Source organism: Oncorhynchus kisutch, linkage group LG24 (genome assembly GCF_002021735.2).
Source record: "Oncorhynchus kisutch isolate 150728-3 linkage group LG24, Okis_V2, whole genome shotgun sequence".
NCBI lineage: Eukaryota > Metazoa > Chordata > Actinopteri > Salmoniformes > Salmonidae > Oncorhynchus > Oncorhynchus kisutch.
Genome location: NC_034197.2, coordinates 6,344,454 through 6,488,632, shown reverse-complemented (window position 1 = coordinate 6,488,632; position 144,179 = coordinate 6,344,454). Strand labels below are relative to the sequence as shown.

At 42.6% G+C, this 144,179-nt stretch overlaps 5 protein-coding genes and 1 long non-coding RNA gene across 14 annotated transcripts; 3 read left to right on the top strand and 3 right to left on the bottom strand.

Moving 5' to 3' along the window:
* The first annotated feature begins 4,090 nt into the window (after positions 1–4,090).
* On the top strand, positions 4,091–11,015 carry LOC109868982 (keratin, type I cytoskeletal 18). Its single transcript, XM_020458780.2, has 7 exons — positions 4,091–6,795; positions 8,732–8,814; positions 9,030–9,186; positions 9,532–9,696; positions 9,828–9,953; positions 10,091–10,311; positions 10,506–11,015. Exons 1-7 carry the CDS (start codon positions 6,358–6,360, stop codon positions 10,624–10,626), a joined length of 1,311 nt encoding a protein of 436 aa, XP_020314369.1. The 5' UTR covers positions 4,091–6,357; the 3' UTR covers positions 10,627–11,015.
* A 19,782-nt stretch (positions 11,016–30,797) lies between these two features.
* eif4ba (eukaryotic translation initiation factor 4Ba) lies at positions 30,798–51,196 on the top strand. 3 transcript variants are annotated; one of them, XM_020459268.2, is made up of 14 exons: positions 30,798–30,927; positions 32,640–32,789; positions 40,866–41,071; positions 41,443–41,559; positions 44,107–44,161; positions 44,284–44,436; positions 44,537–44,650; positions 44,741–44,935; positions 45,033–45,264; positions 45,375–45,463; positions 45,663–45,897; positions 49,797–49,855; positions 50,176–50,210; positions 50,312–51,196. In XM_020459268.2, exons 1-12 carry the CDS (start codon positions 30,915–30,917, stop codon positions 49,849–49,851), a joined length of 1,614 nt encoding a protein of 537 aa, XP_020314857.1. In that variant the 5' UTR covers positions 30,798–30,914; the 3' UTR covers positions 49,852–49,855; positions 50,176–50,210; positions 50,312–51,196. The 3 variants fall into 3 exon arrangements, with proteins under 3 accessions (XP_020314857.1, XP_020314855.1, XP_020314858.1); XM_020459266.2 differs by lacking the exon at positions 49,797–49,855; XM_020459269.2 differs by lacking the exon at positions 49,797–49,855 and having other exon boundaries at positions 30,804–30,927; positions 32,643–32,789.
* A 2,892-nt stretch (positions 51,197–54,088) lies between these two features.
* tns2a (tensin 2a) lies at positions 54,089–107,254 on the top strand. Of its 6 annotated transcripts, none has more exons than XM_020459086.2 (28): positions 54,090–55,078; positions 63,850–63,955; positions 64,245–64,282; positions 78,145–78,180; positions 78,451–78,492; positions 78,608–78,657; positions 79,113–79,296; positions 88,305–88,355; positions 88,466–88,588; positions 88,931–88,995; positions 89,231–89,314; positions 89,415–89,527; positions 89,890–89,950; positions 90,095–90,170; positions 90,330–90,459; positions 90,862–90,927; positions 91,070–91,186; positions 92,274–93,803; positions 93,928–94,090; positions 96,096–97,171; positions 97,278–97,409; positions 97,540–97,632; positions 97,954–98,031; positions 98,357–98,437; positions 102,830–102,998; positions 103,171–103,239; positions 103,666–103,695; positions 105,558–107,249. In XM_020459086.2, exons 1-28 carry the CDS (start codon positions 54,953–54,955, stop codon positions 105,697–105,699), a joined length of 5,031 nt encoding a protein of 1,676 aa, XP_020314675.1. In that variant the 5' UTR covers positions 54,090–54,952; the 3' UTR covers positions 105,700–107,249. The 6 variants fall into 6 exon arrangements, with proteins under 6 accessions (XP_031659992.1, XP_020314676.1, XP_020314675.1 ...); XM_031804133.1 differs by lacking the exon at positions 54,090–55,078 and adding an exon at positions 55,586–55,685 and having other exon boundaries at positions 105,558–107,254; XM_020459088.2 differs by lacking the exon at positions 54,090–55,078 and adding an exon at positions 58,940–59,098 and having other exon boundaries at positions 105,558–107,254.
* Positions 98,896–102,427, bottom strand: LOC109869162 (dihydropteridine reductase-like). Its single transcript, XM_020459089.2, has 7 exons — positions 101,965–102,427; positions 101,289–101,381; positions 101,001–101,097; positions 100,751–100,891; positions 100,535–100,643; positions 100,373–100,456; positions 98,896–100,100 (listed from the first exon to the last, which is right to left on the bottom strand). The coding sequence occupies exons 1-7, from the start codon at positions 102,055–102,057 to the stop codon at positions 100,001–100,003; spliced, it is 717 nt and encodes a 238-aa protein (XP_020314678.1). The 5' UTR covers positions 102,058–102,427; the 3' UTR covers positions 98,896–100,000.
* An 8,675-nt stretch (positions 107,255–115,929) lies between the features above and the next one.
* On the bottom strand, positions 115,930–119,500 carry LOC109868944 (uncharacterized). Its single transcript, XR_002251967.2, has 3 exons — positions 119,095–119,500; positions 118,608–118,670; positions 115,930–116,039 (listed from the first exon to the last, which is right to left on the bottom strand). It is a non-coding gene; the product is annotated as an uncharacterized LOC109868944 (long non-coding RNA).
* Positions 119,501–123,271: 3,771 nt separating this feature from the next.
* On the bottom strand, positions 123,272–136,438 carry renbp (renin binding protein). 2 transcript variants are annotated; one of them, XM_020459226.2, is made up of 11 exons: positions 136,220–136,438; positions 135,796–135,901; positions 135,549–135,624; positions 134,080–134,155; positions 128,674–128,852; positions 128,066–128,293; positions 127,841–127,922; positions 127,246–127,421; positions 125,494–125,625; positions 125,182–125,269; positions 123,272–124,760 (listed from the first exon to the last, which is right to left on the bottom strand). In XM_020459226.2, the coding sequence occupies exons 2-11, from the start codon at positions 135,894–135,896 to the stop codon at positions 124,684–124,686; spliced, it is 1,215 nt and encodes a 404-aa protein (XP_020314815.1). In that variant the 5' UTR covers positions 135,897–135,901; positions 136,220–136,438; the 3' UTR covers positions 123,272–124,683. The 2 variants fall into 2 exon arrangements, with proteins under 2 accessions (XP_020314815.1, XP_031659733.1); XM_031803873.1 differs by having other exon boundaries at positions 135,796–135,916; positions 136,220–136,347.
* Positions 136,439–144,179: the final 7,741 nt, after the last annotated feature.

The following is a 144,179-nucleotide window of genomic DNA, read 5'->3' as shown; positions in this document are numbered from 1 at the left end:
TTTAACCCTTTTGCAATTAAGTTAGCACAGGAGCATTTTTGCAATTAAGTTAGCACAGTTGAAAACTGTTGTGCTGATTAAAGATCCAATGAAACTGGCCTTCTTTAGACTAGTTGAATATCTGGAGAATCAGCATTTGTGGCTCAAAATGGCCAGAAACAAATGTTTTTTTCTGAAACTCGTCAGCCTATTCTTGTTCTGAGAAATGAAGGCTATTCCATGTGAGAAATTGCCAAGAAACTGAAGATCTCGTACAGCGCTGTGTACTACTCCCTTCACAGAACAGCGCACACTGGCACTAACCAGAATAGAAAGAGGAGTGGGAGGCCCCAGTGCACAACTGAGCAAGAGGACAAGTACATTAGAGTGTCTAGTATGAGAAACGGACACCTCACAAGTCCTCAACTGGCAGCTTCATTAAATAGTACCCGCAAAATACCAGTCTCAATGATAACAGTGAAGAGGGATGCTGGCCTTCTAGGCAGAAATTCAAAGAAAAAGCCATATCTTAGACTGGGCCAATAAAAAGAAAAGAAGATGGGCAAAATAACAAGAAGGCCAGCATCACGGAGACTGGTGTTTTGCGGGTACTACTCCATTCTCATAGAGGAGTAGTCTTTGTGTCTCTTTACAATTGGTTCTAAATATGCAGTTTATCTACTATGAGAGCTACGTGTTTCCCTTTGTCTCTTTTCCTTGAAAATTAAATACAGAACTTTGCGCTGTTCCTTAGGGAACTGATCACTGTTGACGTTGAGACTGGTGTTTTGCGGGTACTACTCCATTCTCATAGAGGAGTAGTCTTTGTGTCTCTTTACAATTGGTTCTAAATATGCAGTTTATCTACTATGAGAGCTACGTGTTTCCCTTTGTCTCTTTTCCTTGAAAATTAAATACAGAACTTTGCGCTGTTCCTTAGGGAACTGATCATTCATGCCTATTTTCATGCCAGCAAATCTTTTACCCAGGCTTTTAACCATTATTCTGTCTTTAAAGAAAGCACATTTGGCAATGATTGGGAGTTCATGAATTTGTTTTTTTAGCATAAACTGGGAATATGATATTTTTGACTGATACAATGAGTCTGTTTCATATCTGCAAAGTAGTTAAAACGCTGTCAGTTCCACTTTAATGCGGCATTTTGAGAATTTTGCGCAATGAGCCATGTGCATTCTTTTAAAATAGACTCTTTATCATCTGGAGTAAAAACAGAGTGTTTTTTCACAGTGCCCATCCACTCAAATGAACCCATTGTGTCTCTAAAATCCCAGCTTCTATGCAGGGAGTTACTAACAGAGAAGTGAAGCGAGTGACTCCAGCTGTGCCTAGCAAATGCTTGTGAAATATGGTGTGTCAACTCCACTGAGACCTGCCAAGAACTGTCTGGGTTTGTTTCGTATGAAACCGGCTATGTGCTTCCAAATGAACCCAAATCTTTGTTTTCTGTTGCCATGGGCACCATGGGATCATTTTGGAATTTTCCTGTGGTTTCGACGTCAGAGGGAGGATTCCTAATGGTAATTACTGAGAATGTGTGGTGTGGAATAGGGGGAGACGGATAGAGTGGGAATGAGCGTGCAAGAAGGAGAGAAAGTGAAATGAGAAAGAATTTGAGTGAATAAAGAGTTTGTAGAAGGAGAAAGACAGAGAGGGGATTGTAATGTATGTGTGTGCCTGCGTGCTGTACATACTGTATGTCCTTGTCCTTATTGCTTGTCCTCCAGGGCCCAGTGTCTCACTCTCCATCACCACCCTGTCATAGCTCCCACCCTATAGACCTAACCCCAGTTATATGTCTTCACGTTACTGACTCATTACGGCAGGACGAAATCGGATGTCATTGTTTACAATAGGAATGCCAATTCCACCAGGGCAGGCGGCAGACGGCATGGGCGCCAAAAGTAAAAATATCTCTACTTTTGATGTTGACTGTGGCGGCAAAACCAAATAAGATGTTAGCCCCTGTGACTATTCTTAACTAAAACAATACAACAGTGAGTCATTTATATTTAGAAATATCATATAGCATCTAGCTAAGAAATATTGTGGTTCAAAGTGCTGTATTTATTCTGTTTTAAATTTTTTGGCACGCACTGTGCACATATGTCAATTCCACATCTATTCCACGTTGATACAATGTAATTTAATTGAAATGACGCAGACACAATGTATTCAACCAGTGTGTGCCCACTGGGAAGCTAGCATGTTTTTCAAACTAGCTAGGCCACCAGTTTTCATGCAGCGCTACAAGAGGCTATATCAGTCCAGTAATACAGGACTAGTAAAGGCCCAGTGCACTCCTTTTGTGAATAACTGTTATTTTATTAGGATTTTTCATGGGGTGCTGCAGCACCTGCATCATCCCGGGGCTATGATGCCATCTGATCAGACTTTCTTTGAGTCTAATGTGAGCGCAGCATTAGCACTCAGTTACAGATTCGCGCCACCCGGCATAGCTCACCCCACCTTCTCACACTCATCCCAACCCAGAGACCCCCACCCTCCAACCATCCAGACCTGGACAATAGCTGCTGTAATTTGCTCAACAGGAATCCAGGAGTCATCTTTACAGTCAGCCTGCAAGCTGATGCATTGAGCCCACCACCAGGAAACCTGAAAAAATAATAACACCCTTCACACACACACCCACGATGTCAGGTAGGTTTACACTAGGTGAGTGATGTGATGTCTATGGTGCACCATTCACCCTCAGAGGAATGTTGAGCACACCTGATAATTGTTTGCAGCCATCTGCACAGTCTTATGAATCAGATGAGCTTTTCTTATGTCATGCTACATTACAAGTCCATCCATGTGACATCCATGTGTGCACTTTATGTTGTCGTTTATCAACATGAGACAGCCTGTTGCAGCTAGTTGATCTAAGGGGCTTTGTGCGTTTCATGCGAGTTTCTGGGAAAGGTCTATTGTCAGTTGTAATTTTCAGGGGTGAGAGATGTCCTGCCAAGTCACATTGAGAGTCTGACCCTGGGTCGGCTAGTCTCTCCAGTGGCTGGCTTTAGATATAAGACCCTCTGTGGGTGTTCCTTGAACTTGAACAGGATGGGCATGGCTAGAACAGAGCCTTACAGACCATCTAACAATCCTGCTCAGTCAGAACCTAAGAGGAAACTCATTCTTACTCCAGTGAAAAAGGGCTCTCTGAAGATGGGCCAAAGCCAGAACTCAATGGGGCCAATCACGGCCAGATCACGAGGCTCATCTGAGGACAGTCCAAATAACTCTTCCCAGAATTTAAAAGTAAAAGTGCAACCCGGCAAACCCACTCCTCCCTTAACAGAATGACTCAAATCACCGTAGCCTCGTCTACACCTTGCGCTAAGATGTGAGTTTTGTGATCTGATCAATATAATCCAATCACTATCTGATCAAGGTTTGTTGCGTCTACACATTTTAATACAATGTGTATCTTGTCTGTCCACTGTGTCCGCATTGTAACAAGATTAGCTGGTGCCTCCCTATATGCAAATTATTTTACAGTTATACTTATTTATTTTAAGACAATTACTGAAAAATAAGTTAATGGTGCTTACCCGTCAATGATTTTAGAGATAGGTATATGTGTCCAAATGTTTATTGATTGAAAGCATTTTAAAAATTGCACAATAACAACTTGTTGTCTCTCAAATACATCATTACAATTGTTGGTTAGCTGGCTAGTGAATTTGATCATGGCTAAGTCCAAACACAAAATGGTATCAAGAACAAGATACCACAACAGTAGCTGAAACGAGCCATGTACGATTACCCACGTGGCAGCTTCTTTTCATTGTTGCCAGCTATCTGACCGTTCACAAACACACCGCCTTTTACCCCTGCGTGCACATTGTGGCTCAAAATTATTGTGAAGTTGTCAGGCAACCCTATCTATACACCTGCTTTCCAAAGTTTTTTTCAAAAGGTATGATTAATTCATAATGTGAAACAATATGGTGCCACAGTAGCCTACAGTTAAGTTATCCTACATTTACCTCACATTTTGGTCATTTAGCTAATGCTTTTATCCAGAGTGACCTAGTCACTAAAGTTGTCCTTTGGTTTCACAGGAACCATTAAGTAGCACTTTTTACAACCTGTTTATGAAGGACCATAAACTATTATGAGTTTACTGACATTATGTTGAGAATAGAGATACCGCTAGTCTTGCATCACCATATTCCCAAGTCTCCATCAACCAGGAAGCTTCATACAGAGGCTAAGGCCAGGATTAAATCCGTCTTGCGTTAGATCCTAGTTATAGCATGCTTGACATTGAAAGTTAATTTCCAATTGAGCTGACATTTGCAGCGTTTAGTTTGAAAGCGACCTCCGCGAACGCGGTTACATTGCCTTTAAAAGTTGCACTGTCTACAAGGGCAATCGGATTGACTCCTGGCCTAAGATAACACTGTGTTATCCAAGATTGTGAAAAAGAGGACTCATTTTGAAAGTAGGGTTAGCAGGGTGGTTTGCTTATGAGATGGAACACTGAAGATAAGACAGACAAGCTCCAACAGGATGGGCCACATTGAGACAGTTATCCCTATCTGCATTAGCCCCCATCAACATCTCTGTGTCCCAAGCCGGTGTGGCACCAGGGAGGACCAGGCAAGACTCTGCAGGCACAGCCTTACAACTGGATGAGCTTGGAATGCTAACATTAGCAAACCATAAAAATACCATGAGGTCTGGGTGGCTGTGCCTTTGGAAAATATAACTCACATTATGGCTCACTGCATTTGGATCAAACAGTCCATTATTTTATAACCACCACACCAAAAGGGAATATCTACTGTACATAGGGTACTTTCTCAAACGGTCTAAAACAGAGTTTCTCATGGTTCTAACTACACATATGCCTCCAAGAGAGGCAAAGATAGTTGTTTTAAATTTGTAAGGAATTCTTTCTTGACTTAATTTCCTGCCTCATGCTCCTTCCTGATTCTCTGGGACAGAAATACCTTCTACTGGGATGAGAGGAAGATACAATAATCCCACAGGCAGCATAAAGAAAGTGATCTTTATTTTATCGGCTTTGTAGGACAGGCTTGTTAGTTCATGGCCTCTTATATTAGGTATATCCAAACACTGCTATACTATTGATGGTACTATGTGTAAATACTGTAGGTGCCTGTGTGTACACTACTAAGATATCCACAAGGAGAGAGTGTGCGAGAAAGAGAGAGCTAGATAGAAAGAGAGCTCACCCTTACCACCCTTATCTTTGCATTGTTCTTATGCTCTGAGAATGAATGGGGCAGTATCAATTTACTACCAAGGGAACGGCATCTGAGAAAAAAAATAACACCTTTAAGACTTTTCTGTTGTTGGGAGCGAATTGCAGCTTTCCATATCTCAGTGGGGAATGTCCCAGGTAAAATTACAGTCTCTTCCGGATATGTTTACAACAAGATTAGAGTTGCCTTTGTTCCTGCATGTCTGCACGGGGCTAGGATAATTGTTCTTTTGTTTAGCTTGTCTGGAACTCATATCCTCAGATAGGTGGAGGACAATTAGGTCCATGTCCAGTTCTTTACATAATCTCATGTGGTATACTTATAATGAGGGGTTTAACTGGTGATACCCCAATTTTTTGACCTTTTTTAAATCAAATTATATATAGCTATAGCGATTGATTCTTGAAGAATATAACTTATTCACATGAGCTTTGTTCAACTGTCTTAAACATCAGAACCCAAAATATAAGCTTATTTTATAAAAAATCCTGAATTGCCCCTTTAACTGTATGTGTGGTTTGTGATGCGACTCATGTCCCTGCCAGTTTGCATGTGATTCCAGGTTTTCAAGGTATGCCAGTGAGGAAATTGAGAAACCCTGTATATGGAGTGGAACACAAATACATTACACAAGCAGTTTATATAATATATTTTCATATTTGGGCACAGAATTAATCACAAATATGTATAAACAGAAAATATTTCTGATCACCATCATTCTGTTTTACCATTCCATACTTATTCTGTGACATTACAATTAAAGAGATGGCAATCTCAAATTACCAAGGGTTTTAAAAGGAAAATCTACAAACTGAGGCAAACTAAAATAGTACCATCTCACTCACATTTGAAGAAGTGTACTTTAGAGTTTCACTTTTGAGAGAGAAAAGCCAGACATGAGGACAAAGGAGTATGAAAAGTGCTTTTGGGGCATAGAGGAGAGAGGGAGGGAACTTGGGCAGAGGGGAGTTTCTAGTGGGAGGGACTGTGGGGGCCTGCAGGGTTATATAGTTAGAACGGCTTCCTCTCTGCCCCTGCTCTGTGTGTCTGTGTGCTCCGGTTTCTGCTGGCCCACTCTTAACTCTCTGTGCCTCTCTCAGTCTCTCTTGCTCCAACGAAAATGAGTGTCAAGCGAAGCAGCGTCAGGGGACCTGGTAGTGGGTACAGCCAATCCATCACTCGCAGCTCTGCTGTTCCTGCCTACCGGGCCGCCAGCACCTATGGTGGGGCTGGGGGTCAGGGGACCCGCATCTCCTCTGTGTCCTACTCAGGTGTGCGCAGCGGGATGGGAGGGATGGGGATGGGAGGCTCCGGGGGCTCCATGTCCAGCAACATCCAGGTGAGTGCCAGCGGGGACACAGCCGACATCATGGGCAATGAGAAGTTTGCCATGCAGAACCTCAACGACCGTCTGGCCTCTTACCTGGAGATGGTGAGGAACCTGGAGCAGGCCAATGGCAAACTGGAGCTGAAGATCAGGGAGGCCATGGAGAAGAGAGGCCCAGACGTCAATGACTACAGCCGCTACAACGCCATCTTGGATGACCTGAGGAAGAAGGTGAGAGGGCTGTGGGAGGAAGGAAGGTACTATTGGCTAATATTAGAAATGCTGGAGAATCTATACTATAGAGCTTTAGGGAAGTAATGTATCTTTCAAATGCAAGTTCACTGTCCTAGAATGGCTGACCCAATGGATAAGAGCGTAACAGAGTGTCAGAATGTAGTTTGGGAGTGAAAGAGGGAACACAGTGGCCCTACTTCATTTCCTTGCCAGATTATTCCCCTTGGTAGTAAAGACCCAGGTCAGCTGGTTTGTTCATTAGAGCTGTGCTGATCAGTGATGGCAGTGTGCCAGCATCTCCAGGCAGAAGGCCAAAGGCAGACATAAAGGAATAAGAAGGGGAATTTCAAGGGGTTCTGCTAGCTGACTTTCGACATGGCCAGAGTTCTGGGTCCAGCTAGCTTTTTTGGGACACAGAGATGGCTAGCAATAAAAGTATTATCGATGATATACTGACAAGTTTCCCCATGAAAGCAAGGATAGTTGTTACAGTTCAAGATAAAGTTCAAGAGGTTGTTTTTATATTGTCTCTCTGCTTTGGTGAGTGTATAAAAGTTAAATGGAAATACAATTCACTAGTATCGATGAGAGAGAAGGGAACTCACACCTTATAGTACTATTTGATTGTGTGGTCCTTACTTTTAGGGTGGAGCATGGTAATGAGTTTTGGAGTCAATGTGGGCCATTAAAAAGTTGTCCATCTAACCGTCTAAGTCATTCCAATCCCATTCATCTGATAGTGTTACATTCATATATATCCTGAAAAATTGACATATGGGTTTGTAATGCCTTTATGTGTGTACACTGTGGGGAAATTGAGAACATTCTGTGAGTCATCCAACTGTAAATGAGAGCTGATGATACTTCAAAATAGGCTAATTATCTGGGTGGAAAAACTGTTATAAAACAAATTATAGGCCTAATGCATTTGCAACAAGTTACTGTTTTACTTTAGAGTATACAGCAAATCCTTAATACTATATTTCATTTTTTATTTAAAAAATCTGAAAAGCTCTTTCCATTGGATTCTGGAAGATTCCAGTCATCCTGTCATTGGCCATTTGGACCTTGCTGAAGCAACATGCCAAAGTAACAACCCAAAGTGACAGAGTAGCTATGCAAAATATGGAGATTATATGGTAGATGTCAGATACCAATAGCGAAAGACAAAATGCAAATAGGACAGACTATCACCACAGCATTCCTATTACTTTGTCCCTTTGAAAAAAAATCTGAATAAGGACACTGAACTCAGCCTTGAAAAAAGAAATGGTAAAAGCAACATGGTTTAAATATTTGTTTAGTCTGCTGCTCTTGTTTTGGCTCTCATTATAAAGCCTTGCATAAAGGGTTAGGGGAGGAAGGGAGTTAGGGCTGATGTTTGCCTTGCTATTAATGCTTGCCTTTGTTGGCTTTACCAACTGCCCATGGTATCTAATTGACCCCCAACTCCATAGATTAGAGTCCCAACAGGTTTATTTTTCTTTGTCATGATACCAGGATGTGGTTGCTAGTTCAAATGTTCATCCTTCAAAAAACAAGGCTTATCTTGCCAGGAACAACAGGATATCCAACCCAGTAACCATCCCGCCATCCCCCACACACACGCACCAACCTCCCACCTGATGCAAATCCACTGCCTTCTTCCTGGCACGTCAACTAGCTCACCAGCAGCTTGGCTGTTTGTTAATGATTGCCCAGATTGTGTAACCTGCACGCATCCATCCCCACCCTTATCTACTGTACCATGGAGAGCAAACACTGTGGCTGTGGGGTAGCGGGCCTTCCCTGATCCTGGCTGCCATGGCCTTTCGGGATTCCCACACCTGCCTTTTCACTTTGATACTCATTACAGAAAAGTATTGAAACTGTTGTGAATTTTTTTTAAATAAAAGTGTGTTTTTTTTAACTCATTCCTCCCTGTCATTGGTAGGTGTTTGATGCCACAAAAGGCAACGCCCGTCTGTGTCTTCAGATCGACAATGCACGCTTGGCTGCTGATGACTTCAGGGTGAAGTAAGTAATGCTTAGTAGAGCACAAAACCATCAGCCAGTTGCTGGCACACCTTAATTAACGGCAGCATGATGAATATCCAATGAAAACAAAACAAAGACAGTTGATGTGCCACATTATCTGCATACCCTCCATACTATTAGTGACACTTTAGAGAATATTCCACCGTAGCTCTCCAGGTCACTTTATCGGATGCTATTTTCTGTGTGTCTTGCAGGTTCGAGTCCGAGCTGTCCATCCGGCAGTCTGTTGAAGCTGACATTGTTGGCCTGAGGAAGGTCATTGATGACACCAACATGGGCCGCATGAACCTGGAGAGCGAGATCGAATCTCTAAAGGAGGAGCTCATCTTCCTGAAGAAGAACCACGACAACGTAAGCTCTTGACCCAACCACCAAACCAATATAATACACATGACCCAACCCCACCTCTCTTGCACCCCCAAATGTATATTTACCATATTCCTTGTCAATGGTTTAGCAAGAGTAAGACCTAGCATGCCTACATAGGAGACAAAGTCAACCTTACTGTATAAACAGGGGTGTTGTGTGTGAGATCTTTTGGATTTAGCAATGGAGCGGTAAGTGCGGCGCAACCATAGGATTCACCCAGGGGGCCCTTGAGTACCCAAACAAACGGCCTAAACATGGACGCTGACTTCAGTCTTGAAAACATATTGCTTAATGAATGTTAATGTTGTTGTCCATTTGGCCAAACAGGAGGTGATGGAGATGCGTAACATGATCTCCCAGTCTGGAGTGCAGGTGGATGTGGATGCTCCTAAGGGACAGGACCTGGCCGCTATCATGGCTGAGGTCCGGGCCAAGTATGAGAAGGAGGCCCTGAAGAACCAGGAGGAGCTCAAAGCATGGCACGAAACACGGGTAACACCTAGCAGCGAAATCATTTGAAAACAGTGCTGACTTTAAAGTGAAACCGTCGTCACATGCACAGCCACAGAAATGCCCTAACCAATGATTTTTAAACTGACATCTATATCCTCTATCCCTTCCAGATCACAGAGGTGCAGTCTGTGGTGTCACAGAACACAGAGGCCCTGCAGGGCGCACACACAGAGATCAATGACCTCCGCAGACAGCTACAGACACTGGAGATTGAGCTGGACTCACAGAAAAGCTTGGTAAGATCCCTCAATAACACTATACTCACCCAGCCAGTGTCTACAAAATACATATCACGGCATCAATGCCATTGGTTAAGTTCATGTTAATTTACAAGTCCAACCATCTGTCCTGAATGTCTTCCTCTTTCTAACAGAAAGGTTCTCTGGAGGGAACCCTGCGCGACACAGAGATGCGCTACAACATGGAGATGGAATCCTTGAACAACATCCTCGTGGGTCTGGAGTCTGAGCTGACCAACCTCCGCTCTAACATCCAGCAGCAGACACAGGAGTACGAGCACCTGCTCAACATCAAGATGAAGCTGGAGGCGGAGATCGCCACATACAGAAGACTGCTGGACGGAGGAGACTTCAAGTGAGTAAGACAGAGGGTGTACTTCCAACCAATGAAGTAGACCTGAGAAAGATAATGAGGTTTGTTGTCAGCCAAGAGCCTATTAGGGTAAATGGTAATCTAAAGAGCCATTTTCTATCTTGGAAGCACAAGTAGCCATATTGAAACCAGGTTTCTGTTGGCTGACAGTTGTGAAACTATCTCCCTCTCTCAAGGCTCCAGGATGCTCTGGAGGACCAGCGGACAGTGAAGACCAAGGTGATGACCGTCACACAGACTCTGGTGGATGGGAAAGTTGTCTCCTCCAGCACAGAGACCAAGGAGAGGAAACAGTGAGACCACACCCATCGTTCCCAGTCATCCTTCACGTACAACACCAATCGACACCTCATAGGCATACGATAACATCTAGCTGGATATAAGAAGAAAGCTATCTCATCATTGTATTTATTTCATCATTGTTTCTTTTGCTTTTGGGTCTTGTGTTTTTTTTATCTTACGCATGTAAGAATACATACGTTTAAGTTCAGAATTGAGAAATTTGGGACGAAGTTGGTTTAACCAATGTTTTAGACCTTTAAACTAGCAATTGGATGAAGTAAAATATCTGTATATCTATTAACTTTCTTTTTCTACCATTGTCATCTTACTTTTCTTTCTGTCCAATTGAATTTGCCTGATGTGATGTACCTTCATTGTACAATAAAATTTTACCGGAATCTTGAGTATCGTCTTTCAATGGCTGTGTACTATTGCTGCATAATAGAACAAACAGCTGTTCGAGGTTATCACTTTTCATAATGGATTGTGGTTAATGTCAAAATAACAACTTTACTACAACAAATTTAAACTAATAACAAATGCATATTGAGCAGAGATACACAGATCATAAAGGTGGATGTCATATTTGCTCTAATCTTCTTCTATAGGTTAACTACTGATAGTGCTTTACAAAACATGACATAGGTTAAAGTAATATTTGATCTATTTTTTTTAACCTTTATTTAACTAGGCAAGTCAGTTAAGAACAAATTCTTATTTTCAATGATGGCCTAGGAACAGTGGGTTAACTGCCTGTTCAGGGGCAGAACGTCAGATTTGTACCTTGTCAGCTCGGGGGTTTGAACTTGCAACCTTCCGGTTACTAGTCCAACGCTCTAACCACTAGGCTACCCTGCCGCCCCTATAGTTTTCAAACTCGATAGTACGAACATTTTTAAATAACTGTCTTTTGGGTGGGTGAATAAAAGGTTTAAATCTCATTGATCAACATCTCAACCAAATATTACCAACATTTCCACTTTGAAATGACAGTGTGCGCAGTGGGTTGTCAGCAGTAATCATGCTCCTGTGAACCGGAGCTAAACTGTTAGCACAGACTGTTTGCCATAGTACGAAGCCCACTGTGAGCAGTCCACCCTTCACTATCAGCTCAAATATATACTGAACAAAAATGTAAACGCAACATGCAACAATTTCAAATGATCCCTCAGGTGAAGAAGCCGGATGTGGAGATCCTGGGCTGGCGAGGTTACACGTGGTCTGTGGTTGTGAGGCCGGTTGGACGTACTGCCAAATTCTCTAAAACTAAATAGGAGGTGGCTTTTGGTAAAGAAATTAACATTTAATTATCTGGCAACAGCTCTGGTGGACATTTCAGCAGTCGGCATTCCAATTGCACGCATCCTCAACTTGAGACATCTGTGGCTATGTGTTGTGTGACAAAACTGCACATTTTAGAGTGGCCTGTTATTGCCCCCAGCACAAGGCGCACCTGTGTAATGACCATGCTGTTTAATCACACTTGTCATGTGGATGGATTTCTTGGCAAAGGAGAAATGCTAACGAACAGGGACATAAACAAATGTGCTTTTTGTGCATATGGATAATTTCTGGGAACTTTTATTTCAGCTCATGAAACATGGGACCAACACATGTTGCATTTATATTTTTGTTTACTAACGCTACAGAAATCTACAGAAATCTGCTATAAAGTAGCATCCACATCTATTGGATGTAGTGATCATAATATTGGCCCCATATCTAGGAAAACCAAAGGCTGAGCCTAACATAGTGTATAGGAGATCATACAAGAGGTTTTGTAGTGATTTCTATGTGGTGTGTAATGAGGATGCTGCACTTCACACATTTATGAAATTGCTTATACCAGTTACTAATAATGTACCTATTAACCCTATCAGCTTTGAGACCCCAGCAAATAACAAAAAAAATATATATAAAAAAAGTTAATTAAAAAATATATATATATTTCTTTCAAATCGGCTTTTCGTAGAGTGAATTCGGAAAGTATTCAGGCCCCTTGACTTTTTCCACATTTTGTTACGTTACAGCCTTATTATAAAATTGATACAATTATTATTTTCCCTCATCATTCTATGCACAATACCCCATAATGACAAAGTGAAAACAGGTTTTAGACATTTTTGACCATTTGCTATGAGATTCAATATTGAGCTTAGATGCATCCTGTTTCTGTTGATCAACCTTGAGATGTTTCTACAATTTGATTGGAGTCCACATGTGGTAAATTCAACTGATTGGCCATGATGGCCATGATGACAGTGCATGTCAGAGCAAAAACCAAGCCATGAGGTCGAAGGAATTGTCTATACACCGAGACAGAATTGTGTCGAGGCACAGATCTGGGTAAGGGTACCAAAAAATGTCTGCAGCATTGAAGCTCCCCAAGAACACAGTGGCCTCCATCATTCTTAAAATGGATGAAGTTTGCAACCACCAAGACTCTTCCTAGAGCTGGCCTACCAGGCCAAACTAAGCAATCAGGGGAGAAGGGCCTTGGTCAAGGAGGTGACCAAGAACCAGATGGTCACTCTGATAAAAGCTCCAGAGTTCATCTGTGGAGATGGGAGAACCTTCCAGAAGGACAACCATCTCTGCAGCACTCCACCAATCATTTGTGGTAGAGTGGCCAGACTCTTCAGTAAAAAGGCACCTGACAGCCCGCTTGGAGTTAGCCAAAAGGCACCTAAAGGACTCTCAGACCATGAGAAACAATATTCTCTATGGACAATTCCGTCAACCTAATGGCTTGGTTTTGCTCTGACCTTACTGTGAAATGCTTACTTAAAAGCCCTTGAACCAATTATGCATATTTTTTTATAGTAGGAAAATATTTTCAGATTTTTTTTTGCTAAAACGAAAGTTAAAAAAGTAAACACAATAACATTAACAATGCTATATACAGGGGGTATCGAGTCAATGTGTGGGGGTACAGGTTAGTCGAGGTTATTTAAATAATATGTACATGTAGGTAGGGGCAAAGTGACAAATCATAGATAATAAACAGCGAGTAGCAGCAGCATAAAAAAGGGGGTCAATGCCAATAGCATTAATGGTAGCCATTAATTTGATTAACCGTTTAGCAGTCTTATGTCTTGGGGGTAGAAGCTATTAATAAGCAGCCTTTTGGACCTAAACTTGGCGCTCCGGTACCGCTTGCCGTGCGGTAGCAGAAAGAACAGTGTACGACTTGGTTGGCTGGAGTCTGACAATTTGTAGGGCCTTCCTCTGACACCGCCTGGTATGGAGTTCCTGGATGGCAGGAAGCTTGGCCCCAGTGGTGTAATAGACAGTATATAGGGGTCATCAGTAATCTGCACACCTGTCCTGATCATCACCTCTCCCCTTCAAAAGCTCTGACCTGACATCCATTCCCTGCCGGATCGTTAGCCATGAACAGTATGTTGTGCCATAGTATCAGCCTCAAGTTGGATAGAATTTGTTTTGTTGTTTTTTACGTATTGCTTGCCTTAAACTTACCTCCGTTTGTTCTGTCTTCAGTTACTCACCCGGATCATTTACCCCATTCCCGCCTGGTCGTCGGAGGATTCCGCTACCCCATTGGATCCACCTATTTACTCCAATCAACTCACCACCGCCGCCCGCTACGCCACCTGGATATATCTACCCATTCACATTCACTTGTAAATAAATACTCACCTTCTTCCTACTCTCCTTGTCCTGGTCTGCTTCTGGGTTCGATTTTGAAAGAACATGACAACTTGCAGAGAAACGCCAATGACATCCTCCTTTTTTTCATGTTGCCGAAATGATCTATGACTCTGTCATACAGTACACACTTAGTTTTTGTTGCCCTGGACTACCTGGCTATTAATGCTTGCTCGCTAGCCTAACTTTCATGTGCAGCTAGTTAACATTAGTGTCACACCCTGACCTTGGAAAGCCTTTTAATGTCTCTATTTGGTTTGGTCAGGGTGTGATTTGGGGTGGGCATTCTATGTTTTGTTTTTCTATGATTGTATTTCAATGTTTTGGCCGGGTATGGTTCTCAATCAGGGACAGCCGTCTATCGTTGTAGCCCTAAGGGGTAGCCCTTTACCCTCCTTTTTGTGGGAAGTTGTCTGTTTGGCACTATAGCCTTTAGCTTCACGGCCGTTTTTTGTATGGTTTGTTTTTTTGTCGCCGTCATTCTTAAAGTAAAATGTACGCTCACCACGCTGCACCTTGGTCCATTCGACAGCCGTGACAATTAGCCTATTAGCCCTTCCCTAAATTAGCCATTGATGGAGATAGGGATTTGGACTTGTAGTTTTACTTCAATTCTCCGTACTAGCTAATGATTATAACGGCAAATCTGATTCAACCATGAATTCATACATTGTGTGCCCGGCCTGAGAGGATGGAAGTTCAATATGTAGCTATAAGTAGTATTTTTCTCTTGGTACATTTTTGGGGGAAGCCTGGCTTCCCTTGGCATCCATCAGTGGCGGTCGGTGCCATTTTGAGATGAGGGAGGACAATTATTTTTTTAATGAGTATGGCCTTCTTTCTATTACAGCATTTGGATGACTGTCATTCACCTAGTTCAATGTAACGTTGATAGGTTCAGACTATATTATACTCAAATTTTCCCTATACCCATTATGAGGTTGCTACGTAGAACCTAGCCTATGAATGAAAGTTGACAACGTAGGTGCACAGGTCGAGAGAAAGATTTGAGGTGAGACAGTGACACGTGGACAGACAGTTACACAATCAATACCGCCTTGCACACACTTGCCTGCATCTAGCTGATCTAAGGTGTAATCATTAGTTACAAACAAAAGTTTTCTATTGGACAAATTCAGGTATGTTTTTCCCCATTTTGTTCCATTTAAGAAACGTTTAACAGAAATCGGTGGAATGAATACATCTCCGGATCACATGCAAAGAGTTCACTTCCGTAGGCACATACAAACAGCTCATTATATTTCTTCTCCTCTCACCTTTTCCCTTTGCTTGTGGACCTCCCTGTAGAACACATCAGCTGTCTGTGGCCAGGCAAAAAACCTTTCCAAGCCAAACCATCATATCATAACCGCTACATCGTTGTCGCCATATTAGCTAAAGTAATGTCATAGTAAACATAGCGAATAGAACTAACGTAGCTAATAGTGCAGCATACAGTCAGTAAGCAGTTCCTAGCTGTTCAACGAGTGGTCTGAGGCAGGCGTTAGATTTCAAACATTTTCAAGTGCAATGTTAATAACGATGGTCTTGGGAAACGGCTCTGAGATTAAATGATGCGCCTACAAAGGTTATTTTGGAAAACTGAGCCCTGATATGGAAAGTGATATGACTGTTTTAGTTACAGTATCCAATGGATCTTTGTTTTCATCTGTGCTTTAAAAATTACGTTGTTGTTGAGAAAAAAACTACAAAATATTTCTGAACAAAGACTGTGGTTGTCACCCAGACACTGATGGATGGAAAAGATAACTACCCAGTCAAGAAACATCTCTCTCATCATTATCATCCTCATCATGACACACCATAACACTCATAGAATAACAGTTCATTGTTCAAAAATGATAAGAGACATTTACAATAAACAATGCACTGTCTGTGTGTGTGTGTGTGTGTGTCATATTTCATTTAGTGTAACATGTATAGTACATTATGAAAAGTCTGTTTGTTTCCTCTAAATGCATACAGAAGACCTGCAAAGTTGATGTGAGGTGAAAAGTGATATTACTCAAGCAACAAACTTAAAATCTCACCAAATGTTATAGAGCTGCATAAATAATTGTCCCTATGTCACTTAGCACACTTCATCCAGCTCTGTTCCCAGTCTAGACAAAAAAAAAATCTCATGAAATCTGTTTATTCTTCATTTTGACCCAAAGTTCTCTATATAACCCCCGACTGCTGGACTGGGCCTCAATTCCCATGCCATTTCACATTATTACTCACAGTGCACTCTTGCTTTGGTTTATTTTCCTTCACATTAGCTAGTCTGCATATTGTTTGTTTTAAGTACCATTGACCTCATTTGTTCTCTATGGTGATCCCCTTGTATTGGTTAGTTAGGATATTGTTCAATTAAGAAGAAAAAAAACTAGACCAAAATATCAAGCAAAGGTTGAGAGGTTATTACACCTAAAATATTGTTGCCCAAATCATGATTATCTTATCTCTTCCTGCATTCCAGTTATGTAAAATATGTGTAAAAGTCAGTCTGCTGATGGTGGTTCCTCCTCTCTACCTGACCATGCACTGGCTAGTGTTGTATAGCTGTCCTCCACACACATACAGATATATTTTGTTTGAGCCAGAGATCTCCAGCCGCCTTGCATTAGAGGGATGAAAGCAAAGCAGCGGGTGTATCAGGGAGACAGAGCATTCCAAACTGATTCCAGATGGGGAGTGCAGAATATCTATACTGCATACCTGCCATTCCTCTGCATCGCTGGGCTCCACTGGACTCTCTGGCCAGGAGGTTAGCCATGCAGTTTATCACAAGCGAGCCCTTTAGGTCCAAATAGATCATCCACACTATTATTCTGTCTCTCATCCCATCCAATTCAAAGGAATACACAGAAATGTTTCATGGAGTTTTTCCTTGGAGGAAGTAGGGCCAAATATATTCATACATCAAATTGTGTTTTTACAGAATTCTATTATAGCGTAGGAGGGAGAACATCTTTAGCTTCACTCTGGGTGGAACAAACAGCAAACTTAGCGAAAAGGGAGAGACAGGCAAAGACTAAACAGCGCAAAGTAATTGGCCAGTTATCTCAGCCTATTTTATAACTTCATTCAGAGTACATAAACAACCCTGCAGCACCAGATGACGAACAGTCACTTCAGAATAACAGACTTCAAGCATGAGTCATATACATTTTTGGTCAAAGGTTGCTAATAACCACTCTTCTCTACCAGACACATCTGTAGGGTGTGGCCTCTGCTCAGAGTCAGAATGGGCAGCGTTTCCTCCCAGACTGCTCAGAGAGAGGGGAAAGACGGGGAGGGAAACGGGTGGATTAAGTAAGAACAGAAAGAGGCCACTGCCCAGCTAGCTGCCGGTCTCTTCCTCCATTTCATTTTTCCATTTCTGATGCATGGAGAGCTGGAAATGTCAGGCGAACCGCACAAAGACGTGTTTTGGCTGCTTTGTTAGTGCATGAGTCACTCAGTCTGGTCACAGTGGTCTGTCCCAGTGGAAAGTCCAACCAGGGAAGTCAACGACCAGTCACAGACAGCCACACAGTATAGTACAACTAACATGATTACCCCTTTTGGCTAAAAATACAAAGAAACCAAACTTCTACTTCTTGCTGTAAGATTTCAATGTGCATGAGCTCTTCCAGTAAATCTGTGAGGAGTTACCATGAAAACAGATCTGGTAGTAAAATTCATTTTGAAATAAACTCAGAAATGATTCACAAACTATCACGAAATGAAACTAAAGAAATGTGAACTTGTTATTCTATGCCAGTACCAATGTAAGCACGGAATCTAAATCCCAACCTTGGCATTCGTTGAATGAGTAACTACCACAGATTCCAGAATTGAAGGTAAATGATTAAAACATGTGGTAATGGTGTCTGGCTACAGTAGCTCAGGGTCCTTTAGTTCCTTGTGTGCAACAAATACTATACTTTTCCATGTGAATACCATGTAGAGAAATTAATTTTATAGCAGGAAGGGAGAGTCGATATTTACAGTGAACAAAGGTCCACCCACCCACACCTTCACACCTGCTGAGTTCATCAACAGATCTTTCCACCAACATGAAAGGCCCATGGACACGACAGGTTCACTGTGTCAACCTGTTCTGGACAAGACATTGGAAAACAAATTCCAGCTAGTTTCCGTTATGAGTGGAAAACATAGTCTTGGGTAGTCCTGTCCACCCCATTTACATTCTTTTGTATCTGGGCACAGAGACAGAGGTACAAGTCAGGCCAGAGGAATGTAGGGAGTGGAGACCAAGTCATGGGGTTAAATGTCAACAGTACTTTGATGATTAGGTCCGACATTCCCTCAGAGTCCTGTCCACAGCCCTGTCTGAGTGCTAATGGTCTAGGAATCCATCTTAGAGACAACTCTCCCCCCTATTTGTTATATGGGTATATTTGTTGTGAAGGTCCTTGGTCTTCAGGACATTGTGTCAATACTTTGTCTTGACATCACTCTAGTAACATGTTGGATGTTAAGTGAGCTCTTCTTTCATGGAGCTCCATTACAAAATGCATTTGTTACATAGACCAATGTTTTCCAGTCAGTACCCCCAACAGCACACACTTTTGTTGTAACCCCAGACAAACTCGCTCATGGAGGTCTTGATGATTAGTTGACATGTTGAATCAGGTCTGGGGCTACAACAGAAATGGAGGACTGGTGTTCAGAGGATAGGGTTTGTGTTTATTGACTGACTTTACTGATGAAATTAGTGTACATCCATCAGGTTGGCATGAGGTTTGATTTACTCAGAGGCAATGGGGTCATTTAAGACATAACAATCCTGTTTTTGCCCAGTTGCTGTGGCAACCATCACAGAAAACTTGCTCTGTAACAAATATTAAGTCAAAGTTGTCATACACATGGGATACATTATTTGTTTACAGAGCAGGTTTTTTGGGAATGTTTCCAGAGAAACAGGGCAAACACACTCATGGCTTCTGAGTAAACCATCTTTATGCTATAAAATAGATAAGTAGCATTCTACATAAGCATTAGCTGTGAGAAATGGCCGCCATCTCTGGCCTGGAAACCTGTCTTCAAGGTGTGCGACTGTCACCACACAGCTTTAACGGAGACCACAGTGAGGACAGGATCATCAAGGGACTGTCACCATCATCACACCCCTCTACTGGCCAGGCCCCAGACATGGCTGGTCACAGCACTTTACACAGCAGTCATGCAGAACTGCTGCTTTAATCCTAGCTACTTCCCACTCCTCATGAATAGTGACCCACATAGGATTCCCCGTTACCAATCCACAACAAAACATATTGCTGTTGGAATGCCTTGGCTTGTATCCTGGTTATAATTTCAGATCACTTCCCGTATTTGCTGATAACAGCCATTGGACCATTTCAGAATACCACAGAAAGTGTTTAATTACATACATAATTACCAGCAGGCTATGTATAAATATAATTTCATGCTTGCTTAATCACTTTTCTTATCTGAGTATTAAATCAGAAATTCCTGGCATGACAGCTCTGACTATGAAACAAGACAGGAGCAGCCCAGGCCAAGTTGCAATCGTGCAACTGTGTTCCCCCCCTTTGGACTAGTTGGCTTTTGGCCTCCCATTCCAGTCAGATATGACCAAAAAAGGGTACTTTCTGCTACTGCTGGGAATCAGGCAATATCTCTCGCCTACACAGCAGTGGAAAAATGACTCAGTAGTTGTGGGGCAGAGTGGAAGAATGTTGCAAACTGCTACTTGACATTAGAACTAAAACGCTTAAAATATTATACCAAGGGTCTCACAGAAGCCAGGAATGATTTACCAGACTGTAAGAAACGTGTTATCTGACAGTGATATCTGTTGAATTATCATATTGTTTTACACTGTATTATCTGCTTGATCATTATGCATTTTGATGGGCCAGATTACTGTAGCGTCTGAGGTGTCTCTCGTTGGAGCTTTGCAACTCACTGCCTTCAGGATTGTCTGAAGGCGCAACAGGAAAATATCATAGCTCTGTCCTTGTTGTTGAACGCTCTTTGGTCTGGCATCTGTCTGGAGATAATACTGTATGTCTGAGCCAGGAGACGTGGGTGTGTGTGGGTATGTGTTTTTCTCACAGGTAAGGCTGACTCACAGATGAAAGATATTGTTGCGTAGAAACCGGAAGTGGGTGGTCAGCAGAGATAGATGGGATGGGCTGAGGGAAGCTGAGGGTTGGTATGTGGAATTGGAGACAAGTGGAAGTAATAAGAATAAAAAGTACATTTGAATGACACTAAGTGGCAGTGTTTTCACAACTAATGCCAGCTTGCCTGAGATTGATGCCGTGAAGGTGTTTGTACACATGCATATACACGCACTGTCATTCAAATAAACACATACAAGAACACACACATACATCTAATAGTGCCAGACATGCACACAAATATATATTTTTATTTCACCTTTATTTAACCAGGTAAGCTAGTTGAGAACAAGTTCTCATTTACAACTGCGACCTGGCCAAGAAACCAAAGCAGTGCAACACAAACAACAACACAGTTACATGGAATAAACAAGCGTACAGTCAATTACACAATATATATATATTTTTTAAAGTCTATATACAGTGTGTGCAAATGGCATGAGGAGGTATGGCAATAAATAGGTCACAATAGCAAAGTAATTACAATTTAGCAGATTAACACTGGAGTGATAGATGAGTAGATGATGGTGTATAAGTAGTGATATTGGTGTGCAAAAGAGCAGCAAAGTAAATAAAAACAATATGGGGATGAGGTAGGTAGATTGGGTGGGCTATTTACAGATGGACTATGTACAGCTGCAGCGATCGGTTAGCTGATGTTTAAGTTAGTGAGGGAAATGTAAGTCTCCAGCTTCAGTGATTTTTGCAATTCGTTCCAGTCACTGGCAGCAGAGAACTGGAAGGAAAGGGGGCCAAAGGAGTTGTTGGCTTTGGGGATGACCAGTGAGATACACCTGCTGGAGCGTGTGCTACGGGTGGGTGTTGTTATCGTGACCAGTGAGCTGAGATAAGGCAGAGATGTACCTAGCATAGAATTGTAGATGACCTGGAACAAGTGGGTCTGCCGATGAATATGTAGCGAGGGCCAGCCGACTAGAGCATACAGGTCGCAATGGTGGGTGGTATAAGGCGCTTTGGTAACAAAACGGATGGCACTGTGATAGACTGCATCCAAGTAGAGTATTGGAAGCTATTTTGTAGATGACGTCGCCAAAGTCGAGGATCGGTAGGATAGTCAGTTTTACTAGGGTATGTTTGGCGGCATGAGTGAAGGAGGCCTTGTTGCAAAATAGAAAGCCGATTCTAGATTTCATGAGTCTGGAAGGAGAGTTTACAGTCTAGCCAGAAACCTAGGTATTTGTAGTTGTCCACGTATTCTAGGTCAGAACCGTACAGAGTAGTGATGCTAGTCAGGCGGGCGGGTGCGGGCAGAGAACGGTTGAAAATCATGCATTTGGTTTTGCTAGCGTTTAAGAGCAGTTGGAGGCCACAGAAGGAGTGTTGTATGGCATTGAAACTCATTTGGAGGTTAGTTAACACAGTGTCCAAAGAAGGGCCAGATGTATACAGAATGGTGTTGTCTGCGTAGAGGTGGATCAGGGAATCACCCACAGCAAGAGCGACATCGTTGATATATATACAGAGAAAAAGAGTCAGCCCGAGAATTGAACCCTGTGGTACCCCCATAGAGACTGCCAGAGGTCCGGACAACAGGCCCTCCAATTTTAGACACTGAACTCTGTCTGCGAAGTAGTTGGTGAACTAGGCGAGGTAGTAATTTGAGAAACCAAGGCTATTGAGTCTGCCAATAAGAATACGGCGATTGACAGAGTCGAAAGCCTTGGCCAGGATGATGAAGACGGCTGCACAGTACTGTCTTTTATCGATGACGGTTATGATATCGTTTAGTACCTTGAGCGTGGCTGAGGTGCACCCGTGACCAGCTCGGAAAATGGATTGCACAGCGGAGAAGGTACGGTGGGATCCGAAATGGTCAGTTTATTAACTTGGCTTTCAAGGACTTTAGAAATGCAGGGCAGGATGGATATAGGTCTGTAACAGTTTGGGTCTAGAGTGTCACCTCGTTTGAAGAGGGGGATGACCACGGCAGCTTTCCAATCTTTAGGGATCTCGGACGAAATGAAAGAGAGGTTGAACAGACTGGTAATAAGGGTTGCAACAATGGCAGTGGATCATTTTAGAAAGAGAGGGTCCAGATTGTCTAGCCCAGCTGATTTGTACAGGTCCAGGTTTTCCTGCTCTTTCAGAACATCTGCGATCTGGATTTGGGTGAAGGAGAAGCTGGGGAGGCTCGGGCAAGTAGCTACGAGGGGTGCGGAGCTGTTGGCCGGGGTAGCCAGCAGGAAATCATGGCCAGCCATAAAGAAATACTTATTGAAATCATGGATTTAATCGGTGGTGACCGTATCACCTAGCCACAGTGCAGTAGACTGCTGGGAGGAGGTGCTCTTGTTCTCCATGGACTTTACAGTGTCCCAAAACATTTCGGCGTTAGAGCTACAGGATGCAAATTTCTGTTTGAAAAAGCTAGCCTTTGCTTTCCTGACTGACTGTGTGTATTGGTTCCTGACATCCCTGAAAAGTTGCATAGCGCGGGGAATATTCGATGCTAGTGCAGTCCACCACAGGATGTTTCTGTGCTGGTCAAGGGAAGTCAGATCTGGAGTGAACCAAGGTCTATAGCTGTTCTGAGTTCTACATTTTTTGAAAGGGGCATGCTTATTTAAGATGGTGAGGAAATTACTTTTAAAGAATGACCAGGCATCCTTGACTGACGGGAGGAGATCAATATCCTTCCAGGATATCTGGGCCAGGTCGATTAGAGAGGCCTGCTCGCAGAAGTGTTTTAGGCAGCGTTTGACAGTGATGAGGGGTGGTCGTTTGACCGCGGACCCATAGTGGATGCAGGCAATGAGGCAGTGATCGCTGAGATCCTGATTGAAAACAGCAGAGGTGTATTTGGAGGGCAAGTTGGTCAGGATAATATCTATGAGGGTGCCCATGTTTACGGATTTAGGGTTGTACCTGGTGGTTTCCTTGATAATTTGTGTGAGATTGAGAGCATCTAGCTTAGATTGTAGGACTGCTGGAGTTTTAAGCATATCCCAGTTTAGGTCACCTAACAGAACAAACTCTGAAGATAGATGGGGGGCAATCAATTCACATATGGTGTCCAGTGCACAGCTGGGAGCTGAGGGGATTCTATAACAGGCGGCAACAGTGAGAGACTTATTTCTGTAGAGATAATTTTTTTAAATTAGAAGCTCGAACTGTTTGGGCATAGACCTGGAAAGTATGACAGCACTTTGCAAGCTAACTCCTCCCCCTTTAGCAGTTCTATCTTGACAGAAAATGTTGTAGTTGGCTATGGAAATATCCAAATTTTTGGTGGCCTTCCTAAGCCAGGATTCAGACACGGCAAGGACATTGGGGTTGGCGGAGTATGCTAAAGCAGTAAGTAAAACAAATTTATGGAGGAGGCTTCTGATGTTAACATGCATGAAACCAAGGCTTTTTCAATTACAGAAGTCAACAAATGAGAGTGCCTGGGGACACGCAGGGCCTGGGTTAGCCTCCACATCATCACAAGAACAGGGGAGGAGAAGGATGAGGTTACGGCTAAAGGATAGCAAAACTGGTCGTCTAGTGCGTTGGGTACACAGAATAAAAGGAGCAGATTTCTGGGCGTGGTAGAATAGATTCAGGGCATAATGTGCAGACAGGGGTATGGTGGGGTGCGGGTACAGTGGAGGTAAGCCCAGGCACAGAGTGATGATAGAGGTTGCATTTTTGGACATGCTGGTTATACTGGGTGAGGTCACCGCATGTGTGGGAAGTGGGACAAAGGAGGTATCTAAGGCATGTACAGTGGGACTAGGGGCTCCGCAGTAAACTAAAACAATGATAATTATCCTAAACAACAGTATACAAGGCATATTGACATTTGAGAGCGACATAAAGTGAGGCATAAAGCAATCACAGGTGTTGATTGGGAGAGCTAGCTAAGTCAGCAACGGGTAAGACAACAACAGCTAATGAGCTAAGTCAACAACAACAGGTAAAATGGCAATGAATGGGCAGGGAGGGTCAGTTAACTACACACAGGGCCTGAGTTCAGGCTAGGGCCAACAGATAAACAAAGGTAAACAAAGTGGAGCACCGTGATAAATGAACAGTCCAGCAGGCATCAGCTATGTAGCCAAGTGATCATAGGGTCCAGTGCACAGGACAAAAAGTCAGTGAAGAAATATGAGAATGCTGCTAAGGCTTAAACCTGGACATGACAGAACAGTGTCAACTGACACGGTACGAATTCAACCGATACCATTTCAGTTGCACTTTCACTGCTCACTTAACCATGATGTTATGTAAGAGGACTAGACCTCCTCCCAGGGCTTCTCCGGCTAACTTATCAAACGCCAGCCCAGCTAAACGCTCTTATGAAAACAGGAAAAAGAGACTTGACAGTTTGGTAGGATCAGGATGTTTAAACCATATCTGGTCTGTTTATACAAAACATGCCCCGTGGGAACAAAACAGGTCATTTTTTTAGAGCTGACATCAGGTATTTAATTAAATGCACAACAGTAACATGAACCATTGTTCCATTTTCATTTCCCCACCTATAAGAATCAGAGGATATTTGCCAATCATCAGGGCCCAGTTTTTCACAAGTTATCTGATCGGATTACAGCAATATAATACAGTATATACATATGAGATGAGTAAAGCAGTATGCAAACATTATTTAAACATGATTAAAGTGACTAGTGTTCCATTATTAAAGTGGCCAGTGATTCCAAGTCCGTATATAGTGCAGCAGCCTCTAAGGTGCAGGGTTGTGTAACCGGCTGGAAGCCGGCTAGTGATGGATATTTAACAGTCTGATGGCCTTGAGATAAAAGTCTCTCGGGTGCTGTAGGTGTCCTGCAGGGCACGTAGTTTGCTCCCGGTGATGCGTTGGGCAGACCGCACCACCCTCTGGAGAGCCCTGCGGTTGCGGGTGGTGCAGGTGCCAGGCAGTGATACAGCCCGACAGGATGCTCTCAATTGTGCTTCTGTAAAGGTTTGAGAGGGATTTTGGGGCCAAGCCAAATTTCTTGAGACTCCTCATTCTATGCATTTAATTCTATCCGATAGACGAAACCAGATCTAATTTTTTTAATTTGGCCCCTGGATAGGGATAAGGATTAGGTAATCCAATCTGACATTTAACAATTGTGGTCAGTTGTTATATATATATATATATATATATTGTGTTAAATAAATACATCTACTTACTTATAAGAAGTGAGATATATATACATATTTCAGGCTCTACTATTAATCAAGGTACCTTTATTCATATAGTATACTCATCACTGTTTCCTTATGACAGTGTAGAAGTAGTACCACTACCTGTCCAGTAGATGAAAAGGTGTAGGCCTGTTCAAACCACTGAAAATCCTGATTCTGTGATCTTGATATTGTGGTATCTGGATCAGAATGATCCTATTAGATTATGTTTTGAGGGAAAAATGCTAAAAACAAAAAAACAGCCAGATTAATCTGATCTGATCCTGGATCACAAAAAATAAGATTACAGAATATTCTGATCCAGATTTAATAAATGGAAAAACTGGGCTCCAGATGATGATGATGATGCATAAAATATACCATGAGGGTGATATTATGACCTTAAGTGGGTTCTACATTTTGAAGCCTGCTATGTATCTGGCACAACAGGCACATATTATCTCCTGACTGTAGACATTACTGCTGAGATAAGACATTCATCATCAAGGCCAAGACAGGCCAGGCAGACACACCAATAAATACTAGCTACCTTGAGCTGAGCATTGAGTTGGCTCAATATGCTCATTGAGTTGGCTCTGTGCCCATCAACACAGACTGGGATGAATTCTCAAGGATTCAGATTATTAAGAGAATTGACTCAAAACTACCAAAGCTGACAAAACTGCTAACAACAAAATAATGAAAACTGGCTGCTGTTTTGAATGGACCCAGATCACTATTCCCTCACATGGTATTGGTGAGGATATCAGCCAACAACACTCTCTCAACAAAACAATACTTCATCATAGTGATGTCATTTTCAGGGTTCACATGTGAACATGTATGGATGGCTCCTACAAGTAGTCTTAAGACTTCAACTACTGTTCAATGTAATAATACTTTGCTCAAAGACCCTCCTGTGCTGTAGCCTATGTTGCTACAGTAGCAGCGAATGGGGGAATGACAGCCACTTCTCTTGGGAGAGTTCGAGATAGTCCGTATCAATCACGTGTGAGCGACAAAAACAAACCCAGGACAGTAAATGGAGTCCTGTATCTTAGATTCCCAACCTAGATTCCGCTGTCTCCCCTCATCAGTGAGGATGAGGAGAGTTAAGATTTCCGTGAGCCAGGCATCTGTAAAACCTCAAGAGACTAGTTTGCCTGCCAAGAGTGACAGTGGGAGAAGGGAGGGTGTCATTAAAACTGAGCTTAAATATTGTGATTAACTGCCACTCCTGCACACGCTTGAACAGTTTCAGATGGAGCGTGATCCACAGCAAACATCCAACATAGCTCTGTAAAATCATATTCAACTCAATCACCAGGCTTTTACTCAACTCTTGTTTATAGAGCAAGGGGTGTGAGAGAGATCTTTACTCAATCATGCGGCTCGTCTGCACACCTTTTGCGACGTTGACAGGCCTGCCTTTTGTGGTGCTCGAGCGGTGATGTTAGTGCAAATAGCAGAGTCCAATTCAGTACAGCTGCACGGCCGCTGCAGTTATGGCTTTACCGACCTCCCCCAGGTTTAGTGCATTTTCTGGCCTATCCAATGTCTTCTTACAGGTCACTCTGACATCTGCGATTGCATATTTTCTCAAGACAACACAAACACAGCTTGACAAGTCATAAGGATAAATTGTTTTTAACTTGACTTCTCTCAATTAAATAGTACAATAAACAAATGGTGTGCTCTTCCAAACCTCTAAAAGCACTTAACTAAGTCCAGCAAATCCAGCATGGTCAGTGTGGTTCTTTCTAAAGAGACAGTGTTCAAGTCAATCTTTTGATGATGTAATGATGATGTAATGATGATGTAATGAACTTGAGCCACATTCTGCTTTCTGTGCAAAAACATCTAATAAAATGATCCTGTCAATAACCACTGAATAATCTTGAGTGAACCTGGCCACGCTGTTCCTGAGGGAGCTTTTAGTGGAATTCATTCGTTTTGGCTATTACATGCCAATTACACATTTAGAGTGAAACACAGCCTCCTTTACAAATAGTTGATTCTACAGGCTCATTGCTAAAAATATCGATATTACTGATATGGCTTAATATTAAATAACATCTGGAAACTGATAAGGTGAGACCTATAACAACTGAGCTGGTGGTGTTGCACTGTGAAGCCAATCAGCAGAACCCATGGACCGTAATAAATATCATAATATAATGTCATTGCTAAAGGGCGTCGGAACTGTGCGGAATACACATATATCTGGAGGGCTTTAGAGCAAACTGATGGTGGAGGTGAGAGCGAAATGAGACATCTGTTTTACTACCAAATCTATGGAACTGTGCACTCAATGTCCTTGAACAAGTCCAATTTGTTATTATTAATAGTTTGAGAAGTGTTCGATTGTCCATGGTACTGTATCTGTCTGTACACACAGGCAACACATTGATAGAGTACTACTAATCATAATGAGATGCTGTTGAAACATGCAAACAAAGTACTTACAGTAGTCAATTGGCAGGTGCTGTCTGTTGCTTTTCAGTGGACCAAGAGAACAATCCAAAAACAAAAAGGACAAGAACCCACTTGCACTGACAAGAATCTAAATCCAAAAATTATTTTCCAATGAAGAATGTTCTGAAATATTTGTCTATTATCCCATCTAGCCTATTCTTTAGAAATGGTACCCACATGTTGTACACAATACAGTATACTGCTGGTAGTATACAAAAACAAATCTGTCATCAATTATCCCCTCCTCCCCCCGATCTCTCTCACACACACACACACACACACACACACACACACACACACCACATTGAAAATATTTCCAGGAAGACAGGTCAGCACCAGAAAAACTACCTAAAGGAGCAGGCAACACAGAGCAAAGAAGCCATGCTCCACTAGCTTAGCTCAACCAACCACTGACTGACTGGCATCCATGTCCCTGTGCTGGAACAAGGACCCTGTGATAGAAGAGAGAGCATGAGCTCGACTCACTGGTTTTCCACTCTGTCATACACCAGCAGCTTCTAGCTTAGCAACATACAATGGTGCAGTCAAACTAAATCAGCACAATAATTAGTCGGACCTCACAATGTTGCATTGACTTATGATTTAATAAGCAACACTCACATAGACACCTATACACAATCAGACCAGGATTTCCTGTCTTGTCATTGAGTAGAAACTCTGACGTTCACCAGTGTTTTCCACAGTAATGAGGATCAAGGCATAAACAAATACAGTACATTTGATATACTGTACACATGTTTAAAATACTTTGGCCTTGGACAAACATAACAAATATCGATAAACACACATAAAGACGTCAATAATGCAGTTTTGCAAGTGAGGGTTAAAAATGAGCTTTCCTCATTTTGTCTTCTACTACAACAGCTGTATCTTTTCACTTGACAGAAAGAAAGTACATCATGAGATATTTGTCCAGCACAACCGAATGGCCATATGTCAAACTAGCACGTTAAGTCAAACAAAATTAGATAACCTTGGTCTTCCATTTCTTTCATTACAAAGTCGTATCACAGTTACATTGTACTCCAAAGTCTAAAGGCTACTGTGTGGAATGCATGTGGGAGCCACTGTTTTCAAAACACTGATTGAAGTGTTTTGGAGATACTAAGTATTTCAGGCCTTGGATGCGGTGGCCAAGGAAATGAGAGAGGGAGTTAAGACCGCACCTTGGCCCTAACAACTGGCTTGTGTGATACTCTACACCCGCTGTCACCCACCCAACAGGGCCGGCCCTATAGCCTTTTGTGGGGCCTAGGCGAGATTTGATATTGGACATTTTAGTGCCCCCCCCTCCCCATTTTGACAGCAAAGAGAAAATGTTTTAATGTTAAAGTTCATTTCCTGTAATTCGACACATGTTGCTATGGTGAATAGAGAAGTTTTGCAATTTTGAAACAAATTTCTTGCAATTCTACTAAGTTTGCCACGGGGCAGAGAAAACATTGTTTGACAATTGTGATCCTTAACAAAAACATTTATCACAAAACATATGTTTTATAACCTAACTAGATGATAGGCTATAAAGGCCAAAGGCTCTTGTGTAATTTAAAAGTAAACTCAGCGATATGATGTAGATGCAAAAAGCAAACAGCATAGTGGGGTCAATCTCCGCAACAACTAAGAGTGTTGAAGTGCAAGGTTCAACTTGTCCTCTGTTTAGGTGCCTTGGCTACCACGCTGTGATGATAGGCCCTGCTTTACTTAAGTTGCAAGACATTGCAAGCCAAGAAATTGCGAGATACAGGAATTCCATTGCGAGATACAGTTTTTGATTGCTGATAGATAGGCCTAGTGCACGGTTCTGACTGTCTGCCTGGTGGCCGACCTGCCTATACTGTGCCCCTCCCCCTCCCCCTCTCTAGCGTGTGTTTGTGTTCTCCTAAGTACAGAAACTAATCAGTCTCCTCCGTTCCAAAAATAGTGAATCTTACCAGTCTAATCTTGACATCGGGCGGCGAATTGCAAGGATTTGAGGAATCAATTATTTTGGAGTCGACTTCACCACTACGTCATCGTTGTTAACAGAAAAAACGAATGTCAGAGAAAGGCAAGCGACAGCAGTGAAGTCCTGTATGGCAATACTTTGAGTAGTTAATTGAGAAGGAAATGCAAACTTTGCGAGGTGGAAGTGGGGTACAGTAATGGTAGTACAGGTGCAATGCTTAACCATCTGAAAGGGAAGCACCGTGAGACCAAACCGTTGCTGGCAGCAGCTGCATTGTGAATTCATGTGGGATTTTATGCTGTTTAATCATTAAGAAAAATGTTCAATTTGTCACATCCCTACCCTGGGCACATGCCCTGTGTGCCTGGTCGGTATTCAGCCATGATTACCAGAAGTTTAGATCGCTGGCTAGACTAATTTACCAATCTTAATTGTTAGCTGTCATGGCTAATTGAGTGACTGACATAACAAGAGAATGTCTGCTGATGCACAGCCACATTTTTAAATTGCACCTTGTGTATTATACTATTCTAACTCTCAACAGTAAGCGGAGACCCCACTGAGTTCTTAAAACAGATATTTGTAAAAAAGTATTATACCTTTTTGGTCGGGGGCCAGGGGCCCTAAGCGACCATCATATTAGTGTCATCGTGCAATGGAATTAACACAGTGAACATGCGTACAAAATGTTAAATTGGACAACAGATCCCCTTCTCATCATTTAATTTTGAGAACCTCGATTCAATTCCGTTAACTAGGCTTACACCTCCCCCCAGTGGTGATAGTGACCTACACCATTGCAATGCAGCCCTGTAGGTGGACACGTTGCGAAACATGCACGCGGAAACTTGCGTGCCCACGTCTCCGGGATCCAGGGCAGGCTGTCGATCTCCAACATGGCGGCGTTAGGTGAGGATTATGTTAGCTAAATTCTGCATGGGCCGGGTGTGGCAAGCATGGAGATATGCATTGAGTAGCATCGACTAAACATTTTAGAAAGGGATGGACTCACCTTTTGAAATACATACTTTCTCCGGGTGTTTCAGAATTGCGTGCTCTGTGTCAGGGCTGTATCACGATCGACGCTGCAGGGTGGGAGTGGGCATGGGACGGAGGGACCGAGTAAACATCGCACTTACAGTTTTTTTCCCCTCCAGGAAGAGGATCTGGTCATAGACCACAGGAATGACCATGCGTCTTCATAGATATTATTTGTTTGAGACTACGATAGTTGCTACTGTGCCGACAGTGCGTTATCTGCTGGGTTTTGGAGGTAGTTAGTTACCTGTAGACGCTTGACATCTACACTATATATAACGAAGTATGCGGACACACCTTCAAATTAGTGGATTCGGCTATTTTAGCCACACCCGTTGCTGACAGGTGTATAACATCGCGCTCACAGCCATGCATTCTCCATAGACATTGGTAGTAGAATGGTCTTACTGGAGAGCTCAGTGACTTCAAACATAGCACTGTCATAGAATGCCACCTTGCCAAAAAAGTCAGTTTGTCAAATGTCTGCCCTGCTAGAGCTGCTCCGTCAACTGTAAGTGTAGTTATGGTGAAGGGGAAACATCTAGGAGCAACAATGTCTCAACTGCAAAGTGGTAGGCCACAGAAGCTCACAGAACGGGACCGCCGAGTGCTGATGCACGTAGTGCAATTTTTTTTGTCTGTCCTTCGTTGCAACACTCACATCCAAATTTCAAACTGTCTCTGGAAGCAGCGTCAGAACAAGAACTGTTCATCGGGAGCTTCATGAAATGGGTTTCCATGGCCAAAATTACCATGCGTAATGCCAAGCATCGGCTGGAGTGGCGTAAAGCTCGCCGCCATAGGACTCTGGAGCAGTGGAAACGCGTTCTCTGGAGTGATAAATCATGCTGCACCATCTGGAAGAACACTACCTGCCCGAATGCATAGTGTCAACTGTAAAGTTTGGTGGAGGAGGAGTAATGGTCTGGTGCTGTTTTTCATGGTTCGGGTTAGGCCCCTTAGTTCCAGTGACGTTAAATATTAACGCTACAGCATACAATGACATTCTAGACGATTCTGTGCTTCCAACTTTGTGGCAACAGTTTGGGGAAGGCCCTTTCCTGTTTCAGTATGCCCCTGTGCACAAAGCGAGGTCCATACAGAAATTGTTTGTTGAGATTGATATAACCATATGGCCGGCTTGGAATGACCCTTAAAAATCAGGGAAATGTTAGTCTTGCAGGCTTATAATTTTTCCTTCACTGACTCCCTACTAAGGGACCGTCATCAGTGCAACATCCCCAAACACTTTTGCCTGATTCACACTATAGGCACAAAAGCAAGCCGGCTTGGTTACGCAGCCACCGTTGTTGCTGGAATCATATTGGAAAGGACAGTGTGACTGTGAAAATAAAATATCCAAGCCAGCACAGTAAGGTTTTGGTTCGGCCCTTTGGTATGAATCAGGCAATTGAACCAGGAGGAGTGTGCATATATGATGCATTAGGTCTATGTTGGTCTGTTAGGCTATGAAGCAGGCACTCTGATAGCAGTAATACAATTTTCCCATCACAGTCAGTCTTGTCAGAGGCTTGTCAGAGAGCTGTTTGACCATGATGGTAAATGTTTCCCTCTACTCACAGCAGCTAAGAAGAAGGGGAATAAGAAGGTGAAGACCCTATCTCTGACTGACTTCCTTGCTGATGACAAGGGGGGCAATGCTCCCACAAGTTACGCTCCCACCAAACCCGCTAGCAGCTGGGCAGACGAGACCGATGACCTGGAAACAGAGGGTGAGATACTTCAGAAAAATAAACAATCGCCATACATATTTTCTCCTATTTAGGCCTATATGTTGAGTGTTTATTCAACCAGGATAATGTTGGCTACTGTAATTCGTTTAGGCCCAATCCTGTTTTGTGATATTCACCTCTGGTGTCAGTGCACCTAGGTTTGGTATTCATAGTCAACGTGTCAACAGCTGTTGACACATCTTATTGTTAGGATCCGTACATACAGTACCTAGCAGGGTGACCTTAAAGAGGCAATTTGCAGTTCAAACAACAACAAAAGGGACACCCTGCCACTGTTTTGTTAAATAGCTACGGGATGGGGCTGGATAAATGTAACCACTCTTAAATTCATAGACTGCTATGGATGCAAGGACTCATCATCCATGAGATCAAAATTATAGATCAAATCAAATTTTATGTCACATGCGCTGAATACAACAGTGAAATGATTACTTACAAGCCCTTAACTAACAATGCAGTTTTAAGAAAAAAAAGTGTTAATTGAAAAATAGCAGCAGTTAAACAACAATAGCGAGGCTATATTCAGGGGGTATCAGTACAGAGTCAATGAGCAGGGACACCGTTTAATTGAGGTAATATGTACACTACCGTTCAAAAGTTTGGGGTCTCTTATAAATGTCTTTGTTTTCCATGAAAACATACATGAAATTAGTTGCAAAAGGATAGGAAATATAGTCAAGACGATGACAAGGTCATAAATAATGATTTTTAATTTAAATAATAATTGTGTCCTTCAAACTTTGCTTTCGTCAAAGAATCCTCCATTTACAGCAATTACAGCCTTGCAGACCTTTGGCATTCTACAGTGTCTTGCGAAAATATTCACCCCCCCTTGGCATTTTCCTATTTTGTTGCCTTTACATTCTGGAATTAAAATGGATTGGGGGGTTTGTATCATTTGATTTACACAACATGCCTACCACTTTGAAGATGCTGCAAGTCCTTTGGGGTATGTCTCTATAAGCTTGGCACATCTAGCCACTGGGATTTTTGCCCATTCTTCAAGGCAAAATTGTTCCAGCTCCTTCAAGTTGGACAGGTTCCGCTGGTGTACAGCAATCTTTAAATCATACCACAGATTCTCAATTGGATTGAGGTCTGGGCTTTGACTAGGCCATTCCAAGGCATTTAAATGTTTCTCCTTAAACCACAAGTGTTGTTTTAGCACTATGCTTAGGGTCATTGTCCTGCTGGAAGGTGAACCTCCGGTCCTAGTCTCAAATCTCTGGAAGACTGAAACAGGTTTCCCTCAATAATTTCCCTGTATTTAGCGCCATCCATCATTCCTTCAATTCTGACCAGTTTCCCAGTCCCTGCCGATGAAAAACATCCCCACAACATGATGCTGCCACCACGATGCTTCACTGTGGGGATGGTATTCTCGGGTTGATGAGAGGTGTTGGGTTTGCACCAGACATAGCATTTTCCTTGATGGCCAAAACGTGACATTTTTGTCTCATCTGACCAGAGTACCTTCTGCCATATGTTTGGGGAGTCTCCCACATGCCTTTAGGCGAACACCAAACATGTTTGCTTATTTTTTTCTTTAAGCAATGGCTTTTTTCTAGCCACTCTCCCGTAAAGCTCAGCTCTGTGGCGTGTACGGCGTAAAGTGGTCCTATGGACAGATACTCCAATCTCTGCTGTGGAGCTTTGCAGCTCCTTCAGGGTTATCTTTGGTCTCTTTGTTGCCTCTGATTAATGCCCTCCTTGCCTGGTCTATGAGTTTTGGTGGGCGGCCCTCTCTTGGCAGGTTTGTTGTGGTGCCTTATTCTTTCCATTTTTTTTATAATGGATTTAGTGGTCCTCCGTGGGATGTTCACAGGTTTGGATAATTTTTTAGAAACCAACCCTTGTCTGTACTTATCCACAACTTTGTGCCTGACCTGTTTGGAGAGCTCCTTGGTCTTCATGGTGCCACTTTCTTGGTGTTGCAGACTCTGGGGCCTTTCAGAACAGGTGTGTGTATAAATACTGAGATCATGTGACAGATCATGTGACACTTAGATTGCACACAGGTGGACTTTATTTAACTAATTATGTGACTTCTGAAGGTAATTGGTTGCACCAGATCTTATTTAGGGGCTTCATATCAGAGGGTGAGTACATATGCACGCACCACTTTTCCATTTAAAAAAATAAATTTAACAAATTGAAACATTATTTTTTAAATTTCACTTCACCAATTTGGTCTATTTTGTGTTTGTCTATTACATGATATCCAAATAAAAATCCATTTAAGTTACAGGTTGTAATGCAACAAAATAGGAAAAATGCCAAGGGCGATGAGTACTTTTGCAAGGCACTGTAGTTGTCAATTTGTTGAGGTAATCTGAAGTTTTCTGTTTTTGATGGATTGACTTGATGGGCACTTCTTACGATCAAGCTGCTCCCACAACAGCTCAATAGGGTTGAGATCCGGTGACTGTGCTGGCCACTACATTATAGACAGAATACCAGCTGACTGCTTCTTCCCTAAATAGTTATTGCATAGTTTGGAGCTGTGCTTTGGGTCATTGTCCTGTTGTAGGATGAAATTGGCTCCAATTAAGTGCCGTCCACATGGTATGGCATTGCGTTGCAAAATCGAGTGATAGCCTTCCTTTTTCAAGTTCCCTTTTACCCTGTACGAATATCCCACTTTACCAACACCAAAGCATTTCAGACCATCACATTGCCTCCACCATGCTTGACAGATGGCTAGCTTTGAGTCTAGACAGTGTTTACAATGGAGTAAAATAAACTTATATTTGGGGTTCTGGTCGGGTATGATAGTTGAACTAAGCTCATGAGGCATTTATACATGAATTCTTAATTAAGAATCAATGGGTATATATGTGGACACCCCTTCAAATTAGTGGATTTGGCTATTTCAGCCACACCTGTTGCTGACCGGTGTATAAAATCTAGCACACCGCCATGCAATTGCCATAGACAAACATTGACAGTAGAATGGCCCGTACTGAAGAGCTCAGTGACTTTTAACGTGGCACCGTCATAGGATTCTACCTTTCCAACAGTCAGTTTGTAAAAATTATGCCCTGCTAGAGCTGTCCTGGTCAACTGTAAGTGCTGTTTTTGTGAAGTGGAAGTGTATAGGAGCCTCGTCTAGGAATCAAAATCAAATCAAATTTATTTATATAGCCCTTCGTACATCAGCTGATATCTCAAAGTGCTGTACAGAAACCCAGCCTAAAACCCCAAACAGCAAGCAATGCAGGTGTAGAAGCACGGTGGCTAGGAAAAACTCCCTAGAAAGGCCAAAACCTAGGAAGAAACCTAGAGAGGAACCAGGCTATGTGGGGTGGCCAGTCCTCTTCTGGCTGTGCCGGGTGGAGATTATAACAGAACATGGCCAAGATGTTCAAATGTTCATAAATGACCAGCATGGTCGAATAATAATAAGGCAGAACAGTTGAAACTGGAGCAGCAGCACAGTCCGGTGGAAGTTGAAACTGGAGCAGCAGCATGGCCAGGTGGACTGGGGACAGCAAGGAGTCATCATGTCAGGTAGTCCTGGGGCATGGTCCTAGGGCTCAGGTCAGTTGAAACTGGAACAGCAGCATGGCCAGGTGGACTGGGGACAGCAAGGAGTCATCATGTCAGGTAGTCCTGGGGCATGGTCCTAGGGCTCAGGTCCTCCGAGAGAGAGAAAGAAAGAGAGAAGAAGAGAATTAGAGAACGCACACTTAGATTCACACAGGACACCGAATAGGACAGGAGAAGTACTCCAGATATAACAAACTGACCCCAGCCCCCCGACACATAAACTACTGCAGCATAAATACTGGAGGCTGAGACAGGAGGGGTCAGGAGACACTGTGGCCCCATCCGAGGACACCCCCGGACAGGGCCAAACGGGAAGGATATAACCCCACCCACTTTGCCAAAGCACAGCCCCCACACCACTAGAGGGATATCTTCAACCACCAACTTACCATCCTGAGACAAGGCTAGGAGCTGCCACACAAGCTCACAGAACTAGAATGCCGATTGCTGAAGTGCATAGCACGTACAAATCATCTGTCCTCGGTTGCAACACTCACTACCGAGTTCCAAACTGCCTCTGGAAGCAACGCCAGCACAGAACTGTTCTTCAGGAGCTTCATGAAATGGGTTTCCATGGCCTAGAAGCCGCACAATGCCAAGTGTCTGCTTGAGTGGTGTAAAGCTCACCGCCATGGCAGCCAATCATTCTGTCCATTTGTATGTCTGATTCTTGAGATCAGAGTTTTAAGAGTTTTTATGTATTAATGACCCTGATCCTGTTTAGAAGCAAACCCTTTTGATGTGAAGGTGGATGCTGTATATAACTATTTTTAGTTCTGTCTTTTTGACGAAATGTACTTTTTGAGAAGGCTTTTTTTCTGCCTCGGGCCGCTCGTAAACTGTAGCCTACACCTTTTTGGAGTTGGAGCCTGCCGAGTCAGGAGCGTCTGTCTGCACGCTAGGCCTGCTATACGAGCACAGGTGCGCACTGAAGGCTAGGATAGGAGAAGTGGTTGCCAGATTGGAAAATCTGATGCACTTTGGGAAAATCTACGTCGTTCTGCACAACGTCTACTGGTTGTTGCACACCTGTGCTGAAAGAGCTATAAAAATCTGGCATTATGTATCTGTTACTGTACTTGCTCTTTACTTAATGACATCCTGGATTAAATAGGATGAATGATCAATGGGTGAGTGACTAGACCATCATGTCAATACCACCAGGTTCTCTCTCTGCTATTGCATTTGTACACGTTTTTTTTTAGAATGGATTGGATGAGTAAAGGAGGACGGGTTGCAATTTATGTGAAATCCAAGTTTAACACTTGAAATTCTGTCGATTACCAAACCCAAACATTTGGAATTTCTTTGGGTTAAAGTGAACGTTTACAAGGACTCCCACATCTCTGTACTCGGCTGCTACAGACTGCCCTCGGCTTCGGGAGATGCAAGTAACTCTCTTTCTGATGTCCTACACAAGCTAAATGACTCTGAATTCATTCTTTTAGGAGGTTTGAACTTTTGAACAGGGACATGATTACATCTGTATCGGACTCTTTTAAAGAACTGTGTGACTCTCTGAATCTCGGTCAATTAATCAATGCGCCTACAAGACCGAGTCCCAGAGCACCTAACAAATTAACGCTATTGGACATTCTTCTAACGAATACCCCTCACAAATACACATCGACTGGGATATTCTGTAATGATGTCAGTGATCACCGTGCAATTGCTAGTGTTAGAAACACAAAAATGACCAAAGCTAAACCCTGTTATATTTTACAAGACATTTTAGACAGTTTGATGAGCAAGCGTTCTTACATGATCTGTACCATAATATTGACAGAGGGATAAGCACACCCCTGTGAAGACATTTAGAATCAGTGCATTTCAGATAACTTAGCATAATTAATTAGAAAGAGAAATGTATCTTGGGCTCAAGCTAGACATACATATGCTCCTGTTGACTGGGCCTCCTAAGAAATAAATGCACAGGATTGATCAGGAAGTCCAAATCAGATTTCTATCTAAATGCTGTCACAGAGAACCTAAACAACCCTACCAAGGTCTGGAAGCTAATCAAATCAGTGTTAGGTTCTAATGTCTCCTCTGGCCTACCTGACCATTTAATTATGGATTCTAATGAAGTGAAGAATAAAGCCAAGTGTAGGGTTTTTTAACAAGCACTTCATATCTGCTGGTTCTGTTTTTGATAATGGTGGGGCACAGGCCTCTAATGTAAGCTCTGTTACAGTAAACTATGATATAGGCCCTCGTGAACCATTTTAACTTTGAGCCTGTTTCTTATGCTGAGGTCTATAAAGCATTAAAGGCAATAGAGACTAAAAGGTCTGCAGGTCCAAACCACCTGGATCCCTACCTCTTAAAGATAGCAGCTGTGGTTCACATGTTCAACTTGAGTCTCTTGACTAATTCCATACCCAGCATTTGTAAATCAGTTTATGTCTACCCCTTGCTAAAGGGTGGAGATCCCTCAGATGCTAATATATATCGTCCTATTTCCAAACTCCCTATCTTGGCCAAAGTCTATGAATCCCTTGTGAAACTTTTTTGTTGTTGTTTTTTTTTGCATTTTAATTGAAAATAACATACCGAGCAGGGTTCAGTCTGGCTTTAGATCGGGACACAGACTACAGCGGCAGCTATAGCAGTGAAAATTACATCATAAATGCACTTGATAAAAAGCAACATTGTGCTGCTCTGTTTTTGATTTATCAAAGGCATTTGATTCAGTTGACCATGAATTGTTGGTAGCTAGACTCAGTAACAGTGGTCTCAGTGAAGAGACAGAACTCAATGTGTATATACTGACAATCAAAAGTCTAGCTTTCTTGCCATTAATAGAGGTGTGCCTCAGGGTTTTGCATTAGCTCCTGTGTTCTCAATTGTATTAATGATTTTGGGAAATGGGATGCAACCAATCTATATGCAGATGATACAGTCATATATTAATTTGCTGCTTCTCTGGTTCAGAGCTCCAGGCTGCTTTTCAGTCACTGCAGGCCACCCTTTATGGTCTCAAGTTGGTCTTGAATGTACAAAAAACTAAATTCATGACCTTTACCAGAGCTCATACTCAGCCAGAGAAGGTTAGTAATAGTCACATCTGGTGGCTTATCCATTGAAAAAGTGTCATCCTACACATACCTAGGTATATAGTTGGATGACAAGTTGTCCTTTAAAGTTCATATGAATGATCTTTGTAATAAGGCCTGCTTCCCACTTATGGCTAGAAAGAACCTTGTTCATGCCACTTTTCTCTCTAATTGAGTATGGTGACTTGTTTTAAATGCATGTAGCCTCCTCCATTTTACAGAGACTGGACTCTGTTTATCATGCATCCTTGTGCTTTATTACAAATGCCAAGTCACTCATCCACCATTGCACCTTGTACCAAATGATAGGTTGGACTTCACTTTATATGTGCAGGAAGCTACATTTGTATGTGTTCATCTACAAAGCCCTTTTTTGTAAACTCCCACTTTACCTCTATTCTGGTCTCCTTCACCACCAGCAGATACCATACCCGGTCTGCTAGGTGGGTGCTACTTAAAGTCCCCAGGATATATACAGTATTAGGCGAGACTGCCTTCTAGTCTTGAGCAGACTATGGAATAGTCTACAATCCATGCTTCATCTAGATATGTTAGTACCCCTGAATTAATTTAAAATATTGATGGGAGATTCTGTTACAGAGGAGTGTAAAAATGCTTTTTTTAGGCTGGATCATGTTTTAATTGTATGTATTGATTGTTGCTGCTGCCTTAGCCAAGTCTCCCTTGAAAAAGAGTCTCTGGGTCTCAATGGGCTTTTCCTGGTTAAATAAAGGTAGAAGAGCAGTGCTAACAGGTTCTCTGGAGTTATGAATTACGCTTCACCATCTGGTAGTTCAAATGACGAATCTGGATTTGGCTGATGCCAGGAGTACACTACCTGCCCGAATGCGTAGTGCCAACTGTAAAGTTTGGTGGAGGAGGAATATTTGTCTGGGACTTTTTTTCATGGTTCGGCCTAGGCCCCTTAGTTCCAGTGAAAGGAAATCTTGACTTTACAACATACAATGACGTTGTAGACGATTCTGTGCTTCCAACTTTGTGGCAACAGTTTGGGGGAAGGCCTTTTCCTGTTTCAGCATGACAATGCCCCCCGTGCACAAAGCGAGGTCTATACAGAAATTGTTTGTCGAGATTGGTGTGGAAGAAGTTGCCTGGCCTGCACACCGCCCTTACCTCAACTCCATCGAAAACCTTTGGGATGAATTGAAATGCCGAATGCGAGCCAGGCCTAATCGCCCAACATCGGTGCCCGACCTCACTAATGCGCTTGTGGCTGAATGGAAGAAAGTCCCCGCAGCAATGTTCCAACATCTAGTGGAAAGCCTTCCCAGTAGAGTGGAGGCTGTTATAGCAACAAAGGGGGGACCCAACTCTATATTAATGCCCATGATTTTGGAATGCGAGTATGTCCACATACTTAAAATTCCAAAAATAGATTGACCCTTTAACCGCCAATCTCTCTCAATTCTCTCCCGTCTCCTTCGTCCAGTGTCCACCTCCTGGCATACAGAGGAGGATATGTACAGGGCCCCGGCCATCGACCGCTCCATCCTGCCCACAGCACCCCGTTCAGCCCGGGAGCCAAATGTTGACCGCTCCCGTATCCCACGTGGTCCCCCTTACACCGCCTTCCTGGGCAACTTGCCCTACGACGTCACTGAGGACTCAATCAAGGACTTCTTCAGGGGTGTGGGGGTAAGTGCACTACGAATGTAAAAACATGAAACCGTATGTAAAATGTATACACGCGTGACTGTAATTCGCTTTGGACAAAATAATCTGCTAAATGGCAGATTGTTTTATATTATTATATTATAATGCCCTCAAATTCAAGTCTGGACCTCGAAAACAGTTCCACTGCTCTTTTTCATTATTTCCCTAGAGTCAGGGACTGATTTAGACCAGGGACACCAGGTGGTAATTAATGATCAGGTAGAACAGAAAACCAACAGTAGTCTGGACCTCTTAGGGTAAGATTTGAATACCCCTTTTATAAAGTATTTGTCAAGTTGCTGCTAGTATTTGTTCATCCAAACCCAGACATATCTCTTTCTCTCCCTGTGTAGATCAGTGCCGTGCGTCTTCCTAGAGAGCCCAGTAACCCAGAGAGGCTGAAGGGTTTTGGCTATGCTGAGTTTGATGATGTGGAATCCCTCCTGAGTGCCTTGAGTCTAAATGAAGAGGTGAGTCAATTTTACAAAGTCAGCTACAAGGGAAAGAGTCAGTGAAAACACCATTCTCACCATTCATAGGTTTAGCCACTAGATGGCATCCATTTGTTTTTTAAAGGCCCAGTGCTTTCAAAAAAACAGATTTTTTTCTGTGTTTTATATATATTTCCACACTGAGGTTGGAATAATATTGTGAAAATTCTGATAATGCCTTTCTACTGTAAGAGCTGTTTGAAAAGACTGCCTGTAATGACAGCCTGTTTTGGTGGGATGGAGTTTTGTCCTGCCTGGTGATGCCACCAAGTTGTAAATGAGTTAATAGGCCAATAAGAGAGTTCAAGACCTCTGCCAATAACAGCAAGTTTTTAATTTCCCCCTCCCCCCTAGACCATTCCCAGACAGTCCTAGCAAAATTCTTGCTTGAGAAATTGCTCTTTGCAATCTTAAAAAATAACTGATATTGGCCCAAGATGGAAGGAATGTTGAAACATAATTAACTAAATTACAGTTAACGAAAATGAATGCTTAATCCATTATAAACGAATGTATAGAATTGATTATACAAGTGACAAGTTCTACAGCACAACGGCAAAGTCATGTCTTAAGTGTAAAACTAACCTTTTTATGCCTGTAAAGTACATGTTGGATAAAACATTTCACTACAGGCCTGATGGAAACAGAACATTTGTTGATAAACTTTACAAATGTCGATAAAGTATGCTAGACAAGGAGGCATCTTTTCCTGTCTGTACAATGTATTATGCGAGAAATGTCGGTGGATAGCTTTTATGGGCAAATATTGATCTATATATACTGAACAAAAATATAAATGCAACATTTTCAATGATTTTACTGCGTTACAGTTTGTATAAGGAAGGCCCTAATTAGGCCCTAATCTATGGATTTCACAATTTGGCAGGGGCACAGGCATTTGGGACCCAGGCCCACCCACTGGGGAGCCAGGCTCAGCCAATCCGAGTTTTTCCTCACAAAAGGTCTTTATTACAGACAGAAACACTCCACTTATCCAGCGTGCCATTGAAAGTGAGCAATTTCCCACTGAAGTCGGTTACGATGCCAAACTGCAGTCAAGTCAAGACCCTGGTGAGGGCAACGTGCACGCAGATGAGCTTCACTGAGATTTATTCTGACAGTTTGTGCAGAAATTATTGGATTGTGCAAATCCACAGTTTCATCGGCTGTCCGGGTGGCTAGTCTCAGACAATCCCGCAGGTGAAGAAGCCGGATGTGGAAGTCCTGGGCTGGCGTGGTTACATGTGATCGGCAGTTGTGAGGCCAGTTGGACGTATTGCTAGCTCTGAAGGACGCTCCTGCAGTCAGCATGCCAATTACATGCGCCCTCAGCTTGAGACATCTGTGGCATTGTGTTGTATGACACAACTGCACATTTGAGACTGGCCTTTTATTGTTCCCAGCACCTGTGTAATGATCATGCTGTTTAATCAGCTTCTTGATATGCCACACCTGTCAGGGGGATGGATTATCTGGGAAAGAATAAATGCTCACTAACAGGGATGCAAACAAATTTGTGCACAAAATTTGAGAGAAATGTGTTTTTTCTGCTCATGAAACATGGGACCTAGTAGACATAGTAGAGTTGTAGTCACGCAATGACATGTTGTGTGGTACTCCCACTACGATTCATCAGGAAAGCATGGAGTTTTTGCCTACAGATGAATACATTTGTGATGAACTTCACAGGGTGGTGAAAGTGCAAGGTGATGAGCTTGATGCACCATTCCAATAAGTATCGAGGGTCTTCTTCCAGTGACAGGATGACCGATGCTTGACTGCTGTTTGACTTCAAAAAAAGATTCTCGCTCTTATCCATAATTATCTCATCATTTAGACTAGACTACCTGCACAGCCTAACTACACTACGTCTGTTGTTTGCTAGAGCGCACGTGCCAAGACCAAAGCAGGCCTTTGCTATTTAACTCAGCAGTTTTTGTGACAAACTATCGGTAGAGTGGAAAATGCGATGTACCGTATAAAAATCAGTGTGTCCATGAAAATGTAAACGAAAAAGTCATTTTTGTGTGCTCTACATCATCACGCACAGATGTTTTTAATACGCAACCAGTCCGTTTGGGGTGCCAGATGGGTTGGATGATACTTTTCTCATCAATCATCTTGAAAAAACGTATACTTAACTGGAAAATCAACCAATCTTCCATCGTTAACACAATGAAAATGTCAAATGCTTTATTATCTCAATTTTGAAAGTATGCGGGAGATGGAGAGAAACGAAACAGTGCAGTTTGAGGCCATGTGTCAGAGTGATGTGGGCGCAAAGATGGGGGTGTGAGCATTGGGGGTGGGGGGGGGTCTGGGCAGGTGTGACGCTATCGTTTGTATGTGTACGTTTTGTCATGTAGGAAATAAATATATATACTTTTTTTATGCTCTTTGCTAAGCTATTTTTGTTTTCAATTAAAATAAAACAATCACAGTAAGGTACTTACCCAGAAAGGATTTGATATTGAGATAAAACAGCTGCATTATTGGACCTTTAATGTTTACTCTTTCTCTATGCAGAACTTGGGAAATAGAAGAATCCGTGTGGACATTGCAGACCAGTCTAATGACAAAGGTGTGTATATCTTACCATACACATTTTTGCAGCTGTGCATTCTACATACACTATCGCAGTTCAGATGAACTTGATTAAGCAATCAGAAGAGTTTTGTCTCCACTCGTCTGTCTCTCTCTTAGGGAGGGATAATCACTCCATGGGTGGCCGGGACAGGGACCGGGGGGGAGACTTTGGCCCAGACAAGACAGACTGTGATGACTGGAGGGCACCTCGGCCCAGTGGAGGAGAGAGTGACGACGGGCCGCCTCGGAGAGACGACGCCTTTGGAGACCGTGAGTACAGTACAGGTCAGAAACCTCATGTCCTCTATGTGGGGTAGATTGACCCCCTAATAAACCCCCCTGCCCCCTCTCTGTCTGCCGTTTGCTGCAGGATCACGGGACCGCTACGAGTCAGACAGGCCCAGAGGAGATGATCGCTACGGAGGGGGCCAGGACAGGTTCAGGGATCGCTATGATGACCGGGATCGCAGAGATGACAGAGGAGGTCAGTTGGAATGCCTGGTCTTACACCTATACACATTCAGCATTTTAGTGAGAAGGCTTACTAATATAGTATTTCTGCCGCTTCCCTCAGGTGGTTTTGGTGGTGGTGGTCGCAGGGCATTTGGCACTGGTTACAGGCGCGATGAGGGAGGACAGGATAGCTACCGGCAGGATAGCTACCGGTCGGATAGCTACCGACGGGATGACTACCGGGTTAGTGGGGATCGTTATGGTGACCGTGGTAGTGATCGATACGAGAGACGGGAGGAAAGCCGGGATGACAGAGGTGAGAAAGTTTATTAAAATACATTATCTCATTCTTCATGTGCACCGGCCCAATGAAACCTGTACTGTACCAGGGTGTACTTTTTGGCCATTCTTAGGTGCTGTCGAGAGGCCCAAGTTGATCCTGAAGCCCCGTAGCGTACCCAAAGAGATGGAGCAGAGCAACACCCCGTTTGCCCCCTCAGGCAGGGCTGCCTCCATCTTCGGCGGGGCTAAGCCAGTGGACACGGCCGCCAAGGAGAGAGAGGTCGAGGAGAGGCTGAAGAGGGAACAGGAGAAACTGCAGCGACAGCTAGAGGACAGGATCCCAGACCGCAAGCCCAGAGAGAGGTATGTTACGAAGGGCAGAAGAGCATAGGCTAAAATGAGGAAATGGAGTAAGGAATAAACTTCATGTATAGGATGTTACCCTTGACTCATTGATCCTGGTCATCCCTCAGGCACCCCAGCTGGCGCAGTGAGGACCAACCTGCAGAACGCTCTCGGACGGGCAGCGAGTCTTCCCAACCAGGCAGCCAGTCTGGCAGAGGTGAGAATTTGACTGGCTATGATCGGTAATGCAGTCAGCCGTTATATCAGTACTGTAGTCGCTGAGATGTCTTTGGAGGGTAATGTTGTGATTTCAGCTGACTTCTTTGGGAGGGTTGGTCTAAAATAATAGAATACACATTTCCTTTTGGACGTTGGACAATAAAGTCCTATTTTCTTCTTCCTGTCCCATTTGCCAGCCTCCAAGCGCAGGGAGAGCGAGCGCTCGGTGGACAGTGGTCGTGAAGAGGAGCCCTCCTCCCCTGTGACCCTGCCCCCTCCCAGGCTGGACGGGCAGCCCCTGAAGGTAGTGTTTGCCCCGCCCCCCAAGGAGAACGCCTGGGCCAAGAGGACCATGCCCGTTGGGGGCTCCAGTGAGGGCTCGGCTGGGCAACCTGTCGCCCCCAGCAGTGAGACAGCCCCACAGCTCACCAGGTTAGAGGTCATCCCATAGATTGATTCTATGAGTCACCCCACCCTACAATCCACATGCCCCTAACACCTACAGTGGTTCCTCAATTAAAAGTTTTGAGATTATGCCGCAGGACATTGAGGTAATTTCTGGATTTGTATGTTACCCTGCATCACTGCTTCATATGCTCCAGACCAGGCAGTGTTAGAGCGCTGATTATGCTTTTGGGTACATTGTAAAATGTTGGTCCCATGGCACTAATGTGTCTCTACCTGAGTGAATGCTGTCAATGAATGGGCAATATGACCAAATAAATTCTTCAGAGTTCAAGTAACAGACACATCTCAACATCAACTGATCAGAGGAGACTGTGTGAATCAGGCCTTCATGGTTGAATTGCTGCAAAGAAATCACTACTAAAGTACACCAATAAGAAGAAGAGACTCTCTTTGGCCAAGAACTACGAGCAATGGACATTAGACCGGTAGAAATCTGGGGTACAAATTTAAGATTTTTGTTTCCAACCTCTGTGTCTTTGTGAGACGCAGAGTAGGTGAACAGATGATCTCCGCATGTCTGGTTCCGTCCATGAAGCATGGAGGAGGAGGTGTGATGGTGTATTAGTGCTTTGCTGGTGACACTGTATGTGATTTATTTAGAATTCAAGGCACACTTAACCAGCATGGCTACCACAGCATTCTGCAACGATACGCCATCCCATCTTGTTTGCGCTTAGTGGGACTATCATTTGTTTTTCAACAGGACAATGACCCAAAACACACCTCCAGGCTGTGTAAGGGCTATTTGACCAAGAAGGAGAGTGATGTCGTGCTGCATCAAATGACCTGCCCTCCACAATCACCCGACCTCAACCCAATTGAGATGGTTTGGGATGAGTTGGACCACAGAGTGAAGGAAAAGCAACCAACAATTGCACAACATATGTTGGAACTCCTTCAAGACTGTTGGAAAAGCATTCCTTATGAAGCTGGTAAAAAAGGAAGAACAACCCTTGAATGAGTAGTTGTGTCCAAACTTTTGACTGGTACTGTATATTGAAGTAGCAATTGAGAGAGAGCCCTTTGGAGATTAGGGGGAAATTATCAGACCAAATGTGAGGACACTTCACCTGACACAAGACTAAAGTTATAAATGTATCAATATCACAGACCAACACCCAACAAATATATACATTTATTATAACCCACATAATAATCAAATCAACCTTATAATTGGCAATGATTTATATATTTCCAAAAGAAAGACTCGTATCCATATACAATATTTGTTCATCAACATCTTTGTTTTCATTAATAAAATGATGATAGGCTCAGATGTTTGTTTCAGCTACATTTTAGTTACACCCCCCCCCCAGCTCCACGACCACGGGTAAAACCTTGCTGAGATGATTCATGTATTTGTTGCGTTGTTGTATCGTCAGTTTCTCAAGCCAATACGTCTTGATGCCCTTCACCAGTTCATCTTTGCTTGTAGAGGCTTGACAGAGTTTACAGATAGTTTTCAGTTGATGCCAATCAAGTTTTGATCAGGAGACCTACATTAACATATTTTTTAGATATACTGTAGGCCTACCATAGGCGAGGTGAGTCTCACTAGTGTTGAGTAATTGTGCTGTGAAAAAGTGTTTTAGGTCTACTTACTCTGCTGGCGTCTTGACCCAGATTATTATACAACAAATACAATAATCATTCACAAACAAATGATAATCAATCCCATATAGTCTGTTCTAACAAAAAAGGTTTTAAAGTCTTTAGTACAGTCAAGATTAAAAACAGTTTAATTGAATTCCTGAATTCAGTTGCTTTAGCCGACCATGTTGCGGTTGATTTATTGTTTAATTATTCAAGGCTCCTTTCTCTTCTCTTTGCTGGTTCTTTTAAGAACTTGATGGTATAGCAATAGCCTAATAAACTTTACATTAACTTGAATCATCTCTCTTCATTTTACCCACAAGAAAAATCACGAATAGTCTAGTATAGTCCCATGTTAGCTCAGCTGGTAGAGCATAGCGCTTGCAACGCCAGGATTTTGAGGGTTTGATTCCCATGAGGGACAAGTATGAAGAAAAAAAAGTATGAAAACGTATGCAATCACTACTAGAAGTCATGTCTGGGGCATCGGGTAGCCTAGTGGTTAGAGCATTGGACTAGTAACCGAAAGGTTGCTAAATCAAATCCCCGAGCTGACAAGGTAAAAATCTGTCATTCTGCCAACTGTTCCTAGGCCATCATTGTAAATAAGAATTTGTTCTTAACTGACTTGGTGAAATAAGGTAAAAACAATAAATAAACAAAAAAAATGAATATATTGTTTTTAATTTTATTATTGCCAGTATAATTTAGCCACTTTGACATGCATCATCCAAACAGCGGCTGAAGGGAAAATGCGATCTAATGCCAAAGTCTCGGCGACTTCTTGCCAATGTTCAAACGCTCTCCATACTACATCGGCCTGATGTATCATGTATACATCATGTATACATCGGGCAGATGTACCAGTCAAAAGTTTGGACACACCTACTCATTCTAGTTTTTTTTTTAAATCTTTACTATTTTTACTATTTTTTACATTGTAGATTAAGACATAACACATATAGAATCATGTAGTAACCAAAAAGTGTTAAACAAATCTAAATATATTTTAGATTCTTCAAAGTAGCCACCATTTGCTTTGACAGCTCTTGGCATTCTCTCAACCAGCTTCACCTGGAATACTTTTCCAAAAGTATTGGATTTCCCACATATGCTGAGCAATTGTTGGCCGCTTTTCCTTCACTCTGCGGTCCAACCCATCCCAAATCATCTCAATTGGGCTGAGGTCGGGTGATTGTGGAGGCCAGGTCATCTGATGCAGCACTCCATCACTCTCCTTGGTCAAATAGCCCTTACACAGCCTGGAGGTGTGTTTGGTCATTGTCCTGTTGAAAAACAAATGATAGTCCCAGTAAGCTCAAACCAGAAGAGATGGTGTATTGCTGCAGAATGATGTGGTAGCCATGCTGGTTAAAGTGTGCCTTGAATTCTAAAATAAATCACTGACAGTGTCACCAGCAAAGCACCATCACAACACCACCTCTATGCTTCACGGAGGGAACCACACACACGTAGATCATCCATTCACCTAACACTGCCTGTTCACCCCGCTATCATCCAGAAGGTGAAGATAGTACAGGTGCTTCCAAGCTGGGACCAAGAGACTGAAAAACAGCTTCTATCTCAAGGCCATCAGATTGTTAAATCAAATGTTTTTGTCACATGCGCCGAATACAACCGGTGTAGACCTTACAGTGAAATGCTTACTTACAAGCCCTTAACCAACAATGCAGTTTTAAGAAAATACCTTTAAAAAAATAATAATAAGTAAGAGATAAGAAAAAATTATAATTAAAGAGCAGCAGTAACAGCCATCACTAGGTAGCTTCCACCCAGTTACATAACTGCACCTATGTATGAGGCTGCTGCCTCATACATAGACTTTAAATCACTGGCCACTTTTAATAATGGAACACTAGTCACTTTAATAATGTTTACATATTTTTGCTTTACTCATTTCATATGTATATACCATATTCTATTCTACTGTATTTTAGTCTATACCACTCTGACATTGCTCATCCTAATATTTATATATTCCGTAATTCCGTTCTTTTACTTTTAGGTTGTGTGTACTGTTGTGAATTGTTAGATATTACTGCACTATTGAAACAAGTCCAAATCAATGTAATATACCCAATCACGAAGAAATCCATTAATATTTGGTTTAGGAAGGTCATAAAAAAAACATGATACTGAGACTATTTATTTTAAAAGAACAGAATAGCGTGTTTTAAGATGTGTTTCTCTGTGCTATAGTATGGTTGCTTCATGTCAACAAAACTAATTTACTTGCTATGCTTTTTAAGGTGGGTGTATAGCAATCACAACCTCTGGCCTGCACGGACCTCTAGGATTATTTGAGAAAGTAAGCAAGCACCAATGAGCTTCATGAAGACACACTCAAAGATGCCCTCTGGTGGTTTCAACAAGCATTAACGGCAACAAAGTCTGACAGTGAAATACTATGACTCATGCACTGTAACATGCTGTACCATACCGCAGCATTCTGCAAGCTGTGCTGCAGTATGATCCAACTTTTAAATGAGGACCCACTGTATGAACAGGGATGCCCTACCCTGTTTGATATTCTAGCAATGCACCTAACTGAGGAGAGTTTAATCAACCATGTTTCAGCAGTACATTTCTCCATGGACATATTCCATTGACATGTGTATTTTTTTTCAGCTCCTCAAGCTTAGCTGATGAGGCAAATAAAAAAGGTAAAGATTGGTTGCTGACACTGAATTTACTGCTATATTGAGATTTTAGCAATGTTCAGACTTTTCAATTAAACTCATACTTTTTCCGCAATTCTGTTCAGAGGTCGAGCTCAGCGAATAAGTACAGTATGCAGCCTTGCTATAATGGACGCAGACCCACATGACAATATGGAGGACAATGCAGACAGACGTGGAATGAAAGAAGTGAAGATGTTTGATGCCAAAAGAGTGAGATCTCTGCTCTGCACCACAACCTGGCTGGAGCAGCACTACAGCTCCCTTCCTGCTAACCTGCTTCAATAGAAACCCACCCCACAGTGCTGACTGGCTGCACCATCAGGACTGTACCTAAACATAGAGAAATAATGACTGGTTTTAAGTAAAAGAGACTGGAGGTTGAAGTTTTAATCATTATAACAATTTTGAAAGGTGGGGTTGAGAAAACATGTATTGCTACGGGCGTCGTCGCCACCCACCACCAGTCTAAATGCTGGACTATGTAAGCTGTCTGAGCTCTGTAAGCCTGGTTATGCTAATGATGGAGCGCCTGTGTCCAAGAGGGACAGACAAGAGTTTTAATAAAAGAAAACAGACAGTCTCCTTATTTTAGGGGGCTTTGCTGACATACCTTAACTTCTTTTTGACTATGAGGGAAGCAATGTTTGTGTTCCTCTGATCATCATGTATAGCAGTCATTAGCTGCTTCTTTCCAGGGTCTTTCCCAATACACCGTCAATGGCTTCCTGCTTCCTTCACAGAAAGGAACCGCTTCCTTGTCTCATCCGGACCTGCCTGGAGGTCAATGCCAAGGCAACCATGTCATGGAAAATCATATGAGCTGTGTGATAAATGTTTTGGAGGCATGCTCTTCACTCACTCTTATCCATGTGCCAAGTGTTGACTGGCATTTAATGCAGAGGATGTTTGTATGTAACCCCACTATCACATGTAACTGAAGGAGATCTCATTAAATGTTTCTGGATGTTTCTGTTTCTCTATCTGTTCCATGCATGACTGTAGAACCAGACTCTTACGGTTCTTTAAGCCATGGGAATGTCAAGTCACCCGTAACTCACTATGGGGAGAGCTTGATATAAGGATTTTTTTTATATAGATATACCCCAAGGGTAATGGTACGCCACTGCTAAATTATGCCGTTTTGATTGTCGAATCGTAACCCCTCATTTCCCACCTTAAAACAATATTCACCCAGATTTCGGTTTCTAGGTGTGTTTTTGTCACATTTTAGGTTCACTTCAAACAGATGAAAGTTTGATATTTATCTTGTAATATCCTGTCTATACAAACCACCTCTTTCTTCACATCCCTGACCTGTGTGACCCTCAGGTTGTGACCTCTAACTTTGTGTGACAGGACTCATTAAGCACAGCATATTTTGGGTGGGTTCTCTGCTTCGGAACGCTGATAGTAACAGGCATTTCTGTGTAATTCTGAGAGGGGGAGAGAGAGCAGGGAACAAGACTCAGTGTGTCTGAGGAGTATACTGTAGCCTGAAGCTGGTCCAGCTGCATGTGCTCCGAGTCACTGTTAAACTCTTGACATTTTCCCAGCATCTTTTCCTGCTTGTCTCCCATATGGTCTATTCCTGGATACCAAGGCAGGCGCCTCCGCCCCCAGGGGAAGTCTAGATGTCCTATCCTGGGAGGGAGAGACAAAGCCCCTGGCTGTGTTCAGTCAAGGTTAAGGGGGGCCAGTAATGGGAACACTGCCTCAGATCTGAATTCAAGGTTGAATTAAAGGAATTTTACAAGGTAATACCCTCACCACAGCTTTGAGGAGTCACAGTTGAACTTTCTTCCCAAAAAAGCAGCTTTTATTGGTCACTTTTGAATGTGAATCTATTAAATTTCCTACCTAACTGCCTATTATTTGTCATTCTCATACATTGTTATAAAAATGTTTTTTAAACTACTATTAATAGTATCCTCAATATCATGAAGATGGTTCCTATTTGGCACATTTCCATCACATCGCTTGTTCTGTACCTGTTTCCTCCTCTGTTTTCCATAACTACAACCTTTTGCCACTACTACGTTTCATATCTGGCCTTTGTATCGGGTCAAATAATATATTTTTTTAAATGTCTCAAGTTACCTACTGACAATTCCCAATCCTAACATGAGGATTGATTGATATTTGGTCCTTTACTTCCTGGCTTGCTAACTCCTAGACACAATAGGGATAGTTCACCCAAATGACCTATTGCTTTCCTTACCCTGTAAGCAGTCCATGCTTTGGTTGTTTTACTTTTTAGGATTTTGTGGCACAAATCCAACATAAGTCAGTGGTACCTTTTGGTATATTAGCATTTTTGCACTTCATTTCCAAATCATCTACTGTATATGTAACGTCAATGACACAATCCATTTTTAGATACTTTAGGATGATTTGGACATGTACATTTTGTACTGTCATTTTGTAATTTGGGTGAACTATCCCTTTAAATATAGCCAGCATTCACTTAGCCTTTTTTCCAGGAGCAACCTCCCTAAAGGGAAGAAGTTTGTAAGTCCCACATATTGTACTTGAATATACAGCACTTCATTTTGGTTACTTTCCCTTTTTGTCTTGTGGTCTGTGATTTGGACCATGTTTTGTTCTGTCCTGTTTATGGATTATGCCCACACTTGGCACAAATCTGTCCTTGGTCAAACGGTATTTTTCTTTTAGGTTTACCATATGCAGACAACTATGTTCTATTTGAGTTCATGCTAATGTGTGTTTGGATGTAGAAAGACAAAGTGGTAGGCTAAAGGAGGGTGCCCCTTAACACTGATAATCATTTGAAAAATACTAGTTTTGAGAATGTGGCTCATTCATTTACATCGTTGAAACAATTCACAAAGACAAACGGTGTAAAATATAGTGTTTATTAATATATCATATATGTACATTGTAGTATAATACATCTTTATTACAGAAATCTGTGATGTTGATTTGCAACATTTGAAATTTGAAAAGGAGCATAAAAGTAGACATAAGGAAACAAATTGACATGAATTTATTGTACAAATTTTGCAATGGCCTTCTCAATCTCCAGCCTCAAACTCCATTGAAAATCTATGGTTGGAATTGAAGAGGGGTGTCAATTTTGACACCTATCTTTTTTAGATTGTTTATTATTACCTGTAAATAAATACAAATATTGAGCAATTGTATAAAATAATAGAATTGCCCCCTTTTTTTGCATACAATATACTATAGCTCAGTATTTGTATTATGTATCTCATATAGTCTTTTTTGCTCATCTTTATGAAGTGTGACAATTCTGGTCATGACTATTTTTCTCACTCTCCTCGCACTTTCTCAGGGTTTCTCTCATCTCATATTTGGTCTCTATGATCTGTCTGTCGTCTCTGTCATATTTTTTCAATGTATAGAAACCCATGGTGAGTGTTTTTTTAGTATGGTTATATGTCACTGTGTCTGGTATGCTTTGATAACTAGTACTGTCTGGAAGCCCAACTACAGATCCTCAGTTTCATCCAAACCCGCTCCCTGTGATCAGTCTACTTCACACAGGACCTAAGTAAGTTGATTAAAAGGAGTAAATTGTACTGTGGTTAAAGCAGGAGGGGTTCAGTTGTAAACACACAAACGGGGATCTGGAAACAGACACAACTGGAGGGGTGGAAAGAGAGGGTTAGGGAAAGAGAGTTGGGGGTCAATACCTGCAAGGGCCGTCTGGAGGGAGCAACACATTTACAACAACAAGACATAGCCTGGCCTGCTGTTTTCAGTCTACCGAGGTAGGAGGGGAAAGAGAAAGAGAGGAAAAGGGGGTTGGAGTAAGGGAGTGAGAGACTGGGTTTGGAGGCACATCAAGAATTTGCCTTTTAAGGGGTACGGTCTCCAAGTCCTGCGAGTTCACATGCAGCAGCCAAAACACTGAACAGGATAAACAAAGAACACCGAAAAAACAAAGCAAGAATAATACTAATGTTATTCTCACTCTAGTATAAAGGGCCTATTTTGGGAGCAGAAGCAAAGTGTGAGAATGGGTAAGAGTAAGTGAACTTTGTCTACTCTAAGGTCTAGACAAAATGATAGAGGTTTAGAGTAGATGGATGGCCATAGCAGCACTTCTGACCACTTCAACTCTGCTGGAAATATTTGGAATTGATGTTGCAAGTTCCACGTTTGTAAGTAGCATAGGGAGAGGAGACTGCCTCCACGCTAAGAGGTCTGTGTCTTTTAGAGCATCTAAACTGCAACTATTGTGGTTTTGTTGCTTTGTGAACCCATTTCTAGACAATACATGCAATGTCTGGCAAAATGACTGTATATGTGTGAGCAGGAAACAGAGACGGTTTCAGAGCGAGAGAGTGAGAGAGAAACAGAGCGGTATTGTATATGCGTATGAGAGAAGAGAGTTACTTAGAGGGAAAGAGAGAGGGTAACCATTTGTGCCTGGGAGAGAGGGAACGAAGGAGAGAGACCATATATGTACTGTATGTCTATATGTGAGTATTTGAAATGGGGGGATGCATATGTCTGTGTGAGACAGAAGGAGAGAAGGGAGAGAACGTATATCCTCTGGCCCTTGGCGAGTGTGCGTGAGGCTGAATGGGAGCCAGGAAAAGGGGAAGGGCCTCGTGTCCGCTGACAAAAACAGCTGCCTGAGAGTACGCAGGAAAACAGTGTCTGGTAGAGTATAGGGAGCAGGGGACAGGGAAAGAGAGGACAGGAGAGAAAGAGAGCACCAGGGCCCACATCTCTATATGGGTTGCGCCCTGAGTGCGGAGCCTTGCTGTGGGGAGGAAGTGGAGCCTGTGCCCTTAGTGAGAGGGTCACTGAAGCGCCGAGGTCCAGAGAGATCCAACAGCGTCAAGATGAAGCTGACCAAGGTGAGTGTCTGGGTGGGCTTGTTTAGGGGTCACAGCTGGTCCAATACAAAATAACTGTATTTTAGGAAACCTTGCACATCATGCATGATATACTCATACATTTGAGTGCATGTGTTTGGTCTGTGTATATTAGCGTGCTTGTTTCTTTGAGTTGTGTCTGGTGTCTGTGCCCATGTTTGGGTGCAGGGTTTGAATTACTCGGGGCTATAGAGGGATGGCTACCCCCATAAAAAATCATGGCCCCCTCATCAGAATGGAAATTGTCAAAGAAAGAGACGTCGGGCACCCCCAAGAGTCTGTGTATAATTGGAACCCTGTTTGGGTACATGAGTGTTATTGTAAAGTCTCCATGGTTACAGCACATGCTGTGGAGCGTGGGAATGCTTAGCCCCCGGGACGACGTCAGTCTATTGCATCCAACTGACCCGTCAGTATGGGTGTGGTCAAAAGGGATCATCCTCTTTTCATGCTCTCAAGCTATTCATTTAAATTATTATTTACCTATCACAGAGCTGATGTACAGTATTGGTGGCCTATGTGGAATTTATTTAATTTTGACTGGTTTGGCTGCAGCTGTGAATGTCAAAAATGCTCCATGAACAGATAAGTACGGAAGAGATATCATTGACTTCTTAATAAATACACTTCACAACAGTGTCCTTCTGGCCGATGCCTGTTTTCCTGTTGCTAGAATGGCAATGCTTTTTATTGGGTGCCAAAGGCAAGGTGGTGGTTATACTGGTGATTGTTTTTAAGCCTCACAGGTTATGTGCTATGAGTCATGATGCGTCACAGCTTTGTTATACTGCTGGCTACAGTACATCCTATGAGTGGGCTGGCTGTGTTATCTTAGAGAAGCTCCATTAATGGCTTATAGTATTCAATTACTTGGCAACCAAAAGAAAAACACAATTTGCTGTAGCCGAATGCACAACAGGGATCAAAGCCAGAGGTGTAATTTCTGCGATTGAATCTATCGTGATATGATACTCACTCTTTCAAAGCCTATCTTGATCACCAGAGAACATTGTGATATTGGCTTATGATCCCCTCACCCTAAGCCAGAGCTGGGCAGCTCTCCATCTCTTGAATGTGAAGATAGAGTACAACAACACTGTAGTGACTTGATTGGAATAGATGACTAGATATTCCTCTTGTTCCACCTGTTACAGCTGTAACACACAACGGTTCTGCAGGCTCAGATTACTCATCCCTTCAAAAGTCAAAAGAAAATGGTTTGAATTCCTTAAAGAACCAACGACGCTTTAAACTGGCACTGCCTTACAGCGACCATATTCCACAGGCATTTTCTACACACCCAACACAGAAAAGAGCATTGGAGGATAAAGGGTAAAAATAGCCTCTACGATCCATAATGCTCACTCAGACACAGACACAAATACACACCGTTCCACTGGCACACATAACCACAAACTCACTCACATGGAAACTCACTCACTTCCTGTTATCGTGGTCAAACTTTAGTCAAACCCCAGGGAAGCTTTGACTAGACATGACTCCTCTGGTTTAGAACAAAACTGTTACCAGTACTTGAGGAATGTTTGTGTGTATGGGGCAGCGTATGAGATGAAAGTAGAGAAATGGGAAAAGGAAATGTCTTTCCTTTCTCCAAAACCTGCCACCCCAATAAATCCCAGACCCACCCATTTAAATAACAGAACCTCTGAAGATAATATTGTATGCAAAAGAGTGTTTTGAAAGAGTAGGAAATGTTTTGGGAATGAGCTGGAATTTGGCAGGGAGAGTAGGGAGGGCACATAGAGTAAGTGGGATATGATTCAGCATTGTATTACTCTCATGGAAAATGAATGTAAATATTCCCAAGATAACTACAACCCCAAAGAGACCCTAGCTTTGTTTACTCTCGTGCGTATGTTTTCATAGTCTCTCTCTCTCTCTCTTTCTCTTTCCGTCTGTACAGCTGTACCTTATCAACATTTGGCTTAGCGCTGTCTTACACAATCATTCCTCAAGCAATACAGCTCCCCCTTCACTCCCTTTTCCCCCACCCCATTTCCTCTTGGCCAATGTTCCCACTCTCAAAACCTTTTTCATTTACCTCCATGTTGCTCCATGCATTTCCCCTATTCCCCAAAGTGTTATATCCTTTGTATTTAGAGAGAGAGGGTAACCAACCAGCTAAAAGCAGTATTTTATTTTAGAGGTATCATTCTATATGTTCAGTACTGATGAGGATCAGTGAGGCTCATTCGGACTTCGTTTCTCAGTATCTCTGCACAGTTAAAGTTGTAATGATGGGAGGCAGTTCTGCCTGATTTGCTCTCGACACAGGCTTATTCGACCCCCTATTTGAGGTTCAAAAGCTGTTGCTCCCCCCTCTCTATTGTAGTTGTCTCTGTCCATATATCCTTCTTTGTAAATAACTACACATGTCCATGTGAATCTTCCTCGGGAGGCAGCTCTGCAGAGTGGTCACTTGCTGGCACATTTTGAAAGTCATAAAATCTGATTTGAAACCTAACCCTAACCTTAACCACGGTGCTGACCCAAATGCCTATCCCTACCCAACATATTTTTGTTTTCATGAATGTTTACAATTTTGCGGCTGCTATCTAAGGGGAAATCTCTCAGTTCTGCCTCCAGGACAAGACTCATGACAATAAACATCAACCTGTTGTCCATCTATGTGTATTTGAGGATGTGACAATAAAATTTGTTCTAGGGCCAATTCAACAGCTGTAATCAAATCCCCATCCCTCATCTATCCCCCAACCCTACCCTCCTCTCCAGGTCCCAGACTCCAAGCATCTTGTCAGCTCGAGGAAGTACCCCTGTATTTTGTTAAACTCTCCTGTGGCCTTCCTGCCCCTCCCTCCCCCTCTCCTCCACTCCTCTCCAATAGAAAAAAGCTACAGACAAATAAACGTCCCTGGTCCCTCCGTTTTCACATGAGCCGGAAATTCCATGGCGCTTAGGCCTTTTTTACGGCTGGACTGAATTACCCTATGTGTTGTTCTGGGATTCCTGTGAGTTACACTCAAATGATGTAGTGGTTAGATAAACGTAGGTCCCGAACGCAGATATACTCAGTCATTATAGTCACGTTTCTAATAATGTATTTACTCTCCTATTTAGGAATAGTCCTAAATCCTGTCAAGGTCACAGATTATTGGTATTTATCACTATTCTCTTGAGCATTATGGCATTTAATAGTTTCATCTTGGCTTCTAGTTGGCTGGGTAGAAATATCTACATAATGCTTCCATCTATCCCATCCTCTCAGATCAACAGAGGTGGCTGGGGAATAGGGGCTAGGAGTTGATTTGGAACTCGCAAGACCACCTCTGGATTGTGTGAAAAAAATGTGCTACGCCACAGAACTGACGCACTTTGCACACTACCTGTTGCACCTCTCTCTTCCCCCCACGTGGTGTAGCTCTTGTGCTATTGGTAACATGGCACAAGTTTAGCCCACCTTTATTATGTCAATGTCTAATCTTGCAACCTGTGTGCATGCATTAAAACGTGTGTGTGTGCGTGCCTGTGTGCGAGAGAGAGGAGAGAGAGAGAGAGAGAGTCAGAGAGGGCTCCAAAACCACACGAGGTGGCTTTTGGTGGGATTGTGTCTGGAGAGTATTTACAAGTTTGGATCTATAATTGTCTACCACAATTATACATAAACAACCATAACAGTTTAGAAAATTCGTGATGGTTAACATGCAATGTTAGGACCATTTTGACATGCCCCCAGAAAATACATATCTAATTCCCAATCTTAGGGAAATTTCTTCACTCTCCCCTCCCAGATCTGACCAATCACAGAGTGGAATTCCAGTCATTCAATTCCACAATAGCCTTTCCTTTAATGGCTCCACCCACAGCGACAGAGCAGAGGGGGACTAAAAGAAACAAGGCAACCTTTAGTTGCAAACTATGTTTTGAGGACTTTTTGGAGATGTAAGAGAACTTTTGAACTAAAAAGTCTAACTCGGACCTATGCCCCGAGGCGTAGATTTAAAGGAAAAAGAAATGAATAAGGTAAGAAAATAATGGGAAAGTAATTATTATTGAAATGTATTTTTTTATTGCAGGACTAGTATTACATAGTACTACTTATGGTCAATCAAATAATGCAAATTCGTGAGGGAATCAAAGTGTTACATTGAGGTGTGGGGGACTGTGCAAGCATCCTCTTTGACAGTTTTCATCCCATTAATTTGCGCACGCTGCGCCTGCCATCTCCCTCGAAATGTTGTCATGTTGACATCAATAGCTATAGTCTCTTGTCGAATGTTCCAGTGCTGTTAGTTTTTTTAATAAACAATTGTCTTTTTCTGTAAATGTTTTTGCGCGGTTAGATTAGTGGATTAAGTCATCTTTCCAAACTCGCTTGTTCTTTGACAGTACACCATAGTCGAAAGTTACACAGCATCACATCGGACAGGGTTATTTGTCCGACTGAATGAGATATTCGAGACTCTTCCACAGGGTAATCATCCTCTGGTAAACTATACTCAATTGAAATGATAAAGTACTAATATTGTCGTTTTACTATGTGATTAATATCCTCGCCTTAGTGGAGTCTATTTGCCCATATTACAGTATAATCCGATGTCATAGCAGGCTAATTGTGAAGTATTCTTGCAGGTCTGATACAGAAACCCTAAAAGGAAAGTGGTTAAAGGATCATATGACTCCAATGCGCACCCCTCCCCTCCCGTCACACCCCTCCCCTCCCATCCCCAATGTGTTCTGTGTTCGTTACTGCGTCATAGCAATTTCCCAATCCTTTACCATTATTATGATTTTGTGAAAGTGTATTTTGATCTCCTTAGGTGTGTGTGTTTGTGTGTCTGTCTGTGTTTGCGGGTGTGTGAACTTAATGACAAATGTCAATTTGAATAACCAGGTGGTGATGGTAAACCAGGTAGTGTGTGTGTGTGTGCTTTCGTGCATGTGTTGTGTACAATGTGTGTGTGTGTGAGGGGGAGATGTGGATGTGTGCTTTAATCTCCTCCAATATCATATTCTCATGTCAAAAGTTTCTTCCCTAGGGTCTGAACATAATAACATGAGGGAAACCACAGTGGATAGGTAACACGATAACATTGTCCAATCTTTCCTTTGGCAGTGATAACCGTGTTACTGCTAATAGACTGGCGCTGCTGTGTACTGCAGTGACCCGAGCATGTCATTTATCAGTTGATAGATAGGGCCCACTCCAGCAGCAGTGTTGTGGTTCAGACTCTGAGGGAGAAAGGAGCAGAGACACAGTAGAACCAGCCCAAGTCTCATCATAGGATTACCTATCTAGGATCAGTTTTGCATTTTAGATCAAAATGAATAAGAATACAACGGAAAGGGGGGACCTGATCCTATATCAGCAGTCCTACTCTGAGAGATATAAATACGGCCCCTGAACAACAGGATCAGGATTGGGAATGTGAGAGGAGAGGACCCTAGCCAGCGACAGCAGCATTGTGGCTGACCACCAGAGGTTAAAACAGTGAGGAGGGCTACACAGGAAGTGTGTCATGGCGCAGCGCTGACCTCACCACTGGAACAAGCTGTCTCTGTTCCCTCCGCTGCCTGTCCCACCCTTTTGAGACACACTGGCCTTCTGTGGAGGAAAGGACGGAGGCTGCACAGAGAACACACACACACACACGTGTACACACACAAACATGTACACACACACGCATGCACGTAAACACGTGCACACATTCAAAGACAGACACACACACATCCGCATCTTTAGACTTTCTATTAAGGGAAGGGGAATACAAAGAGAACACACACACAATTATGCACACACACACACACTTGATCTCCATCTGTGACACACTGGCTTTAAATCGAGGGAGGGGGACTGTACTGCAGACCCATATACACAAACAACCCCTGTAACAATATGAGTCACAAAGACTCATAGTGGAGAGAAGATGGCATATTACAAATGTTATTATGCTACCGTAATAATTTTACCAGATGGCACATAAAGTATGATGCTCTTGCACTGAACAGTGAACACTCTAAGCTGCTCTGCAGCTCTTCTCCTTCAACTCTTCTCCCTCAGCTGCTAGTGGCCCTCATCCAGCCAGTGCGCCACAACATCAGAGGAGTTGACATTCAGGTCCAAATACAGCTTCAGTTGTTTAGATATTGGAGTCTAAAGGGAAACCCAAGAGAAGACCTACCCTTATAGAGTATCTCTATAGTCCAGCTGCCTCGGGCCCCCGGCCTCGCTTTAGCCTGGGGTCAGTGGGTCCAGTCCGGTAGAGAGAGTGCCACACAATAACCATCATTGTGTAAACTAAATATCAAGCTATTTTTGGAGGGGAAGAGGGAGTCAGAGCATCCAGGGGGTCTGTAGGGATGGATGTGTGTAGCATCTGTGTGTATGGGTTGGCTCCTCCCTTCAATCACGCTTCTGTTCTGGGGGCTTCTGGTAGACAGGGAGAAGGAAAGGGAGGGATTTATTTTCAAAAAGCGGTTCTTTGACTAAGGAACTTCTGGTTTTCTGAGCTGGACGACATAAAAACAAGAGAACAGAACCCTTTTGTGTGCTGAACTGCTGTTGATGCCTGGGGGATGCTGGGGGGTGGGGGAAGGGGGGCTGTCCCAGAGCAGACGGGAGACACAGGGACTTGGCGATAAAGGTTGTCCCATTACACTGACTGACTACACAAACAGTCAGGTTTGTGAGGTAGCAACTCACTGGTGTGCACTTGAAGGGTGTTTTTAGGAGAGGAGGGGTTGTAACAGAGAACTGTCTGCAATTTTTTTTAACCCAGAGTCTGAAGTTCTATTTGGGCAGCTAACGAGGTAAGATGTTATGCATGCCCATTTTAGACATACTTTGCCATGAAGGTGAATGGGATATATAGCCTGTTGGTGAACATTGCGAACTTGTAATAATAAATCATGTTTGTATAAATAAAGTACAGTATGAGGAGAATGTTAGCATGTTTTTGAACAAATATGTAAACCAATGGCTGGAGAGCGAAAGATCATGAAAACCACAGACAAACTTTGTAAAGACGGAGGGAAAACCAAGATATTTGGTTTGAATCAACTCAACCAGTCTAAGTTTTCAAGTTGCTGTGTACACTTTGAAAAAGGGGTTTTCGGCTGGCCCCATAGGATAACCCTTGGTTATCCCTTTTTTGTTACAGGTAAAAAAAAAAAAAAACTTTTGGGTAGAACCCTCTGTGGAAAAGGTTCTGCATGGAACCCACAAGGGTTCTACCTGGAAACAAAAAGCAAATAGATTCTACATAGCACCTTTTTTTACTAAGAGTGTAGCAGTTTCACTCGATACCTTTATCTATCTTTTCTCCCCATCTCTCTTTCCATCCATCCTGTCCTCACAGCTCTCATTTGGCAGCTGATTATCCAAAGAGAGCCAATCATTCCTTTTATGTCATACAGAAGGATCCATGAGACACATGTCTCACATGGGGGACATTTTCATTTGTTACACCTAATTGTTATTGTAAGGCCCCAACTTGCACATTGTTTCAACTGAGTGTTTACCAACTGTGGCCGGCTGCTTGTGCTTATGTCAGTATCCAGGTCTGTGTTCAGTATTGCACAATGTTGTGAAGTGTTCTCAATGACTGAAATGCCTCTCTGACAAGTAAAGTAAGGAGTCATGTCAGCTCTTTATCTCTGCAACATTCATTCCATTGCACCTTTTCTGAACGCATCCCAGGGTATGCAGGCGCTGCAGTCCGTCCGTCTGTTTCTCTGTCTGTCTGCCAGGTGGTCTGTAAATGCAGAGTGATCGTGTCTTTAGCAAAAATGTTGTGAAACCATGCCCAGTATGTGTGAAACTGCTTACAATATTTTACTCACACACAACAGTAGGCTTGCGGTGAAGTTCATTTACAATTTTATTTAAAGTCTCTATTTAAACTTTGTTCCCGGTCCACTCCATGGCTGCAGACAGGTAGAAAGTTTCAGAGAGACAGTTGTTTAGTGTCATGCCTGGTATGCTTGGGGTCAGTGGTGAGGTGGGGCCATGGGTGGGCAGGGAGAGGGGGGGGGGGGGTGCCAGCCCTGGGTGTCCACACAGTTGCGTAGTGAACATGGTAAGCACAGTCTCCTGCCAGCTGTCCAAATAGTGCCCAGTCGTAGCGGGAGAGGAGAATGGAAAAGTGTGCAAACAAGCCCCTTTACTGAAGAGGAAAAGCACACACTGCCGTAACAAAGGTTCATTATATGTTTCAGTTTGATTTCCGGACCAATGAAAACAGACAGGCTTTGAGGCAGTAGATAGATTGTACTGTACACACACGAACATGGACACGCGGCCATGCATGGACACTTCTGAGGGCTTACATTAACTGGTGGATTTGCCCTCAGTATATCTGAGTGGGTGTTTCTATGCCTTCATTTCTTCCACAAACATTCTCCATCCTTTCTTTCCTTAGTTCACGACATAGGGAGAGAGAGTGTGTGAATGTGTGTCTGTGTGTAAGAGCAGAGCAACCATTTGTTTACATTGGCTTAGTTACCATGCCATGAAACGTGTAACTCCCATCCCCCTGCAGTCTCATGTTCGAAAGCCAATTTCATGTTGTGAAACAAAGTAGGATCATGGGCGTGTTACTAGAAGATTACCTCCGTTATAGGACCAACCATCCAGAGGTTCTGGAGCAGAAATACGGATCAGCAACACCTGACTGCAAAACTCCTTTCACTCAAACACGCCAACAACCTGCTAGTGTGTGTGCTACTCCCTAAGTACTGAGTTTCTGAATGTGTGTGTATCTGTGTGTTGACAGACGGGCAAGGAAGAGCCCCATGTCTTCAAGGAGAAGACCTTTAGGAAGAGGCGTCAGTGTGGGGTGTGTCGTCAGAGTGTGGACAGCACAGGGTCCTTCTGTCGAGGTGAGTGTCTCTCTCTCTGTCTTTCTCAGACTCTCTCTCTCCCACTTCTCTCTCTCCACCCTCCTCCATGGAGGATCCTGTTCAGCTGGCACTCCTGTCAGCTCTAGCTAGCTGTCTCTCTCAGAGCCAACATCCTCCTGACTGTAAGCTGATTATTGTCTAGGGAGCTAGGCTCAGTTAGATCATGTTTTTAACAATCAAATACACAAAATGAACCTGGATGATGGAAGCTGACTAATTGCTCCATTCTCTGTCTCCCTTTGTTCCATTCTCATCCTTCTCTCTCCAGTGTGTAAAACAGCCACTCACAAGAAATGCGAGGCAAAGGTAAGACTCCAAACTGATTCACTCCTGCGTAACTTGCCCAACTCTGGAATTGTCCTCCCTGTCCCTACCCTATGAGCTAGATGCCACCTCTGAGTTGAGCTGCAGCGGGTTAAGGAAGGCTACAGTTTCTTTCCACTGATGTGAAGGCTTCACTGTTCCATTCCCAGAACGGGGACCGGCCGCACCCAAGCCCCACGCTGCTCCATGTGAAAGGGTCATTGATGGAGGAGTGAATGCCAACTTTGGCCTGGGGCAGGGACAGACTTGGCAGACTGCGGCGGCGGGCGCCATGCATTATGGAAGAAAGCATGTGGCAGAGATTGCCTTCCAATCTTCGTAGCATCTTTTCCATCTGATGAGAGAGCATTAGAAGATAAAAGTAGCAAATAGAAGATAAAAGTGGAAAGTAGCAAATCAATAAAAGTCCAAAGCCGGTTGTTTTTTCAATATAATTTTCATATTTGATGATTTCTAGCTAGGAATGGGCACAAACTCGTCTGCAGTAGACCTGGAATAGTATGTAGGCCACTCTTGTCCTGTGGATTGTAAAGGTCTGGCTGTTTCCTCAAATTAATGCTTTTCGTCAGAGGGATATTATTTCCACATTGTTGTGTTGTTTGTGGCCTGGATGTGTTTGGGTTTGGAGATGATAGCTGCTTAGCTGAGGCTGTCCTGTTGACTGGGGGTGGTCGGTGCCCAGGCAGCGATAGACATCGGTCCTGCCCAGGAAGGGAGAGGCCAGGCCAGCCTCCGGGGGCATGGCCATCTCAACTGTTATCTGGCCTTAAGAGCAAGCGCTGAGGGCTAAAGGGGCTCGCCCATGAAAGCTTGGGATTCAGGAAGCTCTGATCGAAGGAAGCTGCCTGGGGTTTTATTGAAACCACATACAAGAAGAGCAAACACAAACCCCAAATACACATGGTACAACATCCGTCTGGCCCTGAGGGTTTTATAAGTTATTGTCCGAAAATCTGTCTGATTTCAATAAAAAAGACCAGCCTCTGTGTTATGCTAGTGTAATAACCTTAGCTTTATCACAGTCATTGAGAATGAAAGAGAGAGCGAGAGATCGACAGATGTCAGGCCAGGGCCCATTTCCACAAAGCAGGTCCCAACCTGTCCATATACAGATGTATGATCTTAAATTAAGCCAGTTTGCTACAGCAGGAAAACAGTCCTGCAGCAAGAGGAAATGTGAATTATTATGGGTATTATAATTCATGGAAATAGTTTGAGGTGTTGATACATTTTTTGTTAGGGCAAATCAAGTCTGACATTTTAAAGTGGAAATTACAAACTTTAGAAGCCTTTTTAAAATCTTGAATACACTACAAGTTTGCATTTCCTGCTGTGCAGAAAATTCTCAGCAACGACTGATCAAATTAAGATCCTACATCTTTACTCTTCTTCATTATGATCTAAAAGGTAAAACTGATCCTAGATCAGCACTCCTACTCTGAGAGGCTTTGTGGATAAGGCCCAGATCTGTATTATCACTTGTCACTTTGCATGATGACGAGTTTCTCACACGACTGGCCTATCTGAGTGATGTTCTTTCTCGCCTGAATCTAGGAGTACAGGGACTCTGCGCAACTATATTCAATGTGCGGGACAAAATTGAGGCTATGATTAAGAAGTTAGAGCTCTTCTCTATCTGCATTAACAAGGGCAACACACAGGTCTTTCCATCATTGTATGATTTTTTGGTGTGCAAATGAAGCTTACGGACAATGTCAAATGTGATATAGCGAAGCACCGGAGTGAGTCTGGTGCACAATTACGCAGGTACTTTCCAGACACGGATGACACAAACAACTGGATTCGTTATCCCTTTCATGCCCTGCCTCCAGTCCACTTACCGATATCTGAACAAGAGAGCCTCATCGAAATTACAACAAGCGGTTCTGTGAAACCTTGCGTGGCAAATCGCGCTGTTAAGACACTGATGCCCTTTGCAACCATGTACCTATGTGAGAGTGGATTCTCGGCCCTCACTAGCATGAAAACTAAATACAGGCACAGACTGTGTGTGGGTAATGTTTTAAGACCGACTCTCTCCAATACAACCCAACACTGCAGAGTTATGAGCATCCTTTCAAGCACACCCTTCTCATTAACCAGTTTTTTTCGATGAACAATAAGGTTTTATATGTAAGATGGTTAAATAAAGAGCAAAATTAGTTATTATTATTATATTATTATTTGTGCCCTGGTCCTATAAGAGCTCTGTCACTTCCCACGAGCCGGGTTGTGACAAAAACTCACACTGATTCTTATGTTTAATAAATGTATCGTATAGTGTGTGTGTGGCAGGGTTACAATAATGGCAACAAAAAAAAACATTTGAGAGTGAGCTGACCCTGGTGCTAGAGGGGGTACACAGCTGGAGGTTGAATGTTTGAAGGGGTACGGGACTATGAAAAGTTTGAGAACCATTGACATAGACTGACCAAATGAATCTAGGTGAAAACAATGATCCCTTATTGATGTCACTTGTTAAATCCACTTCAATCAGTGTAGATGAAGGGGAGGAGCCAGGTTAAAGAAGGATTTTTAAGCCTTGAGACAATTGAGACATGGATTGTGTAAGTGTGCCATTCAGAGGGTAACTGGGCAAGACAAAAGATGTGCCTTTGAACAGGGTATGGTAGTAGGTGCCAGGTGCACCGGTTTATGTCAAGAACTGCAACGCTGCTGGGTTTTTCTCGCTCAACAGTTTCCTGTGTGTATCAAGAATGGTCCACCACCCAATGGACATCCAGCCAACTTGACACAACTGTTTGAAGCATTGGAGTCAAAATGGGCCACCATCCTTGTGGAACGCTTTCGACACCTTGTAGAGTCCATGCCCTGACGAATTGGGGCTTTAGGTGTTCCTAATGTTTGGTATACTCAGTGTGTATCTTATCACCATAGGAACACGTTTAAGGTTAACAAATAATGTGACAAATATTAGTGTGATGAAATCTTACCTGCTTCGATGACATCTGCTTTGTCAGTCCAAGAGATTTTTAACTTTGGCAGAAGGATTGCAGCAGCAATAAGTTAGGGATCTTCCTTCATTCCTCCAAAGCGCTTTCAGAGACCCTCTCATGAGTGGTAGGGACATCTTGCACGATGCTTCCAGCCTCTTAAGTTTTGATGGTGTTCAAAGCCTCCACCTGCCGTCACCACAGGCATCATCACGGTTAAGAAGGCTATTTCTGTAGGACTCAGCCTGTAAGACATAAGCGCATTTTAACACCTGTTAGAATAGTCATAGTTCATGGACAATAATTTTTTTATAAATAAATTACATACCTTTATATGTTATCATGGCAGATATATCTTTGCTTGTTTGATGGTTCCTTGGTCCGCCTGTTTTTGCGTACTGAGGTGAGGTTATTGTAGACCGTCATCTTTGATGGAGGTTCCCTCTGAACAAAAATATTCCATCTAAGTATGCAAAATTAATGTCACATGACCTCATGAAACACACAGAGATTGGTTTTATACAAATTATTGTAAACAAACCCATCTGCTGTTCTCTCTCACTTCACATACACACTCAATAAAATTATAATGATGTGTAGACAAAACATTACTTGTGAGAGACACTGATGAAAGAATACATTAATCATGAAGGTTAATGTAATACATTATAGACCTACTGAAACACTCATTAAGGTGTCATGAATGGCTTCATAAAGGTGTTTTGAATGCTTATGTAAAGTTTAAGCCCCAGTTATAGTAAATATTTAATTCTGTGATATTTGGCTATTCTATGCTTTCATCATCTGAGTGATGTGGCATATCAAGAAGCTGATTAAACAGCATGTTCATTACACAGGTGCAACTTGTGCTAGGCACAATAAAAGGACTCTTTTAAATGTGCTGTTTTGTCATACAACACAATGCCACAGATGTCTTAAGTTTTGAGGGAACATGCAATTGGCATGCTGACAGCATGAATGTCCACCAGAGCTGTTGCCAGATAATTGAATGTTAATTTTTCTACCATAAGTCGCCTCCAACGTCGTTTTAGACAATTTGGCAACTTTCCTCACAACCTCAGACCAATTTGGCAACCGGCCTCACAACCGCAGACCATGTGTAACCATGCCAGCCCAGGACCTCCACATCCGACTTCTTCACCTGCGGGATCGTCTGAGACCAGCCACCTGGACAGCTGATGAAGTTGTGGATTTGCACAACCAAAGAATGTCTGCACAAAAAAAATGTCTGCACAGAAAAAGTTTCAATGCAGCTCATATCTGTGCTCGTCGTCCTCACCAGGGTCTTGACTTGACTGCAGTTCGCCATCGTAGCCAACTTCAGGTGGCAAATGCTCATCTTTGATGGCCACTGGCACGCTGGAGAAGTGTGCTCTTCACAGATGAATCGCGGTTTCAACTGTACCAGGCAGATGGCAGACAGTGTGGCGTCGTGTGGGTGAGTGGTTTGCTGATCTCAACGTTGTGAACATCAGCAAACATCAGAGTGCCCCACGGTGGCGGTGGGGTTATGGTATGGGCAGGAATAAGCTACGGACAATGAACACAATTGCATTTTATCGATGGCAATTTGAATGCACAGAGATACCGTGACGAGATCCTGAGGCCCATTGTCGTGCCATTTATCCACCGCCATCACCTCATGTTTTAGCATGATAATGCATGGCCCCATGTCTCAAGCATCTGTACACAATTCCTGGAATGTCCCAGTTCTTCCATGGCCTGCATACTCAGCAGACATGTCACCCATTGGGCATGTTCTGGATTGACGTGTACGACAGTGTGTTCCAGTTCCCGCCAATATCCAGCAACTTCGCACAGCCATTGAAGAGGAGTGGGACAACAGGTGTCCACAGGACCCAGTCAACAACTCTATACGAAGGAGATGTGTTGTGCTGCATGAGGCAAATGGTGGTCACACCAGATACTGACCGGTTTTCTGATCCACTCCCCTACCTTTTTTTTAAGGTATCTGTGACCAACAGATGCATATCTGTTTTCTCAGTCATGTGAAATCCATAGATTAGGACCTAATTTATTTATTTAATTTGACTGATTTCCTTATATGAACTGTAACTCAGTAAAATCTTAGAAATTGTTGCATGTTGCGTTTATATTTTTGTTCAGTATATTAAGCCTCACAACTACGTTTTTTAAAAACCATTTTCTTGGTAGTGTACAGTAAGTAGCTAGCTAAAAGAAGAATGCAATTTGACCCATTCTATGAGACTTAGCTACAGAGTATGGCTTTTATGTTATCCAAATTTACACAGAGAAAGTACATACAGTGGGGAGAACAAGTATTTGATACACTGCCGATTTTGCAGGTTTTCCTACTTACAAAGCATGTAGAGGTCTGTAATTTTTTATCATAGGTACACTTCAACTGTGAGACACGGAATCTAAAACAAAAATCTAGAAAATCACATTGTATGATTTTTAAGTCATTCACTTGCATTTTATTGCATGACATAAGTATTTGATACATCAGAAAAACACAACTTAATATTTGGTACAGAAACCTTTGTTTGCAATTACAGAGATCATACGTTTCCTGTAGTTCTTGACCAGGTTTGCACACACTGCAGCAGGGATTTTGGCCCACTCCTCCATACAGACCTTCTCCAGGTCCTTCAGGTTTTGGGGCTGTCGCTGGGCAATACGGACTTTCAGCTCCCTCCAAAGATTTTCTATTGGGTTCAGTTCTGGAGACTGGCTAGGCCACTCCAGGACCTTGAGATGCTTCTTACGGAGCCACTCCTTAGTTGCCCTGGCTGTGTGTTTCGGGTCGTTGTCATGCTGGAAGACCCAGCCACGACCCATCTTCAATGCTCTCACAGAGGGAAGGAGGTTATTGGCCAAGATCTCGCGATACATGGCCCCATCCATCCTCCCCTCAATACGGTGCAGTCGTCCTGTCCCCTTTGCAGAAAAGCATCCCAAAGAATGTTTCCATCTCCATGCTTCACGGTTGGGATGGTGTTCTTGGGGTTGTACTCATCCTTCTTCTTCCTCCAAACACGGCGAGAGGAGTTTAGACCAAAAAGTTTAGACCTATTTTTGTCTCATCAGACCACATGAACTTCTCCTCTGGATCATCCAGATGGTCATTGGCAAACTTCAGACGGGCCTGAACATGCGCTGGCTTGAGCAGGGGGACCTTGCGTGCGCTGCAGGATTTTAATCCATGACGGAGTAGTGTGTTACTAATGGTTTTCTTTGAGACTGTGGTCCCAGCTCTCTTCAGGTCATTGACCAGGTCCTGCCGTGTAGTTCTGGGCTGATCCCTCACCTTCCTCATGATCATTGATGCTCCACGAGGTGACATCTTGCATGGAGCCCCAGACCAAGGGTGATTGACCGTCATTTTGAGCTTCTTCCATTTTCTAATAATTGCGCCAACAGTTGTTGCCTTCTCACCAAGTCGTATGCCTATTGTCCTGTAGCCCATCCCAGCCTTGTGCAGGTCTACAATTTTATCCCTGATGTCCTTACACAGCTCTCTAGTCTTGGCCATTGTGGAGAGGTTGGAGTCTGTTTGATTGAGTGTGTGGACAGGTGTCTTTTATACAGGTAACAAGTTCAAACAGGTGCATTTAATACAGGTAATGAGTGGAGAACAGGTGGGCTTCTTAAAGAAAAACTAACAGGTCTGTGAGAGATGGAATTCTTACTAGTTGGTAGGTGATCAAATACTTATGTCATGCAATAAAATGCAAATGAATTACTTAAAAATCATACAATGTGCTTAAAGGAGAACTGGTCACTGAGATTAGGCCAGGGATTTTCCTCCTCGCCTTTAACACTGGGTCTGTCTGTGTCTGGATTGTCTCATCTCCTCAGTCTCCTCTGTCTCCATTGTTTTTTCACACACACCTCTTTGATAAAAACATATTTTCCTCTGGGGGCCGATACCAAATCAGCTTGATTTGGCATGGGTCCCCAGATCCTCAAAAAGTTCTACAGCTGCACCATCGAGAGCATCTTGACCGGTAGCATCGCCGCCTGGTATGGCAACTGCTCAGCATCTGACTGTAAGGCTCTACAGAGGGTAGTGGGTACGGCCCAGTACATCACTGGGGCCAAATATCCTGCCATCCAGGATCTATATACCAGGCGTTGTCAGAGGAAGGCCCAGAAAATTGTAAGAGACTCCAGTCACCCAGGTCAAAGACAGTTTTTTTTGCTATTGCACGGCAAGCGGTACCGGAGCACCAAGTCTAGGACCAAAAGGCTCCGTAACAGCTTCTACCTCCAAGCCATAAGACTCCTGAACAATTAATCAAATGGCCATCGGACTATTTACATTGACACCCCTCCAACCTCCAACCTTCCGGTTACTAGTCTAACGCTCTAACCACTAGGCTACGCTGCCGCATAGTCACTTCACCCCTACCTCCATGTACAAATTACCTCGACTAACCTGTACCCCCACACATTGACTCGGTACCGGTACCCCCTGTATATAGCCTCGTTATTGTTATTCTATTGTGTCACTTTTTATAATTTTTTACATTCGTTTTTTGCTAAATATTTTCTTAACTCTTTCTTGAACTGCACTGTTGGTTAAGGGCTTGTAAAGTAAGCATTTCACGGTAAGCTCTACACTTGTTGTATTCGACACGTGACAAATAATGTTTGATTTGATTTGATTGGCCTGTTTTGGCGTGATGTGTGAAATTTGATTTGATTGGTCACTTGATTGGTCACAACAACATGAGCAGTTTTATGGCTCCGCAAACTTTCCGTGCCATTATGTATAGCCTACAAAATTGTGCTCTGTAACAGATGGTTTTAAAAAGGTAGCAGAGTACAATACTTCAAAACATACTTACAGTGTAAGTAAAAGTACAGTTACTGACTTTGAAAAATACACAAAAAAAGTAACTACTTGGAAAAGCAACTCAATTACAGTAACAAGAGTATTTGTAATTTGTTACTTCCACCTCTGAACAAGACCTTTGGCTGATCTTCACGTTAAGCCTAAATGTCTGAGTAGGCTATGTAACAACTCAGTTCCTCATTTAAGAGTTTAAGTCACGTAGTTTCTACCATGCATCTGGAGACATCCTAATTCACTAGCCATCTGTGAACCATTGTGCTCTCATTATGACTGAATTTACAACCTTTTACAGACAGTGTTGCCATGAGCCTGGTGACAAACTGTCCCGTAAGTTACTGTCAATGCTCCCTTGGGAAAAACCCCTGGTCTCCTCTTCCCAGAATAAAGCATTTCCTGGAAAAGAGGGGGACTAGAAAAAAGAATCGTCTGTGTGCTTCTCCCTATGGCTTCTACTCTTGTACTTGTCTTGTGGAGTTGCGGTTATCCAACCACGACGTCAACAACCTACAGCTGGCTCATCTCTTGTCTTTCATGAGCGATCCCACGTCAAAAATACATCAATATGCCAAAACAGTGTTTAATTTCTGCTTGTTCTCTGTAGAGAGAACAGTTCCTCCTTATCTGTGAGCTGGAGTGGAACATGTGGTCCACAGGGAGCGAAGGGGGACCAGGGGTAGGGGAGGGTGTCCAGGATTAAGGGTCAGGGAATGTTGCCCATGATGAGCTACCCAATAAGGCAGGAATAGACATTTCCGCTATTTCGGGAGGAATAGCAACTCCCGCCCAGCTGGATATTGGTTGTAATTTACGGGAAATCAGTTTAAGGTGTGTGTGTGGGGGGGGGGGGGGCACAGTAGTGTAGATAGGAAGTGGTGAAGGGACAGCAGACAACTGTAAGAGGAAGGCCTGTAGATCCGGTTAACCTCTACTGTTTTTCTAACCCTGTCAACAACACAGAGCTGACCCAGCATCCTCTTTGCTCATCTTCTATTTCCTGTCAGACCCGAGCTCATGATAACAGAAAAAATCTTCCTGGTAATCATTACTAGGGATGTGTCACTGGTAAATAATCTTATTAAAATCCAGTTGTTATATATTTATCTTTTAATTCGTTTATATAGAAATGTACTACAGGAAGTGTAGAATAGAAATAGAATGAATGTGTCTCATCATCATCGTTAGGGACTCTGAGTCGCCACCCCGTCACAGAGTCATGGTAATTGCCGGGGTAGATAGCGTGGCTTGTTGTGAATGTGGGCAGACTAGTGAGTGAGTCAGTGTGATGCTGATCAGCGTTAAAACCATAAGCGTGACAGTTGGCTTAACAGGTCTGGGACTCTGCCAGATGACCTTTGGTAGAGGGGAAATAAGCCAGGCTAATTGGCCACTGTTTTGCTCTATTCTGACTGCACAACGCTGAAGGCTGCAAAGTCTCCCTATCATCTCAAGAATGTCTTTCCACTTTCTCCACTACAGGGCAGACCATAGTAATGTGTTTGGTGTCATATTCAGTAGTCATTACATCCAGGTTATTGCCATTTGTAGATACATACATGCATTGATTTGTACACAGTTTGTTGCTGTGTACATGGGGCAATGACTCCTTACCACAAAACATTTATCTTAGAACTAGAGAAAGAGACATCGCCATCTGAGGAATGTATCTGTTCAGATTTCAGCAATATTAGTGGGACAGAAAAGAGACTAGCTCTAGCTAGAATGGTCAGGATGAACCCATTTTAAACAACAGAGAGAACAGGGAGGAAGAGGAAACCATTTAGACACGATATAAAAATGGCTCATGTTGGTTAGTTCACAGGGGATTTTTCCAGTGTTGATCTCTCACAATCTCGCCTTGCTGACTTTTTCGAATCTGTTTATTTACCACTGTTTATTTTTGTCCAGCATTGCTCTTTGAATACTTCTTGCACTTGGAGGAGGCGGGGGGGAGGAGGAGAGGAGGGGGGTTGTTGTGGTCACTGTTGACTCTGGCTCTATGACTGGGAGTCCCACACAGTAATTACAGATACCAAAGGGACACATGTGACCTCTGTCCTATCTGTTCTGTTCTGTTCTGTACCCACCCTCAGCTGTTTGGTGAGAGACATGGAGCGAGCGAGAGAGAGTGATAGGGAGCGGGAGATACAGAGAGATGAAGAGAAAGAGAGATGAGAAAAGAGGGGGGAAATGAAGGAAAAAGTAAAGAGAGGGAGAAAGAGACGAAGTAAGAGAGCGAGGAAGAGAGAATGAGAAAGGGAAGGAATTAGGGAAAGAGAGAGGAAGAAAGATAGAGAGGGAGACAAATATAATGGACAGAGTTTAGGCCAGATGGATAAAGAGATCATTCCCTACAGCAGTGTATCCCAGTCCTGGCTTTCGAGGCCCCCAACGTTAGCTGGTTTTCTCGCATGATTCACTTTCAGGGACTTTCAGAGACAGCACACCGTGCAATGATTAAGGGGCATTAGGTCTGCTTCAGACTCCTCATACCAGCGTAGTAAAAATTATTGAATGGGGGTTGGGGATGGGGTGTTTGAATAATGAAACCTAGCTCAGAGATATACAGTCAGGTACCTCCACTGGGACTTGAACCTTTGACCTTAGTCACACCCCACTATCTTCTATATCAGGAGGTTCTATGAGAATGGACAGCTGTCTGAGGGACACTAACCAGCCTTATGCCTGTTGGGCACTATGACATCACCAGCCCTCTGAAAATACAGTTTTGTGATGAAAGCACAAGGCTATCTGGCATCAGCTTTCAATTCTGATTGGCTTCCCTTTCATCACTGCCCTCTGATTGGCTGTCCCACAGGGGAAGCAGTTGGACAAATGCTATGTCAAGACAACAATTGGTTACAGTAAGACAAAGGACAAATACACTGAGTGTGCTCTTTCCATGACATAGACTAGACAGGTGAATCCAGGTGAAAGGTATGATCCCTTATTGATGTCACTTGTTAAATCCACTTCAATCAGTGTAGATGAAGGGAAGGAGACAGGTTAAGGAGGATTTGTATGCTTTGAGAAAATTGAGACATGGATTGTGTATGTTTGCCATTCAGAGGCGGAATGGGCAAGACAAAAAAATGTAACTCCCTTTGAACGGGGTATGGTAGTAGATGCCAGTGAGTGTGACAGGAACTGCAACACTGCTGTTTTTCACACGCAACAGCCAACCAACTTGACACAACTGTGGGAAACATTGGAGTCAACACGGGGGACCATCCCAGTGGAACGCTTTCGACACCATACCCGATGAATTGAGGCTTTTCTGAGGTGTTCCTAATGTTTTGTACACTCTTTGTGCATACCATGTCAGTGAAGTCATAGAAATGCCATTTCTGTGTGTGATTTTCTCCTATGCTAATTGAAAGCTGAGAAGAACCAGATGGTTGGGGCTGGTGATTAGACAACCAGAATATTGTTGTGAAATTCCTGCCATGTGGGTTTCAATCACCACTCTATTAGACCGCAGTCTGTTTTGATATGTCATGAGGTTTTGTGACTCAATGTGGAACAGGGTTACCACAGAGTTATGGCGGATACAAAGTGTACAAATCCAGTGAAGTTTCCATGAGCCTTAGCATGCTCATTTTCAGTTTTCAAAAACTGTTTTTGAATTCTGTTTAGTGATAGGCTTGATGGAATAAAAGAGACTGTTGAGAGACTCAACTCTTGAACAAAACATGAATCGGACTTGACAGAGAAAGGCTGAATGAATTATCATTGGGGTGGGGCAGAATCAAAGTTGATGAAGTCCAATTGGCCCCAGTTCTGCTCACTAATGATATTGTTTACATGATGTCCGTATCCCCATTACTCCTCCCTGTCACCTCCCCTGTTATCCAGTCTATTTACCCTGTACTCCACTTACAAAAACACCTTTCGGTGTCAGTGGGCATGAAGCAGACCCCATTGTTCTCTTATGCACCCTAGGATTTCCCCTATACCCACACACTCACTTACTCATACGTATAACATACCAGTAGGGCTACCTCATCATCAGTTCTCTCTCCCATAGCTAGTCTTGCATAGCACTGAAGAGATGCATTCACAGTGAGTGCATTAGCCATGGTCCCTGGCTTTAATGGATCAAGGACATTGGTTGAACCAGTGGCCCATCTAGAAGAGGCAGAGAGGGTTAGCACCATGAGCCTTACCAGCTGGGCCTGTTTGGAGAGTGATATAGTGGGAGAGGTACATGGAGGGAGAGCAGGAGTGAGGGAGAGGGGAGGGGAGGGGGAGAGCATTTGCAGGAAGCGCGTGCGTAAGTGTTGGCCCAGGAGATGGAATCTGGTGTGTTTGTTCTGGCGTAATGCTCCCCTGCTGCAGGCCCCATCGCTCGCTCTGAGAGGGGAGGACAGCAGGCCAGGAGAGAGAGAGAGAGGGTGAATGCTGCTGGAGAGAGGGAAAGTTTGATAGGGAGTGAGAGGGGAAAAGAGAGGAGGGAGGGAGAACGCTGGATAGAGGGATTATTAGAGAAATAAAATGTTAGAGGGAGAGAGTCAGTTTGGAAGAGAACGAAGGAAAGAGAGGATGTGGCCGGAGAGAATTGATTAGAGGCAGAGGAGAGGGACAGTTGGACAGAAAGAGAGTGGACAGTGTGCTGTCTGGTTCACCTTCTGGCCATCAATCAATCAATCAATCAAATGTATTTATAAAGCCCTTTTTTACATCAGCAGATGTCACAACATGCTATACAGAAACCCAGCCTAAAACCCCAAACAGCAAACAATGCAATGCCACATTGTTCTTGTGTTAGCAGCAGTACCCTAAATGCATCCTTTTAACATGGTTCTTGTTATTGTTTTCATAGTTATGTGGTCGCAGTTTCACAAGCCCAACTGGCAGTCAGGACAGAAGATAAGATCTGCAATGATTCTTAGAGAACAGAAGTATTATCCGTCATGGGGACGAATTGTTCCACTGCTTGGCAGAATAAAGCAGTGGTGGTTCCATGAACTTTATTGTAATCAATCAGAAACAAGCTCTGTGTTGACACCACCTATAGCCTATAGCCACCTACTGTATGAGGAGGAGAGGTTTGAGGCCCACACATTTTCTTAGAAATGCACACAAGCACACTAGCTATATCTGGCTCACACACACTCAAACACAAACATACTCCCACCCAAGGGGTCTGTAACTTCCCTCTGTACACAATGAGATATACAAGCCTTTGCCCTTTCCTGTGTCCAAACAAACAAGCGTAACAGGGTTGGGGAGTGGAAATGCTAGGACATACTCTGGCCTGCAGTGTGCTTGGCCTTTACGTAAGCATGACTGTGGTCCTCAACCCTACCTCAAATCTACCAGTGCTTCCTTCCACTTGCTCCGGAACATAGGTCTGGGTTCACGATCAACAGACCATTGCACATGGGAAATTACATTGTGTGTGTGTGCATGCGTGCCTGAGTGCGTACGAGACAGCAAAGACTGTAGTGTTGTCAAAGCAAATGTTTCTAATAAATGCTTTTCACCAGCATATTAGTTGTACTTTGTAGTGCGTTGTGTTTATATATGAATCAGTGTGAACATGACCAACATGATTATGTGCACATGCTCCCTGGCTACCAACTGTGCCATTGTGTGAGTGACACCAAAATGTAGTGGGTTAGCAAGATAAATTATGCAACCTCTGGTTTTTCTCAGAACGTCCCACCAAGCGCCCCCAGAGAATGTTGAGACTTGCATACCATACTTCCCTTGTCCTGGTATTTCTACTGTAATCATGTCTACATGGGATGACAGGGCTCTCGTATCTGGCTTAGATGTGTTTTTCTCTCTTTCTTTATCTCTCCGTCTGTCTGAGGGAGCATTTCCTCTGGCCCATCTTCCCCGGCCTCGCCAGCCTCACCACTCCCTTCCTTCTTTCCTGGAGAAAAATACAAGAAGAAAAAAAAACAGACAGCGGAAAGCGAGACTAAGCGGATAGACTCGGAACGTGTAATGTGTATGTTTGACTGTATGTTTTGGTTCGATCATGTTTCTCGTTGGAAAAATGGTCTGTTGTTCTGTTTCAGGTGACCACAGCATGCATCCCAGCTCCATCTGATCTGGTAAGTTGACCCCTCTGTCTCTCACTCTTTAAATAGTCCTTCATTCCTTCACTTTATGATAAACAACAAGCTGTAGGCATCCATAAATCTGCAGTGCTGTTGGAAAATGGCAGATGCCCCTCTTTTCCTTGGCTAGTAGAGTGGGCTTGGTTTGTTCTTGGATGAGAGTGTTGTCTAGAAGTCAGGTTGCTACAATAAGTAGTATAGGTGGGCCTTCAGGAAGGAAGCCTGTTTGTTGAATCACCATATATCTCCCCTTGTTGCCTACAGCAGCGCAGAGGGACAGCTCCATCCCGACACGTCCAACACCTGGTGAGAAGACTTTTCCAGACACATTTTTCTCACTACCCCTCCACAAGTGAATGTTCATGCTGTTCTTCTCATGAGTGTGAGAAATGGTTCTAATTTAATTTCTCTCTGTCTTCAGGGTTCCACAAAGTCTCTGACTTACACCAAACAGAGGACCACCCTCCCCAGGTAACACAGCTCCCTATGATAACCTAATTAAATTCATTATTTAACATGTCTCTCTATGGAGGAGGAGGAGAAGGAAGAGGAGGATGATGAAAAGGAGGACGTACTGGATGATTAAAAGGAGGATTTCACACTGACTCCTCCTATCTCCTCTTCATTCTCTTCTTCTCTTTCCCAGTCTCTCTCTTTTTATCACTCCTCCTTCATTCCCTCTTTTTATTTGTCATTCTACACCTCCTCTCATTATCCAACTACACTTCCTCCTGTTTTTCTCTCAACCCCATTGTCAAATCAGGCAACACCACATGGGGTCGCGACCCCTAGTTTGGGAAACGCTGAGTAATGTAAGGGAGGCTGTAAATGAAAGGTTTCAGTGTTTCTGTTTTAGAGCTCAATGGAGTAACACAACATCCATCTGTAGACCACCTCATAACCCCTTGCGTTTTCCCTCTGGTCAGGAGTTTCAGTGTGGACCGTGTGATGGAAAGAGTCATGGAGGGCCACTATGACTTTGACCTGACCTACATCACTGAGAGGATCATCTCCGTGTTCTTCCCCCCTCTGCTGGACGAGCAGCGCTACCGTCTCAACCTCAAGGAGGTGACTGCCATGCTCAGGTCCAAGCACCAGGACAAGTTCCTGGTGAGTACATTATATCCTGCCGCTGTCGACATGGGCTGGGTTCAAATATCTACTATCATACCACTCCAAATTAAGGATTGTGTTGGGCATGTATTATAAGTGGTAGGCTGGTATGGATTTTGGAATGTAGCCATACACTCAGTGATGCTTTCATATGTGCTTTCATAGCCACCCAGAAAAGCAACCCAGAAAAGGTTAAAAAATAGCCCACATGAACATATGTAGCCTGAGAAACAAGGTTCATGAAATCAATAACTTACTAACATCAGATAACATTCATATACTGGCTATCTCAGAAACTCACTTAGATAATTCCTTTGATGATACAGTGGTAGAAATACATGGTTATAACATCTATAAAAGAGATAGGAATGCCAATGTGGGAGGTGTCCTTTATGTATTCAGAATCATATTTCTGTAAAAAAGTGGTCAAACCTTTTCTGAGCGGAGATCACTTTCTGAATCAAAATGGAGGCAGATTTCTTTTTTTTTAACATGACTTAAAATCTGTAAGCCCATGCAACATGAACCTACTCAAAACAGTACTGTAGCAATGAGGTTTGTGCAGTAGGCTCAATACATTATCACTACATATTGGTTATTCTTGAATTGCCCTGCCATTGTTGTTCTTCTCAGACCATTTAAAAATGATATATAATCAGAATGTTAATACAGGGCATTCGGAAAGTATTCAGACCCCTTGACTTTTTCCACATTTTGTTACTTTACAGCCTAATTATAAAATGGATTAAAATCCATTTTTTCACTCATCAATCTATACACAATACCCCATAATGGCAAAGCAAAAACAGGTTTTTAGACATTTTTGAAAATGTAAAGTCGGAAGTTAACATACACTTAGGTTGGAGTCATTAAAACTTGTTTTTCAACCACTCCACAAATGTCTTTTTAACAAACTATAGTTCTGGCAAGTCGGTGAGGACATCTACTTTGTGCATGACACAAGTCATTTTTCCAACAATTGTTTACAGACAGATTATTTCACTGTATCACAAATCCAGGGGGTCAGAAGTTTACATACACTTATTTGACTGTGCCTTTAAACAGCTTGGACAATTCCTGAAAATGATGGCTTTAGAAGCTTCTGATAGGCTAATTGACATCATTTTAGTCAATTGGAGGTGTACCTGTGGATGTATTTCAAGGCCTACCTTCAAACTCAGTGCCTTTTTGCTTGACATCATGGGAAAATCAAAAGAAATCAGCCAAGACCTCAGAAAAAATTTTAGACCTCGTCTGGTTCATCCTTGGGAGCAATTTCCAAAGGCCTGAAGGTACTACATTCATCTGTACAAACAATAGTACGCAAGTATAAACACCATGGGACCATGCAGCTGTCTTACCGCTCAGGAAGGAGAAGCATTCTGTCAACTAGAGATTGGACCTTGTGAAGCTGCTGGACCTATATTGACATAACCTGAAAAGGGAAGAAGCCACTGCTCCAAAACCGCCATAAAAAAAATAAAAAAAGGGGGAGGCTTGCAAGAACATCATCCCAAAAGAGGAGCACGGGGGTGGCAGCATCATGCTGTGTGGTTGCTTTGCTGCAGGAGGGACTGGTACACTTCACAAAATAGATGGCATCATGAGGAAAGAAAATTATGTGGCTATATTGAAGCAACATCTCAAGACATCCGTCAGGAAGTTAAAGCTTGGTCGCAATTGGGTCTTCCGAATGGACAATGACCCCAAGCATACTTCCAAAGTTGTAGCAAAATGGCTTAAGGACAACAAAATCAAGGTATTGGAGTGGCCATCACAAGCCTTGACCTCAATCCTATAGAAAATGTGTTGGCAGAACTTAAATGTGTGTGCGAGCAAGAGGGCTTTACAAACCTGACTCAGTTACACCAGCTCTGTCAGGAGGAATGGGCCAAAATTCACCCAACTTATTGTGGGACGCTTGTGGAAGGCTACCTGAAATGTTTGACCCAAGTTAAACAATTTTACTTCTTGCGTCGAGCCATCCCGGATCCGGGATCGTGAATACAGCCTCAAGCTCATTACCATAACACAACATTAACTATTCATGAAAATCGCAAATTAAATTTATATGCTAGCTCTCAAGCTTAGCCTTTTGTTAACAACACTGTCATCTCAGATTTTCTAAATATGCTTCTCAACCATAGCAAAACAAGCATTTGTGTAACAGCTAGCGCAGCTAGCATAGCATTTAGCGTTAGCATCAGCAGGCAACATTTTCACAAAAACCAGAAAATCATTCAAATAAAATAATTTACCTATGAAGAACTTCAGATGTTTTCAATGAGGAGACTCTCAGTTAGATAGCAAATGCTCCGTTTTTCCTGAAAGATTATTTGTTTAGGAGAAATCGCTCCGTTTGGTGCGTCACGTTTGGCTACCAAAAAAAAAACGAAAAATCAGTCATCAAAACGCCGAACCTTTTTCCAAATTAACTCCATAATATCGACTGAAACATGGTAAACGTTGTTTAGAATCAATCCTCAAGGTGTTTTTCACATATCTCTTCATGATATATCGTTCGTTGAAAGCCTCCTCTCTCCTCTCAATCACTGGATGACTGCGTGCAGCTTGTAGATTACGCACCAATTTAGACAAAGGACACCGGGCGGACCCCTGGTAAATGTAGTCTCTTATGGCCAATCTTCCAATGATATGCCTACAAATACGTCACAATGCTGCAGACACCTTGGAGAAACGATAGAAAGGGCAGGCTCATTCCCTGCGCATTCACAGCCATATAAGGAGACAATGGAAAACAGAGCCTCAAAAATTCTGCCCATTTCCTGGTTGAAGTTTTATCTTGGTTTCGCCTGTAGCATGAGTTCTGTGGCACTCACAGATAATATCTTTGCAGTTTTGGAAACGTTAGAGTATTTTCTTTCCAAAACTGCCAATTATATGCATAGTTGAGCATCTTTTCGTGACAAAATATTGCACTTAAAACGGGCACGTTTTTTTATCCATAAATTAAAAGAGCGCCCCCTATATCCAAGAAGTTGAAGGCAATGCTACCAAATACTAATTGAGTGTATGTAAACTTCTGACCCACTGGGAATGTGATGAAATTAAAAAAAATAAAAACAATTCTCTACTATTATTCTGACATTTCACATTCTTAAAATAAAGTGGTGATCCTAACTGACCTTAGACATGGAATTCCTACTAGGATTAAATGTCAGGAATTGTGAAAAACGGAGTTTAAATGTATTTGGCTAAGGTGTATGTAAACTTCCGACTTCAACTGTATACATAACAGAAACGTAAAAAAAGTTTTGAACCGCCAAGACTCTTCCTAGAGCTGACCGCCCGGCCAAATTGAGCAATTGGGGGAGAAGGGCCACTCCTCAGTAAAAGACACATGACAGCCCATTTGCCAAAAGGCACCTGAAGGACTCTCAGACCATGAGAAATAAGATTCTTTGGTCTGATGAAACCAAGATTGAACCCTTTGTCCTGAATGCCAAGCGTCACATCTGGAGGAAACCTGACACTATCCCTACGATAAAGCATGGTGTGGCAGCATCATGCTATGGGGATGTTTTTCAGCAGCAGGGAATGGGAGACTAATCAGGATAGAGGGAAAGATGAACGGAGCAAAGTACAGAGAGCCTTGATGAAAACCTGCTCCAGAATGCTATGGACCTCAGACTGGGGTAACGGTTCACCTTCCAACAGGACAACGACCCTAAGCACACAGCCAAAACAATGCAGAGGTGGCTTCGGGACAAGTCTCTGAATGTCCTTGAGTGTCCCAGCCAGAGCCCAGACTTGAACCCGATCGAACATCTCTGGAGAGACCTGAAAATAGCTGTGCAGCGACGCTCCCCTATAACCTGAAAGAGCTTGAGAGGATCTGCAGAGAAGAGAAACTCTCCAAATACAGGTTTGCCAAGCTTGTAGCTTCATACCCAAGAAGACTCAAGTCTGTAATCGCAGCCAAAGGTGCTTCAATAAAATACTGAGTATAGGGTCTGAATACTTATGTAAATAAAGTATTTTCTGTTTGTTTTTTAAAATAAATTTGATAAAATGTCTAAAAACCTGTTTTCACTTTGTCATTATGGGGTATTGTATCTAGATTGATGAGTGCACTGAATACTTCCCGAATGCACTGTATTTCCGACCAGTTTATTGTTAATTACCCATTCTGACACTGACTGTGACTCCTTGCTAAGAGTTTCAGTGAGCTCACTAGCTGTAGGTGCTGATGTGTAGAGTGTGCAATCATCAACATACATAGTCATTTTAGCTGGTGGCTTATCATTATTGATGGATGGCAATTGTTTTTCCACCTCTTCCACACAAACTTGACCAAATTCAAAACAGCAGTTCTTCTCTTTCAATATTGTATATTCAATACACACAGAGATGGGCAGTATTTCTGTTACTTTTTAGTGTTTGTCATTTGTATTTCACTGGCCTAAACTAAACTAATGTATTTTCAAAATACTAAATACTTTTCAACAGTCCTGATACAAAATTATTTAGGGCCTTTTCGAAAATAAATTGAAATTGAAACAACTTTCCTTTTTACATTTACATTGCATTTTAGTCATTTATTCAGGGGCTCTAACAGTTTTCACAGATAGTTTCTTAACAGGTGAATGTTTGTCAACAATTTGCAAGAATAATTGTGCAAAAACTCAAAGTGCTGCATCTGGATTCACCTCCTTATACACATCAGACCAACATCTTCGACAAACGTTCTGAGAAAACATTTTGTATGATTTCTTATGAATAACTTTAGGCCCTGCCTTTGGTACTTTTGCTTTCCTTGTTATTGCCACAATCTTATGATCACTACAGCCAATGGGAACTGATATTGCTTTGGAGCAAAGTACTGCAGCATTAGTGAAGATATGATCAATACAAGAGGATGTCACAGATCCAACACTATTGGAGTACAGTTGAGTGATAACATGGTTCATGTTACATGCATTAGTCACAGTAAGAAGCTTCCTCTTGAGAGGACAACTAGTTCAATGTTCAAGTCACCTAGAAAATACATTTATCTCTTAGCATCAGAGACCTTGTCTAACATCACACACATATTCTCCTAGAGAGAGAGAGAGACTCATGCACCAATTCATGTTGTTACTCGTATGACCAGAGAATGTGAAATACTCCTCGATATTAGAAAGACACAAGCCATTAACCTGTAGTGACACCCCATCTCATGAATGGGACCGTTGTCATCATCTGACACTAATTAGCATAACGCAACGGACATAAATCTTCCTAGAAAATATTCCTATTCATGAAAATCACAAGTGAAATATATTGGAACACAGCTTAGCCTTTTGTTAATCACCCTGTCATCTCAGATTTTCAAAATATGCTCTAGACAAGCATTTGTGTAAGTTTATCATAGCCTAGCATTATGCCTCGCTAGCAGCAGGCAACCTTGTCACGGAAATCAGAAAAGCAATCAAATTAAATCGTTTACCTTTGATGAACTTCGGATGTTTTCACTCACGAGACTCCCAGGTAGACAGCCAAAGTTCATTTTTTCCCAAAATATTAGTTTTATAGGTGAAATAGTTCCGTTTGTTCTTCACGTTTGGCTGAGAAATCGCCCGGAAATCGCGGTCACCATAACGCCGAAAAATATTCCAAATTAGCTCCATAATATCGACAGAAACATGGCAAACGTTGTTTAGAATCCATCCTCAAGGTGTTTTTCTAATATCTATTTGATAATATATCCGTCGGGACAATTTGTTTTTCACTAGGACCGATTGGAGTAATGGCTACCTCTGTATTTTACGCGAGAATCTCTCTCGGAGCCACCATGTGACCACTTACGCAATGTGGCCGCCTATGGCTATTCTTCAACAGAAATGCGTAAAACTATGTCACAATGCTGTAGACACCTTGGGGAATACGTAGAAAGCGTAAGCTCATTGATGGTACATTCACAGCTGAATAGGGTGTCATTGGAACGCAGCGCTTTCAAAACCTGGGGCACTTCCAGATTGGATTATTTTCAGGCTTTTGCCTGCAACATCAGTTCTGTTATACTCACAGACAATATCTTTACAGTTTTGGAAACGTTAGAGTGTTTTCTATCCAAAGCTGTGAATTATATGCATATTCTAGCATCTTTTCCTGACAAAATATCCCGTTTAAAACGGGAACGTTTTTTTCTCCAAAAATGAAAATACTGCTCCCTAACACCAAGAGGTTTTAATAACGACGCAAGTCTATCGATACATGAACTCACTCATAAAAACAGCAGCTCTTTGCTGTATTCATTGACAGCCTCTCTCTTGTCATGGTTTAATTTTTTTAATGTTTTATCTCACACGGTAGTTGACTATAAACTTTGCTGTGGGCTCATGGAAGCTGCAGACACAGTGATCTGAGCTATCTGATTGGCCAGCGGTAGGCCTCTAGGTGCACTTGATTTGCTGTCTTTGCCTGCTGGGTAGGGGGGAGTTTGTTCATTCAGACACATCGAATGGTTCAAAATGGGAGCACTTCGACTACCCGGAGTGCAGGGCAGCTGAATCAAGTGGGCAAAAAGGCAAACTCATCTCCATCCACTGAATCAGATGGCTCATTTATCACAAAACCCTCTGATACTGCCAACAACTTTAATTACTTTTTCATTGGCGAGATTAGAACACTTAAGCATGACATGCCAACAAAAAACTCTGAACATTCATATCCAATCATAACTGACCAAATAATGAAAGACAAGCAATGTAATTTTGAATTCTGTAAGTGTGGAAAACGTGAAAAAATTATTGCTGTCTATCAATAATGACAAACCACCTGGTACTGACGAGCATGGAAAATTACTAAGGATAGTAGCCGACTATATCTCCACTCCTATTTGCAATCTCTTCAATCTAAGCCTACAGTAAATTGTGTGACCTCAGGCCTGGAGGGAAGCAAAAGTCATTCCATTATCCAAGAATAGCAAAGCACCCTTTACTGAATCAAACAGCTGACCAATCAGCCTGCTACCGACTGGTGTTTGACCAGATACAATGCTATTTCACAGTAAACAAATTAACAACAGACTTCCAGCCTGCTTATAGGGAAGGGCACTCAACATGTACAGCACTGACATAAATGACTGATGATTGGTTGGTTGAAAGAAATTGATAATAAAAAGATTGTGGGAGCTGTTTTGTTTTTGACATTATCAATCATAGTCTGATGCTGAAAATACATATGTGTCATGGCTTTACATCCTCTGCCATATCTTGAACCTGTCTAATAGAACACAGAGGGTTTTCTTTAATGGAATCCTTTCTAACCTAAACCAGGTAGTGTGGTATACCTCAAGGCAGCTGTCTTGATCCTTCACTGTTTTCTAGCCTTGAGCAAAGCCTGTGCTACTGTATGTATGCTGATGACTCAATGTTATACACATCAGCTACCACAGCAAGTGAAATCGCTGCAACCCTTAACAAAGAGCTGCAGTCAGTTTTAGAACGAGTGGCTGGTAATAAGTTAGTCCTAAATATATCAAAAACTAAAAGCATTGTATTTGGGACAAATCACTCGCTAAACCGTAAACCTCATCTAAATACTGATATTAAAAATGTGGCAATTGAACATGTTGAGGAGACTAAACTGCTTGGTTTAACCCTATACTGTAAACTGACATGGTCAAAACATATTGATGGAACGGTTGCTAAAATGGGGAGAGGTCTGTCAGTGATATAGCACTGCTTTGCTTTCTTGGCATCACAATCAACCAAACAAGTCCTACAGGCCCTAGTTTTATCATACCTGGACTACTGCCCAGTTATATGGTCAAGTGCTGCAAAGAAGGACATAGGCTAATTACAGTTGGCCCAGAACAGAGCAGCACAGCTGGCCCTTAAATGTACACGGAGGGCTAATATCATGAACATGCAGGTCAATCTCTCCTGGCTCAAAGTAGAGGAGAGATTGACTGCATCACTTCTTGTCTTCGTGAGAGCTATTGACGTATTGAAAGCACCGAACTATCTGCTCAAACAGCTAACACAGCTCAGACACCCATACGTACCCCACAAGACATGGGTTCTCTTCACAGTCCAGAACTGAGGCTGGGAAACGCACAGTATTACATAGAGCCATGACTACATGGAACTCTCTTCCACATCAGGTAACTCAAGCTAACAGTAAATCAGATAAATAAAACAGATAAAACAACACCTCACGGCACAACACAGACTGTGAAGAGACACACACACAGACACACACAGACACACAGACACACACACACACACAGACACACACACACAGACTGTGAAGAGACACACACACAGACACACACACACACACACAGACTGTGAAGAGACACACACACACACAGACACACACACACACAGACACACACACACAGACACACACACACAGACTGTGAAGAGACACACACACAGACACACACACACACACAGACTGTGAAGAGACACACACACACACAGACACACACACACAGACACACACACACACAGACACACACACACAGACTGTGAAGAGACACACACACACACAGACACACACACACAGACTGTGAAGAGACACACACACAGACACACACACACACACAGACTGTGAAGAGACACACACACACACAGACACACACACACAGACTGTGAAGAGACACACACACACACAGACACACACACACAGACTGTGAAGAGACACACACACAGACACACACACACAGACTGTGAAGAGACACACACACAGACACACACACACAAATTGTAATATTGAATTGTTGAAATATTGTACATTTTATATTGTGGATGTGTAATGGTGGAGCAGTGTAAACTTGTACAGTGCACAATGTCTTGTGTGATGTATTGTTTTATTTATGATGTAGACTAATGTTTTGTTGTGATGTGTTGTTTTGTTCCTGTTTGGACCCCATGAAGAGTAGCGGATGCTTTGGCAGCAGCTAATGGGGATCTTAATAAAATACTAATATGTGCTTTTATATGTGTAGCGTGAGTACACACATCATTCATCTCAAATATGAATTTTGCTTTCAGCTCTTCAATCTCTCTGAACGACGCCATGACATCACCCGCATGAATCCAAAGGTGTACATGTTTTTATTTTCTGTATCAATTCTGTATCAGTTCCACTTTCTGTGACTTATTATATTAACATACTTTTCCTATCTTCCTCACTATTTTCCCATGACATTCAGGTCCATGACTTCGGGTGGCCTGACCTCCATGCCCCTCCCCTGGACAAGATCTGTGCCATGTGTAAGGCCATGGAGACCTGGCTGACCTCCGACCCCCAGCACGTGGTAGTCTTGCACTGCAAGGTCAGGGTTCGCCCTGCTTTTGACTGGGTTTTAAAAGCCAGTTTTGTTGTTTTAGGGGCTTTTAAAGAAAACACAAAAAAAACAGAATGCTGGATTTACCCAGATGACTTGCATTCACTTTACAGAAGCTCTTTGATATATTTAAGGGCAATATGTAATCTCATCTTTGTATCTTTTCACTGTGAAGTTTTGAAATCGCTGTGAAGTTAGTGGTCAGAATGTTCTTATAAGGGTAGTGACGTCCATATCTTTACAGCAGTAATAATCAGTTTAATGCCTCAAGCCTTAGGCTAAAAACAGTTGGTACTTTATGTCCTGATGGCACGGATCTTCCTCTTCCAGGGCAACAAGGGCAAGACAGGAGTGATTATTGCAGCCTACATGCACTACAGCAAGATCTCTGCAGGGTAAGTGTCCTGTCCTGCATCCAAAGCCACAGTTTCCATGCTGAACATGGTTTAAGGCTGTAGTAATGGAAACTGGCTTGTTCATTGGCTCAAGCCTGCTGCCTTCATGTACTTCTGGCTCTTAAGAGAGCCCATAATGGGAATGTTATGTAAATGTTGTATAATTCTCTCTATGAAGTATGTATTCTTCTTGTGCAGTGTGTCGGTTTAATTCTGTGTTTCTGTGTTTGAGCAGGGCAGACCAGGCCCTTAGCACACTGGCCATGAGGAAGTTCTGTGAGGATAAAGTCTCGTCCTCCCTCCAACCGTCCCAAAACAGGTAAGGACTATCTACAGACATTTTGTCTGTATCACTAACCCCATCTTTTATTTTTTTGTCTGAAGTGATGTGGGCTTACTAACCCCCCCCCCTCTCTCAGGTATATCTACTACTTTGGGGGGCTCCTCTCTGGGGCGATCAAGATGAACAGCAACCCACTGTTCCTCCACCAGGTCCTCATCCCCACACTCCCTAACTTCCAGGGCGAAGGAGGTGAGGCCATGCGATGGGCACTACGCATTTGTTCACTGACTGACCTCCTCAGATAAGACCACTCATTCTCCTACCTCAGGGAGCTGAGTCGGTTTTGAGTCTATGTTTTACAGTAGACTGTGGTGTGTGTGCGTGCATGTATGTGTGCCAGGTGTGTGTGTGTGTCTATGAGTGCATGTCTCTGCACAAGGCTCTGAGATATGGCCCTGTGAATGACAACAGTGTTTTCACATGGTCATGTTCACCCTCCACCCACACACTGGCCTGTTTATCCTTAATCGTATGACAAAGGACAGGGGGAGAGACAGTCAGCACATTCCACTGTGTAACACTGAACACCGCCTCTCTTTATCGTTGCCCAGGTTACTTTCCCTTCCTGAAGATCTACCAGTCCATGCAGCTGGTCTACACCTCAGGGATATAGTGAGTCTGCATCACTTTATGTCCTACAGTATTATTAACCAACACAACTGACAGAAAAGCTCTAACATACTGGACAGGATGTGCCTTTACTTTTTCCTTGTCCCCTCAGGGCGTGAGTATTCATATGTTGTGTGTTGTTCACAGTGACTTGCAGGGTTCCGGGGGCCGAAGACTGTGTGTGACCATTGAGCCTGCATTGCTGCTGAAGGGAGACATCATGGTAAGTCTGAGTCAGACAGACAGTCTGACAGATTATTCCACTGTTTCTCAAGTTAAGTCACTGCCTTGCCAATGCCTGTTCAGAAAGTAGATTGATTCTCCTCTCCTGCATCTCATCTGTTGTTCTGCTCCCTTCCCACATCTCTGTCTCCCCTTGCAGGTGAAGTGTTACCACAGACGGGCCCAGAGTGCAGAGAGGGACACAGTGTTCAGACTGCAGTTCCACACCTGCACCATCCACGGGGCACAGCTGTGGTTCGGCAAGGGGGAGCTGGATGAGGCCTGTACTGGTATGGAGGGGGAGGGTCTGGGAAGAGGGCTTCTTGAGACATGTATGGAAAGGGTTTATTATCAATACAAGGCCTTCTTGGCAGTAACGGTTAAGCCAGTGTGGAACAATAAAACTTGTTGGTTCATTGTGGTGGTTAAGAGAAGTGGAAATTACTATATAGAACCGATGTGTCAAAATTAATCCCTCCGGGTTCATTGCTTAATTGTATAATGAACACACTAATTTCCTAATTCCCCTGTTTTTACTTTCTGTTAAATTACTTCCAGCTGAAATGTTGTGGCCTTTATTGTAAAAGCACCAGGGGATTATGTGGAAGTAATTAGCCCAATTGAACCAACCAAGCCACTCTAAAGGAAAACATTCAAACGCACCCGATAGATGTGGTAATTTCTTTTCTCAGATGAACGATTTCCCTCGGATGCAACTGTAGAGTTTGTCTTTTCATCTGGACCAGAGAAGATCAAAGGTTTGTTCTTACTATGTGACTCATCTTCAGCTCTCTCATTTCAGGAGAATTTACAATGTAACTGTACCAGTGAACACAATAGCAGTTTGTATTAATGTGCTTGTGCTTAATCATATGTCTAATATACACACTATCCCCTCAGGGCGTGAGTACCAGAGGAATGACCCTGCTGTCACAGTGGACTACAACACAGCTGACCCAGTGGTGCGCTGGGACTCCTATGAGAACTTCAACCAGCGCTACCAGGACAGTCTAGAAGGTAGAGAAAGCCTCCCTGAATTTCTGGTGGGCTCTATCTCAATCATACAGCTTAAAGTAACTGCCCAGTGAAAATGTCACTTTTAAAAGTTAATATTTGATTAACTCATATCCAAATATAGTTGTTGACTTGTCCTCTACACTTCAAAATCCCTGCTTCAAACTTGTATCTCAAGCCAGAGAGGGATAAGTAGGCCCAAAATCTGTCTTTCACCACCAATTTTTTTGCACACCGAAAGGTGTGTCAAATTTGGTCCCAAAAAATGTTTAATGGCTTATTTGCTACGTGAGGTTTATTTCATTGAATAGAAGTTTTGTAATGCTTAGGTAAGGTGAGTGTACGGATGAGTGTACTGATATAAGTAGGGCACGTGACATCCCGGGCACCTTTAATAAAAAAAGATCTTTATATCAGAGTTGTGCTTGTTAATGCTATGAAGTATGCTTGGGACGTCCCAATCCCTAACCCCTAACCTTAACTGGTACCTTAACCATTTTAAACATCAACTTCAATGGGGGGTAGGGACATACCAAGGATCCAGGATAGCAAGGACTGTTGTGGTTGGTCACACATTTATCTGCCCTCTCATTGGCTAGAATGGACCCTACTTAACATTGCCTCCTCCTGACTGCCTACCATTTTTTAAGACATTTATTTGTATTGTTAGAGCGGCCAATGGAGTATCTGTATAATATAATGGAACATCTGTACGCAAACAGACCGTTTAAAAAATGCTTGCTATTTCCTCATAGAACATGATGCCATCTCCATGAGGAGGATGAGTTGGCCAATCAGCGGTCTAGAGGATGAGCTGGCCAATCAGCGGCCTACTTCTGTGAATATGTTTTATGACTGAGATACAGCCACACCATTTTGTTGTTGGGGTACACCCACCATTCCAACACAGCTGATCTTTAAGATACATAATAATTTAAACCATTTGGAAATAAAACCATTTCACTCATATCGTAAATAATTATAGGTCATATTTCATAGAAATATGGAAACACTGGGCAATTACTTTATGGCTATACTGTCGATACTGTACTCTGAAGGTACAGTATGTTACATCTCTACTCTCTCTCAGACATAGCCCACACCAGGGGTCCAGTGGATGGCAGTCTGTACGCCCAGATAAAGAAACGTCGTTCAGGCCCAGGTTCAGGCTCCCTGACATCCACCAATGGGAGTCCAGCAGGCACCAGTGAGGAGAGGCCGAGTCAGAACCAGCTCCTCTCCCCTAGCTCTGACTCTCTCAATCACTCCGGCCACTCTTCCCACTCTACGGCCCATCCAGAGCATCCAGAAGAGCCCAGAAGGCCCCCGCCCCCCACTCGGCAGGAGAGGGAGGAGCTGGAGCGCCTGCTGGGGGGCATCGAGGGGGAAAGGGACGACCGGGACAGGGAGAGGGAGACTGCCATCCTGGATGACGGGGACTCGTCCTCTCCCTCTGAGCGTACAGGTACCCTGAGGCTGGGCCGCTCCTGTTCCTGCCGGGTGGGCTACCGCTCCCAGCACTGTGCCGAGCCCGGTTGTGACCGACTCCACCTCATGCCCAACAGCTACTGCCTGGACAGAGCCCCGGGCACCAATGGTCATCCTGGGGCACCGCCCTCGGCTAACCCTGCCACCGCCCCCTCACACATGGACCTGTGCCAGCACTACAGTCCGCACCCTCACCCGGCCCTGCCTCCCCCTGATCTGGTGTGGGACCGCCAGCAGGGCCCGCCACATTACCTGCACCGCTCCTGCTCTGAGGGACCCTCTTATCACCCCTCTCTGTGCCCCTATCCATCCCAGGAGCTGACCCCTCACCCCCAATCCCACACCCTTCCTCCCGGGCGCCTGCTCTGTAGAAGTGATGACTATGGTCCATACCATCACCCTCCCTCACACACCCATCACCACCCTCACCACACCAAGTCCTCCGGCCCCTACCACGACATGCTGCTGCTGGACGGTCTGCCGCCCCCTGGCTGCCCCTGCCGGGACTGCCTCATCAGGAGGGAGGACTCAGCCTTCCGCGGTCTGCGGCTGGAGCGAGGAGAGAGCTTCCACTGGGACAGAGAGGCAGAGCTGCAGCATCGTGAAGCAGGGCTGAGGAGGGGGAGGGAGTCTGAGCTGCCCAGGGGGGTAGAGATGCACTGGGAGAGGGAGGCAGTGGGACTGAGAAGAGGCAGGGAGATGTCACTGCATTGGGACAGGGAGGCAGAACTCCAATGGGAGAGAGAGAGAGAGGCAGACTATTGGCACAGGAGGGCCACAGTGTCTTCCTATGGGCCCCAGGGACACGAGCTCCCTGCCTTCACTTTTGACCCCCTGCCGTCAGGCCACCCTGCGTACCCAGAGCCGTCTCGCTCCCACGCCCACTCCCACCTGGATCTGAAGTACAGCAGCAGCAGCAGTGGCTACCAGACCCCCCACCAGGCCTACCCCTGCTCCCCCTACCAGCCTTCCCCCTCTGAAAGTAGGGGCTATGCCTCAGGCTACCAGTCTGAGTCTACCTCCCCTCTGCCCCCTCCTTCCACCCTGTCAGGCCCCTGCAGCCACACCACAGGGCCAGCAGACCACCACCCTGAAGCCCACCCTCAGCAGTACCTCTCCGACAGCCAGACAGGTGAGACAACCTCGACTGACAACAATTTCATGAAATTACATTTAAACCAATGTAGGAAATAATTGGTCAATTGTCAGTTCGGTGTCACATAAAATAATTCCCTATTTTCTCTGTCTTCCATAAGATGGAAGGGGGATGAGTGAGAATGTGGGTTGGAGAGACCACATCTCCCAGGGTTCCTTCAAGAGGATGCATCGAGATGTCCATGTCCCGTGTTCCACGCCTTATGACCGCTCTGGGCCACCCACTCCTGTTCATACCAGCAGCCCTCTGCGCACACAAGAAAGGTATTGTCTTCTTTTTAACATCTGCATGTCACATGTCAGTCGTGTGTGTCGATTGAAGACATGCTCCAGAACTTGACTACTAAGTATTTTTTTATTTCCCACTTTGGGCTGGATGTGTCAATGTGCAGTTCATACATGCATAATCTGTAATTACTGTTTTACCTCAATTAGACATGAAAGCAACTGTTTTTCTCAAAGCTCTGCTGCCCCATTTACCCTACATTTTCCCCCACGTGGGCCAGCCCCCTAGCAATTTGAGTTCTAGCCAATGAGCTTTAGCCCCTCGCCATTTGAGTGACAGCTAGCAAGATGCACATACAGAAGAGCGAGTAATGACGTGGTGCACATATCTGCACATATGTGATGTAGTAGCAATTTTCGGGGACCACTTTTGGCTTATAAGCGCTACTTTCAGAACTACTGGCTAAATAAACTCAGCAAAAAAGAAAAAGTCCTCTCACTGTCAACTGCGTTTATTTTCAGCAAACTTAACATGTGTAAATGTTTGTATGAACATTACAAGATTCAACAACTGCGACATAAACCGAACAAGTTCCACAGACATGTGACTAACAGAAATGGAATAATGTGTCCCTGAACAAAGGGGGGGGTCAAAATCAAAATTAACAGTCAGTATCTGGTGTGGCCACCAACTGCATTAAGTACTGCAGTGCATCTCCTCCTCATGGATTTGCCAGTTCTTGCTGTGTTTATCCCACTCTTCCACCAAGGCACCTGCAAGTTCCCAGACATTTCTGGGGGGAAATCGCCATAGCCCTCACCCTCCGATCCAACAGGTCCCAGACGTGCTCAATGGGATTGAGATCTGGGCTCTCTGCTGGCCATGGCAGAACACTGACATTCCTGTCTTCCCGGAAATCACGAACAGAATGAACAGTATGGCTGGTGGCTGTCATGCTGGAGGGATGAGCCTGCAGGAAGGGTGCCACATGAGGGAGGAGGATGTCTTCCCTGTAAAGCACAGTGTTGAGATTGCCTGCAATGACAACAAGCTCAGTCCGATGATGCTGTGACACACCGCCCCAGACCATGACGGACCCTCCACCTCCAAATCGATCCCGCTCTAGAGTACAGGCCTCTGTGTAACGCTCATTCCTTCGATGATAAACGCGAATCCGACCATCACCCCTGGTGAGACAAAACTGTGACTCGTCAGTGAAGAGCACTTTTTTCCAGTCCTGCCTGGTCCAGCGACAGTGGGTTTGTGCCCATAGGTGACGTTGTTGCCGGTGATGTCTGGTGAAGACCTGCCTTTACAACAGGCCTACAAGCACTCAGTCCTGCCTCTCAGCCTATTGCGGACAGTCTGAGCCCTGATGGAGGGATTGTGCCTTCCTGGTGTAACTCGGGCAGTTGTTGTTGCCATCCTGCACCTGTCCCGCAGGTGTGATGTTCGGATGTACCGATCCTGTGCAGGTGTTGTTACAAATGGTTCTCCCATTGCGAGGACAATCAGCTGTCCATCCTGTCTCCCTGTAGCTCTGTCTTAGGCGTCTCACAGTACAGACATGGCAATTTATTGCCCTGGCCACATCTGCAGTCCTCATGCCTCCTTGCAGCATGCCTAAGGCACATTCACACAGATGAGCAGGGACCCTTGGCATCTTACTTTTGGTATTTTTCAGAGTCAGTAGAAAGGCCTCTTTAGTGTCATAAGTTTTCATAACTGTGACCTTAATTGCCTACCGTCTGTAAGCTGTTAGTGTCTTAACGACCGTTCCACAGGTGCATGTTCATTAATTGTTTATTGTTCATTGAACAAGCATGGGAAACAGTGTTTAAACCCTTTACAATGAAGATCTGTGAAGTTATTTGGATTTATACGAATTATCTTTGAAGGACAGGGTCCTGAAAAAGGGATGTTTCTTTTTTTGCTGAGTTTATAGTATGCAGAAGTACCAGACAATTTCCTTAAATAAACATTTCAAAATGTCATGTAAGAATATATTGCATATCTCTTTTAATGACTTTAACATTTTTTTAGGCCCAGTCTAGGTGTACAAGGGAATGAAGTTCGATCGACTGACATAGTCAACAGTGACTTTGAATCTGCCCAGTCCCAGGATAGGCCCGATAGTACTGCTGCTCAAGTATCTCAGCTCAACCAGCAACACATCCCTGACCCCTCACAGTCTTCATCCGTGACACCCACACCTTCCCCTACCCAACTCAACAGCCACTGCACCACACCGACACATCCACCCTCACCCAACCAGCCCCAGAACGACTGTACCACACTCTCACCTACAACCAGCCAACCCAGCAACCACTGCCTCCCCGTATCACCCACTCAGGCCCCCCCTGAGAAAGTTAGCCCACCTGGTCCAGAGACAACCCTTCCTACAGAGACTGCTGCACTGCCTCCTCTTTCCCAGCACCAGCCACCCCTTGCCCAGCACCAGCCACCCCACCCCAACTCTGCAGCTGGCACAACGGGACCCTGCCCAGCTCAGGGCCAGCTGAATGGAGCATGTCCACCCAGGGAGCTGAACCCAGAGGTCCCTAAATCCATCTCCACCCCCACTAAGGCCCCTTCCTCCCCCCAGCCTTTCATCAGCAGTCTGGAGGGCTCCCCCTCCTCAGAACCTCCTGTGCCTGGCTTCGCCACCCTGGGCCGGAGGCTTATGCTGGGCACTGAGTCCCCAGGACCCCTGCAGCATTACCCTGGCATGGAGGGCAGTGCCAGTGGGCACTCTTCAGCCCCTGAGGGACATGACACCCCCACCTTCCCCACCTCTGCCACTGGCTGCTGTGCCCAATCTGCCCCCCATGTGCCATACTCGGGCTACACTGCTGTCACCATCCCCCAGCCCCCACTCCCAGAGAAACGGCGGCAGTCTGCCCGGCCAGGATCACCTAACGGCGGGGTGGGTACACTGAGGCCCTCCCTCTCACAGCACCATGTCACCTTCTCTCCAATGGTGGGGGAGATGGCACCTCCTGCAGGCCAAGGAGAAGGAATTATATCTCTGGAAGGAGAGATGGCAGGCAGAGTCAGTGTTAAGTTTGTCCAGGACAGCTCACGCTTCTGGTACAAGCCTGGCATCTCCAGGGACCAAGGTAACTTAAGTTACTTTTTAACTCGTCATAAAGAAAGCCGTTTGACTGTTATGCAATCAATATTATGCATGAAACTTTTTTATGTCTATTTTCTGTTTGCCTGTAGCCATAGCTGCGCTGAAGGAGAGAGAACCAGGGGCGTTTCTTATCCGGGACAGCAACTCCTTCCAGGGTGCCTATGGCCTGGCACTGAAGGTGGCCATCCCGCCCGCTAACGTCAACAACCACAGCAGCAAAGGTATGACTCAACAACTGCCCAAGCCTTTTGCCTTCATCTCAACACCCTACATTTCCTCGACACAAAGCACTTCAATTTCGGCTAGCTAATTAGTGTTCTTCATGTTCTCTCCCTAACACACACATGGTAGCCAATCCATTAGAGCAGCTGGTGCGACACTTCCTGATTGAGACGGGGCCCCGTGGAGTGAAGATTAAAGGGTGTCAGAATGAGCCCCATTTTGGTGAGATGTTCACATTAAGAATAGTATACTCTCAGTTTTGGGCTATATTGTTTGAGTTTTTTCAGTATTCAGCTATTTAGGCATTCATTCATTATGTTCCATAGTTGTTGTTCCCAATGGATCATTTAGTCTAAGGGCTCTATTCGGTCCGTATCGCAGAAGTTCAGCATTACAGCGAGATTGAAATTTAAAGGCACTGCATTCACAGTAAATGCTGCATATGTCGGCTCAATCAAAAATTACCTTTACATTTCTATCGTGCAATCGGTAACAATTCAACGATACAGATTGAATAGAGCCCTAAATGTCTGTGTTCCACAGGGAGTTTGTCTGCATTGGTGTACCAGCACTCCATCACCCCCATTTCTCTACCCTGTTCCCTACGGATCCCAGAAAAAGGTCTGCAGTCACTCACATTATGGGTTATTATTAGCTAGCCGGCTGGAGTCATTTTAATGGGAACCAGTCCCCACCGAAGTAAACATAAGCTGTTTTATAACCATTGATGCTAAGTACCCTCTCACAATCCCTAATCCCTAGGCAATTTGTGTAATAATAGTACATAGACATTTTATGTTTGTAGCACTTTTCACTGATACATAATGCATAGAATTATAACCTTCTGGCGAGGTTGAAATATTTCCAGCAATTTCCTCCAGATGGAGACAGAGTATAGATATTGATTCAAATACCTTTATCTAATTTGTACATCCCTGTGTTGCAGATCCCATTGGAGAAATGCAGGCGCTGCAGTCGACTGCCAGTAACATGAGCACTGCTGCCGACCTGCTGAAACAGGGTGCAGGTGAGTTCCCTAGCCTAGTCAACTACAAATGGCTGCATTCCTGCTGTTGTTGGTGAGAGACCCTGTTGTGTGTGACATATATGAACACCGTGGTGCTTTATAATGTAATACATCTTATTTTCCACAGTATATAGGGCGTAAATATGTTGTAGTCCATGCAACTGATAATGATGGAGCAAGTCACATGTTTTATACATTTGTATAATATACCAGTTTTTCTCATATTCATTATTCATTATGGGAAATCATATTCATTCATTCATTCAACAGTGACCTGCCAATTGCTAATGAAAATGCTTCTAAGCCTACCTCCACTTGTAAATTAAATCCATTCGTCTATCCTTCTGGATGAATGGAAAAATGTTTGCATGCATAATATGCATTTTGTCAGGTTATTGTTTTTGCTAGCTGACACTCAGGGGATGCCAGCACCAAACTATGTAGACGCCCCAAATAAGCACTGTTTATCCATTTATTTCAAAGGCAATACGCATGTGCAAACTATGAAATCCGCTCAATTAAATGAATAAAGCTAGCATCATGGAGAAGGCAGCAAAGCCCTATGCCTGAAACGTCCATCAACAGTGACTGGAGCGCATTTCAGTTAACGGGAAGGAAGGCACTGCATAAGACGATCGCGATGCATACCCTGGCGACTCGAGGATTTGATGCAGTTTTAGTACATTTGGGGATTTGAGATTTTTAAAAAAATTGAGAGAGAAAACAAATATTAGATAACAAAAAAATACTTAAATATAATTGTCTTTTCAATTTGACTTTCATAATAGCTATTTTGATTAGATTGTCATTAGAGTAAGCACTGCCTACCCTGACTGCACATCACTGACACACAGATGTGTTTGAGCAGTAAATGCTAACAAAGCCCACAGTAAATTTAGTCGGTGAGTGAAGGCAGGGGAGGTGCATCTGCGACAGTCAAAAGTTAGGACACTGTGGGGGTTTTCCAGCAGTAGGCTCAGGTCAATATGGCAGTATCAACATAGCTGCTATTGTTTATAAAAGGTTTTCTTTACAAATTGTTGAAATAAACTTATGTACCACCATATCACAAACTGAAAACATAACATGTGTACAATTAATTGATTAGATCTTAAATATCACTTTTTATTCCGTGTAGCTTTAGATTCATGGCAAAGGTGGTTCCTGTTTCAGTCACGTCTTTGGTCACGTTCACGTGGGTCAAGCAAAAACACCCTAATGATTGCTTAACTCAAATCAAATTTATAAAGCCCTTTTTACATCAGTAGATGTCACAAAGTGGTTATACAGAAACCCAGCCTAAAACGCTAGACAGCAAGCAATGCTGATTTAGAAGCACAAATGAAGCTGCATTTAAAAAAAAAAAAAACATTTGTAGAGTTCATGCAATCGATATGTAGGCACATGTCGAACTATTTTTATCCCCATAATGCAACACACTTTGAAAGGCGGTGACCGACTAGACAAAATGTATCTGCTTGAACGCGCCCAGCATAAGTAGTGTTGTGGTAATTTCAGTTCTCACTGAGGACAGTGAGCAGATGATTGCGGAAGAGTGCGCCTCTACATCGGTGTGGCCTGTGTCTGGCCCTGGGATGTCACTAGCTGCAGCAGAGTTCCGGAGGCCGGTCGGTTCTCTCCTGTCGACCAGCCATAGAACATTCTGGAACAACACAATTGAACATTCCATAGATCACAGCATGGTAGAATACAACCCAGTATAACATTCTAAAACATCACATCAGACAGCACTGAATTACAGTACTGTGTTAAAGCAGTGCTTCTTAATCCTGGTGCTAGGGATCCAATGGGGTGCGCATTTTAGTTTTTGCCCTAGCACTGCACACATCTGATTCCATAGCTAAATACGGTATATTACATCATTATAGTACATTTTGTGTGGTGTGTGTATGGACAGCACTGTCGCACACTCACTCTGCCACATATTCCAGTGGTGTCCAGGAAGTGACATCAGCGTCAGGCATGAACTTCCTGTTCATAGGCGTATCCAAGGTAATGCTGTCAGAGAGTGCAAAAGATGATTACAGACTGGTGTGAACGTGTGTCTGTTTGTCTGTGTGTGTTCGTCTGTCTTACGGTAGTATAGTGACAGCAGCAGCTTGTGGAGGGAGGCCACTGTTGGTTCCCGCTAGAGACTGACACAGCTGGTGGACCGCTGCCTTCGCCATACCATAACCCAACATTCCTACACACACATGCAGAGGAGGGAGAGAACAATATATGGAATCTACTGCTCACATTCTTAATGGATGCCAATCATAAAAGCCAAGCAGTGTGTGTCTGTGTGTGTACCTGGGGTTCCGGTCAGGGCAGCCTGAGCTCCAGACAGTGTGAGCAGCCCCCCTTCTCTCAGGTGTCTGGTTGCTAGGTGACTGGAAATGGTAGACGTCCACACACTCTGCTTCCACATCAGATCACTGTTCTTATAGAGAGCTACACACACACACACACACACACACACGATCATTGTTTTATACAGGGCTGAAGAGAGGGAAAGAGAGATCAGTTGTTGTGTGGGTGTCCGTCTGTGTCGAGCCCTGACCTTTAGCCTTGGCGCTACCGCCGGCCCATCCTCCCGCCACACACAGGATGGCATCCACCTTCTGGTCGCCTAGCAACGACAACACATCCGCTGTCACCTAGGCAACACACACACACACACACACACACTCTCCATGATCAACATGGGCATACATACAGCATATAACACACACAGCCTGGCTTAATGTCCTCTTCTTCCCTCATCTCCTTCCCTTCCCTCTGTGGTGTTGAAGGAAATAGCTGAGGGAAAGAGACGAGACAAGGAGAGGAGGAGCGGGGAGGGTCTCACCTGTTCTGCCTGGTCAGTAAAGGAGTCGGTTGGTTTGACTAGGATGTTGGCACTTGCCTCCTCATTGGCATTGATGTCAATACAAGCCACCCACTGGAGAAACACACACAGTACTGTAGGCAGGGCTGCAATTTGAGTATGGCTTCAGCTCGTCATATTCTATTTATTAGTTCGGTTAAAAGATCCTTGAGGTTAGAGTGCTCTTTAGCGAGGGGTACCTGGCCAGTTAAGACAGTTCCTAATTCTACTCCTACAGGCACCAACGTTACACCTTAAACCTGGGGGTATATTAATTCCGCCGATTTTGTTTCAAAACGTTTCTTAAACGGAAGCAAACATAACAAAACGATGAGCGACTTACCGGAATTTGTCCAATAGAAACTCGTTTTAGGGGTATATCATTAGTGCACACAAAGTAGCAAACCGTTTCAAAACGTTTGGCAACGAAAACGAGCGTTTCAATTAGACAAATTCCGTTCCGTTTGCTTTTGTTTGGTTCCGTTTGTTCCTAGTGAATACACCTTACAAGAGCTACCATAATAACAACACTAGAAATCTGACAGTCGGCCTCAGTTATATTTCTATACTGTTCATATACCTGCCGTTGTTGAAGCTAATATCGTTCATTGTAGCTTTACAAAGAAGAACAAAAGTTTGTCTGTCTGTCAATTCTCACCCAGTTTTTAGACTTGAAGTATTGGACACAAGTGGCTCCTAGTGCTCCTTTCCCGCCGTAGATGATGACTTTTCGTGCCTCTCCCGCCGCCATACCTATAGCTTCGTCTGGTACGTTAACTAATCTCCAGTAGTCTGTCCGCGGACAGAAGGGGCTGTTGTAAATTCTAGAACTAGATTATAAACTCCTCCGTTCAGACTTTGCTCTTCCACCTGATCGTGACTAGTTACCGCAGCCACAAAGTCATAATTATGGCTAAACCCCTCGTATTTCTACAATTGATCTTCTTAAAATCTGATTTTAAACCTTACTCTTAACCCTAATAACACTGATAACATTATGCGTAACCGTAAATTAAGAAGAAAAAAAGTTGATTCATGAATGTTTACGATAATAGGCATTTTTGACTTTCTGGCTGTGGTAACTAGTGACCACCCTTCCACCTCAATGATCATTTCACCCGGAACTAGTTACTAACCAAATACCGCCCGGAGGACCAATGGAGATTCTCCAAAGTGAAATCTGGCCAATCACTAAAAGAGTGTGAGCTCGTTTGCCCAGCAGGGGGAGTTGGGACGTCAGAGTACTAACTTTCCGTGTTGACTTAGCTGTTCCGATACCGTACAAAAAAAAAAACAGAACAGAATGAATTAATCACTGTGATGTGAGCTGATATAATTCCTATGTAATGCATAATGCATTAGCTGCTATTGATACGCTATTGATACAGTACTATGTAATGCCGAAAAACTTGCCTAGTTATATAAAGGTTAAATATATACAAATGTCGAATTTGAAACTAAATCATTCTCTCACAGTTCCCTTCCTGAATGTTCTGACTTTTTCCCACCCCTCTCCCGTCCAGCCTGCAACGTGCTCTACCTGAATTCTGTGGAGACTGAGTCACTGACTGGACCACAGGCCATCTCCAAGGCAACCGGAGCCACGCTGGCACGAAACCCCCAGCCAGCGGCCACAGTGGTCCACTTTAAAGTGTCTTCACAGGGTATCACACTGACTGACAGCCAGCGCAGGTAACATTACCACTGACAAAATCATATGGTCTAAATGTCACCCACATAAGTCATTAGTGATTAGGAAAGAAAACAGGAAGAAAGGTTGTATGGATGTATTGTGGTAGAATAGTACATATGATAGTGATATCATTGGTCACACTAAATGGTCTTTCTGTCGGTCTGTCTATAGGGTGTTCTTCAGGAGACACTACCCAGTCAACAGTGTGACTTTCAGCAGTATCGACCCCCAGGACAGGAGGTGGGCACTGGAGTAGCACACTAACACAAACCATTCACAAACAATTGAAATGTCAGTCAGCCATGACATATAACATGAATTACATGAAGACTGTGCCCTTATGCAATCTAATACACCTCGACCACCCTGTTTATAAACCATCTCAGCTAACCATCTAAACAAGAGAAAACATTGAGGCATATCCATTCTGTCATCACCATATTTAATTCATCCTTTGCTGTAAACCTGCGCATGGATCTGTGTGTGTGAGCTTGAAATATGTGTTTCTGAGTGTGTGTGTTTGTGGGAGAGAGAATGTGATGTGTTTATGCCTGGGCAATGCAGGCCGTGGCTGTGACTGCACCTGTACCCATGCCTGTGCTTGTTTGCGAGCTCTGTCTGTCAGTGTGGGTCTTGAGTCCGTTCTGTCTTTCTCTTTTGCTTCAGGTGGACTAATTCAGACAGAACAACATCTAAGTAAGTGCTCTATGTGTGTTTGTGCATATGTTTGTTTGGGAGTGTGATGTGTTTGTATGTGTTGTGATCGGTGTGACACGATGTTTGATTACCTGCATGGCATCATATTGCTTTTGTGCCTTTACCATCATCCCAGTAAATACAGTATCTGTTGATCACGGTCACCAATTCATGTTCACCAATATTCATGCTCACAGCTTCTGTTTTATGCCAGTTCATAGGCTTTATGTACATTTGTGTAGTTCGATTATTATTTATTTTTATCGTATATTAGCTTTAGGAGATATTATGATAGCCTGATCCACCATCCTGACCGCTACGCACTTCACTGAATCCGAGTAGCGGAACATAATGTACTGTAAGCTCGCGAGATCAGGATAATCAGATGAGGCTAATATTATCCTTCCAGGTTCTACCTTCTACTACGGTAACTTTGTTTGGTTACCTGGCCCATATGTTAGTCTCAGCCTGTTCCTGTCTAAAGAGTTAGGCCTAGATTCGATTCAATCAGATCAAGCATAAACCTGCGATAGCAGACACAGATACAGCGGTTTTCGGAGGTGGAACTGCTTTGGAGCAACTGCTCCGCTTGACTCGTGTTAGAAGTTCAGAATCAGAAAGTGTAGGCTATAATAAAAGTAATTATGCTCAAAATGAAAAATCATTTCTACGAAATAATGAGGATTGCTATCATCATAATCGAGGTGTAGATTGCATCTCACATTCCAGTGTTCATACTTGTATACAAGATTGCATAGAATTTCTCTTAATATGATTCCGTTCAGCCAATGGCAATGTCCGCTTTAGGTATAATGCCGGGTAGAGGTCGACTGATTATGATTTTTCAACGTCGATACCGATTATTGGAGGACGAAAGAAGCCGATGCCGATTAATCGGCCGATTAAAAAATGCTATGATTACGTAAAATTCAGGCAAATTAGTTCGCAATGAGCCAGGCAGCCCAAACTGTTGCATATACCCTGACTCTGCGTGCAATGAACGCAAGAGAAATGACACAATTTCACCTGGTTAATATTGCCTGCTAAACTGGATCAGTAGTTATAACTAGTGATTATGATTGCTTGTTTTTTATAAGATAAGTTTAATGCTAGCTAGCAATTTACCTTGGCTTCTACTGCATTTGTGTAACAGGCAGGCTACTCGTGGAGTTAGAGCGTTGGACTAGTTAACTGTGCGGTTGTAAGATTGGATCCCCTGAGCTGACAAGGTGAAAATCTGTCGTTCTGCCCCTGAACAAGGCAGTTAACCCACAGCTCCTAGGCAGTCATTGAAAATAAGAATGTGTTCTTAACTGACTTGCCTAGCTAAATAAAAGTTTTTAAATTTTTATTATTATTATTATTATTTTTTATAATTGGAAATCGGCACCCAAAAATATCGATTTCCGATTGTTATGAAAACTTGAAATCGGCCCTAATTAATCGGCCATTCCGATTAATCGTTTGACCTCTAATGCCGGGAGCCACTTAAGAATTTGCATCTCTGACACTGCCAAAACGGATCTGATTGAATTGAGCGTTTAGTAACAGAAGTCTCACTCATAGTATTAAACCAGTAAGAATGGGCATCAATGTGTCTAAATAGGGGCTTGATTCAATCCGGAACGCAGAATAATTGCAATATAGTGCAATTTATATTTAAAGGTCATTTCCGATTGAGCCGACAAATGCAATGTTTACCATGAATGCAGTTTCCACAAACGCAAGAAACCTTGTTTTTAAATGTCAATTGCGTTATAATGCGGATCTTTTGCAGTCAGGTTCGAATCTAGCCCTAAGGTGTGTATTTCTAACCCTCTAATATCTATTTCCTCTCTCCCCCTCCTCCTTCTGTTCAATAGGGTGTTTGGGTTTGTAGCCAAGAAGCCAGGCAGCATGGCAGAAAACGTGTGTCATCTGTTTGCTGAGCTCGACCCGGAGCAGCCAGCCTCTGCCATTGTCAACTTCATCAACAAGGTGATGTTAGGGCCGCAGCGCAGGTAGAGAACCAAGCCAAAGACCCGTCACCGGTGTTACACTGTCAACAGTGTTACAACTCCCAAAGAGGAGGCTTCAAAACAAATGCTTTACAGACCCACAAAGCACCATTGGCGGTGGCCTCTTCTTAAAGACTGAGTTTTGGAACCAAAAGGCTCAACATTTCAAACATGACTGGCATTTTGAATTATAGTCCAACTGTATTAGTTGTTTAAATGTCTAATGTCTAAAAATGCCTTAAAGGTCCAATGCAGCCATTTTTATTATCTCAATATCAAATCATTTCTGGGTAACAATTAAGTACCTTATTGTAATTGTTTTCAATTAAAATTGTAAAAAAAATAATAATAATCTCAGCAAAGAGCAATTTCTCAAGCAACAATTTTGCTAGAACTGTCTGTGAGTGGTCTAAGCTGAAAACTGAAAAACTAGCTGTTTTTGGCAGAGAGGTTTGGAACTCTCTTATTTGTCTATTAACAAATGAATCGCCTTGTGATGTCACCAGGCAGGCCAAAACTCGATCCCACCATAACAGGCGGATATTTCAGGCGGTCCTTTCAAACAGCTCTTAAACTAAAAAGGCATTTATCATTTTCACAGTATTATTCCAACCTCAGTTTGGAAATACATATAAAACACAGGAAACCTAGTTTTTAACAGCACTGGGCCTTTAATTTCCTATTACCTTAAAGTTACCTTGTCGTCACTTGCTAGTAGGCTACAGTAGAAAGTAAAAGTGAATGTGAGAAACGTCTATTTGTAATGTGCAAGGGAGAGAGTGTATGTGGTTAGGGTATCAGTGTGTGTAGAGGCTAGGGCACAGATATGGTCAGTACTAGAGATAATGGGGTATTGTTATGTTTTGTTCACATGTACGTTCGTATGAATTGTACTCTAGAAAGAAAAGTTTGTAGTAACCAAGGAATAATGGTGTGCCGCACCAATGCCGTCTCTAATGTATTGTATTTATACCTATGGCTTTTCCTGTTAAGAGCAATACACAATATTGCTGCAAATAGTCATTTTGTTCTATTCCACAATTTTTTTGTGGGTCAATTATCTAGAATATGGGGCAAATACTAGTCCTTATTATACTGTATAACATTGAGAAATGTATTCAAACGTTAAAAACAAGACAAGAATAAGTCACAATATCAATGTAACTCCCACATATATTTTTACCTGTATGACTTTATGTACAAAGTTAACACACAAAGCAGACAGTTGTCTAAGGTCCTATGTCCTTAACCAAAGACAGAGCACTCCTGTATTAAGATTTAATCGTTCATATTTTTAAGCTTCATGTATTTGTATTCTTAGTGTTTTGCATTGTTTTTGTAAGAAATAGAAAGACACTACTTTGTATGACAGCGGTAATATATTGTGGTCTGTTTTCTTATTGATCTTTCTATGTAGTAATATATTTTCTCACATGCAGCTAGGAAAGGGAGGACAAAAGGAAACATTTGTAAGAAAATCTATGTTATATGCTATTTTTTAAGAAAGCTTTGTATGCACAAATGAAGAATATAATAAAACATTTAAAAAAGTTAAAATTCTGGTACCAAGTCTGACTTCTGCTCATTGGATTTATTATCACTAGGTTTCTAAACTGTACTCCAGAATTTGTGTTTTGCTTAATTTTTTCAAGAGCAAGAATCAGGCCTGAAACAAAGATGTCACAAACAGAGGAGACATACAGACAGGTCCCAAAAAATAACCATCTTTATTAGTTTAATTATTTTTCTCCATTTTAGAATTCTGCATTTGAAAAATATACATTTATTCAAAAATATCTAAAAAGCAAGATCCATCAAGTTATTTTTTTACATCGCACATCATCTGTTTTAATTTCACCTTTCTCCATTGTAGCCTCGTCCCATGCTCTTGTCAACTCATTGCTGTCATTTTCATGCCAACTCCCTGTCAGTCATTGTCAAACAGACAGGCACTCAGGCCATCTCTATTGCCATTTAGTGCAATAATACTCTTCAAATTAAACAGCCAATCCACAAACTTGGAAATACCACAAACGTAACATTTAAACTTTCTCGAAAAACAACTCTGAAACTACATTTCAAGCCATTTCATTAGCTTATTCTATGTAGGTCTATGACAACAAGAGGGTGTGCTTTGGAATGTAAACAACATTAGCAAGATGCTCAACATAATAGGACAGTGAGTGACTTAATGTAATTAAAGTTATCCTGACCTGGTTAATACCACAGCAGTTGCCATTACAAAGATCCCTTTTACAAGCCACTACGGAGTTATTGTCCAAGCTGGGCCTCCAGACAGACGTCCATACATCACACTGTGCTAGTGCTGTGTAGTACTTGGCAAGACTATGCTTTTAGTATTTACAATCTTGTCAACAACTTGGACTTAAGGGTTGGATTTACTAGCTAATTGTGCTCAATTAAAACATTTGCAGTTTCCCCCATAATCTAGGGCAGTAAAGTGAACAATCCCAACAACATAAAACTGCCTTATGAACATTGCCTTTACCCTCTTATCTTACTTTTAAGTTTAATCTTCAACTGTTGCACATAGTGCCTTCAGAAATAATTCATACCCATTGACGTTTTGTTGCGTTACAGCCTGAATTCAAAATTGATTAAATTGGATTAAATTCCCCCCCTCACACAATACCCATAATGACAAAGTGAAAATATGTTTACATTTTTATTTTTGCAAATGTATTGAAAATGAAATACAGAAAATCAAATGTATATAAGTATTCACACCATGAGTCAATACTTTGTTGAAGCACGTTTGAGGCGATTACAGCTTTGAGTAATTTTGGGTTTTCTGCATCAGCTTTGCACATCTAGAGTTGGGGATTTTCTCTCATTCTTCCTTGCAGATTTTCCCAAGCTTTGCTACGTTAGATGGGGTACGGCGGTGAACAGCAATCTTGAAGTCTTTCCACAGATTTTCAAAGGGACTCAAGTCTGGGCTTTGGCTGGGTAACTCAAGGACTTTCTTGTTCTGAAGCCATTCTTGTGTTGCTTTGGCTGTATCTTTGGGGTCATTATCCTGTTGGAATGTAAATCTTCACCCTAGTCTAAGGTTGTTTGCACTCTGAAGTAGGTTTTCATCAAGGATTTGCCTGTATTTGGCTCCATTCATTGTTCCCTCTATCCTTATCAGTCTCCCAGTCCCTGCCACTGAAAAGCATCCCAATAGCATGATGCTACCACCATCATCCTTCACAGTAGGGATGATGTTAGATGGTTGATGAGCTGTGCCTGGTTTTCTCCAGACATAGTGCTTTGCATTCAGGCCAAAAAGTTACATTTTTGTCTCATCAGACCACATAATCGTTTGCCTTATGATCTCAGTCTTTCACTTGCCTTTTTGCAAACTCCAGGTGTGCTGAAAAGGTGGCTTCTTCTCAGGAGTGGCTTTATGTGACCACTCTCCCATAAACCCCCATTGGTGAAACTCTGTAGAGACAGTTGTCCTTTTGGCAGGTTCTCCCATCTCAGTTAAGGCACTCTGTAATTCTGTCAGAATGGTCATCGGGTTATTGGTCACCTCCCTGACCAAGATCCTTTTTGCCCGGTTGCTCAGTTTGGTTCAAACAGTCAGCTCTAGGTAGTTCCATATTTTTTTACATTTTCCAATTATGGAGACCAAACTTTCTACATTCTAGAAATTGTTTCAACTGTGGTACCTTATATAGACAGGTGTGTTTCTTTCTAAATCTTGTCCAAACAATTGAATTAGCCACAGGTGGACTCCAATGAAGTAGTAGTGGCATCTCAAGGATGATCAAAGGAAATTGGATGCACCTGAGCTCATTGCAAAGGGGTGAGAATACTTACGTAAATTAGATATTTATGTATTTGATAAAACCTTTTTTTTCCTTCACTTTGTCATTACGGAGTATTGTGTGTAGATTGGTGAGAAAATTCAGGCTGTAACAACAAAATATGGAATAAGTCAAGGGGTATGAATAGTTTCTGAAGGCCCTGTAGCTGTTTTGTTGCTTGCATGCTATGGTCTTGGGGGTTGGCTACAGCCTGGGAGACAGGCTCAGATGCCCCAAGAGAGCTTTTAGCTCAAGGTAAAGGACATTTAGCTTGCTAACATTCTAACTTATAAACTGATAATGTGCTCCAAATACAAATGAAAGCATGATGTTAGCATGAAATGTACCATCCATTAGTGTAACAATCAATAAAAACATATGCGCTGATCCACCATGGGCTCTGCCGCCTCAGCCATACTGTCCACTCCTATTTATCTCGTGATCTCAACAAAACAACTTTTTTTCATGTTGTGATCATGAGATAAATACGTTGTGATTATTTATTTATTTGTATGTCCTCTCTGGACTTCAGCATTTGTGGGTTCGATTACACGCTCAAAATGGCCCAGAAAATGTTTTCTTTCTTACGAAACTCACCAGTCTATTCTTGTTCTGAGAAATGAAGGCTATTCCTTGCAAGAAATTGCCAAGAAACTGAAGATCTCGTACAACGCTGTGTACTACTCCCTTCACAGAACAGGGAAAACTAGCTCTAACCAGAATAGAAAGAGGAGTGGGAGGCCCCAGTGCACAACTGAGCAAAACACCAGTCTCAACATCCACAGTGAAGAGGCGTCTCCAGGATGCTGGCGTTCTAGGCAGAGTTCCTCTGTCCAGTGTCTGTGTTCTTTTTCCCATCTTAATCTTTTCTTTTTATTGGCCAGGCTGAGATATGTCTTTTTCTTTCCAACTCTGCCTAGAAGGCCAGCATCCCAGAGTCGCCTCTTCACTTTGGACGTTGAGACTGGTGTTTTTCTGGTACTATTTAATGAAGTACCAGAGGAATTGTGAGGTGTCTGTTTTTCAAACTAGACACTCTAACGTACTTGTCCTATTGCTCAGTTGTGCACCAGGGCCACCCACTCCTCTTTCTATTCTGGTTAGAGCCAGTTTGCGCTGTTCTGTGAATGGAATAGTATACAGCGTTGTACAAGAACTTCAGTTTCTTGGCAATTGCTCGCATGGAATAGCTGACGATTTTCAGAAGAAAGTACTTTGGCCATTTTGAGTCTGTAATCGACTCCACAAATGCTGGTGCTCCAGATACTCAACTAGTCAAAAGAAGGCCAGTTTTATTGCTCCTTTAATCAGGACAACAGTTTTCAGCTGTGTAACATAATTGCAAAAGGGTTTCTAATGATCAATTGCCCTTTTAAAATGATAAACTTGGATTAGCTAACACAACACTCCATTGGAACACAGGAATGATGGTTGCTGATAATGGGCCTCTGTACGCCTATGTAGATATTCCATAAAAAATCTGCCATTTCCAGGTACAATAGTCATTTTCAACATTAACATATACAGTGCCTTGCGAAAGTATTCGGCCCCCTTGAACTTTGGGACCTTTTGCCACATTTCAGGCTTCAAACATAAAGATATAAAACTGTATTTTTTTGTGAAGAATCAACAACAAGTGGGATACAATCATGAAGTGGAACGACATTTATTGGATATTTCAAACTTTTTTAACACATCAAAAACTGAAAAATTGGGCGTGCAAAATTATTGGTCTCATTGGCTCGTCCTCGCTACATATTCGTCGCCAAACCCACTGGCTCCAGGTCATCGATAAGTCTTTGCTAGGTAAAGCTCCGCCTTATCTCAGCTCACTGGTCACCATAGCAACACCCAACCGTAGCACGCGCTCCAGCAGGTATATTTCACTGGTCATCCCCAAAGCCAACACCTCATTTGGCCCTTTCCTTCTAGTTCTCTGCTGCCAATGACTGGAACAAATTGTAAAAATCACTGAATTTGGAGTCTCACTAACTTTAAGCATCAGCTGTCAGAACAGCTGCAGCTGTACACAGCTCATCTGTAAATAGCCCATCCAACCAACTACCTACCTCATCCCCATATTTGTTTTTGTTTTTCCTGCTCTTTTGCACACCAGTTTTTCTACTTGCACATCCTCATCTGCACATATATATATATGACTCCAGTGTAAATTGCTAAATTGTAATTACTTCGCCACTATTGGCCTATTTATTGCCTTTACCTCCTTACTTCATTTGTACACACTGTATTCAGATTTTTCTATTGTGCTATTGATTGTACGTTTTTTATCCCATGTGTAACTCTGTGTTGTTGTTTTTGTCGCACTGCTTTGCTTTATCAACTTGGCGACCTCTTAAAGATCGGGTGCATTTGTTCAACTTTTTGATAAAAAGCATGCAAAATTTCAACGTCCTGCTACTCATGCCAGGAATATAGTATATGCATATGATTAGTATGTGTGGATAGAAAACACTCAGAAGTTTCTAAAACTGGTTAAATCATGTCTGTGACTATAACAGAATGTGTGTAGCAGGCAAAACCCCAAGGATAAAGTGTTCTCAAAAAATATATATATATCCCTCCGCCAGTTCCCTGTATTGTCTATGGCAAGGGAAAATAGATAGCGCCCAGTTTACAGTTCCTACAGCTTCCACACGATGTCGCCAGAATTGAGTTGAAGTTAATCTTTGGTGAAATGAGGAATAGGCACTTCCTGTCAGAGGGTACACCTTGGGAAGTTATGAAAGAGAGAAAATCGTCCATGATTTCAAGACTTGCTGCTATTGAATACAGATCGCCCCGTGATCTATTTGATCGATTATTAACGTTTACAAATACCTAAAGTTGGATTACAAGAGTAGTTTGAAGTGTTTTGGCAAAGTTTATAGGCAACTTTTTTCATAAAAAAAAAATGACGTTGCGTTTTGGAAAGCTGTTTTTTTCTGGATCAGACGGGCTTCATAAATGGACATTTTGGGTATACATGGACGGAATTAATCGAAAAAAAGAACCAATTGTGATGTTTATGGGACATATTGGAGTGCCAACAAAGAAGCTCGTCAAAGGTAATGCATGTTTTATATTTTATTTCTGCGTGTTGTGTAGCGCCGGCTACGCTAATTCTTTTGTTTACGTCTCGTTCAGGTATCTCATGCTTTCGCCGAAAAGCATTTTTAAAATCTGACATGTTGGCTAGATTCACAACGAGTGTAGCTTTAATTGAGTACCCTGCATGTGTGTTTTAATGAAAGTTTGAGTTTTATCGAGTACTATTAGCATTTGGCGTTGCGCATTTCCATTTCCTGTTGGCTAGGTGAGACGCTGGCGTCTCAGTGGCTCTAAGGTGAAATATATATATTTTTAATTGCTGCAAAGAAACCACTGCTAAAGGACACCAATAAGAAGAATGGACTTGCTTGGGCCAAGAGGCACGAGCAATGGACATTAGACTGGTGAAAATCTGTCTTTTGGTCTGATGAGTCCAAATCTGAGATTTTTGGTTCCATCTGCCATGTCGTTGTGAGACGCAGAGTAGGTGAACGGATGATCTCCGCATATGTGGTTCCCACCGTGAATCATGGAGGTGTGATGGTGCTTTGCTGGTGACACTGTCAGTGATTTATTTAGAATTCAAGGCACATTTTACCGGCATGGCTACCAATGCATTCTGCAGCGATACGCCATCCCTTCTTGGTTTGCGCTTAGTGGGACTATCATTTGCTTTTCAGCAGGACAATGACCCAACATACCTCCAGGCTGTGTAAGAGCTATTTGACCAAGAAGGAGAGTGATGGAGTGCTGCATCAGATGACATGGCCTCGACAATCACCCAACCTCAACACATTTTTTTATTTCATAAATGTTTTATTTCACCTTCATTTAACCAGGTAGGCCAGTTGAGAACAAGTTCTCATTTACAACTGCGACCTGGCCAAGATAAAGCAAAGCAGTGCGACACAAACACAGAGTTACACATGGAATAAACAAACGTACATTCAATAACACAATAGAAAAATATATATACAGTGTGTGCAAATGTGGTAAGATTAGGGAGGTAAGGCAATAGTTGAGATGGTTTGGGATGAGTTGGACCGCAGAGTGAAGGAAAAGCAGACAACAAGTGCTCAACATGTGGGAACTCCTTCAAGACTGTTGGAAAAGCATTCCAGGTGAAACTGGTTGAGGGAATACCAAGAGTGTGTAAAGCTGTCATCAAGGCAAAGGGTGGCTACTTTGAAGAATCTCAAATATAAAATATATTTTTTGAAAAAGAAAGAAAGAAAAACACTGGAATGAGTAGGTGAGTCCAAACTTTGGACAGGTACTGTATATATACAGTCAATTGCCAAAAGTTGAGAATTACACAAATATTAATTTTCACAAAGTCTGCTGCCTCAGTTTGTATGATGGCAATTTGCATATACTCCAGAATGTTATGAAGAGTGATCATATAAATTGCAGTAATTGCAAAGTCCCTTTTTTCAATCCAAATTAACTGAATTCCAAAAAAACATATCCACTGCATTTCAGCCCTGCCACAAAAGGACCAGCTGACATCATGTCAGTGATTCTCTCGTTAACACAGGTGTGAGTGTTGACGAGGACAAGGATGAAGATCACTCTGTCATGCTGATTGAGTTCGAATAACAGACTGGAAGCTTCAAAATGAGGGTGGTGTTTGGAATCATTGTTCTTACTCTGTCAACCATGGTTACCTGCAAGGAAACACATGCCGTCATCATTGCTTTGCACAAAAAGCCTGGTGTCAAGAAGAGCAGCAAAGAAGCCACTTCTCTCCAGGAAAAACATCAGGGATAGACTGATATTCTGCAAAAGGTACAGGGATTGGACTGCTGAGGACTGGGGTAAAGTCATTTTCTCTGATGAACCCCCTTTCCCAATTGTTTGGGGCATCTGGAAAAAAGCTTGTCCGGAGAAGACAAGGTGATCAGTCCTGTGTCATGCCAACAGTAAAGCATCCTGAGACCATTCATGTGTGGGGTTGCTTCTCAGCCAAGGGAGTGGGCTCACTCACAATTTTGCCTAAGAACACAACTATGAATATAGAATGGTACCAACAAAATATTGATATTTTGGGTCCATGGCCAGGAAACTCCCCAGACCTTAATCCCATTGAGAACTTGTTGGCAATCCTCAAGAGGCGGGTGGACAAACAAAAACCCACAACTTCTGACCAACTCCAAGCATTGATTATGCAAGAATGGGCTGCCATCAGTCAGGATGTGACCCAGAAGTTAATTGACAGCATGCCAGGGTGGATCACAGAGGTCTTGAAAAAGAAGGGTGAAAACAAATCTTGCCTTAGTTACGGAGCCCCTAACCAACAGTGCACTTTCAAAAAAATACAGATAAGAATAAGAGATAAAAGTACAAATGAATTAAAGAGCAGCATTAAAAATAACGATATATACAGGGGTGCCGGTACAGGGGTGCTGGTACAGAGTCAATGTGTGGGGGCACCGGTTAGTTGAGGTAGTACATACATGTAGGTAGGGTTACTAAAGTGACTATGCATAGATGACAACAGAGAGTGGCAGTGGTGTGGAGAGGGGATGGGAGGGGGGGGGCAATGCAAATAGTCCGGGTAGCCATTTGACTAGATGTTCAGGAGTCTTATGGCTTGGGGGTGAATGGGCAAGACAACATTTTTAAATGCCTTTGAGCAGGCTATGGTAGTAGGTGCTAGGCGTAATGGTTTGTGTTAAAAACTGCAATGCTGCAGGGTTTTTCACACTCAACAGTTTCCCGTGTGCATCAACAATGGTCCACAACCCAAAGGACAACCAGCCAACTTGACACAACTGTGGGAAGCATTGGAGTCAATAAATTGCCTTAAGCACATCCCTCAACTAGTCTTGTCATGTCCCCCATATAAATTGCAAAGAACAAATCTCCCTTCTTGCGCAATACAATGTCAGTCGCTTTATACATTGTTACTATGCCAAGCACCTTAAATCACATGAACCCACGCTAAAGGACCTTCCTAAAATGTTATAGGATGCTCTCAATGTTACAAATAAAACGACTAGCACAGCAGGATACAGTCATAATTCAGTAGTATCACCAGTTACTATGATCAAGTCAAGGTTAACTAATTAACTCCTAAAATCAAGGATGTTGAAGCTACAGGAGGCTGTAAATTAGTCATATCCTGAACATCAGTCAAATGCACAACAGCTGAAAATATCATTTACTGAGGAGCTAATGTTTTATGCATTTACGTAGGCAAGTGACCAAGCCTAATAATCCTGCAGTCGAAACAAATGCTCGGAGTGAATTGGTTCTTGTGGTCTGGCTACCAGCACCTTGGCGAGCACCAATGGTCCCTGTGACCCTGGCACTCATCACTGTGGCTGGTGGTGACTGTAGTGGGTGGGGGAGGGAGGTTTACTGCCACGGTCGCCGTGAGGACTGGTGAACCGTGGAGTTGGAACCACAGTCAATGTAGCGGTAGGCTTCCAGGGTATTCTGGGTCGTGCGCACAATGTAGGAGGTTTTCACAGATGTCCTGGGAACAAAACAGTTCTGATGAACAATTGAATTAAAAAATAAGTCAATATCAGATAAGGTAAATGCATGAGGACATAAAGGCAAGAAGTAAAGGCAAGATGGAAGGAGGTAGGATATGCTTAATGCATGAAAACCACAGTATTGTGAACCTTGATGCTTGCCATGGTGCAGAAGGCACTGAAGGGTGAAAAAGGTGGTTAGGACCTGTTCAATTTTCATCTAATTTTACATTGGCGCGTTACATTCAGTAGTTTTAAAACATGCGGAGATTGTGCAGAGAGCCACATGAATTCACAGAAATACTCTGTATGTAATAAATGTTGATGAAAATTCAAGTGTTATCCATGGAACTTTAGATACACTTCCCCTTAATGCAACTGCTGTGTCAGATTTTTTTTTTAACTTTACGGAAAAAGCATAATCTGAGAACGGCGCTCAGAGCCCAAACCAGCCAGAGAAATATCCGCCATGTTGGGTAGTCAACATTAGTCATAAATAGCATTATAAATATTCACTTACCTTTGATGATCTTCATCAGAATGCACTCCCAGCACTCGCAGTTCCACAATAAATGCTTGTTTTGTTCGATAATGTCCATCATTTATGTCCATTTATGTCCAAATAGCTTCTTTTGTTAGGGCGTTTGGTAAACAAATCCGTTCTGGTCCAGTCGGACGAAAGTTAAAAAATGTATATTATAGGTCGAAGACACTTGTCAAACTAAGTATAGAATGTTTTTAGCATAAATGTTCAATAATGTTCCAACCGGAGAATTCCATTGTCTGTAGAAAAGCAATGGAACGAGAGGTATCTCATGAGAAATGTGCATGACTGAGAACGAGGCTGCAGGCAGATCCCTTAGTCAAACAGCTCTCATCCGGCCCCCCTTCAGAGGAGCAGCCTGAAACAACGTTCTAAAGTCGGTTGACATCTAGTGGAAGCCTTAGGAAGTGCAAAATAACCCTTATCCCACTGTGTATTTGATAGGGGTGAGTTCAAAAACTACAAACCTCAGATTTCCCACTTCCTGTTTGGATTTTTTCTCAGGTTTTTGCCTGCCATATGAGTTCTGTTATACTCACAGACATCATTCAAACAGTTTTAGAAACTTCAGAGTGTTTTCTATCAAATACTAATAATAATATGCATATATTAGCATCTGGGACAGAGTAGCAGGCAGTTCACCCTGGGCACGCTATTCATCCAAAAGTGAAAATGCTGCCCCCTATACAAGAGTTCAAATGAACTCCACAAATTCTTGTGAGCTTTCTCGATTACCTGTGAGATAATGACAAACAAAAAATATAACTTTCAAACCTGATTTTCATCATTATATACATTTTTTATTATACATTTTATTAGGTACATATATCTAGTACTGCGTAGGGCCCCCTTTTGCCTCCACAAAAGAGGTGCCCTTCTGCACACCATTGTTATAAACAGCTGTTATTTGAGCATTTGTGGCCTTTCTGTTAGCTTGAATGACTCTGGGCATTCTCCTCTGACCTGTCTCATTAACAAGGTGTTTTTGCCCACAGAACTGCCACTCACTTCTTATCGCACCATTCTCTGTATACTCTAGAGGCTGTAGTGTGTAAAAATCCCAGGAGGGCAGCTGTTTCTGAGATGCTGGAACCACCATGTGCCACACCAACAATCATACCACGGTCAAAGTTGCTTAGATTACACATCTTGCCCGTTCTAATATTTTTGTCAAACAACAACTAAAGCTCTTTACTCTATAGATTGAGTTGCAGGCAGCCACATTATTCTCTGTTCGAAGGAGCAGGCTATTTGCGTTAACATGCAGCTGTACCTAATAAAGTGGCCGGTGACTGTACATCTAACTGTCAGGACCTTCAAAATGGTGTGATATCTGGGCCAGCTGTCCAGCTTCTTGCACTATGGTGCAGATCTATGATCATGTTTCCCCTGTCTATATTCTATCCTTATTCTTTGCTTCATAGCAAAACTGACCCTAGCTCAACACCCATACTCTGAGAAGCTTGATAACTATATGCCCAGATTAGTTTAAATGACATGAGTAGGATTTAACATTTTAATAGCCATAGAAGTTCAAGCTTATCAGAGTACGGGTGCTGATCTAGGGTCAGTATTATACACTATGCAAATTGAATTCAAACATGCAAGAATCTCTCATAATTCAACAAGAAACTCCCTATACATTCAAGTTATATGTTCTAAAATGTAAGATTTGTGCATGCCTATGTACAACACAAAACAAATTGTCACAGTATTGCACAAAACAATTTGGTTCACTGTTGATTGACTTTAAATGTCTGGTTGAGGGCTCCCTTTTGTCTATCAAGTGATGATCAAGTGATGATTCTTTGATTTCAAAAATACGTTCTCAACCAATAGATCAGCTTAGCTTGAGTCATGTTGTCTAATATTTTTAGTACACTATGCTTATGGCAAGTAAGTCAGGCTATATAATAGAAAATGAAGTGATATGTCAGTCATGGAGGCACATTCTTACTTTACACTTGGTTATAAATTATATCATATTAATTATAATACATTCTTTGTATGATAGCTAACTCACCATCAACAGGGTGTAGGCCTACTTGACCCCCTGAAGTGCCAGATGAGGTTCCAGATGAACTTGCTGTTGACAATGAAATTGTACAATACAAATGATCAGCATGCACCATTAGGCCTAGATATCCACAGCATAAAATATGTAGCTATAAACTTTAGTTCAAACTGCAGAGGAGTATATTGCTAAGTTACTCATGCTTATTTCTTAACTTGACCGCACCATTTCAGTGATATCTGGCAATATATTCAATAATATTCTCTTTGTGGACTGCTAGACAATTCACCATGCTTGCTAGCTAACTAATGCTACAACATTTGAGTGAAAAGCAAATGATTAGAGCTAGCTTTGGCCAGTCTGCACTCTTCCCTTTGGTGAACATGTGTTCCTTTGGCCAGTCTTCTTGCTAAGTTAACATTAGCAGTCTGAACATGTGGTTTCTATGTGTGCAAAAAGTACAAGTAATGTTCAACTGATGCCCAGCAATACTTACAGTGCTCTATTTCTTCAAGACGATCAGCCTCCTCTCGAAGAAGCTCAGACACCGACACTCGTCGTGTAGACATGCTCAGTGACAGAAATACATAAATAAATACAAGTTGGCAAAAATAAATAAATCGGCAAACATTGGCAGTAGAATGGCCCATACTGAAGAGCTCAGTGACTTTCAACATGGTAGTCATAGGATGCAACCTTTCCAACAAGTTAGTCAAATTTCTGCCCTGCTAGAGCTGCACTACATAACATACTTTTATGTATTGTAGTGTACAATCGGTGCGCCCTTCGTGGTAAGGTATTACCTCGAAATATAAACAAAAAAAACAAAACCTGTAACATCAATTACATAAGTATTCACACCCGAGTCAATGCATGTTAGAATCACCTTTGGAAGTGATTACAGCTGTGTATTTCTGAGTAAGTCTAAGAGCTTTGTACACCTGGATTGCACAATATTTGCACATTATTATTTTAAAAAATTCTTCATGCTCTGTCAAGTTGGTTGATCATTGATCAAGCCATTTAAGTCTTGCCATATATTTTCATTCCAATTTAGGTCAAAATTAGGCCACATTCAATGTCGTCTTGGTAAGCAACCAGTGTATATTTGGCCTTATGTTTTAGATTTTTTCCTGCTGAAAGATGAATGTGTCTCCCAGTGTATGTTGGAAAGGAGACTGAATCAAGTTTTCCTCTAAGATTTTGCCTGCTCTTAGCTCTATTCCATTTATTTTTATCTTAAAAAACCTGTCTAGTCCTTGCCGATGACAAGCACACTAATAACATGATACCACCACCACCATGTTTGAAAATATCAGTGATCTGTTGATTTGCCCCAAACATAACACTTTGTATTAGTGCCTTATTGGAAACAGGATACATGTTTTGGAATATTTTTGTTCTGTACAAGCTTCCTTTTCACTCAGTAATTTAGGTTAATATTATGGAGTAATAACTACAATGTCAGTTTTCTCCTATCACAGCCATTAAACTCTAACTATTTTGAAGTCACCTTTGGCCTCAGTGAAATCCCTGAGCGGTTTCCTTACTTTCCGGCAACTGAGTTAGGAAGGCCGCCTGTATCTTTGTAGTGATTGGGTGTATTGATACATCATCAAAATTATTAATTAATAACCTCACCTTGCTCAAAGAGATATTCAATACCTGCTTTTTTACCCATCTACATCTACCAATAGGTGCCATTCTTTGCGAGGCATTGGGATAAATTAAAACAAACAAATGACTAAATATATGTCTCTGGTTATTGGTATTGCCAATAGCCGGCTAGCTACCTATCTAGCTAGCATGCTAATTGGCATCAAATCATCAATCTAGCCAACTAACCTGTAAGCCTAGCTAGCTTCTTAGGGATAGGGGGCAGTATTCCAAAGTTTGGATGACTGAGGTGCCCAAAGTAAACTGCCTGTTACTCAGGCCCAGAAGCTAGAATGTGTATATAATTGGTAGTGTTGGATAGAGTAAAGTAAAAAGTATAAAGTTTCCAAAACTGTTAAAATAATGTCTGTGAGTATAATAGAACTTATATAGCAGGCAAAAACCCGAGGAGAATCCATACAGATTTTTGTTTTTGGAGCTCACCACTCATTGGAATACCTTCCAGATTGCAGTTCCTAGGGCTTCCAGTAGATGTCAACAGTCTTTAGAAAGAGTTTCAAGCTAGTTTTTCTAGGTGGCTCCCATTTTGGCTGTAGTATTGTGGCGCGCACTTCGTTATTTATTTATCTCCGGTAATGAACATACTATTCTCCATCTTAAATTGTATCGTTTATTTACATAATTACAGTACCTGAGGACTGATTAGAAACATTGTTTGACTTTTTTAGACAAAGTTTATTGGTAACTTTTGGAATTAATTTGTATGCATTTTGAACTAGGGAAACCGGTGGATTACTGAATCAAGCGTGCCAACTAAACTGACTTTTTTTGGGATATAAAGGACTTTTTCGAACAAAAAGGACCATTTGTTATGTAGCTGGGACCCTTTGAATTTCAAACAGAGGAAGATCTTCATAAGGTAAGTGATTTATTTTATCGCCATTTCTGACTTGTGACGCCTTTGTACGCGGGGCGCTGTCCTCAGTTAATCGCATGGTATGCTTTCGCCGTAAAACCTTTTTGAAATCTGACAAAGCGGCTGGATAACCAAGAAGTTAAGCTTTTAAATGATGTATGACACTTGTATTTTCATGAATGATTAATATTACAAATGTTGTATTTTGAATTTCGCTCTCTGCAAATTCACCGGATGTTGTCGAGGTGGGGCGCTAGCGGCACGCCTAGCCCAACTAACTAATATATTTAAAGATTGGTTAGTTTCTTACCATAAATCGCACTAATCCAATTTAAATTCAGGCTGTAACAAGACAAAATGTGGAAAAAGTAAATGGGTGTGACTACTACTGAAGGCACTGTATTTACGTAATTAGCAGTCTCATTAAAGTTTGGTTACATTTTCTAGCGCCTCCCTCATGTCAGCATCGGTGTGGACATGAGAGGCTGTAGCCATATCACCTAGATTACACTTTGACATGTAGGCTGATTATTTATCGACATTTTTACTAAATGAACTCAGCAAAAAAAGAAACATCCTCTCACTGTCAACTGCATTTATTTTCAGCAAACTTAACATGTGTAAATATTTGAATGAACATATCAAGATTCAACAACTGAGATATAAACTGAACAAGTTCCACAGACATGTGACTAACAGAAATGGAATAATATGTCCCTAAACAAAGGGGGGGGGTTCAAAATCAAAAGTAACAGTCAGTATCTGGTGTGGCCACCAGCTGCATTAAGTACTGCAGTGCATCTCCTCATGGGCTGCACCAGATTTGCTGTGAGATGTTACCCCACTCTTCCACAAAGGCACCTGCAAGTTCCTGGACATTTCTGGGGGGGAATGGCCCTAGTCCTCACCCTCAGATCCAACAGGTCCCAGACGTTCTCAATGGGATTGAGATCCTTCACTGGCCATGGCAAAACACTGACATTCCTGTCTTCCAGGAAATCACACACAGAGCCGGCAGTATGGTTGGTGGCATTGTCATGCTGTCAGGATGAGCCTGCAAGGAAGGGTACCACATGAGGGAGGAGGATGTCTTCCCTGTAACGTGAGATTGCCTGCAATGAAAACAAGCTCAGTCCGATGATGCTGTGACACACCGCCCCAGACCATGACGGACCCTCCACATCCAAATCGATTCCGCTCCGAATACAGGCCTCGGTGTAACGTTCATTCCTTCGGCGATAAATGCGAATCCGACCATCACCCCTGGTGAGACAAAACCGCGACTCGTAAGTGAAGAGCACTTTTTGCCAGTCCTGTCTGGTCCAGCGATGGTGGGTTTGTGACCATAGGCGACGTTGTTGCCGGTTATGTCTGGTGAGGACCTGCCTTACAACATGCCTACAAGCTCTCAGTCCAGCCTCTCTCAGCCTATTGCGGACAGTCTGAGCACTGATGGAGGGATTGTGCCTTCCTGGTGTAACTCGGGCAGTTGTTGTTGCCATCTTGTACCTGTCCCGCAGGTGTGATTTTTGGATGTACCGTTCCTGTGCAGGTGTTGTTACACGTGGTCTGCCACTGCGAAGACGATCAGCTGTCCATCCCGTCTCCCTGTAGCGCCGTCTTTGGCGTTGCACAGTACGGACATTGCAATTTATTGCCCTGGCCACATCTGCAGTCCTCATACCGCCTTGCAGCATGCCTAAGGCACGTTCACGCAGATGAGCAGGGACCCTGGGCATATTTATTTTGGTGTTTTTCCAGGGTCAGTAGGAAGGCCTCTTTAGTGTCCTAAGTTTTCATAACTGTGACCTTAATTGCCTACCGTCTGTAAGATGTTAGTGTCTTAACGACCGTTCCACGGGTGCATGTTCATTAATTGTTTATTGAACAAGCATGGGAAACAGTGTTTAAGCCCTTTATAATGAAGATCTGTGAAGTTATTTGGATTTCTACGAATTATCTTTGAAAGACAGGGTCCTGAAAAAGGGATGTTTCTTTTTTTGCTGAGTTTATATTTTAAAACATTATTCATTACAGTATAAACCTAGTATTTACTTGAAATGAGCCGCAATGTTTTTGCCTTGTGTCCCAGTCTGTTTTACGTCGTCCTGTTGTGATGAAAATACAAGTATCACAGATAGAAAGGACATAACACAGAATTTAATTACAATATTCAATGACTGTCAGAACATTTGGCTGCATGTAGGTTAATTTAATAATTGACTAGACATGAGTTACTGTAAATTGTTATTTCCTTATAACTTGATGCTAGACTTTAAAAAAGCACTTAAATGATGAAATGAACATACCACATACCAAATGAAAAATTAGAAAGAAAATAATCAATATAACTACAGTATACAATTGTAAAATATTAATTAGGTTATGGATCATAAAAGCTCAATTTATACAGTTATCATAGAACAGCTACAACAAGTTGTCTTGGGTCTTAAAGGGTTCTGGGGCATTTTTGTGGTGCTGCTTGTTCAAAGTTCAAATGATTTTAAGTTTCAAACACTAATTCAAATTAAGCAAGAGCCTTGTTGCCATCATTGTGAAATTAGTCTAAGCTTCTCTTGGTGAGAGATGCAGAGCTGCACATGACCTCCTGACAATAATGGTATAGATGGTCATGTTCTGTCTTTCCGGCCTACAGGCTTTGACACACAATAACAACTTTTTGCAATATTCTCTATGGTAAATAACCAAGTGATTTTGGGTCACCTTTATATTGACCTTACATAACAATATTTCCTTTATTTGCCTATGATTTAATTAATTTATTAAATTGTGTTTCATATTTCAAGATGCCAAACATATAGGCTTACAACACACAGTTAACACAAACATTTGAGCTGATGTAATCATCTTAGTACAAAACTTTGCAGTGTGTCCCCTATTTCTATAGCCATTTTCTTTCCCCTTCACTGCTACTAATAAAATGTAGGTGATCTTCACTTTAAGAACATATGCATTAATCTGCAATTTTGCTTTCAAAACTCTCTCCAGAATCTCAGAAAATTGACATTGTCCAATATTGTCTACACTGAGTGTATAAAACATTTCCATGAGACTGACCAGGTGAACGCAATGCTTCCTTTTTGATGGCACTTGCTAAATCCACTTCAATCAGTGTAGATGAAGGGGAGGAGACCGGTTAAAGAAGAATGTTTAAGCATTGAAACAATTGAGACAAGGATTGTATATGTGTGCTAATCAAAGGGTGAGTGTCTTTGAACAGGATATTGTTTGTGTCAAGAACTTTAACGCTGCTGGGTTTTTCACGCTCAACAGTTTCCCGTGTGTGTCAAGAATGGTCCACCACCCAAAGTACATCCAGCCAACATGACAACTGTGGTACGCATTGGAGTCAACATTGGTCAGAATCCCTGTGGAACGCTTTCGACACCTTGTTGAGTCCATGCCCTGACGAATTGAGGCTGTTATAAGGGAAAAAGGGGGAAATGAAACTCTATTAGGAAGGTGTTTTGTATACTCAGTGTAAATAATGATTATAAAATTACATTGTCCAGGTCATGCTAGTTGGTGACCTCAGGTTTCCTGTTTGTTCAGTATAGAGTCCAGGATTTTCTCGCACATATAAAGGCACCGAGGCACATGGAAGAAACCTGAAATAAAACAAAAGGAAGATTAATAGTCAGTGTAATCACAGACGTACACAAGGTCAAAACACTTCATCTGATGCATTTATTTTGGGCAAAGAAACCAGTCTGATGAAGGTCCACCATGACCGAAACGTCGGTTTTTAATTAATTCATAATAAAATAGAAGTGTCGCGCCTCCACCACTTTTTGGTTGGGGGAAAGGAAGCCTTGCAATCACTGTAATCAAATACAACCACATTGTATTTACTATATCCACTAGAGTGGGTGATAGACATATAGAAACAAGGGCAAAACATAAATATTACAGATTGAGCATATATCAAACAAATGTATACATTACTGTATTGTCTCAAACAGGAGGTACAATTATTTGTGCCTGTCATGTTTCTGACTAACCCCTTCTCTGGCCTGTTAACATTCTCACCTTTGAAAGGCCCTCCTTTAAAATCCAGTGTCACTTTCCCTTGCTGGGTCAAATATCCAAACCACTCGCCATTCTCAGCATCAGAAAACTGCATACACAGGAAGACAAACAGCACACCATATTGCAAAAGGTTTGCTCCTCAAAGCAGTTTAGCTTAATTTGAGCTGCAGTACCAAATATTTGTGTTACTTATTCTCTACATATAAAATGACCCCCATATTTCATGCCATTTCCATGTATTGTATTTTTAGCAGAACGATAGCAAAAAAATTAATACAATTAAAACACACAATTAGACTGGAGTTCACTCACATGGCTGAAGGTGTAGTCGTACACTTGAGAGAATCGCTCCAGCAGGGCTGGCTCTTTGGTATGGCTGTAGGCCATCAGGTATGCGATGAGAGCCTCACAGTGCGGCCACCATAGTTTCATACTCCACTCCAACTGTGAAAACAGAACACATTGGCCCTGGTTCACATTTCCATAGTACTTTGTTCCCTTATTTAGTCAATTAATAAAAAGGCCATGAAAGGGTTGGACAAGCAAAAGCAATAGGTTTGGTCCCCTCAGTTGCCATTTCATCCATATTACTTTCACCCATTCAACCCTTTGTTGATGAGTGTGGGTTTGAGCTGCCAAATGACTCCTACACTGATTTTTATGCTTGGTTGAACGACTCGTGCATTTGCAGCAAGCGCAGTGTTGTATTGATGGGTTCGGACTTTAAACTTAAAAATATGAAATATACTTATTCATGTTACTGGGGGAGAGAGGGAAATGTAGAACGTTTACATTCTGTCAGGATATGTTAATGTTAGCCATCAGGGATCCTATGTGGAAAAGTGAGGAGTTGGGGCCGAGGTCAAGTATTTGTATTTATTATGAACCTCCATTAGCTGCTGCCAAAGCAGCAACATTAGGGCAGTTTATACAATTTTAAAAACATTACAATACATTCACAGATTTCACAACACACTGTGTGCCCTCAGGCCCCTACTCCACCACTACCACATATCTACAGTACTAAATACATGTATATGTATAGTGCGTATATTATTGTGTTACAGTGCGTATGTTACCATGACTACATGGAACTCTATTCCACATCAAGTAACCGACGCAAGCAGTAAATTTAGATTTAAAAAACGGATTTAAAAAAAATCTTATGGAACAGCGGGGACTGAAGCAACAAACATTGTGTGTGTGTTTTTGTGCATATCTGTCTGTGCCAATGTTTATGTTGCTTCACAGTCCCCGCTGTTCCATAAGATTTTTTTTTAATCCGTTTTTGAAATCTAAATTTACTGCTTGCGTCGGTTACTTGATGTGGAATAGAGTTCCATGTAGTCGTGGCTCTATGTAATACTGTCAGATGAAGTGAGGAAGAACAGAAATCACTAAGGTTCTGTCTAGCAACAGACGTGTAAAAGGGAAACCTTCTCAGTTGTACAACAATGCTGAGTGTCTTCAGCATTTAACCCAACCCCTCTGAATCAGAGAGGTGCGGGGGGCTGCCTTAATCGACATCCACGTCTTCGGCACCCGGGGAACAGTGTGTTAACTGCCTTGCTCAGGGGCAGATTTTTACCTTGTCAGCTCAGGGATTCAAATCCAGCAATTTGCTGTCCAGATGTGTAAGGAGGGGCTCAGCATTGGAGAAAGGGTTACATACCAGTGCTTGTGTGAATATGTTTTTTGTCTTATGCAGCTGTATGACCCAGTGGGTGAATCAACTTGCGTTTTTTAACTCTATTTAGAAAACTAGTATGCAGGGGTGAAAGTAAGGCGTTATGGTCCGGTACGGCATCCCAGCAAAATAAATAGTGGGGGTACGTCGTATCGGTAAAACATTGACAATCAAATAAAAATACATGACTGGCTGTGTTTATGCCAAAAGGAAAAATAAAAGTTAAATGACAAATCTTTTAAGACTTAGGCCCACAGAGAACATACTGAATTAATAGGGATTCTATGTATTTCTATGATTAGGCCCATAAAATGTTTTGGTGCACACATAGGAGGCCCATACCGGAAATAAATTAAGTCTACTTTCACAGGATGTACCTGTGTGGGGCAGTAACCGTCCACATCCAGGAAGTAGAGGAGCCCTCCGTGCTCCTTGTCCCAGCCTGTCAGAAAGGGGATCTCCATGAACTTGTCCACTGCTGTCCTTTGGAGCTCCTGGTCCCCATTCTCCAAACCGTACTGAAGCAGGAACCAGCCTGCTTCCAGTGCATGGCCTATGGCAAATGTATATATAAAAGAAATAAGGAAGCCAGAAAGGAAAGAAACAACAGGCAGGCAATACAATGGTAACACAGTCATCTTAGATATCACTACATGTGCAGTATCCAGTCTAACTAAGTAACTAGTGTTATTACACACAACAGAAAACATAGTGTTAGGGATAATAAGGTAATACACTAATATATACCACTATGTTAGATGACTTGACAAGTAATATGGAGCTTATCACACATTATCTACAGCAGGGCTGTCAATGTCATTAATAAGGGACTAATTCAGACCTGGGACACTAGGTGAGTGCAATTAAAAACCAGGGAGAAACAAAAACAAGAAGTGTTTTGGCCCTCCAGGACTGGAATTGAAAAGCCCTGATCTAGAGAAATCTCATTTAGTTGAGTACAAAGGGTATCACCTGGGTTTTGCAGTCGCCCCTCGCAACCAGGAAGTTCCTTTCCTTCTGATGAGACACTTTCCAAAATGGCAGTACCACCTCTCTGTACAAAGACAGTCATAGACAATTCAATGGAACCAATGGAAATGCCCCGAAAAGTGCAAACGCCTTCCATCTGACACTCCAAACGGGCTCAGACACACACACACCTGGTTGTTTCATATTTGTAGGCCTACAGTTCTTTACCTGAAGGTGTTGGAGGATCTGCTTTACGCACCAGCCTCCAACCTCCCTGTACTTGTCTACCTCCTCCCCGCTGCGGGCCTCCGTGAGCTGCTGCACTAGACACAGCAGCATCATGGGGACAGCCATGCTGCAGACCGGGGTGTCTCCAGAAAGCTGGGGCTTGCCCAGGCCTGATGGGTCCACCCTGACCCAGTGGACCAGCTGGTCCATCATTTGTGCTGCTTCCACCTAGTAACAATGAGGGCATATGAGAAATAAAATAGGCCATAATACAGGCAAAACCCACTATGGGTTCTGTGTTCTGATTGGCTAGCAGATATTAGCCCCCATTCTGTTCAAATTTGATTGGGTCTTTGATGCATGGCCCTTTTCAACAAACCGGAAGTGTCCCTGTGGATGGAAGGTTCATTCCATGATTTCAAAATTATAGTTTTAACCATGTAAAAAAAGCGTACATTTTGGGTTCTCATGGGCTCAACAGTTAAACGAATTATTAATAATTAATTAATGTTTTAATTAATTAAAACATGGCTGTATTGATCACAGATTGCCAGTTTAACAACAGAGAACTTTATTGTGGAAGTGTTTAGTGCCCCGGGCTGTTTTACCTGCATGTCTTTGTCTCCTGTGACCCTAGCCAGCTCATCCATGGCCATGACATAGAAACACTCACTGAAGATGGTCCTCTGCACTTTCAGGGCTTTACCGTCCCTGGTCAAACAAAAGGCACACTTCCATGGGCTGCCACTATTGGGAATGCGAGCGAAGCGTCGCAAGAATGCACCTCCTAAGAAAACAGAAAAAAATAACATTAACAAAGTTTGCTCATCACAAGTAGAATTGTGTTCCAAAATCCCTATAGAGACCACACTCCTGTTTGTTTTTCTGCAGAAAATTAAAAATGTGGTATACATTTTTAAGTTCCGATGACACATTGAATAGCAAACCGGAAAAACAAAGGAGGATCACCACTCAATGTTTACCATCTTTGGCGAGTGTGGGTGTCAGGTAGCCTAGTGGTTAGAGTGTTGGGCTGGATCGAATCTCCGAGCTGACAAGGTAAAAAATCTGTTGTTCTGTCCCTGAACCCACTGTTCCCCGGTAGGCAGTCATTGTAAATATGAATTTGTTCTTAACTGACTTGCCTAGTTAAATAAATAAAAACTAATATATATATATATATATATATATATATATATATATATATATATTAAAAGCAGTACGAGTTTGTTTTTTTATAGGCAAATAAGCTGTTGCATGCCCAGACTAGTTTCATAGGAGAAGGTTGTGTTCTAGATCCGGAAATCCTGAAACTAACATTGGAGTAAATCCTATTGGTGTTTTTTCTGTTTTATTACATCTGTGTGTCTTCTACTGGAAATGTGTGCATCTTCATACTGTCGATAACATTGGGTGCGCTTCTTTCTGCTTTTAGTCTTCATGACACCTGTCATTTGTATTTGCTCATAACTTGTATGTAGCCTACACCATACTAAGTGGTTCAAAACAGCTATTTTCTCTGTTGCTTAACTTACCGTCTTCGCTCAGGTTGTCAAAGACTGACTCATGAAAAAATATATATTTCACCTTTATTTAACCAGGTAGGCCAAGTTGAGAACAAGTTCTCATTTATAACTGCGACCTGGCCAAGATCAAGCAAAGCAGTGCAACACAAACGTAGAGTCAATAACATAAAAAGTCTATATGCAGTGTGTGCAAACGGCGTGAGGTGGTAAGGCAATAAATAGGCCATAGTAGCGAAGTGATTACAATTTAGCACTGGTATGACAGATGTGCAAGTAGAAATTCTGGGGAGCAAAGTTTAAAAACAATGTGGATGAGGTAGGTAGATTTGGATGGGCTATTTACAGATGGGCTGTGTACAGCTGCAGCAATCAGTTAGCTGCTCAGATAGCTGATGTTTAAAGTTAGTGAGGGAGATATGTCTCCTACTTCAGCGATTTTTGCAATTCGTTGCAGTAATTGGTAGCAGAGAACTGGAAGGAAATGCGGCCAAAGGAGGTGTTGGCTTTGGGGATGACCAGTGAGATACCTACTGGAGCGCATGCTACGGGTGGGTGTTGTTATCGTGACCAGTGAGATAAGGCAGAGCTTTACCTAGCAAAGACTTAGATGACCTGGAGCCAGTGGGTCTGGTGACGAATATGTAGCGAGGGCCAGCCGACGAGAGCATACAGGTCGCAGTGGTGGGTGGTAAAATGGGGCTTTGGCTACAAAACGGATGCATCCAGTTTGCTGAGTAGTGTTGGAGGCTATTTTGTAAATGACATGGAAGTCGAGGATCAGTAGGAAATGTATGTTTGAAAAACCTAGCCTTTGCTTCTCCTGACTGACTGAGTGTATTGGTTACTGACTTCCCTGAAAAGTTGCATATCGCAGGGACTACTCGATGCTAGTGCAGTGCGCCACAGGATGTTTTTGTGCTGGTCGAGGGCAGTCAGGTCTGGAGTGAACCAAGGGCTATATCTGTTCTTAGTTCTACATTTTTTGAAAGGGGCATGCTTATTTAAGATGGTGAGGAAATTACTTTTAAAGAACGACCAGGCATCCTCTACTGACGGGATGAGGTTCCAGGATACCCCGGCCAGGTCGATTAGAAAGGCCTGCTCGCGGAAGTGTTTTAGGGAGCATTTGACAGTGATGAGGTGGTCGTTTGACCGTGGACCCATAGTGGATGCAGGCAATGAGACAGTGATCGCTGAGATCCTGATTGAAAACAGCAGGTGTATTTGGAGGACAAGTTGGTCAGGATAATATCTATGAGGGTGCCCTTGTTTACAGATTTAAAAGTATGACAGAACTTTGCAGGTTCTCTCTGCAGTAGATTGCAACTCCTCCCCCTTTGGCAGTTCCATCTTGTCGGAAAATGTTGTAGTTTGGTATGGAAATCTCAGAATTTTGGGTGGCCTTCCTAAGCCAGGATTCAGACACTGAAAGAACAGAGGTTGGCAGAGTGTGCTAAAGTAGTGAGTAAAACAAATTTAGGGATAAGGCTTCTGATGTTAACATGCATGAAACCAAGGCTTGTACAGTTACAGAAGTCAACAAATGAGAGCGCCTGGGGACACGCAGGACCTGGGTTAACCTCTTGGTGTTAGGGGGAAGTATTTTCATTTTTGGGAAAAAAACATTCCCGTTTTATAGGGGATATTTTGTCAGGAAAAGATGCTAGAATATGCATATAATTCACAGCTTTGGATAGAAAACACTAACTAACGTTTCCAAAACTGTAAAGATATTGTCTGGGAGTATAACAGAACTGATGTTGCAGGCGAAAGCCTGAGAAAAATCCAATCCGGAAGTGCCCCAGGTTTTGAAAGTGCTGTGTTCCAATGACTCGCTATTCAGCTGTGAATGTACCATCAACGAGCTTACGCTTTCTACGTATTCCCCAAGGCGTCTACAGCATTGTGACGTAGTATTACGCATTTCTGTTGAAGAATAGCCGTAGGCTACATTGCGTAAGTGGTCACATGGTGGCTCCGAGAGAGATTCTCGTGTAAAATACAGGAGGTAGCCATTACTCTAATCGGTCCTAGTGAAAAACAAATTGTCCTGACTGATATGTTATCAAATAGATATTAGAAAAACACCTTGAGGATGGATTCTAAACAACGTTTGCCATGTTTCTGTCGATATTATGGAGCTAATTTGTAATATTTTCCGGCGATTTCTCAGCCAAACGTGAAGAACAAACGGAGCTATTTCGCCTACAAAAATAATATTTTGTGAAAAAAATGAACTTTGGCTGTCTACCTGGGAGTCTCGTGAGTGAAAACATCCGAAGTTCATCCAAGGTAAACGATTTAATTTGATTGCTTTTCTGATTTCCGTGACAAGGTGCTGCTAGCAAGGCATAATGCTATGCTAGGCTATGATAAACTTACACAAATGCTTGTCTAGCGTTGGCTGTAAAGCATATTTTGAAAATCTGAGACAACAGGGTGATTAACAAAAGGCTAAGCTATGTTCCAATATAGTTCACTTGTGATTTTCATGAATAGGAATATTTTCTATTAAGATTTATGTCCGTTGCGTTATGCTAATTAGTGTCAGATGATGACAACGGTTCCGTTCATGGGATGGGGTGTCACTACAGGTTAACCTCCACATCACCCGAGGAACAGAGCAGGAGTAGAATGAGGGTACAGCTAAAGGCTAATAAAGGAATAAACGGTAGAATGAGTAGAATGAGGGTACAGCTAAAGGCTAATTAAAGAATAAAGGGAGCAACATTTCTGGGCATGGTAGGATAGATTCAGGGCATAACGTACAGACAGGGGTATGGTAGGGTGTGGGTACAGTGGAGGTAAACCTAGGCATTGAGTGACGATAAGAGAGGTTGCATCTCTGGACGCACTAGTTAAGCTGGGTGAGGTCACAGCATGTGGGACAAAAGAGGTATCTGAAGCATGTTGAGTGGGACTAGGAGCTCCACAGTAAACTAAAACAATGATAACTATCCTAAACAGTATACAAGGCATATTGACATTGAGACATAAAGCGAGGCATAAAGCAATCACAGGTGTTGATTGGGAGAGCTAGCTAAGACATCAACGGGTAAGACAACAGCTAATCAGCGAAGACAACAGGTAAAATGGCGATGAATGGGCAGAGAGGGTCAGTTAACTACACACAGGGCCAGGGAATAAAGAAAGGGAATGTATTATAAATGAAAATGTATTATTAAGTTAAGTCAAGTTTTCATAATTGTATGCTGTTAAGACACTAACGACCGTTAGAGGCTGGGGCCGACAAACAAAAATAAACAAAATGGAGTACCGTGATTAATGAACAGTCCAGCAGGTATCAGCAATGTAGCCAAGTGATCATATGGTCCAGTGAACAGCAATAGATGAAACAGGGAAGCCGCTGGGTAGTCGTTAGCAAGCGGGAGAAACGGTGTTCAAAGTTAGCAGACCGAGGCTAGTAGAAGCATCTGCTCCGACGTCTGGCAAAGGCAGGTTGAGGGCACAACGGATGGAATTACGTCAGCACACCAGTCGTGATGGAACGGCGGGGCTCCGTGTCAACAAAGGGTCCAGGCCAGTTGGCAAAAGTGGTATTGTAGCTAATTTAATTTCGTAGTAATTTTGTTTGCTAGCCGGGAGATGCGCCTGGCTCGCGGCTAACTGGTGCTAGCTTCGGGACAAGGGTGTTAACCACTATAGCCACTTGGTAGCAGCTAGCTAACAGCAATTATCCGATGCAAAGGTCCAGAGCTTATGGCAAGAATCCGGTGGAGTAGTGTATTCTAATCGTGTTAGTGAAGAGTCCGGGAGGCATCAGCTGTGTAGCCAAGTGATCACTGAGCAGGCCGGGGCTGGGCCACTCAGTGGCAGCTAGCTAGGGCTTTTGGTAGGAATCCGGTGTTGTAGTGGAGAAAACAGTCTGATACTGGCAGGCTGGGAAGTATTATCCAGGCTAAAAGCGTCTGGTGTCTGTGCAAAAGGCAGTGGCTAACAATGACTAAATAGCTAGTAGCTAATTAGCTCCTGATGGAGGTTCTGGCAATAAGGTCTAAAAATAGCAGATCAGTACCACATTGGGTGAGGCGGGTTGGCGGAAGATATATTTCATTTAAAAATGGGAAAAAGAGATAACATGTCAATTTATTTTCATACAAAAAAGACAAAATGTACATGGGAGAACAACAAACTATGTCTGCACTGCTACACCATCTTGGAATTTTTAAAACTTTGCATTAGTTAAATGAGTCAGAATACTGGCACAGCAGGTGAGGTGACCTCTTTAAAGGACTTGCATTAATTAACTAAATCACTAACAGAAAACATTTCACCATCTACCTTTGGAAAAAAACTTGAAGCTAAATGCTTACTTGGGAAATTCCTTGCAAAGCCGACAGGACACAACAACGAAACAACCTGATAAGTGTTTGGAAATCCACTCAAATGCTTTAACAGTCTGAATAGGTATGTATTTTCACTCCCAATAACTGACAAAGATGCTGTGCAACCACCAAACCCACATACCAGATTTGGCGGCTTCCAGGATCTCGGGCTTGTTGAAGCGCTCCATTGTCCTGTATAGGCGGCAATACATCCACACCTGCAAAGATACATTGATCCAAGTGAAATTATATTTTGAGCAATGTTCCCTCTAAGCTGCGCAAGTGCGAGGGCGTGCAGCCCATTACTGCCATGCAGAAGAAATATCAGCCATGGCAGAGAAGCACAAGATTTAATTGAAGTTCACTTTCTAGAGTTTTCCCTGTTAGTTAACAGTATCAAAGTTCCCCTTTATTGTTAGAAATGTGATCGTATCCATGCAATATTAGCCACTTTCAATGCAACATACTGAAACAAAACAAACTATGCAAGACTTAGTGTGCAAAACTAACTATGCAAGAGATGTTGTAGGCAGAATGCGGAGTAGGATTCTATTGCATTGACAGGCCTGACTCAGGCCCGTTCTCTACACAGACCTAAGCTCCATAACCAGTCAGAGTTGCAGTAGGCCTATATGCAAATCGACCATTGTCATATATGGATCTGTGCCATTCACTTTGAACTAGATTGTGTTTACAGCATGAACGGTCATGAGTTGATGCGCTTGTTTTGAGTTCAAAGCAAGAGCTACATGTAACCACGTGTGCACATTTGTTCATATCCTTTGCTAGTTAGTGAGTTATTAGCCCAGTTATAGATACTTTGTAGTCTGAAATGGGTGAGTGACTGCTTCCTACAAAAGCACAAAACGTGTGCATTTCTAGCCATCTTTGAAAAGTGAGTAAATTAAAGAGCTTTTTTCTTGTCTTAAAAAGGGGCAGTGTTCTATTTTGAGACAGGCTTTAATAAGCTAAGTAGCCAATAGGCAGAGGGCAGCATAATTTGTCTGATTCTCTGTAATAATGGTATGGGAATAATGATGCATTTTATTTTTAAAAATGGTTTCTTGCATCAAACACCACAACATTTTCAGTCACCTCTTTGTTTGAAGGACAAGTGTATAGACCGGTTAATGTCAGGCCTACACTGAAGACCACACATTGACTGCAACTGTAGCCACACATTGGCTGCAACTGTAGGCTGAATGATAGAACATCTATTTCTATGTTCAAATGTTATGGGATGCATTTTCTTCACTCTGGTAGGCCTACATTATGATCAAATAGCCACAGCAGCCTACTTGACCACTGTTTCAAGGGTAACTTAAAGCAGGTTCAGCATCAGTGTTCACAGTAAATGTGCGCTGGAAGTTGGACTGAATTTTCACAATGTTCAAGTTTGCGCTCAGCAGACCTGAAATTTGCTCAAGGCCCAAAAAAATGACTTTCTTTAAAAAAAGTACATTTATAGGAAAACCCACCCAATAATCAAATCAAGGTGCACTGCAACAGTCAGCAGAATATGCACATCAATGTTATTAGCAGGCCTTTGCATTGGTCTCTGTTTGGTGTTGAGCAGTAAGGTAATCACTGAACATTTGTGGATGAGTTTACCTGTCTCCCCTGCAACCAGACATATTTCAGCTGATCGTAGATTTTTCCATCTTTCCCTATACAAGTGAAAAATCCACTGGAAAAATACATTGTTTAACATGGTCAATTGATCTCATCTCACAGACATGGCATACATACTATCCTACAGCTAGACAAGGCTAAACTTTTTTAAATGTTTGTAAAAATTATGATAAAGAAAATGTTAAAATAACAAAACATTTCGACAAATGTGATCAAATGGTTTTACCCATATTGTGTGTCATGAGAGTATTTCTGCCAGAAGTCCACCACTTTGTCCAGCTCTGTGCGCATCTGCTCTCGATAACGCTGCAGCTTCTCGATAGACATCGCACCTTCCAAAAGCAAGACTGAATCGATCATCAAGCCAGATGAAAATTGGTAGATCTTAGGTCTACGCGTTTGTAGAACACTGTAATGTGAATGCCGTTATTCGGATATCCTAAATACTATTCTTGCAGGACCCGTTCAGGAAAGCATAATGATGGTTTACGGCTATGGTGTGAATCATATTTCTGAACAAGTGACAAGTTAGACATATCAATGTACTATGTACTTTCTAATAGATACCTTACGTTGGACTCGTCTATACACTTCAGACCACTTCTGCTCTATAGAGAAGTCGATTATTTTAAAGCGCTGCGTTTAGTTACCTTTTTCCCAAACGTAGTTTTAGATTTTCACTCTTGTAACGGAGCTTCATTCGATAAATGCAGACGTATGGCGTCTTAGACGCGAACGCAACCGTAGTCAACACTGTGTACAGACAAAAAAAAAAAAACTGGTTACTTCAAGAGGAGTTGAAAATCTTATCACATGACTGCTTGTCATGTGGGGTCATGTGCTTCCCGAGATCGGTCATGTGAGGAGCAGGGAGAATGACAACATAAAAGCAAACCCCTTTTATTCAATGGTAGAACGTAGTAGGAGGCTAAACCAATTGAACCGCTCAACCTAAGTATACCCCTCCGCTGTTACCTATGAATAAAGACACAATTCATATAGGATCACGAAACTTAGTTATGGGCTACATTTCAATAACAATTGATTTCTAACTAATGTAATTTAGATATTTCTGTATTTCATTTGCCAAAATGTCTAAAAATATGTTTTCACTTTGCCATTATACGTGTGTGTAGTAAATGGGGATTGAAAACATGTTTTTAATACATTTTGAATTATGGCTGTAACAACAAAATATGGAATACTGTAAGTGAAGGGGTGTGAATACTTTCTGAGGGTGCTGTTTACTTCCATATTTTTTTTGCTGGTTCTGGGCTACCTTCATGGAGTGATTTTGTTTATTATGTTAGTTTCTAGGCCAAACCGTTCAGATGCTACAGACTGACAGATTTCCGGGATGTCTCATGGTCTGACACACAACGCTGTAGCTCAGCCACCTTCCAACGCAGGTACGGAAGGTCGCCATTGGCGAATGCGGGGGATTGAGATGCAGCCCATGACAAAAAAAACAGATATCTCTAGCTTTACAGTAAACAGACGGATTTTGATGGGGATGTTTGTATTATGCTAATTTGATTTCTGCAGGGGCACGGACATCAACTCTAGGGGTTTTTGAAGTGACATTCAAACCTCCAATGTACTAAATATTCTTTAAACAACTCCTTATATCCTAGTTCATAGAGAAAGATTGATTTTGAAATTAAATGGTGTATTTGACTTTGTGCTTCTAATGAGTATGATGGGAGACAGAGTGCTGGTTTCAAGCGCAGGACGCAGCAGGTGATAATTTTGTGAAGGACCACAGGAGGAGGCAGGTAGCAGTGTCCAGGGACAGGCAGAAGTTCATAAACAAGGAATCCAAAAAGGTAACAGTACAAGCAGGGAAAAAGGCTAATAACGTAGTCCAGGAGATCAGACAAGAGGTTGATGACAAGAAATCTGATTGGCAAAAGTACAGCCAGGGAATAGGCAAAAAAAATTGTTAGTGAGGATGGCCAAAAACTACGATACACGGGAGGACTAATATGGGAAAAAAACAGCGCTCTTAATAGAATGTGTACAAAAACAAACAAAACCTCACAATGATGGGGTTCATTGAACTTAACTAAATAGTGTGGGTAAATGACATACAGGTGTGTGAACAGGTGATCAGAATTCAGGTGATTGGGATCTGAAGAGTGAGCTGTGTTCAGGGGATCTATGTGTTTGAGAGAGTGCGAGTTGGAAGCAGACGTTACAGTGCTGAAATCAACAGTTATCTGAATGTTTAGCAAAGATATTTGTCTACTTTGCGATACACCCCTCTACACGTTATAATAATTACATTTATTTTGTGTATTTCATAAGTTATGCTTTCATCGACACAATACAAAACGGTGATTTATCAACAAAATTGCTATGAGAGTCTGACGAAAGTTTAAGATTATCTGTGAAACATCTAGTGCTCATGAAAATGTTATGTATGCTATATGAATCATTTATAAAATGTAGTTTGTTTGTGGGTACTAACAATCGTACCTAATTACCCACCAGGGTGAAGTTCAGCAGCCATTTTGTGACAAAGCACTTCTCTAGCATTGATTTAGACAGTATCACACCTACTGAAGAAATACGGTGTCATGAAGTTGGCCTGGGGGATAGGTTTATGACAGTCATAAATACCTCTTCCCCCCTTTTCCTCTCTCTACCCTACTGAGGTTACATTTTTTTTTAAACCTTGGTTATCATAGAGATTCTGGGAACATCAGTAGGTGGGGGGAAATTAACTATATTCTGGTAATCCGAACAATTTAACATATGCGATGGTACTTAATGAATATGATGTCAGTTCGGTTGTCATCTGAGACATTCTCATCAATGATAAGATGACAAACTCTACAGTGGAAAGTCCACACATCAGAGTTATCGGATTCACATGGAATAGTTGTTCAATTTAAATGTTTGAATATGAAATTATTTGTGATCAAATGTGGATGAAATGTGATTTTAGCTTCTAAAATGTGAGATGTGGGTTTTCATAAGATATTGCTGCTCACGTGGAGAGACGAGGTTGTAAACTATGAAACACACCCCTTTTCTCCCTTCCTATATAAAGCCTTGACGACAACATAACTTTCTCTTCCGGGAATGTAGCACGACGGTCCTATGTCAGAATGGTTCAGATAATAACTACAGAATGAAGCCAACATCAGCATGAGCTTTTATTGCAAATGGTATGAACTTTGAACTCTTATTCACTACAGAAGTGATATCTCCTAGCCATTGAGTTAGCAACCGCAGCTGCAAACGCAGGTTAGGAAGGAACAGACAGAGTATCTCGTCTACCACACAACGACGTTACTACCACGTATCCAATTGACCACCAGAGACATTCTCCAAAGGACAAAGGACTCGGTTGGCAACACGGCCTTCCATCTCCCACCAACCTACTGAAGCGCAGCTCAGAGTAAATATTTATTGCATTTTCCTTTTCCAAATGGACGGTAATTTAGAATGCATGAGATACTGTATTTACGATAGCACAGCTTTTTCCCTTTGTTCCTCAGTCTCCCGCTCTTTCACTCAACCCAGCCCCTTTTCCTTTGTGTAACAAGCTGTCATATCTGTTCCGCCCGCTAGGGACTTTTTCCTTTATGACGTCATTTGTAATCAAGTTATGATTAATTGTGTGTATGTGTGATTCTGTGTGATTAGTTAGGTATTTAGTAAATAAATAATTAAACCCAATTTTGCATTGCTGATTCAACTTGTTAGCCAGGATTCGTGCAGATAAAAGGATTTACAAATTTCAGATGAGACTGAATTAAGGTGACGATTGATATGGACGGCTATTGATGTAAAATATTACTAGGTCTTTAAGGGTTTATTTATTCGTCGTCTTCCTCTGATGAGGAGTAAGACAGATCGGACCAATTTGCAGCGTTGTAAGTGTCCATAATTTAATAAGAAAAACTGAACACTACAAAATACAAAACAAAAAACGTGAAACAAACGAACCAGTTCTGTGTGGCACAAACACAAACACGGAAAATAAACACCCACAACTCAAAAGTGAAACCCAGGCTACCTAAGTATGATTCTCAATCAGGGACAACGATTAACAGCTGCCTCTGATTGAGAACCATACTAGGCCGAACACAGAAATCCCAAATTATAGAAAAACTAACATAGATAACCCACCCAACTCACGCCCTGACCATACTAAAATATATAATAACAGACCTAAGGTCAGAACGTGACACTATAAATATTATTTTGTGGTGCCCGACTCTCTAGTTAATTACATTTACATGATTAGCTCAATCAGGTGATATTAATTACGTAGAAATTATTTTATAGAACAGCATGTCATATCACTTAATCCGGCATAGCCAAAAACACGACAACTTATGACATGGTTGTATTCTACACCTAGTTGACCTTTGATCCCATGTCTTATGGGATCTGCTTGACATGAGAAACCTTGCACCCACCGTTTCCATTAATTTGATGGTCGGAAATAGTGCATATTTCCATAGAGGATCAATAAGGGGTAATAGAATCTGTTTTATAAGTAGCCTTAGCTTTCATATTTAATATGGTTGCAGACACTTTCACCAGTAACACTGGTTTTGTTTTTTGAAGACAACGGATGTTATTCGTCTGTAAATAGAATGCAGGGCTCCCTTGTAAAAGAGACATTGTTCTCAATGGGACACCCTGTTCAAATAAAGGTCAAATATTTGTTTAAATCAAATGAATGTATAAAACCAGGTACATCGCCTTCGACATTATAGCACAGACCAAAAGTGATTGTTTCAAAACACAGAGTCCTCTCTTCATGAGTGTTGAGCAGGATGTGAGGGAATATTTTCTCAGTGTCACGCACAGACAGACTGGGCTGTCTCCAGAGCAAAGGGTTGCTCTTCAAACAGCCGTTGATGCTCAAACGACAGGGGAAGCTGGTGGTTTTGAATTTGTGGTGCCCTCCTTGGCTTCCTCCCATGTTTGTAAAACTGAAGCAGCCATCCGAACTATCGTTGGGTACCAGAGGATCCTCAGGCCACTACTCCACTTAAATACTATTTTCACACCGTTGTACAGACGGAACTGTATGGGAGAGTGGGGTAAGTTGAGCCATTTTTTACATTCAGTATCACTCAATCAAGGGAATTATAGTATTCTTTATAAAAAATATATACATATGTATTTCAGGATGTTGTGTATCCCTGGAAATAATTAGAATTCATGTAAACATTAGTTTTGAAAAAAAAGTAAACAGCCTATTTCTCATGACCAGATGCTAGAATATGCATATAATTGACAGATTAGGATAGAAAACACTCTAAAGTTTCCAAAACTGTAAAGATATTGTCATAACAGAACTGATATTGCAGGTGAAAGCCTGAGGATAATCCAATCAGGAAGAGCCTCTTATTTTGAAACCTCTATGTTCCTATGCGTGCCTGTCCTCCATTTAAAGGGATATCAACCAGATTCCTTTTTCTGTGGCTTCTCTAAGGTGTCATCAGTCTTTAAACATAGTTTTGGGCTTTTATTGTGAAAAATGAGCGTGAAGGATCACACTGCGTAAGTGGAGAGGTGGGGGCTCTCAGAGTGAGATGGTGCGCAATTGAGTGAAGCGGCCATTGTTCCTCCTGCTGTTATGGAAAAAGCTACACTCTCGATTGATTTATTATCGAATATATATTTTAAAAACTACCTGAGGATTGATTATTAAAAACGTTTGACATGTTTCTGTGGACATTATGAAGACTATTTGGAATTTCCATCTGCGTTGTCGTGACTGCTCTTTCCTGTGGATTTCTGAACATAATGCGACACACAACCTCGGTATTTTGGGTATAAAAATAATCTTTATGATACAAAAGGAACATTTGCTGTGTAACTGGGAGTCTCGTGAGTGAAAACATCCGAAGATCATCAAAGGAAAAAGGTTAATTTGATTGCTTTTCTGATTTTCGTGACCAAGCTTCCTGATAATAAGTGTACATAATGCTATGCTAGGCTATCGATAAACTCACACAAACGCTTGGATTGCTTTCGCTGTAAAGCATTATTTCAAAATCTGAGACAACAGGGTGATTAACAAAAGGCTAAGCTGTGTTTCAAAATATTGCACTTGTGATTTCAAGAATATGAATATTTTCTAGTAATATTATTTGACTGTTGCGCTTACTTCTAGGTTAGACTACTGCAATGCTCTACTTTCCGGCTACCCGGATAAAGCACTAAATAAACTTCAGTTAGTGCTAAATACGGCTGCTAGAATCCTGACTAGAAACAAACAAAAAAATCATATTACTCCAGTGCTAGCCTCCTTACACTGGCTTCCTGTTAAGGCAAGGGCTGATTTCAAGCTTTTACTGCTAACCTACAAATCATTACATGGGCTTGCTCCTACCTACAGTGCCTTGCGAAAGTATTCGGCCCCCTAAACTTTGCGACCTTTTGCCACATTTCAGGCTTCAAACATAAAGATATAAAACTGTATTTTTTTGTGAAGAATCAACAACAAGTGGGACACAATCATGAAGTGGAACGACATTTATTGGATATTTCAAACTTTTTTAACAAATCAAAAACTGAAAAATTGGGCGTGCAAAATTATTCAGCCCCCTTAAGTTAATACTTTGTAGCGCCACCTTTTGCTGCGATTACAGCTGTAAGTCGCTTGGGGTATGTCTCTATCAGTTTTGCACATCGAGAGACTGACATTTTTTCCCATTCCCTTGCAAAACAGCTCGAGCTCAGTGAGGTTGGATGGAGAGCATGTGTGAACAGCAGTTTTCAGTTCTTTCCACAGATTCTCGATTGGATTCAGGTCTGGACTTTGACTTGGCCATTCTAACACCTGGATATGTTTATTTTTGAACCATTCCATTGTAGATTTTGCTTTATGTTTTGGATCATTGTCTTGTTGGAAGACAAATCTCCGTCCCAGTCTCAGGTCTTTTGCAGACTCCATCAGGTTTTCTTCCAGAATGGTCCTGTATTTGGCTCCATCCATCTTCCCATCAATTTTAACCATCTTCCCTGTCCCTGCTGAAGAAAAGCAGGCCCAAACCATGATGCTGCCACCACCATGTTTGACAGTGGGGATGGTGTGTTCAGGGTGATGGGCTGTGTTGCTTTTACGCCAAACATAACGTTTTGCATTGTTGCCAAAAAGTTCCATTTTGGTTTCATCTGACCAGAGGACCTTCTTCCACATGTTTGGTGTGTCTCCCAGGTGGCTTGTGGTAAACTTTAAACAACACTTTTTATGGATATCTTTAAGAAATGGCTTTCTTCTTGCCACTCTTCCATAAAGGCCAGATTTGTGCAATATACGACTGATTGTTGTCCTATGGACAGAGTCTCCCACCTCAGCTGTAGATCTCTGCAGTTCATCCAGAGTGATCATGGGCCTCTTGGCTGCATCTCTGATCAGTCTTCTCCTTGTATGAGCTGAAAGTTTAGAGGGACGGCCAGGTCTTGGTAGATTTGCAGTGGTCTGATACTCCTTCCATTTCAATATTATCGCTTGCACAGTGCTCCTTGGGATGTTTAAAGCTTGGGAAATCTTTTTGTATCCAAATCCGGCTTTAAACTTCTTCAGAAAAGTATCTCGGACCTGCCTGGTGTGTTCCTTGTTCTTCAAATCAAATCAAATGTATTTATATAGCCCTTCGTACATCAGCTGATATCTCAAAGTGCTGTACAGAAACCCAGCCTAAAACCCCAAACAGCCAAGCAATGCAGGTGTAGAAGCACGGTGGCTAGGAAAAACTCCCTAGTAAGGCCAATACCGAGGAAGAAACCTAGAGAGGAACCAGGCTATGTGGGGTGGCCAGTCCTCTTCTGGCTGTGCCGGGTGGAGATTATAACAGAACATGGCCAAGATGTTCAAATGTTCATAAATGACCAGCATGGTCGAATAATAATAAGGCAGAACAGTTGAAACTGGAGCAGCAGCACAGTCAGGTGGAAGTTGAAACTGGAGCAGCAGCATGGCCAGGTGGACTGGGGACAGCAAGGAGTCATCATGTCAGGTAGTCCTGGGGCATGGTCCTAGGGCTCAGGTCAGTTGAAACTGGAACAGCAGCATGGCCAGGTGGACTGGGGACAGCAAGGAGTCATCATGTCAGGTAGTCCTGGGGCATGGTCCTAGGGCTCAGGTACTCCGAGAGAGAGAAAGAAAGAGAGAAGAAGAGAATTAGAGAACGCACACTTAGATTCACACAGGACACCGAATAGGACAGGAGAAGTACTCCAGATATAACAAACTGACCCCAGCCCCCCAGTGGAAAGAGGGGAACCGGCCAGGCAGAGACAGCAAGGGCGGTTCGTTGCTCCAGAGCCTTTCCGTTCACCTTCCCACTCCTGGGCCAGACTACACTCAATCATATGACCCACTGAAGAGATGAGTCTTCAGTAAAGACTTAAAGGTTGAGACCGAGTTTGCGTCTCTGACATGGGTAGGCAGACCGTTCCATAAAAATGGAGCTCTATAGGAGAAAGCCCTGCCTCCAGCTGTTTGCTTAGAAATTCTAGGGACAATTAGGAGGCCTGCGTCTTGTGACCGTAGCGTACGTGTAGGTATGTACGGCAGGACCAAATCAGAGAGATAGGTAGGAGCAAGCCCATGTAATGCTTTGTAGGTTAGCA

Coding starts and splice junctions, on each gene's coding strand:
- LOC109869162 (XM_020459089.2), bottom strand. CDS start 102,057: ATGGCGGCGGGAGAGGCACGAAAAGTCATCATCTACGGCGGGAAAGGA. Junction 100,644..100,750: donor TGCCCTGACCGGAACCCCAG/GTACACACACAG, acceptor ATGTGTGTGTAG/GAATGTTGGGTTATGGTATG. Junction 100,457..100,534: donor GCTGCTGTCACTATACTACC/GTAAGACAGACG, acceptor ACTCTCTGACAG/CATTACCTTGGATACGCCTA.
- LOC109868982 (XM_020458780.2), top strand. CDS start 6,358: ATGAGTGTCAAGCGAAGCAGCGTCAGGGGACCTGGTAGTGGGTACAGC. Junction 9,697..9,827: donor AAGCATGGCACGAAACACGG/GTAACACCTAGC, acceptor TATCCCTTCCAG/ATCACAGAGGTGCAGTCTGT. Junction 9,954..10,090: donor TGGACTCACAGAAAAGCTTG/GTAAGATCCCTC, acceptor TCTTTCTAACAG/AAAGGTTCTCTGGAGGGAAC.
- eif4ba (XM_020459266.2), top strand. Junction 44,437..44,536: donor AGACGACGCCTTTGGAGACC/GTGAGTACAGTA, acceptor CGTTTGCTGCAG/GATCACGGGACCGCTACGAG. Junction 45,898..50,175: donor ACAGCCCCACAGCTCACCAG/GTTAGAGGTCAT, acceptor ATTTTTTTTCAG/CTCCTCAAGCTTAGCTGATG.
- tns2a (XM_020459086.2), top strand. CDS start 54,953: ATGGGTTGCGCCCTGAGTGCGGAGCCTTGCTGTGGGGAGGAAGTGGAG. Junction 78,493..78,607: donor CCCGACACGTCCAACACCTG/GTGAGAAGACTT, acceptor CTCTGTCTTCAG/GGTTCCACAAAGTCTCTGAC. Junction 79,297..88,304: donor AGCACCAGGACAAGTTCCTG/GTGAGTACATTA, acceptor TTTTGCTTTCAG/CTCTTCAATCTCTCTGAACG.
- renbp (XM_020459226.2), bottom strand. CDS start 135,896: ATGTCTATCGAGAAGCTGCAGCGTTATCGAGAGCAGATGCGCACAGAG. Junction 134,156..135,548: donor TCTGGTTGCAGGGGAGACAG/GTAAACTCATCC, acceptor GTATCTTTGCAG/GTGTGGATGTATTGCCGCCT. Junction 124,761..125,181: donor TAAAGGAGGGCCTTTCAAAG/GTGAGAATGTTA, acceptor GTTTTATTTCAG/GTTTCTTCCATGTGCCTCGG.